Source organism: Calliphora vicina, chromosome 2 (assembly GCF_958450345.1).
Source record: "Calliphora vicina chromosome 2, idCalVici1.1, whole genome shotgun sequence".
In the NCBI taxonomy this organism is placed as follows: Eukaryota; Metazoa; Arthropoda; class Insecta; order Diptera; family Calliphoridae; genus Calliphora; species Calliphora vicina.
In genome coordinates, this window is record NC_088781.1 from 115,636,213 (window position 1) to 115,780,391 (window position 144,179).

At 32.3% G+C, this 144,179-nt stretch overlaps 13 protein-coding genes across 14 annotated transcripts; 6 read left to right on the forward strand and 7 right to left on the reverse strand.

Annotated features, from left to right (window-relative positions):
- Nucleotides 1-245: 245 nt before the first annotated feature.
- On the reverse strand, nucleotides 246-6,148 carry Hand (heart- and neural crest derivatives-expressed protein). The gene is made up of 5 exons (XM_065500898.1): nucleotides 5,906-6,148; nucleotides 5,661-5,840; nucleotides 5,292-5,488; nucleotides 2,963-3,118; nucleotides 246-466 (listed from the first exon to the last, which is right to left on the reverse strand). The coding sequence occupies exons 1-5, from the start codon at nucleotides 6,021-6,023 to the stop codon at nucleotides 386-388; spliced, it is 732 nt and encodes a 243-aa protein (XP_065356970.1). The 5' UTR covers nucleotides 6,024-6,148; the 3' UTR covers nucleotides 246-385.
- Nucleotides 6,149-9,935: 3,787 nt separating this feature from the next.
- On the reverse strand, nucleotides 9,936-11,712 carry l(2)SH0834 (lethal (2) SH0834). Its single transcript, XM_065500064.1, has 2 exons — nucleotides 11,383-11,712; nucleotides 9,936-10,579 (listed from the first exon to the last, which is right to left on the reverse strand). Exons 1-2 carry the CDS (start codon nucleotides 11,621-11,623, stop codon nucleotides 10,062-10,064), a joined length of 759 nt encoding a protein of 252 aa, XP_065356136.1. The 5' UTR covers nucleotides 11,624-11,712; the 3' UTR covers nucleotides 9,936-10,061.
- Nucleotides 11,713-12,315: 603 nt separating this feature from the next.
- On the forward strand, nucleotides 12,316-14,109 carry Rpn3 (regulatory particle non-ATPase 3). The gene is made up of 2 exons (XM_065499508.1): nucleotides 12,316-12,592; nucleotides 12,657-14,109. The coding sequence occupies exons 1-2, from the start codon at nucleotides 12,429-12,431 to the stop codon at nucleotides 13,972-13,974; spliced, it is 1,482 nt and encodes a 493-aa protein (XP_065355580.1). The 5' UTR covers nucleotides 12,316-12,428; the 3' UTR covers nucleotides 13,975-14,109.
- An 887-nt stretch (nucleotides 14,110-14,996) lies between these two features.
- Nucleotides 14,997-18,021, reverse strand: Usp14 (ubiquitin specific protease 14). The gene is made up of 6 exons (XM_065499833.1): nucleotides 17,859-18,021; nucleotides 17,609-17,784; nucleotides 17,432-17,536; nucleotides 16,896-17,287; nucleotides 15,722-15,944; nucleotides 14,997-15,659 (listed from the first exon to the last, which is right to left on the reverse strand). The coding sequence occupies exons 1-6, from the start codon at nucleotides 17,872-17,874 to the stop codon at nucleotides 15,096-15,098; spliced, it is 1,476 nt and encodes a 491-aa protein (XP_065355905.1). The 5' UTR covers nucleotides 17,875-18,021; the 3' UTR covers nucleotides 14,997-15,095.
- Nucleotides 18,022-19,617: 1,596 nt separating this feature from the next.
- Nucleotides 19,618-23,266, forward strand: LOC135950164 (FAD-dependent oxidoreductase domain-containing protein 1-like). The gene is made up of 4 exons (XM_065499691.1): nucleotides 19,618-20,196; nucleotides 20,285-20,435; nucleotides 20,554-20,703; nucleotides 22,252-23,266. The coding sequence occupies exons 1-4, from the start codon at nucleotides 19,774-19,776 to the stop codon at nucleotides 23,088-23,090; spliced, it is 1,563 nt and encodes a 520-aa protein (XP_065355763.1). The 5' UTR covers nucleotides 19,618-19,773; the 3' UTR covers nucleotides 23,091-23,266.
- Nucleotides 23,214-31,611, reverse strand: LOC135950165 (calcium load-activated calcium channel). Its single transcript, XM_065499692.1, has 4 exons — nucleotides 31,453-31,611; nucleotides 31,312-31,389; nucleotides 23,591-23,765; nucleotides 23,214-23,524 (listed from the first exon to the last, which is right to left on the reverse strand). Exons 1-4 carry the CDS (start codon nucleotides 31,511-31,513, stop codon nucleotides 23,290-23,292), a joined length of 549 nt encoding a protein of 182 aa, XP_065355764.1. The 5' UTR covers nucleotides 31,514-31,611; the 3' UTR covers nucleotides 23,214-23,289.
- On the forward strand, nucleotides 26,805-30,484 carry LOC135951523 (putative uncharacterized protein DDB_G0282499). The gene is made up of 4 exons (XM_065501186.1): nucleotides 26,805-26,875; nucleotides 26,955-27,017; nucleotides 28,053-28,215; nucleotides 28,289-30,484. Exons 1-4 carry the CDS (start codon nucleotides 26,805-26,807, stop codon nucleotides 30,425-30,427), a joined length of 2,436 nt encoding a protein of 811 aa, XP_065357258.1. The 3' UTR covers nucleotides 30,428-30,484.
- A 1,657-nt stretch (nucleotides 31,612-33,268) lies between the features above and the next one.
- On the reverse strand, nucleotides 33,269-41,422 carry IntS3 (integrator complex subunit 3). 2 transcript variants are annotated; one of them, XM_065499510.1, is made up of 9 exons: nucleotides 40,914-41,422; nucleotides 40,238-40,848; nucleotides 36,848-37,481; nucleotides 35,406-36,779; nucleotides 35,188-35,345; nucleotides 34,970-35,114; nucleotides 34,128-34,253; nucleotides 33,939-34,050; nucleotides 33,269-33,491 (listed from the first exon to the last, which is right to left on the reverse strand). In XM_065499510.1, the coding sequence occupies exons 1-9, from the start codon at nucleotides 41,007-41,009 to the stop codon at nucleotides 33,457-33,459; spliced, it is 3,291 nt and encodes a 1,096-aa protein (XP_065355582.1). In that variant the 5' UTR covers nucleotides 41,010-41,422; the 3' UTR covers nucleotides 33,269-33,456. The 2 variants fall into 2 exon arrangements, with proteins under 2 accessions (XP_065355582.1, XP_065355581.1); XM_065499509.1 differs by having other exon boundaries at nucleotides 33,862-34,050; nucleotides 40,914-41,419.
- Nucleotides 41,423-43,627: 2,205 nt separating this feature from the next.
- Nucleotides 43,628-44,638, forward strand: RpII33 (RNA polymerase III subunit RpII33). Its single transcript, XM_065499511.1, has one exon. The coding sequence runs from the start codon at nucleotides 43,733-43,735 to the stop codon at nucleotides 44,558-44,560; it is 828 nt and encodes a 275-aa protein (XP_065355583.1). The 5' UTR covers nucleotides 43,628-43,732; the 3' UTR covers nucleotides 44,561-44,638.
- Nucleotides 44,548-45,440, reverse strand: mRpS23 (mitochondrial ribosomal protein S23). Its single transcript, XM_065499512.1, has 3 exons — nucleotides 45,288-45,440; nucleotides 45,061-45,225; nucleotides 44,548-44,998 (listed from the first exon to the last, which is right to left on the reverse strand). Exons 1-3 carry the CDS (start codon nucleotides 45,329-45,331, stop codon nucleotides 44,623-44,625), a joined length of 585 nt encoding a protein of 194 aa, XP_065355584.1. The 5' UTR covers nucleotides 45,332-45,440; the 3' UTR covers nucleotides 44,548-44,622.
- A 116-nt stretch (nucleotides 45,441-45,556) lies between these two features.
- On the forward strand, nucleotides 45,557-46,043 carry l(2)37Cg (RNA polymerases I and III subunit AC2 l(2)37Cg). The gene is made up of 2 exons (XM_065499513.1): nucleotides 45,557-45,657; nucleotides 45,718-46,043. The coding sequence occupies exons 1-2, from the start codon at nucleotides 45,640-45,642 to the stop codon at nucleotides 46,021-46,023; spliced, it is 324 nt and encodes a 107-aa protein (XP_065355585.1). The 5' UTR covers nucleotides 45,557-45,639; the 3' UTR covers nucleotides 46,024-46,043.
- A 1,816-nt stretch (nucleotides 46,044-47,859) lies between these two features.
- On the reverse strand, nucleotides 47,860-48,737 carry DCTN6-p27 (dynactin subunit 6). Its single transcript, XM_065500470.1, has 3 exons — nucleotides 48,608-48,737; nucleotides 48,088-48,550; nucleotides 47,860-48,017 (listed from the first exon to the last, which is right to left on the reverse strand). Exons 1-3 carry the CDS (start codon nucleotides 48,625-48,627, stop codon nucleotides 47,916-47,918), a joined length of 585 nt encoding a protein of 194 aa, XP_065356542.1. The 5' UTR covers nucleotides 48,628-48,737; the 3' UTR covers nucleotides 47,860-47,915.
- Nucleotides 48,738-139,646: 90,909 nt separating this feature from the next.
- On the forward strand, nucleotides 139,647-140,117 carry LOC135950796 (uncharacterized). Its single transcript, XM_065500324.1, has one exon. The coding sequence runs from the start codon at nucleotides 139,647-139,649 to the stop codon at nucleotides 140,115-140,117; it is 471 nt and encodes a 156-aa protein (XP_065356396.1).
- The last annotated feature ends 4,062 nt before the right edge of the window (nucleotides 140,118-144,179 follow it).

The following is a 144,179-nucleotide window of genomic DNA, read 5'->3' on the forward strand; positions in this document are numbered from 1 at the left end:
TTTTACACATTGTTACATTTACTTATTTTTATTCCTTCTGGGAACATTTTGTTGCTAATGACTTCAATTGTAAATAGTATTTAACAATTTGTTTACATTTAAAATTTCCCGTGAAAAGTGATTTGTTAACTTGTTAAGATTGTTTATTATAGTTAAAACGATAACAGATTAAATGTTTATACTTACTGGTAGCTGGGATTTTATGGATCAATTAACAAAGGATTTATAAATAATAGACATTAGCATTTATCGGATTGTTTGTTTGTTTCATTTGGTATGTTAAAACTATAGTTTTGTTTTTATTTGAAGGAATAATAAGTTAAGGAATTTAAAGTTTTTTTTATTTGTATTTTCTAAAAATAATCTAAAATAGATTGCAAATGTTTTACTCCTGTTCTGGAACCAATTCTGATGCCCAGACATCTTGTGGCCAACCTGTGCGACCTTTACTTTGACGATTGAGTGACTGAAAAGAAAATAAGTGGGTATTATTATTGTAGGAAATTCATGTTTGTACATATTTACAAATTATATTAAAAAATCAAGAATGCTAAGTTCATTAATCCCTGAATCTAAAGAGGGGCAAATTTTAGGTTATAAACTTAATTGGCTGCCAAATGCCAAGAATTGCGCTGTCATCCCTTGGCATTTATGTAGTACAAATTTGGTAAATTTTAACCATGGAAAGCAACACAAGTTAACAACGAATTTTAATTGTAAATATTTTTTTCCACAATTGGTTAATGTTGATATCCGTGATTTTAGGTTTCGGCAGTCACACAGTCGGTCAAACAATTCAGTTTTTACATGACAAATTCCCCAGTAGCGTAATTTCTCAATTTGGCTATAAATACCGCTGTACTATTTTGGAAGCCACCAAACCACAAACAATTCGTGCTCTGAAAGATGAAATTCGGCGCAAAACAAGCGAAGCGTTTTTGAAAAATGTGGTTTAAACGTTTGTGAAAAGAGCGGTTCTTTATTGAATTTAACATAAGGAATACGCATGAAAAAATGGTGGGTACGTTTATAACTTTGTTTTCACAATCAAAGAAAATTATTTTTTTTTTGTTTTTTCAATTTTTTTTTAATATTTAACGGAAAAAAACTTGGTGAAAAAAAAATCGGGTTAAAAATATTTTTCCCGATTTTGACCCATTGTAGGTCCAACTTACTATAGTCTTATATACGTCGTTGCAAAGGTCTTTGAAATATCTTATATATCCATATTGTCTATATTAATGACGTAGTAATCCAGATATAGGTCAAAAATAGGAAAAAAATCGAGGTTGTCCTGGATTTTCTCGATTTTAAATAGCAACCGAGCCGGAAGAATTTCAGAGATATTGATGTATGAATCGTGTATGTAAGTTATTTTGGGGCTTCGGAAAGTTGATTTCAACAGACAGATGGACATAATAGACTCCGCTATCTATAAGGATCCAGAATATATATACTTTATAGGGTAGGAAAATTATATTGTGGAAATTACAAACGGAATGACAAACTTATATAAATTCCACGACAATGACTACCACGACTGAAAACACAGAAACCCTTGAAACTTTTTTTCAAGATGATTTGAATAGGAGAAAACACTAAAATATTACTATGTGCATATTTCTACATGTACCTCAAAATGACTTCCGTTTATGTCACGTACAATGTTTCGAAAGAACTTTTTATTATTTTTAAATATAGTACCCTCTGAATGGAAATTATTTTTCAGATACTCTTATTTTTGCAAAATCTATTGCACTATATGAAATTGCCCGTATATCATTCTCATGAAGGTGAAGGGTATAAAAAGAAATTATGAAACAAAAATATGCAGTTATGAGTTAAATATGCTATAAAAAGTGAAATATGCAAAAATATGATGAATATAACAAAATATTCATTCTTAAAATTGTCTAAAACTGATAAATAACTAACTCATATTTATGTTTATTCGACGCACGTCAAAAAATATTAAATTGTATATTTTTGGTTGCCCTGCTAATTAGTTTAAAAAAAAACTATTTATGTTCAAGTGATGCGCACTGTATTATGTAGTATTTTTTCAAAAATCTTAAAAAGGGGTGTATTTTTAAAATAAGATAAGCTTTTAATTCTCCAATACATTTCAGAAAAATCAAATAAAAATTCAATTGGCCATGTGGTTTATCGACATAATGTACAAAAGAAGAATATTTATGATATTGTTTTATCAGTAAATGCTTTTTACGCTGAACATTAAATTAACTCAATTACAAGATGTTCTTTCTTTTTTTCACTTACAATTTTTATTGTTTTTGAAACACTTGCTGAATTAAATAACGAATTAAATGCACTTGATATTTGCCAACAACAAAACGAACGAACAAAACAAAATTATTAAAAGTCAACCACCCTCCTCTTGTCATAACAATAATGCAATTGAGTTATTAAAACTTTTCACACCAGCAATATGTATAACCAACCACTCAACTCCTAGGAGTTACATATTCTACAACATTACACACTTTCTTCTATTGTTTCTAAACCGTAACACCACCAACCCATAAATAAATAAATGTTTTTGGGATTTTACATACTTATCTACTTAATATTGTTGGTTTATAAATGTTAAGTGCCTGCGGTATTACGCATGCTATAGTCGATTTCTATGGTCTGTCTGTCCGTCTGGTCGTAACCGAATAAAAATATAATTTACTTAAGTGTCGTTTAATGAGGCATCTCACTTGTTTCTGTTCATGAAATTACGTCTGTTTTCTGTCAAAATTGTGTAGATTCTCTGTTGTTTGTAAACATAAAGCCATTTAAAACATTAATCCTTCTTTTGCAGTTTGTATATTCTTATTATATCGTATATCTATAATTCACAGCGAATTTTTGTGTGTTTATTATTATTTATATTAAAATTGTGCAAAAGTACGGGTGCACTATATTTTTAATAATTACATATTTGCTTCTTACTCACCTTTGTGTCATTTCTTATATATGCTCTCTTTTCGTGGGAATTTTTACGATGCAAAGGTTTTAAATCTGCCCGAAATCCATTTTTAGGATCTTGATCACCATCTAAGACTTCAACTAGGTATTTAATATATAATATGGCCAATTTGAGAGTTTTTATCTGAAAACAATAATATGTATTATTAACATGAATAATTATCAAATTTTAAGCCTAAAAAATAAATGTTTATCAATAATTATACCCTTCACCTTCGTGAGAAGGGTATATATAAGTTTGTCATTCGGTTTGTAATTTCCACAATATAATTTTCCGACCCTATAAAGTACATATATTCTGGATTCTTATATATAGCGGAGTCGATTAAGCCATGTCCGCCTGTCTGTTGAAATCAACTTTTCGAAGGCCCTAAATAACTTACATACACGATTCATACATCAATATCTCGGGAATTCTTCCGGAAAAAAACAGGACAACCTCGATTTTTGATCTATTTTTGAACTATATTTGGATTGCTAATAATTAATATAGAAAATGTGGATATCTAATGATAGATATTTCAAAGACCGGACTTAAATATTCACACAGCATTTAATCTTCCACATTTTTTAAACTAAGGCCACAACTTTCGTACGGGTTTCAAAAAAATATTTATTTACATATAACTTATTGAAATATATGGACAAACTAAACATAAGTTGGCCGTCCGATTAAAAAATATTATATAAGAATAGTATTCCGTTCCAGAATTCTTCAGATATATTTTCGTAAGATTGTTTGTAAGTATTTTTCAATCGGACAACAGAGTAAGAGTTTGGAGAAGGCCAAACGGTTGCGGAAACGTAGCTTTACTGATTTTTTTAGGAAGGCAAAAAAAAAATGTTTTCGCGAAAAAATACCAATTTAGTATTTCTCTTCACGATTGGACCGAAAATTTGTTATTGATTAAAATCACAAAAAAATATTTAAAATCAATATTAAAAATGTGAGAATCAATAAAATTTCATTAACTGTTTCTCAGAACTAGTTCCAAGTGTGACAATTTTGAACAATAAACATTACTAGTTATATTAGAACCATTTATTAAAAGGAGGTTTTTGTTTTTTAGCACTTTCGTATAACTTGTTCCGCGAGTGACAATTTCAAGCAAAACCGTTCCAAGGAATGGGTATAAACAATATGATCTGATATCAACAACAAAACTAGGCTTTATTAGTTTTTATTAGTTCAGATTCAAATTCAAAGCTCAATTGAACATGTCAATCACTAAGTTAATATGTTATCCAATCTTAGTGCAATTTAAGCACACTAATTGCTTTATTTAAATGAGAATGAACTCTGGAATCTTCGTGAAACATTTGGAAGTGGTTCTACCCGATTTTATAAGTCGCTTCTGACAAAAAAAATTTAATATATTTACAAGATACATGATAGTGAATTTGAAATTTGCTACATGATTGTGAATTTGAAATTTTTAGTATTATAGGCGTAGGTTTTATATGTGAGTTTTGGTCTAGTATGGTCAGATTTTCAGAAAACACTGGGATTGATTTATCATTGCTTAAAACCTGAATTAAAATATATGGATAATATAATAAGAACTGCTTGGTACTTAAAAAAATTCGTAATATGCTAATTATCTAAATCGAAATCCATTCTAATAAAATATGGGAAAACTCTCAATAAACTATATGAACAATGATATGTTTAATATAAGAAGACACTTTTAATGTGTATTACGGATATCTGGTCCAACATGAGAATCCCTGAGTCTTGTAGTAAAATTTAGATTTGCAATGTTTGATTAATCAAAATTTACAAAGTATGGACTTCTACACGCCCCCTAGACTTAGTTATGTATCTCCAACAATGAGACCCAAATAATATTTGAAGCTGATTTTTATAAATATTTCAGAAGATTTTGTCAAAAAGAAAACAAGTAATAAACAATAATGTTTATAATATACGATATCCTAAACCAATTATACAATTATGTGGGTAGGTCTGGGAGTAGGTCTTATATGAAATTTGGTGGTTTGATCTCAAGTTATAGCGAAACTAGACTCAATACCGAATTTTGAAAAATATCTACATATAGTAGCAGCCAACATTTGAATGAAATTATTTTTTAAAAGTAATGCCAGAGATTGATCTCTCGGGCCATAATAATGATTCCAACCAACATCCAAATATATTTTAAATCCTTTTTGAATGAAAAAAAGTATAAATGAATGACACTTGATTAATGATTTAAGGTGTTCAATGGGTTCCAGGGAAATTTTTATCTATCTTTGAATTACATTACTTAAATTAACATAAATTATACAACACTTACCTTGGATAATTTAGTATCCGATGGTACATTGGGAATTTTTTCCCGCAAACAAGAGAAAGCATTATTAATGCTCTGTGTCCGCCGTCGTTCTTTTTTATTCGCTGTATTGCGTTTCTTTATCACGCGAACTGGAGCAACAGGAATTGTTTTTGGTGAAACGTTTGTAAACAAGCTATCATGAAATTGGGTTTCCACATCTTAAAACACAAGAAATTTTCATAATTTAATAAATACCTAAATAATATGCACTTAAAGTGATCGTCAAAGTAACCCCAATGTATTTGAAAGAGTTTTCAGGCATTTTTCTCAATTCTAATAAACATTTTAAGTTTCTCGTTACACCATTTATGCAAATCGTGGCCAAATTACCTTCCAAATCTGATGAAGAAGCTGGACAATAACTTGGTGAGCGATAATAATTATTAGTATTTATATTGGCTGTTAAAGTACAGGTGGTAGTGGTAGCTTGGCAGCAATCTTGTGGTTGTGGCTGCTGTTGTTGCGGATGATGTTTTGTGTCAGCGCAATAGGTTGGAGTATTCCAAGAATCTGAATTTTTAAAAAAATATTTTTAAAAGCACGTTAATTATTAATTTTTGTGTTAAAACACATACGTTCAATTGTATTCATTTCCATTAAACGATAATTATTATTATTATAAAATAGATTATTATCATTTTGATAAAACGGTGAGGTTTCCCGGCATATTTGTTGTGTTTCGTATTTAGACATTTTTGTATTTATATATTAATTTGTATCTTTTATTTCTACTATTTAACACTTGTATTTTTTCAATTTATTCGGCACTCTTTTATTTATTTATAAATTTTATATCATTTTGGCTTTTCTTTTCCCAAAATCCGTTTAACGCGTATATTTAAAATGTCTTAGTAATACTGAAGTTAATTTTTGAAAATCTCTTCATTATATTCTATAGATTTTCAATTATTGTTACAGCTAAATCTACTGTAAGCAAAACAACAAACACAACACATTTTATTTTGTTTATGTTTACACACCCCCGTTAGTCAACCAATCAGATGAATCAATATGGTTGTCTTCAATCTGATTGGCTGAAATAGAATTCATATATTAATGTTATACACAAAGAAAAATTGTGGTAAAGTTTTCAATTAAAATATATATTTGGAATAGGTACCTAGTATGAGACATTTTTGTTAGTTATATTGTTTTAAATTGTATACGTAGAATGTCAGAATTAATAAACACTAGAAAGGTTTTTTTTATTACTGGAAGAAGTGCATGTATCATGTGTTCGGACTTACCACTATACATATTTTGTTGACGATAATATTTAAATGCTTGATTCTAGCAATTTTACCAAGAGTATTAAATTAACCAATTGGGTGAACTAATTCTGCGGATATCAGGAAGAAGTTAACTAACTTCAGCAGATCACTTTCCATTGCAGTTAGTATAGATCGAACAGTGAAACACAACCCATACTGCTGTGGCCATCCATCGAATTAATATAGTTGGATACCATAAAGACAATGTAAAACCCAAAATAGACTTTGAAGGATGAAAGTGGTAATAAATCTGTGCCTTCTAAACTACTGGTCCGATTACTTTTAGAAAATTAAATTGTGTCAATCCTATTAGAAATCAAGGTGAGATACAGGGTGTCAAATTATACATTAAAAAGTATTTATGTTTTGATTTTAAACATTTCTGTTTTTACCTTGACTTGGTTAATTTTGTTCAAATATCTTCGGTAATACATAGTAGTTGTTGATTTTTTTTTAATAAACCCTTATTTCTAGGAAATTCTGGAGTATTCCAATCGACCAGTAATGAAAAATAACCAACAATTTGAAATTATGATTTAAAAAAATTACTAATAATAAATGTTTAAATCGATAAAGAAGTGCACCCTACTTTGGCAATGGCCAAAAATAGTAATTTTTAACATTAAAAAACACACATCAAGTTTTTATTTTTTTTTATGGCCAAAAATAGTAATTTTTAACATTAAAAAACACACATCAAGTTTTTATTTTTTTTTATAAAAATTTTAATAAACATTGGAATTGATGTACCATTTAAATGTTATTCGCCCGCTCAAAAACATGGACAGAGGACAGATTTTGTAAAAATAGTCAAATTTTTTAGTAACATACTAAAAGTATTTTTTATTATTCATTAAACAATCATTTTATAACACCACCTAAAAGATTGATTTTTTCATTCCGTTTGTAACACATCGAAATATATATCGCAGACCCTCAAAAATTAAAATATTTTGGGTGCTTATAAAATTCTAAGACGATCTAGCTAATATCCGCCCGTCTGTTGAAGCACGATAGGCCCTAAAGGAAGGACTTAGGGGGATGGAATTTTCCTCAGATATTTTTTGTTGATCTGAAATGGTTGGTATTGAAAATGTTCAAAAGCCATCCCGAAAATTTGTAGGGAAACCTGAATCCGATATAGACTCCGTAACCATCCAACCGATAAGCTCCAAGTCGGTTTGATTAGAAAGGCAATTTTGTGAAGATGATTTTAGATACCTAAAGCTCTGCATTAGGCTCATTCGTAAAGCCAATTTTCGAATTTTCCCATACAAAAATTGTTTTCAATTTTGAAAAGGGGGTACAAATTAGTAAAAACGGATAAAATTGGTATCTAGATCTCCTGAACTAATAAAGCTAGCACCAAAATCTGAATTTATGCAAAAATATAAGTTTGGCACAGATGTGTGGCACTTTTGTGGCACTCGGGCGAAACACAAGTTTTGATACTTTTTTGTATCCCATACTTCAGAAATTAAATTTAAATAGAATTGTAGTCATTCTAAAAAAAATTTCAGACGGATTTTGGCACTTTTTTTTTAAAATTTGAACACATAACGGGTAAAATTGATCTCTCACTTTGGTATTGTTTTTTACAAAAATATTTTTTATGGTAAAAAAAAGCTTACTATCAAAATACTCATCAACAGGGAAACCAATAATATGCTCTAAAAAGAGTGATTATGCGCATAAAATATGCACTTAAAACCGAACAATATGCTCTTAAAATATGCACTTAAAAATAGTTGGTTATTGTTTGATTTCAAAGTTTTTTTAATAAAATATATAAGATAAAACAAATATTGAGCTCATAAATTAAAATTGCTTATTACTGCATTAAATTTCGATGTTGGTGACTTTTGCACATGAAAATAGTTTGATTCAATTAATTTTATTATATTTAGCAATAAATTAGTGTGTTTTTACTTAATTTTTCAAAACTAAATCTTTGTTTTAGATTTCCGTAGAGTTTCTTAATCAATTGATTTGTCTCATCTTTTAAATTCCTCAAACTTGTTTTTAGTAATTAGTAGGGAGAGCATGTTCCGTATAAATTTCTCGAAACATTTCTATTCTACATAAAGCTTTAAAACCCACTTTTTTAACATTTAAATGTATTAAAAAATTGCATAATATAAATAAATTCGACTTCCAAAATTTAAATAGAATTATCAACAAGTAAGAAATCATACTTAAAAATACTTTTTTTTAATATTATTTAAACAAAATTATTTTTTTTAAATTGTTTTTGAATTTTTTAAAAAAAATTGTTTTTTTCCAAATCGTTCTTTAATTTTTTATTAAAAAGTTTTTTGCCAATTTTTTTTAATTTTATAAAAAAAAAATTTTGGAAAAATAATTTATGAAAAAAAATTCGTGTTAAAAAATATTTTTTCCCGATTTTGACCCATTTTAGGTCCAACTTACTATAGCCAAATATACATCGTTGCAATGGACTTTGAAATATCTATAATTAGATATCCATATTGTGTATATTAATGACTTAGTAATACAGATTTAGATAAAAAATAGGGCAAAAATCGAGTTGTCCCGTTTTTTACGTATGTATATCTCAGCCATTTGTGGACCAATTTTTTCGATTTTAAATAGCAACCGAGCCGATATATTGATACATGAATCATGTAAGTTATTTGGGGGCTACGGAAAGTTGATTTCAACATACAAGCGGACAGAGGGACATGGCTATATCGACTTCGCTATCTATAACGATCCAGAATATATAAACATTGTGGGGTCGCAAATGAAAAATGTAGAAATTACAAACGGAATGACACTCATGGCGAAGGGTATAAAAAAGCCTTACAATAGTGAAATGATTTGTTCTATATTGTGGCAATTACAAAAACCTTTTTGCTGCAGATTTATCATTTGGACTCAAATTTCCTATGTTTCTTTGTATGCGGGTTTTCGATGGATCTTAATATTCTGAATTTATTAAGAAAACAAAATAATGACAAAAAAAAGAAAATATGCAAATATGAGTTAAATATGCTGTAAAACGTAAAATATGCAGTAAAGAGCAAAATATGCAAAAGCACTAACAAATCGATGCCAAAATTCTTTTTGGGCTATTCTGGGCTATTTAAGAAAAATCAAGACTACCTCGAGTTTTTAACATATTTTTTTACCTATATCTCAATTACTAACTTATAAACATAGACGATTAATGACACTTCCAAGTGAAGGGAAAACTATTGTTTAACTTGAATTTTTTACTAAGTCATATACATAGTCAATATACATATCAAATGATATTTCTATTTGCATTTAAATAGAAAAAAAGGACTAACCATTATTAAAAAAGTACTCATTATTACCCGTGCATCATATTTATAAATATAAGTTTATTTATATAGTTATTTTTTTTTTTTTTGTTATAAATTGTTGGACAAAAATAATATGAATTTCTTATAAATACATATTTTTTTGTTACTATCTATTTAATTACAATTAAATCAATGAAACGATTATTTATACAAACAAAACAGCAAGAAAATAAACAAAAACTAAATATAAATACACCAAGATCAACAATAAGACTTTGTATTATCGAAAATAAATGTAAAACATTTTTTGTCTGCGACGGCAATCTTATGTTACACAGGGTTATGACCAAATTTATAATCGGATTTAAAGGTTGCTGCTCTCTAAAGAACAACAAATCAATAATAACACATAGGCCGGCGGGTATAAAAACGCTGTAACTGGTTGTTGTTGATTCGCGCAAAATGAATGTTAAAATGCAAGCGAAAAGTGCCGAAACTATTAGGTGTAGACGAGCCCTGAGTAAAATGTGACGTTTTTGCTGGGGTGCTGCAGTTGTTTCGGTATTTAATGAGCTAAATAGATTGCCAATAACCAGAGACGGCTCATGTTGTAGTATTTGCTGAGGAATGATGATATCTGGCTCAACTTCTGGATCGGAAAATTCAACACTATCTAGGTGATTTGGTCCTGAAAAAACAAATATAAAATATTGGGATTAAATGATAAAGAAAATTTAATAAATAATTAATAATGGTTAATAACAATTGAAAAGAATTTTAAAAGCAACATTGAAAATAATCTAATGACTCTTTTTAGGAACATAAAAGCTTTAGTAACTACTTTTTTCATAAAACTTAAGGAAATCAGCCTTATCGTGGTTGGCGTAAACGTCATACGCCTACGACAGTTTCGTACTAGATTAAAGAAACAGTTTGCATTTTATCTTTAATTTAGTACGAAACTGTCGTAGGCGTAAGACGTTTACGCCAACCATAATAAGGGTGAATATTTTTAAAAATTTCATTGTAACCACGAAAGAATTTGACTTCGAAAAAATTTTAATACCAAACTTCGGGTGCAAAACTTATGTTTCCATTGGTATTTTGGCTTATTTCGTAACGGTGATTTTATTTATGTAACGGTATTTACCGTTATTTTAATTAAAATTTGTACGGTATTTTCACGATAACGTTAATTACAGTTATCTCGTTAACGGTAAGTTGGCGGTAACGGCAGCCAACCTCAGTATTTAATATCAGAATTTAATATCAATGTGATGTTTTTAACATTATTAATCTTCCAATTTAGAGAAAAAGCTTAAGAAATGACCACAATATTTTTGTGTGCATGAAAATCAGACACAAAGCAGTGATAGAATTTCAATTGGAATACACAATTAAGTTATAAATTCTTTTTAGATTTGTTTTAAGTTTTCATAAAATTTTTCTCCTTCAAACCATTTATTATGATCTCATATCGCCATAACTTACCATTAATGTGTTCATGCCTGTGATGTTCATCATGTGAGTCAATTGAAGTAGTGTTAATAGTTGTGGTGTCAATGTTGGTGGTGGTGGTAACGGTACGTCCATTTAACCTCTCTAGACGATTTTTTGCATTTTCTAAAATTTTTCTTCTACGTGCTTCACGTCTTTGATTCAGCCTCAGTGCCAATAACTCCTCTTCATTGGAGTCAAGTACTTCATTGTTTACAGTTTGAAGACTCTCCATTTATTATTTATTTCTACTTTTTTTTTCAAATTAGTCAGTGTTTTTATCGTGTTAATCAACGTAATATTTAGAAGACGTATAAAAATGTAAAACTATGCAAAAAATAATTAATAAACAAGTTGCATGTCAATTCCGAAATTCATTTTAAGAATTTGAAACACAGGGTGGCTAAGATACTTTCTTATAAATACCTCAACTACAGTGGGCGGAAATAGTAATTATTTTAAACAGTTAATATTTGTATGAGTTTATGATTAATTATAAGCATAAAATATAATATGATATTTATTATTAACATTGTGAACCAAAAATTAAATTTTTAATAAACATAATACTTCAGAATAACTGTTTTTAACGTGTTCGTCCAGAGTTGAAAGACCCCTGCTTCCGACAAAATGCTAGCAATATAGAAAATATAATTATTAAAAGAAAAAAACTAGGGAAATATAAACAGATTGAGTACTAGGATACAAAAAGGTTTGTACCGTATCCAACAGACAGAATTTATATTTTCATATTTGTTATTGCAGTTTATCAATTATCCCATTGCCAGTAGCTTATACACCAGAAAACTCCACAATTTATCACAAATGCATAACTACATTCAGTCAATATCTAATTCGGAGTAATTTGTACACACCCTGTGGCCAATGTTCCATTCCATTTTGTTACAAACACACACATCATCTACGTTATTGAATAGCATTACTCGACAACTTTTAAACAGAAAAAATTGTGCAGATTTTCGCTAAACAAAAGCCGAAACTCATATTTTTATTATAAAAAAATAAGAACTACAAAAATAATGACGGTAACTGAAAGTAATGTCAAAGATACCGAAATGGAAGTAGATCCTTCCGATGAAAGCTCAAATGCTGATGGAAAAAAAGATCTAGATGTCGTTCATATTTTAGAAATCCGGGAACACATACGAAAAATAGATAAAGCTGTGATTAGTAATGAATATCGGTAAGTTGTAATAACAAAAAATGGAAAAAACCATATTTATCCTTTAAACATTTCTTAATTTTAGTTTCATTGCCCGAGTTTTGAGGACATTGCCTAGTACTAGACGTAAACTCAATGGCATTGTATTGCGCTACTTGGCTACAATTGTTTATCCAGCGGGGGCTGAACGTGAGGCCGCTTTAGCATTTGCTCCTGCTGTGCCAGCTGGCACTCCCGAGCCGAAAGTACAAAAAGTACGTCCTGCTACTACAGCTCCCATTGTTGAGATCGATGCCTACTTCCATCTGTTGCTGTTAGTTAAATTGATCGATGATAATGAACTTAAAAAGGCTTCATCTTGTTCCGATGCTTTATTGGCTAAAATCCAAGGACAAAATCGTCGTAGCTTGGATTTGATTTTGGCCAAATTTTATTTCTACCACTCGCGTGTTGCTGAACTCACCAACAATCTGGAAGGAATACGTCCTTTCCTGCATGCTCGTTTACGTACTGCCACACTACGTAATGATTTTGAGGGACAAGCTGTGCTATTGAATTGCCTATTGCGCAATTATCTTCATTACTCTCTGTACGATCAGGCCGATAAATTGGTTAAAAAATCGGTATTTCCCGAATCAGCCAGCAACAATGAATGGGCACGTTTCTTGTATTATTTGGGTCGCATAAAGGCCGCCAAGTTGGAGTACAGTGATGCTCATAAACATTTAGTGCAAGCTTTGCGTAAAGCACCACAAACGGCAGCTGTTGGTTTCCGTCAAACCGTACAGAAACTAATCATTGTTGTAGAGCTACTTTTGGGTAATATTCCGGAAAGACAGGTTTTCCGTCAGGCTGCTTTGAGGAAATCTCTAGCTCCCTATTTCCAACTAACTCAGGCTGTACGTTTGGGTAATTTGAAGAGATTTGGCGAAGTAGTGGAAAACTTTGGCCCCAAATTCCAGTTGGATCACACTTATACTCTTATTATACGTCTGCGCCACAATGTGATTAAGACCGCCATACGTTCGATTGGTTTATCCTATTCCCGCATATCTCCCTCGGACATAGCCAAGCGTTTAATGTTGGACTCTCCCGAGGATGCTGAATTTATTGTAGCTAAAGCCATACGCGACGGTGTCATTGAGGCTACTTTAGATCCTGCCAATAATTACATGCGCAGCAAGGAAAGTACTGATGTTTATAGTACACGCGAACCTCAATTGGCTTTCCACGAGCGTATTTCATTCTGTCTTAATTTGCACAATCAAAGTGTTAAGGCTATGCGTTATCCACCTAAGTCGTACGGTAAGGATTTGGAAAGTGCCGAAGAACGTAGAGAACGTGAACAGCAAGATTTAGAATTGGCCAAGGAAATGGCTGAGGATGAAGATGATGGTTTCTAAACCAATTACTCTTAATTCATACATACATTAATATTCTTTTTTTGCTTAGAAGCTGCGCTTTTTAACTACAACTTCTTCATATATAAAACGATATTTAACATTAAACACAATAAATGAAGTTTAATTTTTTTGTAATAGGTTTAAATTTTTATTTGTTTAAATGGTCGTTATTGTAGCTAAAATGTTTGTATATAAAGACTCATGATTGCAGCAATGATTATAATAACTCAGTTCAATCAATCGTAGCTATTTGTGTGTTCAAATTTAGCTTCAATCGTAGGCCTTTATGTAGTCCAAATTTAGCTTCAATCATAGTTCAAATGTAGTTAAAATTTAGTTTACATCGTTGGTGTTTATTTAGTTCAAATCGTAGGTCTTTATGTAGCTCTAATCGTAGGTCTTTATGTAGTTAAAACTTAGTTCAAATCGTAGGTCTTTATGTAGTTAAAACTTAGTGCAAATCGTAGGTCTTTATGTAGTTCTAATCGCAGGTCTAGTGTAGTTAAAGTTTAGTTCAAATCGTAGGTCTTTATGTAGTTAAAACTTAGTTCAAATCGTAGGTCTTTATGTAGTTCTAATCGCAGGTCTAGTGTAGTTAAAGTTTAGTTCAAATCGTAGGTCTTTATGTAGTTAAAACTTAGTTCAAATCGTAGGTCTTTATGTAGTTCTAATCGCAGGTCTAGTGTAGTTAAAGTTTAGTTCAAATCGTAGGTCTTTATGTAGTTAAAACATAGTTCAAATCGTAGGTCTTTATGCAGTTCTAATCGCAGGTCTAGTGTAGTTAAAGTTTAGTTCAAATCGTAGGTCTTTATGTAGTTAAAACTTAGTTCAAATCGTAGGTCTTTATGTAGTTCTAATCGCAGGTCTAGTGTAGTTAAAGTTTAGTTCAAATCGTAGGTCTTTATGTAGTTAAAATTTGGCTAGACCCTAGATCCAAAATTGAACTTATACTCCTTTTTCATTAACAAAACTTCTTAAACTAAAACCTTGAGAATTTAATCATAAAAAATAAAAAGCGTAAATTTTTATTTTTTTTTTATTTAAATAAGATCTTAAAATGCAATTACATAATCATTACTGATGGTTTTATGTAGGCTTTTTTTGATGTATGTGTTTATTTATTAATTGCTTTCTTTAGCTTCGATAGCTTTTGGCAAAAGTTTAGGCCCGTACAACAGGACATACGCACAGTGCCAATCACCGCCGCCGGAAAGACGCAAAATTTCATCACTTGTCACCGATGTTACGACATCATCATCAAATTTAAACCAAATTTCTTCGGTTTGTTTCACCCAAGCCACATAATGCCCCGAAGTGCTTGAACGTCCTTTGTGTGTTAGAACAGCTTGGAGTGTATAGTAACCGGAATTATTACTACCTTCATCATCTTCAAAACCAAATGGTTCATATTCAACTTTCGTTTTTGTGTCACCAACCTCTTTTGCTTTAGGCTCTTCCAGCGGAGCTTTTACTTGACTCTCCAATTTCTTGTCTTCCAATTCTTTGAACTTTGAACGCATGGGGCATAATTTATTTTGCAACTCAGGAGTGCACAAATCGAAAGCATCGAAATCGATGGGAAATTTAATATCTTTTAAGACTTTAGCATTGATGCCTTCTTTACCTTTATATTGGAAACGTACAAATTGAACGGTTAAATAGGCGGGCAAACGATTAATTAAATACTATGGGAGAAATATAATTAGTAAGTATGATGAGTAAATATATGACAAATATTTGAACATACCGATCTGGTATAATTGGCATCTCTTCCTAGACTTTCAGAACGTTTAATTAATGTTTCACTTAATTTCGATTTTAAGCCACTATGCATGTATTTGACCTCGGGCGATATAAAACAACTTAATTGTAAAAAGTTCTCTTTGCTAATGCTGATATCCTCGTCAGGAGCTTCACTGCAACTCATTTTAACTTCAAAAGTACCGCTAAAGTATTGTTCAATAAATGAACTGTGAAATATAATAAAAAAAACGTAAATGAAATAAATATTCTAAAAATGTAACTTTAATTTAAACCAATTATTAGAGTATTATAAATAAGTGTCATTTTCAATTTTAAAGGAATTCAGAGATTCCCTCTCATTTTAAAATGATTTAATTAAACTGGTAAAATCATTATACGGGTCTAATACACATTCCTTTCAGATAGATTTCGAACGATTTTTGGTTTAAATTTTGTAGATTCATAGAAAAATTATCAGCCCAATCATGAATAAAAAATCCACGGGAGTTTTTTCTCTTTTCCCATTTTTAACATTGAGGGTATTCATTTCAAAAAAATGGAAAAGTACATTCAGATTTTTTTACATTTCACAAAACAAACACAAGAAAAAAAATTCAAAAAAGTTGTATTTTTTTTGTGGAATTTTGTTCGTTTTTGTTGCGTAATAGTGTAAAAAAATCAGTGTAATTTTCCCTTTTTTTGAAATGAATAACCTTATTGAATTTGAATAGGAAAAACGGGAAAAGGGAAAGGGATTTTTTATTCATGATTGTGCTGTATATTTATAAATGCAAATCCCTCTATATTTTTGAAAAATTTATTCTAATTACATTATTCTGTCTAATTTTCACTTATAAAATAAGTTTTCATACTAATTGGAACATGCTAATCTAAAATCTCATCAGCGGTTGTGTAAAATAATTTTGTAAATTTTGACCTTCCTGTTGAAATTGCAAACCATATATCCAATATCTACAAATAAATGGAAGAATTTACAAGATTTATATAGATCGTTATCGTTATTTATAAGATCGTTATAAATCCACTTATTTCAGACGGAATAAAATTCTGTGTCAAAATCCCTCAAATTTGTTGTTCATAACCTATTCAATATCCTGAAACCCAGAAACGAACCACAAAGATAGAAATTTGAACGTGTTTGTGCATATAAAACTTACCTGTATTTCCTACTCTTTTCATCTCCCCCAGTATTGCCATCATAAGTTGCTGGCAATTTTTGCTGCAACATTTTCAGCAATTCGGACCAACACTCGTTGGCGTCCTGTTGGCGATAGGTACCATTTTCGCCTGTTTGAGAGAATTGTGGAAAGGCACGATGTAACGTTCCCAATAGAACGAAAGGTGTTACCGTAGAACCAGTTTTTTCCATTTGCTTAAATAAGAACTTCATAGCTGAAGTTATGGCCAAAGGCATCGACTCAGCATCAGCACTACCGACGCGGAACTTTTCTAAGGCGTCACGCAATTCAGGGACAGCGCGTAAACATTGTAAAGTAGCATTCATATAACAAGTGTTGCCTAAATTAGTTAACCCAGCTGGAACTTCCATCTAAATGAATAAAGGGTAATACAATTAACTAATGAAATAAACAAACTACATACTAATCAAAATAATTGTATATATTCATATATATATATATGTAATTCCATTTTGTTTAAGATTTACGTGTTTATTTTTTCAAATCATACTTACAGCTGATGCCATTTCTACATCGTTCATATCTTCAATAAACTTGACTGGTTCAGCAGGTTTTTCTGGTACCTGTTCTTTTGTGCCCAACAACAAAATTGTAGCTCCCTATACATTATGAAACATATGATAGTACAATTCAAAAAATTCTTAACAATCCTCCCAATATTATGTCCTTACTTCTTTTAATTGCAAATTCCATTCCTCATCTTTTAATATACCACCCTTGCACATAACTTTTTGCCTTTCCGGTTGTACTCCCGTCAACGCAAACAACTGAGCCTTAAACAGTATGGGTTCTTCATCGGTATTTACTTCAATATCAGGAAACATTTCGCGTCCCCATTTTACTTTCACTGTAAATACATTTTCCATCAGTTTTCAGTACATTTCCTTTGCTATTTCCGTTTTGATTTTAACAATTTCTTACCTTTATATTGTGGCATATTTGTTGGTTACTTATACAAATTATTTATCTATGATTTATTTAATAATATATATATAAAAAACTCTAGTCTGGTCTTTTGTTGTTGAGAAAAATAATTTTATGTCTTGTCAATCGGCAAAATTGAAATTTTTAAAAGTCATTTAATTTTGGCAATTGCCATAGTAACAGTATGCGTGAATTACTCCGAAAATGGGTACGAGCAAAAAATGAAATTTTTAACAGGGTAAAACAAATACTTAATTATTTTGTACGTATATCTTGCAGTGTTCTTGGATATCAAAGAGACAATTGATCAATATTGTAATAATTTTCATGTTTATCACCTATAACAATAAAGATCTAAGCAGAAGTTAGCACATACCACAGGTCTTAATTTTAAAAATGTCCAGTAATAATGTAAACTTAACACTTTCCATACAAGTTTTACACATATATATGTACCATTATATTTTGAACACTTCTAAAAATTATAATCTTTGGTTTCCAAATTATGTTTTATCAGCTCTTTAATAGTCCTCCCACATTACCTTAACATACAATTTTTTTGAGAGCCGTTTACCTGTTACAATACATTGATAATAAAATAATATGATAATAGGAACAAATAATGATCTCCGCAAAATTCATCCTGGAGGAAGGACCTTCTCCTCTGTGGTATATCGAACAGCGGCTTCGTAAAAAATAGTTCTGTATATTACTTCTTTGTACACTACTGTCAAAAGATATTCTGGAGCACTATTCAATGATACCAGTATTGTTCAGATAATTTATTAATTATAGGAGATATTTGCTTTAATATATGTATATAAACCGTTAAAGTCGTATAACTCTTAACCTATGAGTGAACAGGCTAAATAGATCTATCAGCACCAAGCTAATTATTAAAATACAAGCAGTTTCGATGATGCCTATTAAATATAGGGTCACAATACGGATAATTTATGCCTTCGAGAGTTTTGCGGCTCACTCTCCCATTGATTAATGTTTGGCGTCGTCTAATTGGACCGCGTCACGGTTTCTCGATATTTGCATTGGACACATAATATCGTTTTTGGTTTTCATAATCTAATATTTTGACACATAATGGAGTGGAGTTCGAGAGTTCTTGAGTCCTATATGAAGGTATAGGTCGATGGCAGTTTTTGGATGAGGCTCTCTTTAGGCGTATGCCGTTAGTGATGGCGTTTATTAAGTCAATTAATTCCTCCTTTATAGGAGGTAACTTAAAACAAACGTGAACGATATATCAACATATCCCCTATAGTCTTGGTTTGCTCTGTGGTTCCAATCCCAAATCTAGCTGAACAAAATCATACAGAACAAATATGTCTTCAAAAAAATGTGAAATATTTTTTATAATATATATATGTTTATTAAAAAGCATCTAAATAATTTTGTCCAGTCTGTTGGCATAATACTTTTGGGTATATTAATAATACTGTGTAAAAGACCTTTAAGTTTCTTGATCTATTCATGTACAAAAAATCGTATGAACAAATAATATTATTGTCAGGTGATAATATGTGTGTATGTATTTAACTAAAAAAGATATATATAAAATATTTCAATTATGTCTTTGTATAATAACAATAAACTAATTTAAATAAATAATGCGTTTAAATTGGTACTACATAGTTTGTGCCGCATACAATACAACACTGTTAATTATTTGATAAAGAAAATTGCGAAACAACAACACTGGTTCTTATCAAAAATAAATCAAAACACAAGAGCAGATTTGCACTGGAACATTTCTTTATCGTAATAGTTATAGAATCGATGAGCAGACAACAAGTTGGCACAAAGTTTTTTATAAAATAGTTTATCTGCGAAAGTTTTTATTAATTATTAAAATTATAAAAGAAACTAGTATTAAAATAATCTAAATTGAACGATAATGTTAAGATTACGAGTTGCAGGGCCATTATCCAGACAAATAAGGTCTTATGCCGCCTTATCATCAACACGCTCATCGTCTGCTAGCGGTGATGGCCAAGGACAGGATGATAATCATCCCGTAAAGAGATCTTTGAATATTTTAAAGAATGATATGAAAAAAGTAACAAATTTCTTTAAATCGAATGCCAGCAGCAAGACAAACGAAGGACAAGACTCCACGGGAGCAGAAACAGAGGATTTAAGTGAGAAACTAAAACGTTTCCAAGGAACACAGGGTGCAGGAGCATCCGATGATCTCTTTCAAACACATTGTGATGTGGTAGTTATTGGTGGCGGAGGTGTGGGATCTTCTGTTGCTTATTGGCTGAAAGAAAAGGCTAGAGAGGGCTTAAATGTCGTTGTGGTGGAACGTGATCCTACGGTAGGGTTGATTTATAGTATTATGATTGTTTATCAATTTTGTTATTCTCAAGTGTTTATTTGTTTTTGCTTTAATAATATATATTTAGTACGAACGTGCCTCTACGGTGTTATCTGTAGGTGGATTACGCCAACAATTTTCATTGCCGGAAAATATTCAAATGTCATTGTATGGTGCTGATTTTATACGGGAATCGAAAGAGCGTTTAGGTGATTGTGAATTAAATTTTACACCCCATGGTAAGTGCGTTGTCATTATTGGCAGACTACTTCAATTCATTGTTTAGTTTTTGATTATACATAATTATATTATAGTACCTTTACTATATAATTTTATTTGCAAATTTGTTACCTTTAGGTTATCTCGTACTTGCATCTGAGGAAGGCGCAGAGACTTTAATGCGAAATTCAAAATTACAAAACGAATTGGGTGCTCGTAATGAATTATTAAATGCTACTCAACTTAAAAGTAAATTTCCTTGGATGAATACTGAGGGCGTTGTTTTAGGTAAGTTTGTAGATTTAAATATGTAACTGATCAGCGGCATTTAAATTTTTTTAAATAATTCGATCGATGCGTATTACTTGAAAATTAAATTTCAGCATATTTTTATTTTTAAAAAGCATATAGAAACGCCTCATGGCTTGGAAACTCCTCAAAACTTAACTTTTTTTATTTATATTTTTTAATTTTTCTTTAAAATCATAAATATTTTTTCCACATACTCCATTAAAGTAGATCCAATTTGTCTATAAATTTTTCGTTCCGTATGTAATTTTCACCACATAAATTATATCGTCGCTGCGCATACAAAAGCAGCGAAGTGTTTTTTAAGAACTTTTCAGGAGAGCAAACATCTTCTAGCAATTTACGTAAAAAAAAATAAATTTTAGTTCGTCATAGAGTTGTAAGACCATTTGCACGAAATATTTTATTCCAATTTTGTTTGGAAAATCATTTTAAAATTAATATCGAATTACGATCAATTGATACTATCCGTATTATATTGGGAGTGAATAATGTAATTAAAGCGATAATTGTACGTCCCATTATTCGTGAGCGTACACTAACCAATTATTACACCTTTAATGCCAAAATATTTTACGGGTCCGTATTAGGATGCCCGATATCTACTTGTTGTAGATATATAGTAGGCAATGATGCGATTTTTATCGAAATTCATTAGGGTTAGTTCCTTTACTAAGTGATTTGGTGTTCAAATTAGTATCAAATAATGCGAAAAATCATGGATTCTAATCTTATTTGAAACTTTACAAGGACAATTCCAAATTTTAAGCGGCTTTTATCTAAGACAGATTAGATAATTACCTGAAAAATATTGATTTTATCTAAGACAGATTTGATTATTACCTGAAAAAATATTGCTTTCAATTATTTTTTGATCTAAACCAATAGAGGTATTCGAAAACTTTGGTGAGTATTTTAATAATTACACGTACCTCTTAGCGACGATATACATATATTCTCGATCGTTATAGTGTAGTAGATATAGCCATGTCCATCTGTCTGAAATCCAATTTCCACATCCATCATAATATAGGGTAAAAACCAAAAATTTTTGTGAATGAAAATTTTAGATTAAAAAAAATTGTTGGTGAAAAAAATGTTTGGTAAAAAAATAGAAGTAGTCGTCGCTTGCTTATTATATCTCAACCTGGCTCGGTTGCTATTTAAAACCGAGAAAATCGAACCACAAATGGCTGAGATATTTATGTTTGGCAAAGCCGAATATAGCACTCTTATTTGTTCTTAAAAATGTTTGACCTCTATATCTCGATGTACAATGATTGGCAATGTACAATGATTGGCATTGCAAAGACCTCTCCGACTACCAGACCGACATTTTTAACCTTTTTTTTCCAAAAAATGTATCTTCACATTTTTATTCTCAAAATTAAATTAAAACAATGAAAAGTGGAGATGCAGAGATGAAATATGAAGAAAAATAAATTAAAATAAAAGTTTTCGATTATTCTGAATTATAGATTCGGTTCAGTTTCAGCCACATTACAAAATTTCTTAATTTTCTTTTAGGTTGTCATGGCTTAGAACGCGAAGGTTGGTTTGATCCCTGGGCTCTCTTGATGGGCTTTAAAAAGCGTGCTCAGGAATATGGCGCACATTTCGTTAATGGTGAAGTTGTAGGATTTGAATTTAAACAACATTCAGATATCATAGTTCGAGGAAACAACACGGGAGATTATCAAGGTTTAGACAAGCTAGTGGTGAAAATGCCAAATGGAGAGAAGCGGACTATTAAATTTGCCATTTGTGTACTGGCGGCTGGAGCATTTTCGGGTGAAATAGCACGTTTGGCACGCATTGGCATGGGTCCTGGAATGTTAAGTGTTCCTTTGCCGGTGGAGCCCAGAAAACGTTTTGTTTATGTGATAAATTCTCAAGGTAGCAACTGTCCTGGATTGGCTACACCACTAACGGTGGATCCTGATGGTACGTACTTCCGTCGTGATGGTTTGGGCGGCAATTATTTGTGTGGCCGTAGTCCTACCTTAGAACAAGAGCCTTCGGTGGATAATTTGGATGTAGATCATGCATTTTTCGAAAATGAAATTTGGCCAAGCTTAGCAAATCGTTGTCAGGCTTTTGAGTCGGCCAAGGTGGTAAACAGTTGGGCTGGTTTCTATGAATACAATGTATTTGACGAGAATGGTATTATTGGTGCCCATCCATACTATAATAATCTATTGATAGCCACTGGTTTTAGTGGCCATGGAATTCAACAAACACCTGCTGTTGGTAGAGCCATTTCAGAATTGATTATTGATGGTGAATTCCGCACCATTGATTTGTCACGTTTGGGCTTTGATCGTATTATTGTGGATCGTCCCATGTTTGAATCGAATATTGTTTAGCAACTACCAACACTATCAAACAATTTAAGCTTAAAGGCTACTTATAGTATAATTTAAAATATTTTAGAAAAATATTTGTTGTTATTTTGTAAATAATTTAAAAAATAAATTTTAACGCAGATCTTTTTATAAATAATGTTCAATTAATAAACATAAAATTTTTATTTAAAATTAAATTTACAATATGTATTTGTTTTAATTATTTAAATTGACCTGGTGGTCCAAATAAGCCACCGCCTTGTTTGCTGGCTGCCCGGGAAGGTGCAAAACCTAACATTTTTTGTATATTTTGTCTAATAGACATTGTGCATAAAATGTACAAAAAGATAAAGGAGCAATCCGTAAAGTCATCACCCGATAAATTGCGATGACTAAGACCTTGAATCCAGGAGATGGGCGTAAAGGGTAATTGAGCTACAACACGTCCATCAAAACTAAAACAAATAAAAAATCTATTAATACAAATACCAAATTAATTAGTAAACTACTTTTGAACTTACATGCTATTGAACATACTCAATAGGGCTGTGAAAGCAAAACCAGTTGCAAACATGGATTTCATTTTTACCAACGATAAATCTCTGTTATTGTTTTTCAATTTTTCCTCATCTCGTTCGATTTTCTTTTTTTGCGATTTATCCAAAGATTCGCCATGAATTTCTTTTCTACGTTCCACTAAAATTAGAAAATAACACAGATATATTTAATTATTTTATTAAGTTTATAATATGTTTATAATAATTTATTTATATAATCTTATCTTTGTGGGATATTCAAGTATCTTTACATGTCTAACACTTTATGTAAACAATTAGAACGTTGCAAACTTGTGTAGATAACATATTATTTATTAAAAACTCTTTACACTAAACGGTATGAAATATTAGTTGTAGATTTTGGTTTGCAACTAACCTAATAGAAGAAAAAAGTATATAATCTACATCCCTTTTTGAAAAAGTCAACCATGAGTGTGGTTTTATAGGGCGTCTAAAAATTTGATGAACATGCTATAAAATCAATGCAAATAAATTATTTTGGAAACTGTTAGTATGTATATTAGAAAAGTTTAGGATTAGGCCGAATGTTACATTTTTGATCTGTGATCACTCATATTTCTGACAAAAAATCGATTTTTATATAAAAACTCAAAATATCTAAATTCGATAACTTGGCCAATATGCGTTTAATCAAGAAAAGGATCTCGATCTGTGATCACTCATATTTCTGAACAAAAATAAATTTTATATATAAAATCAAGAAAAAAAGCCAAATCTGTGATCACTCATATTTCTGAACAAAAATCGATTTTTTATATAAAAACTTAAAATATATAAATTCGATAATAACTTGGCCAATAAGCGTTTAATCATGAAAAGGAGCTCGATCTGTGATCACTCACATTTCTGACAAAAAATCGATTTTGTATACAAAAACTCAAAATATCTAAATTCGATAATAACTTGTACAACAAGTATTGGAACTCAATAAAATACAACAACCAAAATACAACGTTATAACAATTATTTAAAATTCAAATGTTAAACAAATTTTTAATTATAAAACGTTATAACAATTATTTAAAATTCAAATGTTACTAAAATTAAATTAACAAAGTATTTTTGTTGATAAGTAAACAATTTTATCTAACATCCCCTCTCAACAAAATATATTTTTAATTAACATTTGAAATTTTGGCAGTGGTAAAGCTTTTGTAAGAAAATCTGTTAACTGTTGATCTGTAGTACAATATAGTACTTGAATAACTCCAGTTTCATGAAGGTTTTTGATGGGATGATATTTTACGTTAATGTGTTTCGTTCTAGCACTAAATTTTGCAGATTCAATTATTTTAATACAGATCTGGTTATCTTCATTCTTAGGAATTGGTGTAGAAACAGAAATTGACATATCTTCAAGCAATTGTTTAATCCATAGTAATTCTTGAGAAGCAAACGAAGCTGCTATAAATTCTGCTTCAGTGGACGACAATGCAATTGTTGACTGCTTTTTAGATGACCAAGAAATAGCATTTAAGCCCAATAAAAATATAAAGCCTCTAGTTGATTTTCTATCCAGCCCAAGTAGCATCAGTATAACATTTTAATTTAAGATCTGAATTTGCCTTAATAATTAACCGCTTATGAATTGACGCTTCCCAATCACACTTTCTGGGGGTTTCAACTCTTCTACACAATATCGAAACAGCTGAGTCTATATTTGGCCTTGAAGTTATAGAAAGATGAAGTAATATACCAATAATTGATCTATAATTTTCCATATTTGGTAGCATATTTTCATTATGAGTTATCTTAATAAACTCTGGATCCATGGGAATTGAACTCAGCTTTCCATCTTCTAGTTTAATTTCTTCTATTAATTTATTTTTTTTATTGGCCATAATCGGTTATAAATTATTTATCTTGCCTTCTTGATGAAGGAGAAAATCTCCATTAGAATTTTGATTTATTTGGATGCCTAAATACGAGATACATTTCCAAGATCTTTACATTCAAAATATTCATTTAATTGATTATTGATATCATTTATATATAATTCATTTGATGTACTAATAAATGAATCCTATACCTATATACAAAATTGTTTCTACTCAATTTATAACGTTTAATAAAACTTTAAAACAAATATGTATGTATAACACTTCTCCCGTTAAGAACTATTTATGTTGTTAAAAAACAAACTTACTTATGTCGCATATTTGGAAACGAAAACACTCCCATTATTCTCATTAATGAAGACAACCATATAAAAAGGCTTTCACTTTTTATACTTAACATACAAAGGACTATTTACAAACCACATTCCTGATCATGCAACCCTTAAAAATATGTTTTGAATAGCTTTCTTCTACAAAATATAAACGCATTTCACAGTGACCTAGTCCAATTGGAAAAAAAATTAAACCTGGTTTTATATGGAAAACATAATGCGATAATATATGTGCACATTTATGCAGTGGCAAAAATAACAAATGCCACAAAACTTAGACTATACAATAAATAATAAAAGGAAATGTTAAAAATTGCCACTAATAATATAAATGACGAAATAAATAAATTAAAGGGGTATACACTGACTTAGATATAAGCTATATTAAAAAAAAATTCAGGGTCAAATATTCCATTAACAAGGTTAATAAAGGGCAATGAAAAAAACTCTTCAACAAATACAAACATTTATGAAACTATTATAACCATAATTAAGTAAAGATATTTTAGATAATAATTTTTAACTAAATATTATAATGATGAAGTTACAGTCTTAGAATTGGCATTTGTTTTTCCCAATAGGGTGATTTTAAAAACTTATTTTAAATCCTGATTTCTAGAATACCCTTAACACAACCGTACGTCACAAATACATAATGTGGTTGCCAGGACAACCGAATTTGTATAATGTATAAAAAAATAACAAACTACTTGTATAAGTAATTCGAGAAAAGCCAATAGAAAAGTTTTGTCGCATTAGTAAAACATAATGAAATTTCTAAAGAGTACATTTCATTGAATTAAGTCCAAGGATAAAGTACAGCTAACGAAAAGTACAAAAGCGAAAGTTTCAAAGCGAATACACTTTATTTTTCAATTATCACTCAAAGTTTGTTAGATATTATTGCAACTTTGTGGATGCTACTACATTACATGGGATAGATTGTTGTTAAATTTTGTTGTTTAAATTGAAAATCTGTAAAGTGAAATGTTTCCTCAATCAGAATTGGATAATTATAAATTACAAGTGGAATTATTGCAAGATAAATTACAAAGAAGGTTTGTGTAACATAGTTTATTAATTAATTAAGTGAAATATATATTAAAGTTTGCATTCTTTCTCTATTCCGCATTATAGTGAAATATCACGTCAACAATTGGAGCATAAATTAGATAAAATATTACAAAAACGCGATGAGCAGTAAGTATTTACAAATAATTAAAAATAGATATATTATTAATTTATATCAAATCTATATATCACATAGCTTTAGATAACAATTTACGTAATAAAGAGGGTCATGGTTACAGATAATGAAAACAGTTTGAATTGAAGTTTATGTAGTATCAGTTTATTCAGGGACAGTTTTTAATGTTTTTAATTTCAATGCATTACTTTTTCGAGCCTAAATAAATGTCACTACAGTGTCCCAAAATAAATCAATTGTATGAAATTATCTTCTTTTCTATACCCTTCACCATGAGTGAGCGGTAATAGTATATATAAGTTTGACATTCCTTTTGTAATTTCCACATTTTTCATTTGCTATCCTTATATATAGCGAAGTCATAATAGGCGTCTGTATGTTGAAATCAACTTTCCAAAGCCGCAAAATAACTTACGTACATGATTGATACACCAATATACCAGCTCGGTTGCTAGTTAAAATCAAGAAAATCGGCCCACAAATGGTTGAGATATAAGGAAAAAAACCGGGACAACCTCGATTTTTGGCCTATTTTTCTAATGATAGATATTTCAAAGTCCATTGCAACGATGTATACAAGGCTGTAGTAATTTGGAACTACAATGGATCAAAATCGGGAAAAATATTTTTTAACCCGAATTTCTTTTAACAATTTCGAAAAAAAAAAAAATTTTTAAATTTTGAAAAAAGAAAAATTTTATTTATAATTTTGAAAAAAATAATTAAAAGTGTTTAAAATTTGTATTTTAAGGTATAATTTGGTGAAGGGTAGTAAGATTCGGAACAGCCGAATATAGCACATTCTAATAATGTATTTCGAGTAAAACTAATGAGTGCTAATAGTTAACAATTTAAATATTTGCTTTATGTGGAATAACCTTACTTCTTGTTCAGACTGTTACCACTGAATGAAATAATTTTAATGTTATTTTTTGGTTGATGAACCATATAGCCTTAGAAACATTTGTATAATCGGTCTAGTGTTTTTTATTTTACTTTGTATAAAAAATCTTGCTTCTTTCGTTTAGCGATAAGACAGTACGCTCAAAGGCTAGACAAAAATATCAAACATTTTTGGAAGAACAACAGCGTAGGAACGAACGCAATAAACAATTAGTACAGATGTTGGAACGTATTGAACAACAAACTGAAGCAATGAATGCTAGAAGCGAAAGACTAAAGATGATGAAAGTAAGAATTTTTTAAATTTGTATAATGAAATTTCCTAAAAAATAACAAAACATTTTTCAACATTAACTCACAGCTACAATATGAAATGTATTTTGCAAAACTGGTGCATTCACAAACAAGAAGGTGTATACAAAACTCGGTAACTCCCCTTACACCAATGATGCCCTCAACATCAGGACAATCGATGGTGCCAACAGCTCAACCAACAGTTAGGGAAGAATACAATTACGAAGTAAATAAAGACGCTCATCCACTATTAATGTCCACTACAAATCAAAGTTATGTTACAATACCAACTGTTGAAAAGCAACAATTTTTAAGATCGCAAACGGAAAATATGCCCTTAGCAACTATGGAAATGCCAACACTGGCTAATTTTGATAGAGCGGAAAGAAATGATTATATCGATTTTAGAAATCTAAATACTGCGCCTTCAATACAAAATCAACAACCATACCAATATCCTTCTAATCATGAGATCATCAGTAATAATGTGGTTGTACCAAACAACAATAATTACATAAAACAGGAAAGCCCAGAGAATAGTAATGCTAGTTCCATAATTAATTCCAATATGACTCTTTCTCCTGTAACTAATTTGTTAGCAAATGATAAACAGCTTGCAGAATTTAAAGAGCCTACAAACATATCAACTACCAACAGCTCTTCAACATTTGAGGAAATACCAAATGTCAGTATGAGGCCACAAATACCGCACAATTTAAAAGAAATTCCCCGAACCACAAATACAACTACCACAACTAATAATATAAGGAATAGCAATGATGCTCGTCAGCTTAATATGAATTTCCAGGTTCTACAAAAACCTTCACAACATACAAATGGAACTTCCTTAACATCTACCCAACAAATTAATAATAATTCAACAAACGCTCCACAAAACAATAAACAAAATATTAATACTGTTAATGAAATATCGCCAGAAATTAGAAATGAAATTAAAAGTCCAGCTTTCAATGCAGTTAATGAACATAAACCTCAAGATGTAGCTGTACCAAAACTAATGAACAAACCCTCAACTTCCATAGAGTTAAAGCCAACAAATTCCTTAAATGAAACTTTAACATCTAACAATACAAACTTTGGTAATAGTCAACCTGCACCAAACGAACAGACGAATATTGCAAATGCAACTTTGGCACCGGCTGATATACAATCAAACTCTTCCACAACACCAGTTTCAATTGAAAATATTGAGAATGCAATATATGGTGAATTGTTATCACCTTTAGAAACCAATGAGGTTCCAAATTCAGAAAATTCCAATGTAGTTCCCATGTTATTGGAAAATCTGGTAACACAAGCCGAAAATAATGAAAATGTCAATATTACTTTAGATGAAACCACCTTAAAACAAGATAAAGTGGCAGATAATAATACATCAAATGATACTACCACTTTAGCGGAAAATCGTGAGAGTGAAAATAATCCAGTTTCTCAAAACTATGAACAAACTATAGCATACAATGAATATAACAATAACCAAACGCCTGATGAGACCGCCAATGCAGTAGCAGATTACAATAACTATGAAAATGTAGAAAATACTGCAATCGATGACAGTCAACAACAGCAACAATATGATTACACCAATTACGATCCCACACAGTACTCTTATCCAGGCTATATTTATGATGAAACAACCGGTGAATATAAACCCGATCCAAATGCACCAGCCGAACAATATGCCACAGATCAACAATATACAACTGAGAATTATGATCAGCAATATCAGCAACAAGAGATTTATGATTATAATCAAACTTATGAACAAGATCCAACAACATCCTCAGCCACAGTAGAAAACACAGCTTACAATAATTACGAAACAACGCAACAAGAAGATACTTCAAATGATGCACCAGTAAACGCCAACGCTGTACAGCAACAACCCATAACAGAGACAGAACCTATTGCTGCTGAACCTGAAATTTCAACTGAAGAAGTTACGCCGTCACCTTCTACTAAAGTTACAAAACCAACATCAATTTTATCTACAGCAGACAAGAATGATGCACAAAAGAAAAAGAAACGTGTTAATTTTGTCGATAGCAGCGAAACTGATGAAAGTGCCGGAGCAGATAAAGGAGCTCCAACTACAGCTAAAGCCGTTACAGGAAATACAGCTGCTTCAAGTGAAAGTGACTTTGATTTTTCATCAAGCACAGAGGCTGAAGCGAAAGCCACTTAACGAAATGAGATATTAATTATGATTTTTATTATTAACTTTTATTGAATTGATTTTTAAATAAATAAATTTGCTTTGAAAAATTTATGATAATTTTTATACATATTATATATATTGAATAAGGTTGGCTACCGATTCGAGACAGTTAAAAGGTAACGGTAACGCTAATTAAATTATTTCGGTAACGATATATCAGTAACAGTAACTGCATTATTCCGGAAACTGCAGTTTACCGGTAAGTGTAGTAGAACAGAATACGTTTCTATAAAAGTCTGAATGTGTGAAAACTATTTTTGTCGGTAAAAAGTAAAATAAGCGATTACGGTATTCCAAAAACTAACTATATAAAGTCGAAAAAAAATCTAAATAAATCGATAGAAGTTATTTTTTATTTCATTTTTTGTAAAATGTTTATAAAATGCGGGTTTCTAATCAATAAATCCAGCAAACCATAAATTTATTACATTAAACTAGGTTGAAAAGTAGACTTTTCATAAATAGAAAGTAGAAAAACTATTCAATGATTTTAAAAAATTTAAAGTTCGGAATGTCGAGTTTTTGTTTCAACTATAGAACCCTAGAGCAGCTGAATGGGTATTTTAGGGATAGCGATTGCTTAGAGTCAAGGGAAGCAGAGCGTGATATCGAAAAGATAAAATCAAATCAGAAATATATTGAAAAAATTTCCAGTTAGAATACTTTGATTTTGTATTCCTAGTCATAAACATCAATCCTTTAAAAAACGCCGGCAATTATCTTGAAAACCTATTAAGTACACTTTGTATGCGGGTCAAACTAGATTTCTATCTCCATTATTACGTTAAAGCAATCTATTTTAAAATTTAGGTCAAGTGCATATAACACTGGCATATAAAATAGTTACTTACATTTTTTACTTTGCTTTTCCACTTCACCCTTTAGTTTTTGATATTTATCTGTGCGATACACCAGGAGCCATGTCAGACCTGAAAATTATGCATGAATAAAACAATAAACCAAATTACCTAAAATAGCCGAAATAGACATACCTTCACCCAATAAAGCGGTGCAAATAGAAATAAAAACAATTAGAATAGTATCACCCCACATAATTAGCTAAGAAAATTTCTAAAAAGAACTACCACGTCCAACGAACGAAAAAAAATTTATTTAAGGGCACGTATGAGAACTGTCAAATGATTTATGAACAGTTACTTTAAACCATGGGTACCTTGGGTACCTGTGAAAGTAGTCTGTACTAAAAAAAACAGGGTTGTATTACGGCAGAACAGTGATTGTCTAACCAGTGTTGGTAATATTTTTTTTTTATCCAAAACGCTATAAATGGTTGACACAAATTACTAAACATTTATTTTTTAGTACAACATTCAATATTTCGTTAAAATATTTTATGTTAGCGATTAATGCAAAGAATTAAAATGAAAAGTTCAAGTCCTTAGATAATACGAATGGTCGCAGAGTCTTTCAATTTCTAAATCAGCCACAATATATTTTTATTTTATTTTGCAATAATATTGACGCCACAAATTTGTAAGTACATTTGTAATAGCATTACAATTTTGTATATTGGAAATATCTCAGACTGAAGAAGACTTCAGCCGTTGACGGCTTAAGGCAATTAGTGTACAGTTCATAACGCTATTCAGTGCTTTCGATCAGACAAATAAATGCAAGTTCACTATCTTGGGAACTAGCCTTCGATGTTTTTGCCAATTTGTTATGTTTTCAGGACAAGTTGATGGCAATAATAATATCTGAAAATTGCAGTAGATTGATCCCTACATAGAATGCATTTTATCATTGATCAGGTATATATGACTAGAAGAGACAATAATAATATACAGCCCTATTATGAATAAAAAATTCCGCTAAATTTTTTCCCATTGAATTTGAATAGAAAAAATGAGTAAAGGGGAAAAACTCCCGGGGAATTTTTATTCATAATTGGGCTGATATAATCATGTAGAATCAAATACACCTTATTCTGTAAATCAGTAGGTATTATGCCATCCCGTATCGGAGACATAATGATCAAAAATGTTGATTATTGTAACATGAGACTTGCAGTGTCCATTAGTAGGCAAAATCTTTCTTAATCTGCTGGTTTTCGTGGTACTTTAACGCCGCTGGAAAAGGGTTTTGAACTTTGCTACTAGTTTTAATTGTATGCGTTGAGGTCCTTATAGCGACCAGTCACCTGGTATTATTGCCTCACTCAATACTTTGTGACATCTCTTGTAAGAGTTCGCTATATAAGGAGATCATTATGGTATCGTATTTAACCAAGGTGCATTTAACAATGTGATATCACCTTATTAAATGCACCTTGGTCAGCTATAAAGAATTCGTCTTGGTGTAGCCTAATCGAGCTTATTAGACTTTCTAGAACCCGTTCAATAAGAAATGTAAAATATAGAAAATATAATAGGTCGCTGTTCCAATATAACAAATAATTATACACAATTGAATTAACAAAAAAACATATTTAATGTCCCACTCACTAAATTAGTTTCTATATACATATTTATAATTTAACAGGTAAATCGCTAAATTACCATCATTGTTGTTTAGAAGTATTTTTCGGTTGCATTAGAAACAAAACGGACAAAACAATTAAAAGACACATGATTTTTTGTTTATTTTTAAAATTTTTTTTGTTGTTTTACATTTTTAGTCTTTTATACACATAGTTTTTTTTATACTTTTTTTGTTAGGGAGGGTAATTTTTTTTTAATAAATTTTGAAAATTTTTTATTTTTATTAAAAATAAAAAAATATAACGTGAATATTTCAACATTCAAAAACTCTACATTGGCATACTATTCTTATCAAATAAACTTTATATTTTATTTTTTTTTTGTGTGGTTTGGATTTTATCTTTTTTTTTGTTTTTATGTTTTTTTTGAAAATTTGATTAAGAAAAATCTTTATCATAATGTTCATTATCATTATCATCGGTATCATCAAGATAATATGGTGACGACGATTGGTACTGCTGTCAGTCAGAATCATTAATAGTTTTTTTACGTTTCTTAGCTTGTGAGATTTTCTTTTGGGACCAATCCTCCTAAAAAAAATAAATAAATAATATTTGAAAACATTTTAACAATTTATTTGGAAAAATAAATCTTATTTTATATTGATCTGTTGTTTTTTTATACTTTGTAAAATATGTATATTCTAATATTAAATAGTAGTTGTTTATTAATTTAAATAATACTAGGAGATGTTAATTAGAGAAAAAAAATCTTAAATAGAACATACATACATTTTTTCGTTTATAATTACATTTATATAAATAACATAAATTATAAATATTAAAATTGTTTGCTTAATTTTTATAAAATTGACCAATAATTATTGTTTTTGTTTCTTATGTATCTGTTTTGTGTTTTTTTGTTTTATTTGTTCACTTTTCTTTTTTTCGATTTTCTCACCTCACTTGAATCCTCATCTGATGAGAATATTGTTTTAACTGGATCTGAATTTTTCTTACTATTTGAATTTGAATTACTTGAATCTTTTTTCGATGTTGGTTGTTTCCGTCCTCTACCACTACCGCCACGGCGACCCACAGCCGTCGTTTCATCTTCCGCCGCCAAAGCAAATAAATCACTATATTGTTTCTGTACACAAATAAAAATTTAAAATAATATAATTAATTAAAAACATATGTATTTAAAAATGTTTCAATTCAATTTACCTTTGTGCTTTCGTTACTGTGTGTATAGGCGGATTGCAGTGCTCTTTGCATAGTGTCATGTACATATAGGCCAGTACCAGTTCCATGTCGACAACTCCTTCTGTAATGCTCTAAATGATTTAATACCTGAAATAAGAAATATTTATTTATTTAGCAATTGGACATGTTTAATGTGGAGAAAAGGTACATTTTCCACAAGACAAATAAACATAAAAAAGAAATTTAATTTTAAACAAATAAGAGAGTTATATATCTTATATACCCTTAAAAAAATTGTGTTGGTCCAACCAATTTTTGGTGAAATTTTTTTAAAAAAAAAACATTTATGACAAACAAATTTTAGGTGAAAAAAGAGTAAAAAAAAATATTTTTCTCGATTCCATATTGTCTATATTAATGACTTTCTAATCCAGATATAGATCAAAAATAGGCCAAAAATTGAGGTTATCCCGGTTATTTCTTTATATCTCAGCCATTAATGGACCGATTTTTTCCATTTAAAATAGCAACCGATCCAGAAGAATTCCCGATATATTGATGTATGAATCATGTATGTATGTAAGTTATTTGTTGGCTACGGAAAGCTGATTTCAACATACAGACGGACATGGCTATATCGACTTCGCTATTTACAACGATTTTTCCTCTATAATAAAACTAATTTAACTCATTTCTTATTGCAATCTCATACCAAAGAAAATTATGACGTGAAGAGCAACACAAATTGTAAATACTGGAAATTGTATTTATTCTTATAGAAAAATCCAATAAGAATGATATTTGCGGTTCTTATTATTTAAATCACATGTTATAAATTTCTTTTGTTTATAATTTGAATTTACCTGATCTGCAGATGGTGTACTATTCATGGCGGAACTTCCCTTAAGCGGCCTTTTTCTTTTATTTGGTGATGAACTTGGATATTTTGAGGTTAATAGCGATGCAATAATTTCTGATAATTTTTCTTCGCTACGTTGACACCAAAATCTAAATTATCAAGAATTTAACGCAATTAATGTTTTTAATTGTATTTTATAAATAAATTAAAAAAGAAAATTACCTTAAAGCAGAAGTAACAAAAGGATCACCACGTGATTTCGTTTCTCTACTTAAGAGCAGGCGTATGAGTTCATTAGTGGGTTCTTCATTTTTCAATAAAAGTAATAAATAGCCCAATGCTTCGGGATGATTGGCAGATTCTAATTCTGGAAGAATATCCTAAAAGAAATTTATTTAAATTAAATTACATATTTAATTTATATAGAAAGATAAACTCACTTGCAGACATTTTAAAGGCAAATCGTGTGCCTGTACCAATTGCCATAGACATAATTGTTCATAGGTTTCATAAACTAAGCTATCACGTATACATTCAATAAGACCATCTTGTTTGAACAACGTCAATTTCCCTTGGGCCACATAATATATAAGATCACGCAAATTCTTTGCATCAATACACCGCAGTGTTATGCGTAACAAATCACTATTGTTGATTGCCGTTGATTTGAATTCCCGATATATGTCGGGCAATAGCCATAAATATATGGCAGTATTTTCCTTTTCCAATAGATCCAAATCTCGTGTTAGAGAATCGTCGATATTTTCGTCGGTAGCGTCGCATATAAGACGATAGATGTTGGTCTTAAACTGGGCCGCCTGTTGGGCATTTTTGCGTGTCTGCAGTTTGACGTGGACTTTCATAAAGTACAGTAACAGGTAACCTGTTTCTGGTATACGTTTGCAGATCTCGGTGAGTAAGGCTTGAAATGGCTTCTTACTTTTGTCTTCATTCTCGTAGAGAAATCGAAATAGCCCAAATATGGGATAACTGATGCTTTTAGCCAGATTCTTTTCGTCTGTTTTGCTTTCGGGAAAGATGTTTTGCAGTGGCAAAGTTTCGCGTAGTATTAAATGCGTATTCGAGATCACATACTGAAGTTGTGCATCATCTAAAGCTGAAGCGGGTAATGAGCGGAAATCTTCAAGAAATGCCTCCCAGGTAAATGAGTTACGCTTTGTAACGAATGTTTCGAATGTATCGCTTATTGAGGCGGGAAGTTCTACTTTTTCCGGTGTGGTTTTTTGTAGTTTTAGCAATTCCTTTAGAGGAACATCATCGTCATCATCTGTATTCTCTTCCTTTTTAATATCCTTACTTACGTCCTCTTCGTCTTCACTAAAGGCAGCATCGGTTTCCATTTCATTAATTTCGGGAGGTATGATAGACAGTTTATTATCTTCTTCGATCAGGCTGATAACACTAGCGCCAATTCCTCCGCCGCCACCACCACCTCCTCCGCCACCAATCCCACCGCTGTCAATGATGCCACCACCGTGTTCTAGCAAATCTGCCGTTGTGGTGTTATGAGGTTGATAATGATTTTGCATGTGCAGCAGGTCGTGCTGTTGTGTCTGTTGTGTATTGGGAGGTCCACCAGTATACATTATAGCTCCTGGGTGCATTGTACGCTGATCAGCTTCTTTTTTGAAAACCGGCGATTGTATAACCGAAGAAGCTGGATACATAGGTGGTCCCACATTACCGCTGGGCGCTACTGGCGATACAAATTCTCGAAAATTTTCACGTATCAACAAACGTAATTCTCGATCTAATTTCGGCGATTCAAATAAAGGTTGTATATTTGGAATGACCTTAGAAAAGATAATGAAAATAATACAAGTTAAATTTGCTTTGGTATAATAAACCTTATCCTACTCACCTGTTTCTCTAAAATCTTATTCAGCGAATTGTACACCCCCATACGTATTTTATCCTCATGTTTCAAGCAAAAATTCTTCATGATGCGGCACAAAAAATCCAATAATGTACTACTAACACTGGGATGATTACGTATCGAATGATACATCACCAATATACCCGGCTCTATATTCATAATATTATCTTTCATCGGATCAAAGAATAGCCAATCGTAAAACAATGACAGTTTAGCATTAGCCGATGCTATTGTATTTGTACATGATGATATCAACCAACCGATAATCGCCCATCTGGGTATAATATCCGAACACAACATGTCATTGGACGGATGTATGACATTGATAATGAAACGTATCAAATCCGAACGCAACGAATGTGATTCGGGCGTTGCGAAGTATTTATCTTGAAACCAATCCTGATAACGTTTCTGATTACCAAACTTCACCGATGAGGCCAGGAAAGTTAGTTTGCGTTCAACTTCTGGCGTTAGACGACATTGAAGGAAACGTCGACTAGTGCGTATTTGCAACAGATGCCAAATACCATTGAATGTGGGATGAAGACTTTTGGGGTTATGTAAGATATCGCGCCATAGCTGTTCGAATTCTGGTATGCGGGCGACATTTTGCAACAAGCTGTAAGAGTAAAGAAATTGTGTGTTATAGTAGATATTATCTTAAGGCAAAATAATAAGGGTTAATATAAAATCAATTATGAGAGCTATATTCGGCAGTATACTTTAAGATAAAGATTGAAAACAATTTTTGTTGAAAATAAATTTTGAGTAAAAAAAAATTAGTTTTTGAAAAAAAAATATAAAAAAATGGTGTAGATAAAAATTTTAGTGAAAATAAAAATGTTGGTAGAAAAATGTTTGGTGAAAATAAAAAATTTAGGTGAAAAACATTTATTTTATAAAAAAAAGAATCGGTTTAAAAACATTTTAAATATGGTTATGTTAATGACATAGTAATCCATATATAGACCAAAAATCACCAATCGAGACAGCTTATATAATTTGTTGCCGATTTCAAATAGCAACCGAACCGAGAACATTGCGCATATATTGATGTATCACTCATATATTTAAGTTATTTGGGGGCTTCGGAAATTTAATTTCAGCAGACAGATATGGCTATATCGACTTCGATATCTATAACGATCCAGAATATATATAATTTATGGATATTTCTAACGGAATTACATACTTTTATATCATACATAGGAGTATTTAATTATATGGACTAATAAATTGACGATTTCATTAGCATTAAATTGAATTAGCCTTAGTACCATTAAAGGTATTTATAGACGGCAATACTGAGTATTAATATTTGTCAAAAACTCAAGTATCATAATACAATTTCATCGTCTAAACAAAATTTGTATTAGATTTTCAAAAAATACAAATGATTTTTTTGATTTACGGTCGGTATTGAAAATTTGTTTAAAACAATTCAAAAACTTTTTATTTTCATATGTATCGGGTATGTATTTATAAAAACAAATAAGGCAAACAAAAATGTAAAGAAAATATAAAATAAAAATAAAGTTAGCAGAAAAATATCAATGAACAAAGAAATAAAATATTTGTAATACTATCGTGTAAACAAGAAATATATTTTTCAAAACTATTTCTTGACATACCGAAAGATTTCAATAATATTTTAAATTTGAAAAGTGTTAATACTCAGTATTGCCGTCTATAAATACCTTAAATGGTACTCGTAGTTAAATTTTTTACATTGGCATTTATTGTTTCCTACTAATGCACATGATATTTCAATAACACAAAAATCGTTGGGGTGTTTCAGTTTAAGGGCAAAATTTATGAAAATTTTTAAACTGTGTGGAGGCATTTACAGGTTCATTTAGCTTTTTATTGTATTGGGAATGCCTAAAGGCTTATTTTTTTTTATTTAATTATTATTATTATTAGCTTTTTAACAATGTTAATTTTAGTTTTACAAATAATTGTGCGAAACTTAGTAATAGTGCAATATTATTAATTAGCAAATACGGCTTACAAATTACAAACGAAATAAACCTAATTGAATTGAAATTATCCAATTAATAAGTTTTTAATATAAAAGTCATTCACGACTCCATTTTTATTTCATAGATTAAAACCAATTAAACCGACATACAGCATATATTCTTATTAGAATCTATGGAATTCTGCCAAATAATGATTATCGTTACAGTAAACAATAGAAATTTTCTCAACATAATACTTTAACATCGAGAATGAATTTAAAAGTGTGCATTTGGTTCGGATCATGGAACTGCTATTATAATTCGTATACCTTATTTCGATTATAATCTAAAAAATAACAGGAACAATATTTACGATTTATAAATAATAAATGAATGTACTTCACCACAAAGAAGCGTAGATACTGAACGAAATTACTGAATATAAATTTGGCACAAGTGTGTAAAAATTGCCTAATATTCAAACCAGGAGAGTAAAAAAAATTTCCAGGAATTCCACATTATATTTATTAGAAATTCCCGGAAAATGTTTGTCGGGAAATATCTTTGTAATTTTTTTTCTTTTAAAATTACAGTGTTTTTTCTGAGCAGATAAAACATGTGGTCTCCACCAGGGTTTGTGGCGGTTGGTGACGACGTAGAACAGGAACAGTTATGCGAGACGCAAAATTGTCAAAGTCAAAAAAAGGAAAACGGGCCAGATTGCGCTTAAAGAAGTTGTTAATCAACCCAGACTTACTTTGCTACTCCTGAATTGTTTATTTAATTTTGTCAGCTGTTTGTGTTTTGACAGTTCTAACTTAGGTTTAACTGGTCACTGAAGCTCAGTTAAACCTAGATTATAAAGTTTAAGCTAGGATTATACAAATAATGTAGATTATTATCTTTATCCCAAATACTAGTTCTAAGAGAAAAACAAACATTTTAGTAAAGGCTAGGTTTAAACAATGAATGTAGATTATCTTTATTCCACAAACAAGTTCTTAGAAACTCTGATGAAAATGTAAACAATTGCATTGAAAAATAATGTAATTTCCATAAAATTCTTATTGCAAGAATAAGGTTTAGACTGCGTTAGAGCAATATATACATCAGACAATGGAATTTAATTATCGACTAGTATTTTTGTTAATTAATTAAATTTAGTTTAATGTTAACAAAACTCAGCTTTATACAAATTTTCCAATGATTCCATACCCAGAAACTCTTATATTAGTATAATAAACACAATACCATTATTTTTAAGTTAAGATGATTTTGCTTCTAAATTTATACGGAATTAAACATTTTAAATCATGTTTTTATAAATCTAATTTCACTTTGTACGAAACATTTTAAATAAAGAATTTTTTTTTAAAAAAATAACAAATAATATACTTCAAAATCAAACACTCACCGCACAAAATCTCGTCCCAATGTGATTATATCCAAGAATCGATCACGTATCAATGCTATAACAAATTTAACTTCCTTGTGCCGCAACGGTGTTAGTGCCGGACTAGCATGATCCTCTATGAGACGTACATAACTATACACTACCGTCTGCATGAGAAACGATTGTGACTCCAGCCATGGTCGATATTCTATGAATATGTCCAATAGACTTTCTACTAAGAACAAGTTTTTCGGTGAAACATCACCGCCGCCTGCTTGACGCAAACAATTCCATATTATATTTTCCACACTGAGAACCTGATGTTTGACCAGCTCCCTTAATACCCAAATAAGTTGGCGTCTCGCCACATCGGTGAGTTTATTGTATTTTTCAGCCACTAGCATGGTCATATTGGTCACTACCATATTCATACCATCACGTGCGATTAGAGTAAGATCGCGATAGCTTTTTAGTGCCATATTTGGATCGGATAGCATGATGTAGAGAAAACCAATGGATATTTCTTCATGTTGTTTTTCTTTACAAACTAGCTGGGAGAGTTTATCGTGCATATCCTTGTCATTGAGGCCATTGATCTGTTGTTGCAAACTAATAAAAGCTCGCTCAAAACGCTACAAAAAGTTTTGAACAAAATTAATTAAACGTGTCTTTTTTGTTGAGAAAACTAAAAACATACCTCTTCCAAATCATCTTTAACATCAACGGCAGTGCTTATAAATAATTTTGAAATATATTGAATTTTTTGTGTAGATTCCATTTGTTGTTGCTGCATTTAACCACGGTTCTACGTTCCGGGTTATCAAAAATCCCACAATTCGGTGTATGCAATCTGTCCAAAGACAATTGAGACTTCTCTGCTGCTACAATTGCCAGTAGTGCTACAAGAACACCCCAATCATACACACACTCGCTCGCTGGCTCACACGCACACACACTACACACAATCAACTGAATTGTTAAGTGTGCAATGTTTACATTCACCTTTTCTTAACAAATTAATATTTTTCGACCTAAACTGTTAACTTTGCCAATAATAAAGCATGTTTTAAGAGTTCATAAAATATTAAATAATATGTGTATTTGCTGTTTGAAGCTCCCTTAAATTATATGAAATTTTTTGTGAAAATTGGAGTAAAAAAACTCAAGACTCAAAAAGAATTCACTTCGTTGTGCTGCTTCTTTTTAAGCAACAAATGAGCAACTGCGGTGAATTGATAAACATAGTGACGAAGTTGCCGTATCCTTTTGCCATTTAGCCTCATTAGAAATTGTCTCTAACAGGGTTTCAGTTAATGCTATAATATAACAGTTAGGGTTTGCCCCTGAAATCGGGAAATGCGGATGACAATAGCAAGTATATTTTTATATGGCGTTCAGAATTCGTGTTTTTTGTATGTTTAGCTCATGTGTTTTAAACTCAAAAACCAAGTCCAAAAACATTATGAATATCGAAAATATTAATATTTGTATGTATAAATCTTTTATTAGGAATGACTGATACTATAAGGCAATCTTTGAGCCATGGTAATTATAATGTTCTTTTATCAATGGACCTTACCAAAGCATTTGACAAAGTTGATTATAGCATCTTAATTTCAAAACTACATAGAAATCTAGGTCTCTCATTGTCATCCTGTAAACTTTTATATTCATATCTTATGAATCGATATCAGTATGTCTCGATTGGTGATAAAGTATCGCGTATTTTACCCGTTACAAGTGGTGTACCTCAGGGTTCGGTCCTTGGACCCATATTATTTAATATTTACATTAATGACATTTTTGGAGATTTTGACAATATTCCGTCTTGTATTCCATTTGCATATGCAGATGATTTGTTTTTTCTTTTTTGTGGTGAAAGACAATTTTTTGATGTAACGCAACAGATGATTAATTACATTACTTCTAATATAAGTAATTGGCTTCGAAATAACATGTTACTCGTAAACACTTCGAAAACAAAAGTTATGGTTTTTGGTTTACCTTTGGCGAAATTTTCCCTGACCATTGATGGTAGTTCAATTCAAATTGTTGATCATATCAAATGTCTTGGATTGTGGTTGGACAATAAGCTTAATTTTGACAGACATATCAATTTTGTTATATCCAGGGTGAATTACGCATTACGAAGGATTTATAATACTAATTTGATTTTACCTATGTATATAAAAATAATAATAATTCATTCATTAGTTATGCCCATATTTTTGTACGGCATTGAAATATACAGTGGTACCTTAGGATATAACATTAAAAAACTCACCAAATTGTTTAATAGAGTAATTCGTTACCTCTTCTCTTTACGACGTCGTACTCATGTATCGGTGTATGTTTGTAGGTTTTTAAAATGTTCATTTTTAAACTATATAAAATCTAGACTTTTATTCTGTTTTTATAACATGTTCAGAAATGGAAATATTTCACGGATGATTTCATTTTTTTCTTTTAGTCGATCTATTCGCAATCGCCAAATTTTAATACCAAGACTGACATCAATTTTGGAACGCTCATTCCATGTGCGAGTAGCTAGGATATTTAATAGTTTGCCAAATTCTCTTAAAACATTTGAATATTCGTATAATACCTTTAAAAGCAAAATTCTTAATTATCTTGAAAATAATGATTTTTATTAACTATGTATAACTAATTGATACAGTATGCAATTGAGATTTGTTTTTGTTTGGTTTTTTATTTATCTCTATCTATACTATTTATTTTTCTGTCTAATATTTGTATACCCTAGTTTTTAAGATTAGATATAAGTTTTCTAAATTTTTATTATATCATTATTATTAAAAATTTTTTGCAATGTAGCTTTTTTTTAAAAAAAAGTGGAAAATTTGTTAACTATATATGGCCCATTGGGCTCAGTTATAATTGTATAATAATAATAAAAAAAAAAAAAAAAAAAAAAAAAAAATCAAGATCACCGAAACAGCACGTATTTTAATATTTTTTTGTGTGTTAATAGCTCTAATTATAAGCGCAAAAAAGTTAAAATTTGTGTCCGCTCTTTTTTAATTTGAGAGATATAGGAATTTAAAGTCAATATATATAATAGTAAATTTCTCATATACAATTTGGAAAATAATCTGATCATCATGGGTATCATTGAATAGTGCTTCAAAATACCTTTAATATGATATATAATATAGTACTGTTTATTAACATTGTAAACCAAAAATTTGATATACAGAAAAAGTGATTTTAGCGAAGCCGGTATTCGATAAACCCCATAGTTTAAAATCTCTTCGCCAATACAGAAAATATGAAAGTTAATAGAAACAAATTACGAAAATACAAACTGTTACTGGGATCTTGATTTGTTCCGCGTGGCAACGCTTTAATTAGTGATGATATTGTTGTTTTAAACGATACGGCAATATTACACCGATTGGTTATTTGGCAAGCAGTGTTTTCTTTTTTAACATTTTCTGTGTATTTTAGTAAATTTTGTAATAAAATAAGTAAAAAAAATTAAAACGATTCTCAAAAATGCCCTACGCTAATCAACCATCTGTCACCATCACCGAACTAACAGATGATAATGTCAAATTTGTTTTAGAAGATACCGAACTCAGCGTGGCTAATAGTTTGCGGCGTGTTTTTATAGCTGAGACACCAACATTGGCGATAGATTGGGTACAGTTGGAAGCCAATTCAACAGTGTTGTCTGATGAATTTCTCGCCCATCGTATTGGTTTGATACCCTTGATATCTGATGAAGTTGTAGAGCGCTTGCAGTATACAAGAGATTGTATTTGTTTGGATTTCTGTCCAGAGTGCAGTGTAGAGTTTACATTGGATGTGAAATGTTCAGAAGAATCGACTCGTCATGTCACAACAGCCGATTTGAAATCAAGTAACCCAAAAGTTTTACCCGTAACTTCAAGACATTCAAACGACGAAGACAATGAGTATGGTGAAAGCACGGATGAAATTTTAATAATTAAGTTGCGTAAAGGACAAGAATTGAAGTTGCGTGCTTATGCGAAAAAAGGTTTTGGCAAAGAACATGCCAAATGGAATCCCACAGCTGGTGTATGTTTCGAATATGATCCCGATAACTCTATGCGTCACACTTTGTTTCCTAAACCCGATGAATGGCCCAAAAGTGAACACACTGAATTGGAGGATGATCAATTCGAGGCTCCCTACAATTGGGAAGCAAAACCCAATAAATTTTTCTACAATGTTGAATCGGCTGGTGCTTTAAAGCCGGAAAATATAGTTATAATGGGAGTGCAGGTTTTGAAGAATAAATTGTCAAATCTACAAACTCAACTCAGTCACGAGAATCAAAACGATGCTTTAGCTGTTTAAGAAAACAATTTTAATTATGTACTTTTCAAATAAACTATTTTCCATTTTAATATATAAAAAAATTAATCTTTAAACAAATTTTGTATATCTATACCGCCTATGGAGTTTTTCGAACCTGATTTATGATTTCTAGATTCACTATTTGTGTTGCGTGTGGACGAGTTATCTTTAGCTTGCTTGGCTTCATTAAAGGCTTCTGATAATGAGAGCTTAGAGTCGCTTTCCGCACTTTCCAGTAATTGTTCCTGGCTGTCCGCCTTCATTTGTTGTCTTTCTTGTTGCAGCAATTCAACGGAAGTTTCGAAAATTTTCTCTTCATCTAGAGCACCCTGGGCTTTCAAACCTTGGTAAATTTTGATAAATTGCTGGGTTTGAGTTTCCCGCTTCTTATCGAATAAACTAATCATTTCTTGTTGCTTTAAAGATTTGTGGAATTTCCTAAAAGTAAATACATCTTAAATATTTTTAACTTAAGCAAATGTGTATGTTCAGTGTCCTACGCTCTTGCTACATCCTCCTCATAAAAAATGTTTTTTATAGGTATATTTTTTGGTGCCGGTCTATCAAAACGTGGCTCCAGCTTAGGTGGAAAGGCTTCATACAAATCATACCAGATAGGCTTATCTTCCGGCTTCATAGCTCCCGAACGCAACAAACCAGTTACTCTAATGTGAAATAATGTATAATATAATTAATATTTAATTTACATTACAGTTTCTTAAATTACCTGGTAAAAATCGTTCCAATTTTTTCCAATCTACTTTGAGCCATGATTTACTGTACAAATTTTATTAATAAAAAAAGAAAATCTTAAAATTTGGAACAGGTTACGAAATAACCTTAATTTTTGTTTTTACTAAAAAATCAGTGGTGGGTGTTTATGTCAAACAGCTGTTTTAACTGATGCTATCGATAATTAGTATTTTTTTAGTACAGAAAAGCAATTATTATGAAGTCATTCTAAGATGAATGACATTTTTATGAAGAAGCATCATTTATATCATCACTAATAGAAAAATAAACAAAAGCACGTTGGCATTTCATTTGCAGAGAATTAAAAAAAATTGTTTTATAAAATTATGGGTTGTTTAGCTGAAGTAAGTTTTGTCTGCTCTTTTAAAATAAAAATCGTGACCTAAATGTTTACAATTCTATAGGTTGCTGGTGATGAAAACAATGGTGAGGGTTCTCGTACATTTGTGTTCTTGGACGAAGGCCACACACTAGGAAATGCTTTGAAAACCATTATTAGTCGTTATCCCGATGTGGATTTTTGCGGTTACACTATACCTCATCCTACGGAGAATAAACTACATTTTCGTATACAATCTAGTCAAGGTAGAGCAATTGATATTTTAAAGCGCGGCCTGGAAGATTTGGAGAAAATATGTGATCACACCATTGAGACGTTTGAAAGTGAAGTTAAAGTGTTTACTGAGAAAAATAAAATTGCTGCTATGTGAAAATAATTTACTTATAAAAACTTTTTTTAATAAATATAAGGTATGTTTATAGTTGATCCAATTTGAATGAACCGGATTTTGATGATTATTCGGAAAAACGATTATTCGAATAATATTCTAAAAATTTTTGCAAAATATTTAAAATACTTATTTAACGTCAACAAAATTATAGATACTAAATTTTTTGTCGAATAATTACAAAAACGAGTAATGGATTAAATATATAAATTTGTATAAAGTAAAAAAATATGTAAAAATTTCTTAAGAATTTAAAATTCATTATTACAATTTCAAATTCATTATTAAAAGATTATCATATCGGATTTTAATTATTATGTATTCGGAAAACTCTTTAAACAATTATTCGAACAATGGTTAAAAATTTTGAAAACTACTAAGACAAAAACAAAATATTGAGTTTACTAGAAATATTTAGCGAATAATCGGATAACCGAATAATCGTTGATAGGAATAAATACTAAAAATAAAAGAAAATATAAAACAAATTTCACATAATTTGTATTTTTGAACTGTGAAATTTTCTTAAGCTTGTATAACTGAATTATGAATGATTATTCGGAAAACCGTTCGACCGGTTATTCGATTATTCGCTAAAAAAAAACCTGCTTAACGTTTAGAATTCAAAAACAAATAAATTTACACAAAATAAACAAATTTTAAAAATATTTAAAGAACTTAAAATTGTTTAGAATTTTTCATGCGAAATTTATATAAGGGATTGGGCCGATTATTCGGAAACCCGTTTGAACGGTTATTCGATTAATTGTTCCAAGAAGTAGCTTAACGTTTAGAATTCAAAACAACATTTACAAATGTATTAATCGAGGTTGTCTAGAATCCAATCGGTTTTAAAAACGACAAAAAGGGTACATTTTAATTCTAGATCGAATATAAAAAAATATAACTTTCGATTTCACGAGACCAATGTACTTTTTCTGCCGTTTTCAAAACCGATTCCGTCAATGATTGGATTCTATGACAACCCCGAATATTATGTGAACCGTTTAAGCGAATAAAAGAAATAATCACCCCTATCGCGAATCAACATTTCACATGAAATATTTTCCCTTTTCCTTTTTTCGTTCATCAAATTTGTTCACGTGAAAAAAAATCCCCTTGTTGTGAAATTTTTAGTTGGAATTTTGTAAACAATAAACAGCTGTTACGAACAAAATCAACTATTGTGAATGTTCATCATGATATTCCCGATAGCAATTTTCCCTTCGAGGGAAATGGATATTTCATGGGAACAAAATTTCACATGTTATTGCCGATAGGGGTGAATATAATGTAAGAAAATTAAATTTCGATACTTGGCGATTATTCGGATAACCGTTCGCTCAGATTTTTTATTAATCAGCCCATAAAGTTGCTTAACATATACAAAAATATTGATTTCATAAAATTTTTTGACGAATAATCGGAAAACCGTTTCGCGAATAAATTTATATAAATTAAAAAATGTTTTAAAGAATTAATATTTTTTTTTACAGTTCTTGACAAAATGTTAACAAAATTTGATGAAAAATATTAGAAACCCGATTAAGCGAATAAACCCTATAAATTTTGTTTGCAGAAATTCACATTTTTATAACTTTAGGTGAACTTTTTTAATCCAGTACATAATTATGGACGATTATTTGGAAATGGTTATTCGATTAATCGGTCCAAAAAGTAGATAAACACATGAAAATATAGGTTTTATATGAAATTTGAACGAATAATCGTATAAGGGAATAAATTTATATACAGCCCAATTATGAATAAAAACTCTCACGGATTTATTATTCATAATTGGATTGATAATGTAAAAAATACCTTGAATAGATGATAATATTTATTAAACTATAGTTTTTATATTTACAAGACTATCACACAGCATTGCGTGATTTTTTGGGATCATGATTTGGTTTGCGCAAATGATGGTAGTTAGGTAGAACTTTACGCAAAAAATCTATTTGCAAAGTTTGAGACTGCAATAAAAGTAAACTCGTAATTACAAAAGGAAAGTTCTTCAATGTTTTCAATGTTAACAAAACTTACTGCATGTTTATCTATGGCTTCCCTCTGCATACATTCTCTGCCATATATTACCGTATTCTCGGGTAATTGTTGTTTGCACTGCAAACGAACTCCGGCTCCCACAATGCAACCGCTACTAACACTAACTTCCGGACCGACATAACTTTTGCATTCAAATACATTTTTATCGCCAATACGATTAGCTTCAACGGTACAGCCCACTTCAAAGACATTGTTGGGACCAATAGTTAAAGCCGGTACAGCTTCTCCACTGACGGCCGAGTCTTTGTTGTCTGTCAGAGGCAGCCGATATGCAATGGTAGCATATTCCTCAACTATACAGTTTTCTCCCAATATAATGGGTCCGGCTTCCGCTATAATACTAGCACTGGGATGAATGACACATCCTGGAGATATGGTGATGTCACCACGCAACGTACTGTCTTCGCATACAATAGATTTGGTCATAATCTTTACACCACTCCTGAAATTGGATAAATTTAGCAGTTTTTTTAAATCAATTATAGTATATAATATTTACTCGCTGTCTATTGGTGGCATTTTTTAAAATTTTCTGATATTTTTGTTTTTTTTTTCAAAGAAATTGCAATTTTTATTTTTGTTTTGTTTAGAGATGGCAAATTTATCAATAACTAAACAGGTGTGGTGATATCGTTTTTGCGTCCCTATGATAATGTTGCCAGATTGGAAAGAAATATTTTTTATATGTTTTAAGCGTTATAAAGAATTTTTTTAATTTTAAAAAGCTATTAACTCTGACCAAAGAAAAAATAGTGGAGATATGAGTTTTTCGCTACTCATTCCGAATTACTTTATACTTTGTCATAATACTTTAAATTCGCTTTCTGGAAGTCCAATTTTAACTTTTCTAGCATTGCTGGCCGTATGTCTCGAATAACACGAACAATGGTGGCCTACAAGGCGTCAATATTTCCTGGTATAACCCAATAACTTCACTTGGACCCACAAGAAATAATCGAGATATGTTAAATCGCACGACCTTGGAGGCTAACTTCTTGAAATCAAGTTATCGTCAAATTTTTATTGTAATAAATCGATGGTTGCAGTCGGCGTATTTCACGAAGCGCCATCCTGTTAAAACCATATCTCGCCCGGATCAATGTCATTCATATTTTCAAACAAAAAATCATTGATCGTGGTGCGGTAACGATCCTTCTTGTTTTTTCTTTCTATATAAAATATGATTAATTTTTTTTTCTCTGAATGGATTATATAAATTAAAAAATTTTAATAAAATTGCATATTTAATAAAATAATAACTAATTAGATTTTTTTGTTTTTGGATTCTTCATAAAATATGATTATATAATTTATTTTTCTTTGAATTGAAAACTTTTGCGCTTTATTGTTGTTTTTGTGGGGATTTTTTTTTGAAAAGAGTTGGCAACAGTGAAATTCTGCTAGTTTTTAGTTTGCAAATTTTTGGTGTGAAGAAAAGCGGAAGCCGCGTAGAAAATGAAAAAGAAATAAAGAAAATAATCTAATTGGCAATGTAAAATAAACAAATATGTGTAAACAAATCAATAATTAATTAAACAAATTAGTTACAAACTTTGACAACGTTATAGAAACAAATTTTGAGTAACAGAAAAAAATCAAGAAAAAAAAAACAAAAAAACGTTAAAGAGAAACAACAAAAAAAAATAAACGTGCAAAAAATAGAATTTGCAAACAAAAACAAGTAATTTGTATTTGTTAAAGAGAAGTGGAAAGAGAAGTACATGCAAGATTTTTTAAGAGATGGTAAGTAAATTTTCTTATAAGAGATTGTTAAAGTGTTGCCATAAGTAAATTACATTTCTGTGATTCCTAAATTACACATAAGAATGAACAAAAATTACACAACTTTCCTAATAAGATTTATTTTTATAACATTTAGCATTTGTGGGTTATTTAAGTTTGTCATTCCGTTTGTAATTTCTTCGACCCCATATGGAATATTTATTTTGGATACTTATAGATAGATATAGGCAATAAATTACGATTACTAAGTACCCATCCATGGCGTAATGATTATAAGGTGTATGCGTTACGGCAACAAATACAACAATACAAAAACAAATAACTTTTATAGTGTCAAAAACAACTGACATAATGTATACAAACTACAGCAAAAAAAAATTTTGACAAGATTGAAGTTGTAAACAAACTCGAGCAAAAAAATAATCAGCTGTTTGATTAATGTCACCTTGTATATCATTACACCATGTACCCATCCATACTGTGAAACATTTGCTGCAAAACATTTTAGTTTGTTGATGAAAGGGGAAAGAGGAATGGAAAAGGGTACTCTGTTTCATGTACATGAAGTTTTTGTTGAGTATGTCATCCACATTTATTCTTTCTTGTTCGTTCTGTACAGAAATGTCAAAAACTGAAAAGCAAAAACTTCACTGTGTGGACACGAATGCAGTTTCAAAAGAGAATTTTAAAATGTTTTGCAGCAAATGTTTCACAGTGTGGACCGGGACTAAGCCGTTCATATAGACAATATGGATATCTAATGGTAGATATTTCAAAGACCTTTCCAACGACTTATACATATAACGCCATAGCAATTCGGCCCTATAGTGGGTCTAAATCGGGAAAAATATTTTTTAACACAAGTTTTTTTTTCAGCAATTTTTTTTTCACAAATAAATTTTTTTCAGCTAAAATATAAACAAAAAATTTGGAAAAAAAATATGAAACAAGATTCTGTTATGGGTATTTTATTGTTATAATCAATACCTTCTTTTAAGTACATAACTTAATCCCAATAACATCCTGTGTCTCCCAAAAACATTTAAAATTTCCCAATATTGTTCACAAATTCAGTCTGGCAAGCCGTATTCTTATATCAATAAAGCAATTGTTAAAAAAAAACAAAAAATCCATAAATTTATAAGACCCACTGTATTTACAGCCGTTTCCCAGCAGCTTTTCATTGCTGCCATAATGCGGTTGATTGGCAAAGGCGGAAGCCAATTGAAATTCCAGTCTTGTTTGTAGAAGTGGACTACTAATATTGCTTAAAAGAAAATAATAAAAACAAAAACAAGCAATTGTTGCATTTTGTTTCTGCACATTTACTGCGACGTTAACGCCGCTGCTACGTTTTTACTGTTTGTTTACATCATTTTCTTTATAGAATAATATTTCTTGTTTACCCTGATGAACTTTTGTTTTGTTTGCCTGCAAGCCTGTTTATAGCTTGATGTTTGTCGTCGTCGTTGGCCAAGCAGAGATGTTAAGTTAATTTCTGTTTGTTTTTGTTACAATGGATGACTAATGCTACGAGTACATATTGGCTTGATTTGCAGATATTGTATTAATATGACTATTAAAATAGGTATGCTGTAATTTTTTTTTAAAAAAATTAAAAATTTGTATCTGTTTTTTAAGTTAACAAGTAATAACTGAATTATTACCTACCAAAAACTTGTTAATGACCTATAATTACTGAATAACATACTTTTCAATGAATACAATGAATGAATCTGCATTAAATAGAAATAGATTTTTAACTTTTCGCAACCATACGAGATGTATGGTTGATGAACTTTCCTTATTTATCGCACATTATCGAAAAGTTGATTTCAATAGACAGGCGGAAGGCCGTACATGCCTATATCTACTCCACTGTCTATAAGGATCCAGAAAATGACAATTGAACTAGAAATTATATTGAATTTATGAGATCGGAGACAAAAACCTGTAAAACTTCAAATTGGAAAAGTACTGGAATAAAGCAAGCTTTTTTCCTACTTGGTCCAACACTCATAGGATGACCCCTGCTCCTGCAAAGCATTGTGTTTGAACTAGGAAATTAGTTTATGACAGGGCGGAAAGAGGGAGTAGTGTTTGTAGACATTCGATTTGAACTTTCCTAAATTGAAAGTGACAGGAAATACTGCAGTGGTATGATTGGAAAAGTCGTTTCGAGAAAAACGGCTATGACATTTTACTATTTCTTAAATACATTTTCAACAATCATGCGATTTTAGAAATAAAACCTGAATTAAATAGAAGATATTAATATCTTCCTAATCTGTATTTAACCCAAATTTTTACTTGTCAAATATATGAGAAAACTTGAATTTTCATTTTGACGTTTACAACGAAAAAACACTCTTCTAATACAAAAAATAATTGACTTTTTTAAAACTGATAAAACTATATGAAAGCTAAAGAACGGCGGATATTTTGTATTACTCAGTTCAAAACACCCGGATTTGGAATTATGACGTTGTTGCAGCAAATGAGCGATATGTTCAAGAAGCTAATGCTTAGAATTAGAATTACGAACAAATATAAAATTAACGAAAACAGTTGAAAAAAATTTACTACAATTCAAATTGTAATTAATATTTAAGCTTACATACTAAAGTATATTTACAAAAAAAAAATTAGCTCCTTCGCGATTTGCTTTTCCTATTTTTTTGGGAAGATTACTCATTGAAGCTTGAATTCCTTCTGTATTTATACTTTTCAGCTCCTTTTTTATTTTCAGAATTAGGGAATAAACATTTTTGGCTCTGTATCGTCTTTCATTAACTTTTCGTTTCAATTTAGCCCAAAAAGTTTCAATAGGTCGCAATTGTGGAACATTTGGAGGGTTCATTTCCTTTGGGACAAATTCTATTTTTTATTTTTCAAGTTTTCCATTGTGGATTTCGCATAGTGAGAGGACGCCAAAACTGGCCAAAAAATAATTTTTTGTTTTCGATGATATTTTTCGATAAAATTTTTAAGTACTGGCACACATTTTTCATTGTAAACATGGGCATTCACAGCTAATCCACCTTTAAAAAAAAACTGGTTCACTGATACCACTTTCACTTATGCCTAACCATAACAAAACTTTTCCTGGGAACTTTGTCTTACTAATAAATTTAACTTTTTCGGTGGTGGCGTGACTAGAAGACTCAAACTAATGTTTTGGTTGTCATTCAATTCCTTCAACGGTAAAATATGTCTCGTCGTCCATTACACATTTGTATTCTGATGTGCAAGAAAAGTATTTCTGGAAAGCTCCCGTAGACTATGTTTAATTACCATTTGTTGAGCTTCGGTGGTAAATGGTGCTGTTCTTTTCTTCCTTTTCTGTAATCCCATGGATTCTAAATATTTCTTAATTGTGTTTTTGCCACAATTATATTTCCTACTCAATTGACGATACGATTTTGCACTGGGACTAATACTTCATTTTTTAATTTAGAGCGTAGTTTGGAGTCTTGTAAACTGCATTTTCGACCAGATCCACTTTTTCTTTCAATTGGCATATTGTTCTCATATAAGTTTACTGTCTTTTAGATAAAGTTTTTTTGAATCCCATGTCCTTAAAATGCCAAAAAAAACTTAATTTTTGGTTTTATTTGGGTTTTCTTCACAAAATTTAACAACTAATTTTCGACGGTTCAATTCGTGTAGTGCCATTTTCGAAACAAATATTAAATTGATCCGAACAATTTTATGTTTGATAAATAAAAAGACAGTACTCTTGAATTTACCGTATGTAATTTTTTTGTTAATGTCATGTGTCATTTTTAAATAGAGTGTTTTACTTGTTCGTATTTTATTCACCGTACGTTACAAACAAACTTCTGTTCTGTTTTGGATTTATAATACTGATAACAAAATTATATTCAAATTAGTTAGCAATGTTTTTACCTATTTTTTCCACTTTCACTCGGAGACCCATAGGTCAATTGTGAATATCTTCAGGAAAGAATCAAAAATACAAGCAAGCTCCAACCCTTACTGGGTAGTGACCTGTGATAATAACCAAGAATACTCTAACGCTTTTTCAGGAGCCTGGAGGCCTTAATGTTGAATATTCTCCTTCCATTTAGCCTCCATTACAATCCTGTGTTAATAGCTGATTGATGGTTTCACCATTACATCCCTTACCTCTAAAGATAGTTGTGTCTTGCAAGTTCGTCAGCAATCCTAGTCCTAGTACGTCGAAGTGATTTATCAACTCTCCTAGGGCTCGTTTAAAGTCATGTACCAGCCTAGATTTGACCCCGTGATCTACCAGAGCATTTAGTGGTGCCTGACTATCTTCGTAAAAAATCACCTTATTTCACCAGGTGTCAATTCTTAAGTATATCCGCTTGAAATACTGAAAGTCTGAATGACATTCTAGTGTCCATCTCCACTATGTAGACACCAAAACCTGTACCTACTTCCATTTTCGATCCGTCAGAAAATACCTCATAACTGTCGTAAGATCTGGGGGAATCCTATCAAAGTCTATTTGCGTTATCATGTAGACCGATATATTCCTGGATGACCTATATTTGTTTAAGATTAAACTTGTTTCCAAAACTTAGAGTTAAGTGATATTTGAGCAGGGATTTTTTTTTACGATTTTTATACAAATCTATGATAATAAGTTTGCACATGATTCTACTGCTATCTCTTGGAGTTTTAAAGACTTAAATTTGCAGTTCTTAAAAATGTGTTTATCCTATTACTATTTCTAGAGCTCGATTTATACAAACATTTTCTCTATACCGACGCAGTACATTTGGTCAATTTCTCCTCGACTTAAAATTGTGCTAGCATATTGTGCTATATAAATTCATTGGACAAAGTAAATTAGGGACGGCACGATATTTGTGTTGTGTTACACGGTTTGTTCTTATCTGTGTTTTCTATTGGCGACCTCCAAGTAAGACATTCATGATATATCCTGCAACTTTGGAATTTATGGCGTCTCTACGATCCAGGGGATCCTGTACATATGTATCTCAGTATGTTTTCCATATATAAGTCCAATGGATTTGTGAATCATCCCGTTGAATTAGCACATTTTCTTGGCCTTGAACTCGATGCTGAACCCCCAGTTTAGAAAATTGTATAGATTAAGCAGTTACAACAACAACCACGTTCCCACGACAATTGTATCTACGTTCCGGAATGTCCCGAGCCTCACTCAGCCAGGAATTGTCAACCCAGCAACAGCTATATCAACCGAAAATTGTTTCCACAGGTACGAACTCTCGGCAACTGGGGTCTGTTACAACAACAACCACTGACCGACCAATCGTCAGTAGGTAGCCAACAATATTAGCGTTTAAGATATTTTAAGAGGCTTTTAAAGGTAACCCCCAAAATATTTGGGTTCAGGTGGTGAAGAGTATTTCAGTGAACTGCAGTAACTGCATATGACATCAATGTTATGGTCTGTCGAAACCATTTTTTGTGAAGGTATGGGGAGCTTAGAGCGGTAGTAGTTAAATAGGTGTTACTACAGGAACCCAAATGGAGGAACTCAATGTTTAACTCTACAAGCTTGTGAGCGTTTGTTTCTAAACTCAACGAACGACTGACTACCACTCAGATAGTTAACGGTCCATCTATTCATGATGTTGGACATTATTGACTGCAGGATATCCTGGTAGATTATCGAAGACCTTTGACAAGGATAATGTACAAGATAAGACTTTTAACATAATCTCTACCTATCGGATTTAGAAATTGCGAAATTGGAAACAAAAATAACATAAAAAGTTTTATTTATGTCTTCATGTTGTTGGGCATTGTGGACTATGGGATATTCTGGAAGAGTGTGGCGCTGCTGACACTGTCGAAGGCCTTTGAAAATTGTAGATCTAAATAAATTCATCGGTAATATATTTCCCCATTTAACCGACCATGTAGACTTAATTTGGGCATCGAAACTGGCTAAAAAACATGAAAGTTCTTACAACGCTTAAACGAAGAAGTTTGAATTTTATTTGATCATCAAAGCAGATGATGCATAATATAACACTTTTAATATAATCTTTGGCTAACGGATTTAGAAATTGCTAGATAAAAAAGTATAATTTATAAAATGTTTGTGCCTGCATTTTAATTATTAGAAATTATTTCGTTAACACTCGTCTCTAATAACGATGCTGCTGTTTTGGTTTGAAATTCTCACGTAGACAAACATTAAATTCTCACAGATAAATATGATTTAATGTATGATCACATTAAATCTCTTATTTCATTTCATTGTTTATTACAAAAATTCATTATCTGTTGGATTTTTATTATTATTTTTTATTATAACGAAGAGACTGACGGGCGATGTGTTTTGTTCCCTTTCCCCCCTGTCTGGTTATACTAGTTGCATTATTGGTTTATATTTATTTATTTCTTGTAAGTCATAATAGTGGATTTTAGTTATGTAGTAAATGTACTCTAGATATTTTTATATTTCAATTTTTAAAGCTCCCCATTTGTTTGGAGTACCAGTACACAGTGCACAGTAAATTTGCTTCGTTTATTTATTTATTTTTTTAATGTTTTACTTGCCAGTCACCCATTTAGAGAGCCAGCTGCATTTTGTTTAACATCTTACATTATTTTTCGTTTACTGCATCTGCATTTTTTATATTGTATAAATACATATAGTAGTTTTGGAGTATTTTTCTTACTAAGCTCAAACCCCTTCCATGCCTGTAATTTTGATTTCATACAAATATTACGCATATTTTCTTTAGATCATTTGATCTCCCCTTTTTGTTGTTGTTTGGCTTGTTCACCAGCCACTGCATTCGTCCTTCTTCGCCATGTGTCAGTGGTGTGGTTTCAAAGTGCAGTTGCAAACCAATTTACATTTAGTTTCCCCATTATTTAAATTTTCTCATATTTTCCCCATTTTACTTGTAGCATATTTTACTTACAAACATCATTTTCAAGTAGTAAGTATTTTCCTTATTATTTCTATGGGAGATTGTTAAAGGAAATGGGGAGTTTTCTTTATTTTTAGCTTGTATTTTGTTATATTCATTCATTTTGTTGTATTTGTATAGCACTTTTGTATTGTCAGAGGAGTTTCTATATTTATGTTCTATTTGGAGGGTGTATAGGGCACGAGTTGTCTGTAAAGGGAATAGTTAGATGAGTCTCAGTTCTGGTTTTGAAATATGTTGTTTCCGTTTATAGCTGCCAGATGATTTAGTTTTATTCCATAGAAAAACGGTTATGTTGGTTAAAATCAACCTTTCAAATACCCAAAAAAAATTCCTTCTGAATTGTATTATTAAAGAAAAATACATAAATTTTACCATTAGGTGTTCAAATGTAATGTAAATGTAATTTATTCTCACTTAGTTATTGAAATAGTGTTTTTTTTTGCTTCGAAAATGTCCAATATTGTGCCAACAAAGCGTCATATGCGGGAAGTTTTGCTTTACTTCTTTAATTTGAAAAAAAGTACCGCTGAAGCATTCATTCTTGGCCTCAAAAGATGACCAGTTCTTTTGAATGTGCTTGATCGGTTTCAACGTGCGAGAGATGGTTTCTTCAGAAGTGGTGATTTTGACACGGAAGACAAAGATCGATCAGACCCGCCAAAAAAGTTTCAAGACCAAGAATTGGAGGTATGATTCATGCAAAAGCTAAGAAATTGGGTACCATATAAATTGAAGCTGGGATACCTTGAAAGACGAGTTTGTATGTCTGAAATGCTGATTGATTGCTATAAAAGAAAAACCGAATGAAAAATTGATCCATTACGATAACCCAAAGCGTAAGAGATCGTATGTGAAGACCAGCTAACCAGCCGAATCGACATCAAAGCGACACAAATGTGTCTAAGATTTAACGTGGGTGCCTGCCGCATAGGCCTAAACCGTACGGTGGTTTTAACGCCGGATAGAAACAATGCGTCTATCACCACCATTGAGTGACTTGCAAAGAAAAATCAATTGTAAAATTTTTGTACATTTTTGTACATACTGCACAGATCAATGCTCAAACCCCTTGCTCGAGAGCTAGCTGCTAGCCCATAGCTAGCTAGTCAACTAACAAGCCCAGGATAATTATAAAAGCAACAACATCTGGCCTGGTAATCTGACTTCAAAAGTTTCCAGTCGATAATAGTCAAAGTGAGCGTACACACTTTTGACCTCGACCGAGACCCAAGCCCTACGACCAGTACATCACGAATGCTACTACCCCAACACATTTCCTGAGCACAACGCTAATTGCTATCTGCTACTTTCAGTGGTTCTTTTGAATTCAGCAACAGCACTTAGTAAGATACTAGCCCAAACATCAGTACTTTAATCAACGATCTTCTTCCCGCTTTGGGTTTTAACCACAACCACAGTGTACTCCCCCTCGAGGCACAACATCAAGTTGTGAAGTGTCAACAAGATGCATATCCGTGCCCCAAGGGGGAACCAAAGCCACACAATACGAGGAGAGCATACAGAGGTATGTGCAGGATCCATTTGATCGCAGCTCGTATATGACAGCTTTGAACGACATTCATAGAGACGCTATCAATTCCGATGTAGCAGGATACCGTACGAATTTAGCACTTGGAGGTCGCCCACCAACGATAGCAGGTGCCGGGAAGATTCTGTCGCGTAAAACAAGAGTCATTCTGGCACAACTTAGATCAGGTTGAAGCAACAGGCTCAATGCCTTCTGGTCCAGCATAGACCGTGCCGTCCACAACTTATGCCCAGCATGTTGTCAGGGATCTGATGACACCCTCCACATATTTAATTTATGGACCCACCCAGTCGAATTAGAACAATTCCTTGGACTTGGTCTAAATGCAAAACCCTGTGATTGAATATTGAAAAATTGTTTACGCTGCTACAACAACAACACCAAAGCAAAATATCCATGGCGCTAAGATAATTGTCTGTATTAGGGTCCTATTTATTATGAGCTGCTGAAATCTAACCAGAACATTACAGGGAACCTGTTGGCCCAAAAAACGCACAGAACACGGCCAGACATGAAACTGTAATATTCCATCACGATAATGATCGGCCACATGTTGCACTACCTGTTAAAAACTAATTAAAAGAAGTGGTTGCCTCACCCGCTTTAGTCCAGACCTTGTCCCGTCCGACTACTATTTGTTTGGATTGATGAAGAACGCTCTCTCTGGAATACGTTTCACTTCAGAACAGAGTATTCGAAATTAATTTGATTCGTTCTTGGCCTCAAAAGATGAGCAGTTCTTTTGGCTCGAAATCCATGTGTTGCCAGAAATATGGGAAAAGGTCATAGCTAACAATGGTCAATACTTTGAATGCATTCATATTGTACAAATGTTTGAAAATAAAAGTAAACATTTAAGAAAATTCCGCATTTTCATGTCCTGCACCCAATAAATTAAAGAATCAAAAGTTTATATTCGTCTCATGATAATCAAATGGATTGCAAAGTTACGTTCATGTTTTGTTCACCTTCGTGAGAAGGGTATATATAAGTTTGTCATTCCGTTTGTAATATCTACATTTTTCATTTCCGACCCTACAAAGTATATATATTCTGGATCCTTATAGATAGCGGAGTCGATTAAGCCATGTCTGTCTGTCTGTTGAAATCAATTTTCTAAAGACCCCAGATATCTTCGGGATCCAAATCTTCAATAATTCTGTCAGACATGCTTTCGAGTAGTTTGCTATGCAAAATCAGCAAAATCGGTCCACAAATGGCTGAGATATGAGGAAAAAATAGGACAACCTCGATTTTTGACCTATTTTTGACCTATATCTGGATTACTTAGTCATTTATATAGACAATATGGATATCTAATGATAGATATTTCAAAGACATTTGCAACGACGTATATAAGACCATAGTAAGTTGGACCTACAATGGGTCAAAATCGGAAAAAATATTTTTTAACCCGAATTTTTTTTTCACAAAAAAAAAATTTAAAAAACAAAAAAAAAAATTTTTTTAAATTTTAAATTAAAATAACTATCGAAAAAAATTTTTTTTCAAAAAATTAAAAAAAATAACTGGCAAAAAAATAAATTTTGTTTACCTAAAAATATTTAAAATTTTGAAGTATAATTTGGTGAAGGGTATATAAGATTCGGCACAGCCGAATATAGCGCTCTTAATTGTTTTTGAATAAAATTTTCGATGAAATATTTGCTTCCTTAAGGGCAATCATAGAAGGGCATTCATATCACAAGATATAATCATTGATTGTAAAAACATAGTAAATAAAGATCAGTTAACAACGGTGAAGTCTTGAATTGCTTTCATAGACGAACTATTGTCACGTTTGTGACGGCAAAACATCTGACTTCCTGGTAGCAATTTTTTTTTAAATTTTTAATTTAAATCATGTTTAGTGTTACAAATTTAATTTAAAAGAAAAACTGCAGGTCATATAGCAGAGTTAATATTTTATTAAACTTTAAACTTTGTCGCGTAACGTTGCCTGGCAAATATTTTCCGAAATGCAAACTATTACTTAGTGAATTATTGTTATTAGAAATTAGCAATTCATCCAATTCAATCCATGACCATTCCTTATTAAATCTGGCAACCAATTTAACACAATATTGATATACCGCTTTTAATGTTTTGTTTTTGTTCTTATTATTGTACAATATTCCTTTAGCTTTCCTTAAGGACAGAACATTAGAATTTCTATACAATTTGGCATCATCTTATGGAAATTAACATTTTAAGTACATATTTTTTTCATCGTCTACAGCTAAGTTAGCTGTAAGCGGGTATGATGAAATTGAAATAAACGTTGAATGATAATAATAATTTTCCTTTCAGGATAACTTAAGTACGCCAGTAAATAAAAAGATTTCTCTGCAATTGAAAATGAAAATTCATTTCATTGAAGGGAAACGATTATAGAATCTATTTGTCATACCAAATTGTGTTAAAGTGCTAATCTCTATAATGATTTCCTACAAAGATAGATAGGTAGGTAGGTGTTTTATTTGTACAAAATATTGCAATTTCCAAAGAAACTTCTTTAGATGTTTTCTTTGATATTTAATACTTGAGGTAAAACTGATAAATTGTGGAATATTTGTTGGGGTGTTTTTGGCTTAGGATTTTAAAGCTTATTTTCATATAATTAATTTGAAAGGTCAATGATCTAATTGCTAACAAGAATTCTAGTAATTGAGGTTATTTAAAGAAATAAGTGCGAACAAAATTAAGAGGGAACTCACACCAACTCATTCTAATTTAAATGTTTGTGTACATTATTGGGTTTGGACTCTAGGTTTATAATTGAAAAATAAAATCAGCATTTTGTTTTTTACTTAATTAAAGCAAGACATCTATAAGTTCCACATTTAACTTTACAAAATATACATAAATCCAGTACTGATTCGAGTTTGCCGTTAAGACCACTGATATTTGTTTGAAATAGTCAACTTCAGAACTACTTCTAGAAAAGCCGTATTTTAAACCGTTCTGGAGCAAGCTGCTTTACCAAGTATTTGGCATCGTCATTGTAAGCCTTGGAACTGGTTCTTTTTTTGGAAGACTTCCAGAACTAATTCCTTCACAAATTTCAAATAATTTAAATGGAAAATTTACTGATAATCTACATTTGTTCTATAAACTACAGGGTGGCTGATGAAAGTCGCTACCAAAAGAAAACTGGATTGAATTTTCATGTCTGATTAGGCTCATTTCAGTTTGAACGGCAACGTAAACAAACAAAATTGTCGCATATGGAGTGGTTCCACCCTAGAAATACTACATGAGTGGTATGTAGCCTCTTTAACCAGTCGGGCTATACTTCTTTGAATAAAACGGACAAAGCGTTACGCTTACTGGAGACCGTTACTTGAGCATGCTAAAATAATTTTCTATCCGGAACTACGCCGAATTCCTTTCAGCTCTGTGTGGTTTCAACAAGATGGTGCGTGCAACTGCACACATGGCTCTGCCGTTTATGACCGAATTACTCAGAAAATGAACAACTTTTTTGATAAGATGACGCACCAGCATCAACGAGTAGGGCGGGCATTTAAATTCAATTATCTTTAAGACTAATTAAACTATTTTTAATATAATTCAATGGGCCTTCAAATGAAAAATATTCAATAAATTCCATGCATTACAAAAAAAGTTATTCCAGTTTCTAAATGTAGTAGAATTCGTGAGCCACCCTATAGTTGTTAGACAGATTTTTAAGATCTATAATTTATTATATCCTTACATTTTTTTTAAAATAATTATTTTTTGTTGTTACGAAATTGCATTTTCAATTTGAAATTAACGGCCTGTAACAGCCACTTGTAACATTCATCATGTTTATAAACATTTCTAACAGTAGAAACTTTATTTAACATAACACGCTGTTATTAACATTGTTTATAAGTATGACGACATTAACTGTTATCATACTTTAATACATTAAGGGCCTGGCTCACTAAATGCGAACCAGACATTTTCTTATTTTATATTGAAAACAACAAATAAATTTAATTTTTTTTTATTGTTTTTAATATAAAATGTTCGTTCGCATTTAGTGAACCAGGCCCTAAATTTCTGTTAGATTATTCATGAGACTTCTAGAAGATGGCGCTGGGTATATAAATAGTAACAGCGAGTTGTCAGTGTGTCAGTATATCGTATGCTCTGTTAGAGTTAACATAAACTGTATTACCGGTGTATTCTTGTAAATTATAATGTGTATTTTTATAGTCACTCTCTTCTGTTCGCTTTTATTAACAATTAAAAGAATCGGGTTTATTTAAAGGAAATAAACCAACATGCTCTTGTTTTGAAACTACTAATTCGTTCTTAAATGTAATCGAGTTCAACATGGACACATGGATTCCCTCTCTTTTGAACACAGTTTTTGCTTGTATGACTTAAAAATGCGGGATTTACAAAAGATGGCGTATCTTTTGAACGCGGTTTTTATTATACCCTTCACGATGAGTGGCAAGGGTGTTTGTATAGTTTGTCATTCCGTTTATAATTTCTACATTTTTCATTTGCGACCCCACAAAGTGTATATATTCTGGATCGTTATAGATAGCGAAGTCGATATAGCCATGTCCGTCTGTATATACTTAACTTACATACATACATTATTCATACATCAATATATCGGGAATTCTTCCGGCACGGTTGATATTTAAAATCGACAAAATCGGTCCAAAAATGGCTGAGATATAAGGAAAAAACCGGGATAACCTCGATTTTTGGCCTATTTTTTTTATTTTACTAACCCCCAGTAACACGAAGACTGGTTATGTTTTAAATAATAGTTATACTGACAGTTTTCATACAAAAATAATTTTAACCGACAATATAACTATTAGTTAAGGCATAACCAGACTTCGTGTTAATGGGGGTAAGTCATTAATATAGACAATATGGATATCCAATGATTGATATTTAAAAGTCCATTGCAACGATGTATATTAGGCTATAATAAGTTCGACCTACAATAGGTCAAAATCGGGAAAAATATTTTTTCACCAAAAAAATTTTATGTCAAAATTTTGTAAAAACTTTTTTCAAATAAATTAAAAATAAAAAAAAAAAATTTTGAAAAAACTTTTTTCAAATAAATTAAAAAACAATTTCAAAAATAAAAAAAAAAATTGAAAAACAATTTTGAAAAAAAAAATTAAATTTTGTTTACCTAAAAATATTTAAAAATTTACTTGAATCAGTGTCATACGAATTGAAGTTGAGAGACCTTGAAAGATGATTTTGTATGTCTGAAATGTTACTTGTTAAGCCCGGCCAACCAGCCGAATTGAAACCAAAGCCAAGTATCGATGGCGCTAAGATAATGCTCTTTTCCTGGTGAGACCAAAATGGTATAATGAGCTGCTGAAATCTGGACAGACCATAATCTGTACCGAACGCAACTGATTCATTTGAAGCGACAATTGACCGAACAACTCTCAGAATATGCGGCCAGACCTTAATATTTCATCATTACAACGGTAGGTAGGCCACATGTCCAGACCTTGCCCCGCCCGACTACTATTTGTTTCGGTCGATGCAGAACCCTCTCTCTGGGATACGCTTCACTTCAGAACAGAGTATTCGTTCTTGGCCTCTAAAGTTCTATTGGCGCGGAATCTTTGTATTGCCAGAAAGATGGGAAAAGGTCGTAGCTTTTTTGGCTTTTTTTGAATAAATTTATATTGTACAAATGTTTCAGAAAAAATGCTAAAAAATTTAAAAAAAATTCTGCAATTTTAAGTCATACATTCAATAATTAAGTACCTTTAAGCTCAATATAAATTCTAAGGGCCGTTTTCTCATTATGTGATTATCTTTTTTCCCAACGAAAAAGTGCAAATTAAAGAAATTTGGTTTTCTCAATGTCTCATTTGCTTCTATTCTGTCGCAAAGCTAACCCGACCTCATCTGCCAATTATTTATTTATCGTTCAGATAAATTCAATCAGCTGACTGCTGTTCATAGTTTTTATGTGTTTGTGTTTTTGTAAACAATATTAAATAGATTTTATAAAAAAATAGTTTAATAGAGGAATTAACATTAATTTGATGGAGGATGAACTCGAAGAACATGAGTTCCAAGTGAATGCTGAAAGAGTTTATCATACTGCCTGGCAGACATGCAGAATAAGGAATTTTTCAAAAGATGCCGTCTGTAGATGGCCTCATTAAACAGCTGATTCATGTAAACATGTTGTCACTTGAAGGCAGGGTTCCCAACTTTCAAATCTATTTTGAGAGGTATTGCCAACTAAAAATAATGTTTTTTGTCAGTATATTGAGAAAACCAAAATTGTTAACGGGCAGTTTATCGGCCTAATAAATTTATGTCGGCATTTAGTCACAGGCAGTTTGTCGATACATTGAGAAAATGGGTCTAATATGTAATATTTATTGACAAGATCAAGGTACTCGATGTTTTTACATACAAAATACTCTATTATACAGATACGTGATTGGATCCAATTGGAATAGCAGTTTATAGGTTTTGCCTCACGGTGCATAAAATATATTTGATTATTTATAATATTTCAAGTTAAATTTTCAACAAATATCTTGTTAATTACAACGTATGATATTTAGTTAAAGGCAGTTGCAATAATCAACTATTAACATGTATACTACATATTAATTACCTTATAATATTAGTAATTAGCTACATACATTTACAAACTACTGAAATATGTCTCTATCAAGCATAAAATCTATTGAATAAAATTAAAATCTTTAATTAGTTTTTGCAAATGTCTAATTTTGTCGTCCTTAAATGTCCTTAAATTATGATCAAAGTATGTATTATATGTATCTGTGTGTAAATATTAAACATTCATAGGCTTTTCCTGTTTCTTTAATTTTGTTTAATCATCTGATTAGTAATAAAATGATTCATCAAATATGTAAGAGTGTACAAAATAATAGTTATTAGAAATTATCGTTTTGTAGTTTCCAACTACAATACAATACAATCTTATAATAAAGACAATTTAACCTAACTTTAATATTATAGAAAAGACCCAAGATACTAACAACAACAACAACAACGTATTTAACAATATTCATAGGGGAATTAACTACTAATAATACAATATATTATATGACTGTATGTTTGTACGAACTTGTATGGTTTAGACGGATGAATGTACGTACTTACGGTTCAGTGAGTACAATATACAATTTTATACCTTTATGTCAAAGGGCGGGAGTTGGTAAAACTAACAGCTGTACTTTGATTAAATAATTCATTTGGCACAAACTACAAGGAACAAACGAAAAATTGCAATAATATGTATTACACATCAACCAAAAAAAAAGGAAGAAGAAATATATAAAAAGACACGATATTCACATAAATATACTGTGTCCATTCAATTGCAAAGTAGACAATAATTTTAGAAATACATACGAGGATATACCAGAAAGTAGCTTGCACTATAGTTTGAACGATTTTGACCACTTTTGGTGTACAACAAAGGAAACGTTCTTCTTCCATCAAAAACCTAATAAAAATAGAGTAAGGCTTTCAAAATATTGTTTGCAGAGCTTGAACATTCAAACCCAGAAATTGCTACAGTTTTTGCTACAGCATCCTAAACTACTGAACCAAACTAAACCAAACTTGGAATATTTATAAATGAGAAGACTAGTTTTAAAAAATATACATAAAAAGTTGACACAACTGCGTTCAAAAATTTCCATCATCAGCAGAATGTTTCTTCCATCAGGAGAATGCACGCAAGTCGAACGATTTTGACCACTTTTGCTGTACAATAAAAGAAATGTTCTTCCATCAAAATCCTAATAAAAATAGAGTCATGCTTTCAAAATATTGTTTTGCAGATCACGAACATTCGAACCCAGAAATTGCTACAGTTTTCCAGAATTGAGCAACCTAAACTACTGAACCGAACTAAACAAAACTTGGAGTATTTATAAATGAGAAGTCTAGAATTAAAAAATACGCATGTTCACAGTTAGCTGAATAAAGCCTTTCGTCTTGTGTACAGCTCACGTGTGTCCATTGACTGTTCCCTTTGTGCTACCTGATGAAGAGAAAAAAGGAGAGAAGAGGAGTGAGAGTCGAGTTAGCAAGAGAAATTATAGATAGAAGTTAGAGGATTTTGAGGAGAGATGAATTCAAAGAGCACAGGCCATCATGTGACAGATACGGGTCCACTATGAGGTGCCATTTGTACTTCTATGTACCTTAAAAAAGCCTAAAAGCCTGGCACGCAGATCACCCAGTGCCGGACAATTGCAAAAGAAGTGTAAATTGGTCTCTTCCTCCTCCTCATTTTCACAACTCCTGCTGAAGTAGTGGTGAGGCAGACCAAGTCTTGCAGAATGGCTACAGCAAGTGCAATGCACGGCGCTTATCGCCACCATCATTGCTAAGTCGTATTAGTTGTAAACCAAGTAGATACGACGTGCGTTTACAGTCCACCTCGACCTGAAGAGAGTCTAAAGGATATTCTTATCCCAAATTCAGGAATATGGACAATTTCGCCCACTCTATCCTCTTTTTTGAAATCATCCATATAGATGGATAGCCCATTAAATCAAGGCAGGGACCATCCATACTGGACGGGATTGAAAAACCGAAGTTCCTCAGGAAAAATGGTCTAGCGGTGCAGTAATCAATATGATCAGGATGATTTGAATACTTCCTATTATGCAAGCATGTCCATAGAACCTGTAAATCCATACGTTACATGCGTTGAGCCTAAAGCCGTGTTTATTGCTAGCTTCTTGGCCATTAGATCTACTGGTAACCAGTTTAACGATTTTGTTGCGGTAGTACGCAATGCCCCTGGTATCAGGATTACCATACTTCTTAATACCCTTTCAAAGAGTATACGGTTCCACCAGACAGAGGCCCCATAGAATAATAACCGTGTCGAGTAGCCAGTTCCTGGGTCTAATATGCCACCTGGGTCTAAAAGGCCGTCATGACCTTAGATGCCCTTGCCGCAGTATTGAGTTTCCAGGATAATTTTATGTCGAATATATAATGTCCAAGTATTTTGCACCATCCGAGATCGACAATTCGTTTCCGCTTAGTCAGGGTATCTTAGTCTTCATTGAGAACAGTACAAGTTCAGTTTTGATAGGATTCACTATCGATACTCCATCGATTTAGTATTTCGAGGTCCCAGATGATTCCCTGAAACTGCCACCGCTACATTATCCGCATAGGCGACTTTTTTGTACATTAGGGAGCCTAATTTCCTAAGCAGACAGTATAAGGCCAAGTTCCATAAGAGTGGAGATAGGACACCCCTGGGGATACAAAAATTAGTATTCAATATTTGATAATATTGTATGACAATGTGTTAAATTCTTTCATTCTAAACAACTCGTTTAATCTATACATAACTTGCAATTACATAAAGAGTTAAACTGTCATAATATTATTTTCAGAGATGTTAAATTAACGTTATATCAGATTATTGTATGAATAGATGTTGTTCAAAGTTGGTCATCTCGATTGTGCAAAAGTCCATCTAAACTAATGGTCCAATCTGTACAACACTTGGAAATTCGTTACTAAAATATTTGTAAAAATTTGTAAAATATTGAGGTTTGGCTATGTTGACCATCAAAACAATTAAGGAGCCTTTTTAACATGCCAGTATCTTTACTCAATACAATATTCATTAAAAAAGAAAGAAAGCTGGAGAATGTCAAAGTTTACCGTCTGGTGGGAGGAAATTGTTTTCCATTTGGTCTTGTTTGATAAGCTTTTATAAAAGTGTTGATCCACATCCATTTCATGTATACATTGTCAGTTATGGCTCTAAAAAAGAAAGCTGAGCCTTACCCGTATCGCGATTCCTTGATGCTACATAGGTCAGGTATCATGTCGCTCAGAAAATATTTGTGCCTTATAATACGAGTAATTAAAGGAAATAAGATCACAAAATGTTAATTTTCCATGATACCATTGTTGTTTGGGACTAATCCCCAAATCTTCATGTGTGGTGAAACAAATAATCGTCTAACATTCCGAGCATTCCGGTATTTAACGCCAAATGTTCCTAGCGATTTGATAACAGCTTGACTTTCGTAAATTAGAGGCGCTTTTAGCTATAGTTTGTCAATGTTTACCGTCTTGGTTGCAGGACAAACGTACGATCTTTCCAAACTGTGGTCTTCAGCATGGTCACCATCCTCCCTGTGGATAGGCAGGCAAATCTTGGGGCAACGAACGGACTACAAAGAGTTATGATAGGACCTTTAGGATTGCAATACGGACTAGAGATTTTTGGTCCGCAAACTCTATCCTCGCGTGTCGCGATTTAAACAGGCAGAGGTCTACGCCATCAATACAGCCGCGAGAAGAATCCGGGTATTAAATTGAGTTGTCCTTGGATGAAACTGTTGCGCCAAGGAATATTCACACTTCCTTCGTGGCAATATCGAATTTGATGCATGGATAAACGGGCTATGGTCTAATATAACCATTTGTTGAACATCCAGAATTCTCTGGCCCTCTCTGGCAAAGGAAAGGACCAAGTTCTTGGATCTTGTCAGAAATTCTATCAGGCTTCTTGTGGGAATAATTACTGGGCACTGTATGATTGGACGTATGGAAGTGTGATCCTCGTTATAACTATTGTAGAAGTTGTTTAGATGAGGAAGAGCAGGAATCGATACAACACCATTATGTATGTAGTTACATTCCCGCTTTATAAGGAAGTGGATTGTCTGATCTGGACTGTCTCAGAGATGTGTCACTGACGAATGTGATGACATTTATCAGAAGTACAGGTTGGTTCTTACGGAGACCACAACAGTCACAACTTTGACGGGACTAAGGAGGGCGATTATTACTTTTGCATGTTCAGAGTATTAAAATGGTTCATGTCTCCGAATGAACTCGTTAATTTGCCAGCAACCTACGAACCTAACCTTCCAAACTTGATATATCATTTAAGGAGTGATAAAGCTTTTGGAATATTGTTTGCACAATGTGATTCCACTAAGAAACTGATTTGATCTGTTTAAAAGTTGGAATATTCTAGAAAGATCTAAAATTTAAATACTTAGGATCCCACATTTAATTTCTCTGCTCAAATAAGTTTTTATTTAGTTGTGAATCAACTTTTCAGCCCGTCCACGTATCAACCCATACCACTTATAAACTCCGCCACCCTTAAACTCCTAAACTTTGAACACACTACACACTAACAACAAAAAACACTACATACTTCTAAAAACAAAAACAACAAACGTTAATAACAAATACATTAAAGCTTTTAAAATGCGTTTATGAATGATACGGATATACAACCAAAAAAGGGAACTAAAATAAAAATAAAAACAATAACAAAACGAAAATAACAAATGCCAGACAAAATGGTACAGTACAGTACATACCAGTTGAGTATAAAATGTCTGCTCTGTTATTATACGACTAACTGTAATGGTACATGAGGAGAGGTGGGGTTGATGAGGCAACAGTAGAGCAGGGAGAGGTAGGGGGAGTGATAAAGAAATTCATGTGGGGAGAGCAGAGATAGAAAATCATTTTTCAAAAGTTTATTGACCTCCAAATGGTCGAGGGTTGAAAATTGTATGCTTTTGTAGTCTTTTACAATATATTTGTGTGTATTGTGGCGTCTGACTGCATCAACAACATCATCATCATCATCATCCTTACTAAAAGCAGCAGCAAAAGTTGCAGCAGCTTTGGTAGCAAACAAGAGCAAAAAAAAAAACAAATTCAGTAACAGGAAAATAACACCTCTTTTGATGATGATTTTCAAAAGATAAATACACAGAAAATCTTATTGCAGACAGACCAGACGACAGCAAGCAGCGTTAAAGCATTCATTCATTCAGTCAGCCAGGAAGGCAGACACAACTCCTACTCATTCACCCACAAACGTTAAACAACAAATAAAGTCGGCATTTTATCATACACACACACACACTCACTTAAATACATAGATACGTAATACATACACATTAGGATGGTCCCTCAAAAAAATGTTGCGGATGTTACCAACTAAAATAAAAGATTATTTCATTCTAAAAATGTTTGAACTGAGGCCAGTATTTGGTGAGCTGGAGCAAGGGTTAAAAATTACCTTTTTCCATTTTCCACGACCATAGAGGAGATATAGCTGGACTTCAAGCCCTCAAAGAGGTGTATCTCTGATATATGACAAATTAAAAATGATGTATAATTTTTGTTCTCGATCCGATTTGGAAGGTTTTTATATATATACACTAGAGTGCTCCAAAAAAATAAAATTGCGAATTTTGACCGTCCCCCCCTCTAGAATTGTTCTATGTATTGTAGAAACACATTGTGTAAAATATTAGGATGATAGGATAACGTTAACTGGTGGCGCAACGACGCTGAAGTTTTGAGGTGCATTTACAAGGGGAAAATATGCAATTTTTTCAGTTTTTGTAAAAATGTTGCCATTAAATAATAACTTTTACAATTTAATTTAAAAGAATCGAAATATGTACGTAATTGTCGTTATAATAAGATATAAAAGACAAAAATTGGTGAAAAAATGTTAAAGTTATTAAAAAATCGCCAGGCCATTAACGTGTCTCAGGCCACTAGAACAAGAAATTTATGAACAAAATTAACATATTTTGAGAAATATTGAAATAAAAGCTTATTTCTACTTAAAATATATCCATATTTACTTGTATATGAGTTTTTGTCCTCGTAGGATACCGTTAACCTATTCGCAGGTATGACCAAAAAAATTAAATTTTTTTAACGGCAGTTTCAAAACTCCAATTTCAAATTTTTAAAAATTTTGTTAAACAAATTTCAGAATTTTTTGATCATCACATGGGGATTTATTGACAACATAATAGGGAATAAAAATGTGAAAAAGGTATGTCAATACCTCCTATAGTTTTTCCGTACCTGCGATATAAATTTTGCGATTTTCGAGAAAAACTAATTTTTTGGCCATATTTTGGGGAATGACCAGAATTTCCTTACTGCAATGATTTTTAAGTAAAAGCTATTCAGAATAATATAGTCCAGGTAATTTTAAATATAGTCTGAAAGTTTTACTAAAATCGGAAAACTTTAACCCTTAAATCGTGAAGGTCAAAGGTCAAATTTTTCAATATTTCGAATTTCTCATGGAAAGATAGCGAAATATTATATATTTTTGGGCCGATTTTGATGAAACTTAAGAAAAATATAAAATGAAGTCTAGTATTCACAATAACAGTACAAAAATGGGAATTAACCCTTAATAGCACTTGGGGTCCAAATGACCCTCAACTTTTAAAATCACGAAAAACACATTCATTTTGACCGCAAGAACTATTAAGGGTTAATTTCCATTTTTGTACTGTTATTGTGAATACTAGACTTCATTTTATATTTTTCTTAAGTTTCATCAAAATCGGCCCAAAAATATATAATATTTCGCTATCTTTCCATGAGAAATTCCAAATATTGAAAAAATTGACCTTTGACCTTCACGATTTAAGGGTTAAAGTTTTCCGATTTTAGTAAAACTTTCAGACTATATTTAAAATTACCTGGACTATATTATTCTGAATAGCTTTTACTAAAAATCATTACAATAAGGAAATTTTGGTCATTCCCCAAAATATGGCCAAAAAATTTGTTTTTCTCGAAAATCGCAAAATTTATATCGCAGGTACGGAAAAACTATAGGAGGTATTGACATACTTTTTTCACATTTTTATTCCCTATTATGTTGTCAATAAATCCCCATGTGATGATCAAAAAATTCTGAAATTTGTTTAACAAAATTTTTAAAAATTTGAAATTGGAGTTTTGAAACTGCCGTTAAAAAAATTTAATTTTTTTGGTCATACCTGCGAATAGGTTAACGGTATCCTACGAGGACAAAAACTCATATACAAGTAAATATGGATATATTTTAAGTAAAAATAAGCTTTTATTTTAATATTTCTCAAAATATGTTAATTTTGTTCATAAATTTCTTGTTCTAGTGGCCTGAGACACGTTAATGGCCTGGCGATTTTTTAATAACTTTAACATTTTTTCACCAATTTTTGTCTTTTATATCTTATTATAACGACAATTACGTACACATTTCGATTCTTTTAAATTAAATTGTAAAAGTCATTATTTAATGGCAAAATTTTTACAAAAACTGAAAAAATTGCATATTTTCCCATTGTAAATGCACCTCAAAACTTCAGCGTCGTTGCGCCACCAGTTAACGTTATCCTATCATCCTAATATTTTACACAATGTGTTTCTACAATACATAGAACAATTCTAGAGGGGGGGACGGCCTGTACCTAGAAAGTTTTTTTCGTCCATACAATCTTGGAGCACTCTAATATACACTTGGCCGCATAAGTTTTCGTACAAACTACTTTATATATTTTAACAGGCTATTTTAGTCGTAAGTAACAACGGTAATCATTTGAAATTGGTTTTTATATATAGATAAACATTTAAAAATTACGATAGGTATTTTCCTTTTGCATTTGCAAAGTTTGGTAATAATTGACAGCTTAAAAACAATGGTATGCTAACTTTTCGTGTATGCAAAAGTATGCGTTAAAGTTAAAGGGAATTTGTAACTGTTTTTTGTTATTGTGTGATACTACAATACTGCAGTTTTTGTTTCAAACTCATCATAAAAGTGATTTTTGAAAATTTTTTGTTTCAAATAGGAATAATTTTAAGAAATGGCAAACAGAAAATTAATTTATATAGCTGAACATAAAATTGTTATATATTTACGGAAACAAAGGAAAACTTTGTGCGAAATCGATCAAGTAGTTGAACGTACTCATTCCTCCATTCAGAGAGTGATTTTTGTCTCAAAGCCTCGTTCTGGTCGTCCACCAAAATTAACTGAACGCGAAAAAGAGGGTTATAATGCAATCTGTGAAGGAAAACCCCTGATTTATAGTATAGAAAATGGCTGAAAACTTAAATTCACAATTTAATAAACATGTGTCCAAAGACACTGTGCTCAGAATTTTGAAGAGGCCAACTATAGAAGCCATGTAGCAAGGAAAAAGCCGCCAGTGTTTATAGTTAATAGACACAAACGAATTGCTTTCACTAAAGAACACATAAATATGCCTCCAGAGTTCTGGAAAAATGTTCTGTTCACGGATGAATGCAAGTACTGCATCTTTGGCATAAAAGACTGTCAGTTTGTTTGTAGAAAGCCTTGTACAGTGCTTAGTGCCAAAAATTTAAAACCAACAGTTAAGCATGGTAGTGGTGCAGTGATGGTACGGGGGTACATGACAAGTGAAGGCGTGGGAAATTTAGAATTTATTCCATCGACAATGGATCATAAGGTCTATTTAGACATTCTAATGAAAAATCTTACCAAAAGTGTGAGCAAATTGGGCATTGAAGATGATTATATATTCCTGCAAGACAGCGACCCAAAGCATACTGCACGCAACACAAGACTTTGGTTGTTGTTTAGTAAAACAAAAACAATTGAAAACTCCTCCGCAGTCACCAGACCTAAATCCCATAGAACATTTATGGGATTTGCTGGAGTGAAAAATATTAAACCATGTAATAACATTAAAGGAAATGCTTCAAACAGTATTAACTGAGGAATGGAGAAATATTAGTTCGAAATACACCGAAAAACTGGTTTCATCAATGACAAAACGCCTTCATAATGTTCTTGGTCGTCGGGGTTATCCAAATAATTATTAAAATACAGTTTAATTTATAAAAATCAGTAATATTTTATTTTTTTGTTTTATGTACGCAAACTTTTGCCTACATGCGGAATTGAATTTTTTTATGAATTGAATTCTTATAAGTTTTGTTGATTCTTAAATATGAATTTTACAATGCAGTTGTGTTCTTAAATATTTAAGAGTTTTATATAAAAAATTTCAAATGAGTAGCGTTTATTTTTATATTAAAAATTAGAGTATACTTTTAATTTTCGTTCTTGTACGCAAACTTATGCGGCCAAGTGTATATATTCGTTATAGATAGCGAAGTTGATATAGCCATGTCCGTTTGTCCGTCTGTATGTTGTAATCAACTTTCCGTAGCCCACAAATCACTTACATACATGATTCATACATCAATATATCGGGAACTCTTCCGGTTCGGCCCACAAATGGATTTTTTACCTATTTTAGATCTTTAACTGGATTATTAAGTCACTAATATAGACAATATGGACATCCAATAATAGATATTTCAATGATATTTGCAACTGCGTATATAAGTAAGTCGGACCTACAATGGGTCAAATTCGGGAAAAATATTATCTACCTCGAATTTTTTTTCAGCAAAAAAAATTTTTTTTGTAACAAAATTATTAAAAAATGAAAAAAAAAATGTTTGTCATAAAATTATTTTTCCGAATTTTTTTTTTTTTGAAATTTTTTTAAATTATAATTAGCTGAAGGATATATAAGATTCGGCACAACCGATTAGAGCTCTCTTACTTGTTTTTACCTATCTTAGCCTGGATTTTTGCTAATAGCGGATCCAAATATCTCCCGATTTTTTTCAAATATATATTCATTAATTTACAACAAATTTATAAGTTTTTTTATATGCTTTATTTATTGAATCTGTCCTTTATAAATAGGCCTAACAAGTGATCCTTCATGGACAAATGTCAATTAACGTCTAAAAATACAGCAGATAAATATCCACTCCCAACGCCCACTGCCCATACAATCCTTAAATTTTTTAAAAATAAAATAAAATGTTTCTAAAAACAAATATTTAAACATTTCTCTACAAAACTGTATCATTTGATTTTTGAAATTTAGTGTTTGAAAAATTTACTTTTTGTCACAAAAATCCCTCTGTCCGGCATAATGTATCCATCATTCAAGAAAGGTATGGTCTTTTCTTGGAATATTTTCTTGAATAGCTTCGACAAACAAGGAAGAAGGATAATAGGTATATAAGAAGATGGTAGGGTTAAATCTTTACCCAGTTTTGGTATCATTATTATTTGATAATTTTTCCAATTTTTAGGATAAATCCCTAGTTTCAATATCACATTAAACAATGTAGATAACACAATTATTGAATCATTTGGTGGGGTTTTTAATCATGGACATCCTCTGGACTCATAGCGAATAAGGCTGTATTAGCCATTGTTGAAACTGGCAATTCTTCCAGCTCGAACTCATTTGCCGTGGAATTAGGTTGAAATACTTTACTTAAATGTTCAGCAAATACTGTGAATTTTTCTATTGCACTTCGTCCTCAGGTACCATAAGATTTTCTTAAAGAGCTTTGTGCCTATACTGGTGGCTTAATGTTCCTCGTAGCCTTCCAAAGAGAGACATTTGTGTATTTTTTACTCTTCAAACTTTTAATATATTTTTCGATTATGAGATCCTCTTCTAAATGAAGGACTCTTTTCAGTTTTCGTACTGCTGTTGACAGCCTCTGCTTTGCAGAATGTTGCCATTCTCTTCTGAGAAGAAGTCTTTTAATATCCATATTTGAAATAAACGCATAAGGTTTTGAAGGGATTTGGCAACTCCAAATAGGAATTATTTCAAAATCAATACCAAGTCAAAAGTTATGTGCAGATCGTGGAGAAAATAGGTTTCGAAAAATTCAAATAAAATTCAAACTAGATTGAATTTTAATAAAAGGAAAAACCCGTTATATAAGGTTTGTAACGTATTGTTTTAAGCAAATTACTTTAAATTTTAAATATTTTCCAAAAATTACAAAGTTCTGATAATTTTGAACTCGACAAAATCTAATACAATGATGAAAGTCCATTTCAAAGACCTTTCACATTTCACATTTTATATTTTTCCTTTGCGAGAAATATGAAAAACATCATAAAAATCTTATAAAAGGACCTTATTATCCTTTGATCCAGCTCACCAACTACTGAGGCCAGAACAAGTATTTTGAGAAATGGTCTTCTCAAAAAAAACTAAACTATCATTTTAGTTGGGAGTAGAGTATCCAAAACAGAAACCGAAAACCGGTCAACCGGTTTTTTTTCAACTTTATAAACTCCACCGGTTTCGGTTTTTTGAAAAACCGGTTTTTGTAAAACGGTTAACCGGTTTTAATTAAATATATTTTTAAAGCTCATTCAAACATATTTCTGTAAAACTTTGATACCATTTTCAAAAATATTGATTTATTTTATAGAAAATTATAGCATTTAACAATATTTTGTAAAAGATATAAAATAATTGCATAAAGATACAGCCTTAAGAATTCAAAAATGCTAAATTTCCGAAGATTTAGTACACAATTCTTAACACAATTCCTATTAGCGCCCACAAATAAAAATAAATTTAAGGAGACCTTTTTCATATTAAATAAAAAAAAAATTGAATATAAACCGGTTAACCGGTTTTTTTTTTGAAGACAAAAACCGAAACCGTTTAACCGGTTTTTATAAAAGACAATAATCAAACCCGGATATTTCAAAAACACACTTTTTCGGTTAAACCGGAAACCGGTTTTTTGGACACTCTAGTTGGGAGCTTAGTTTTCCTCCATAAAAAAGGGGCCTCGCTAATATACATAAATGCATACAAAATACCAAAATCAAACAACAACTACTACAACAACAGAAGTATTTTGCTATATATTAAATACTCAGGGGTTGTTGCTACACATACCTCACATACACCTACACACTTGCACGTTCACACAGATACTGATATTTATATGTATATCATATAGGAAACCCAGCAAAAATATTTTACTAAGGGGGGGAGTTTGATCAGAGCTAGTTTAGTAGAAGGGCACACGTTCAATGGTGGTGGTATTTAATACTTGAAGGCATACGTCAACGTACATACACAGAAACACAGACACACCAACACAACTCCCTAGCCACCCCTTGCGACAGGCAATATTTCCCATTCATTTTAATGAATATAATAATAAAGGTAAGGAAGACGAAATCTTGAACTACAGCAATAACAAAACATATTAAATAAAACATTTCTTTTTTTTTGGTTGCTTATTCATTTTGTTTTGGTATAGAAATACTTACATACGTTTTATATAATTTTTTTTAATACAAATTTCAAATAGTCCTTGATATAATCCTATAAACAGACTGAATAAACAGCAATAATAATATAGAAAAATGTTTGCAAAAAAAATATATACATGGCTTAGAGTTGCCATTGTTTTGAATAGGATGTACTCTAAAGATCTACAATTGATGGAAGATCTACGATTGGAGTCTTTAAACTCTTTGGAAGATCAATGATTGGAATATTTAAACTCTGGAAGATCTACGATTGCAGTCTTTAAACTCTATAAAGATCTTCGATTGGAATATTTAAACTCTTTGGAATATTTACGATTGGAGTCTTTAAACTCTATAAAGATCAGCGATTGGAATATTTAAACTCTTTGGAAGATCAATGATTGGAATATTTAAATTCATTAAATAATTTTAAACTCTGGAAGATCTACGATTGGAGTCTTTGAACTCTATAAAGATCTACGATTGGAATATTTAAACTCTTTGGAAGATCAATGATTGGAATATTTAAACTCTGGAAGATCTACGATTGGAGTTTTTAAACTCTATAAAGATCTACGATTGGAATATAAACTCTTTAAAGATCTGCGATTGGAATATTTAAACTCTATAAAAATTTACGTTTGGAATATTTAAACCCTATTAATTTATTAAACCCTATTAGAAATGGAATATTTAAACTTTATAAAGATCTTCGATTGATTCCAAAGCTCTAAAATATTATGATCTACTATTGCAACCAAATCTGGAATATTTAAACTTCATAAAAATCAACGATTGATGACACAACTGGAATATTTAAACTCTATAATATAAAAATTTGAATTTTTATACCCTTCACCTTCGTGAGAAGGGTTTGTTATTCTGTTAGTATATATATATATATTCTCGATCCTTATAGATAGCGGTGTCGATTAAGCCATGTCTCTCTGAAGACCCTGATATCTTCAGGATCCAAATCTTCAATAATTATGTCAGAAATGCTTTCGAGAAGTTTCCTATTTAAAATCAGCAAAATCGGTCCACAAATGGCTGCGATATGAGGAAAAAACCAGGACAAACTCGATTTTTGACCTATATCTGGATTATAGGATGGATATCTAATGATAGATATTTCAAAGACCTTTGCAATGTAGTATATAAGACCATAGTAAGTTGGACCAACAATGGGTCAAAATCGGAAAAAAATATTTGTAACCCAAAAAACAAATTTAAAAAATTTTAAATACCAATTCGAAATTTGTTTTTCCAAAAAATGAAAAAAAACAACTTAGGAAAAAAAAAATAATTTAATGTTTGTATTTTTTTACTTGTTTTTTTTTAATTTTTTACATTTTGACATTTTTCTAATTAGATTTGTAGAGTTAATCAAAATAAATGATTTCATCTTTGGAGTCAAATCTCTTTCAGCCGAGCAATTTCTTCCAGTTTGGAAATAAGAAATAGTCACTCGGGGCATCCTAAATAGGGAGGATGAGGTAGCAATTCGTAGCCTAATTCATGGATTTTTGCAATGGAAATTCAACATATGTGTACCGTTGCATTGTCCTGGTGAAAAATAACTTTTTTTTTCAAATCCTCATTAAATCGATCCAATATTCGCCATTGATTGTTTTACCTTTTTGAAGATAGTAAATGTGGATCCCAAAAAAACGGTCGGTTTGACTTTATTGGCTGACAAACACACATTGGCCTTCTTTGGCGTCGATTCCAACACTCCTGCGAAGTTGTTACACGATTGCATTTATGCTCGATTGTGAGCAACGCTGAGCGGAAAGCTTTCTCATATCCAAGTGATCATTCAAAATTAAAACCACTGAGCCATGAGAGATACCTATAGCTTTCAAAGTGTGTCGCACTTTCAATCTCCGATCGACCAATTGCTTTTCAGCAAACTACTTTTTATCATTGAAATAGCTGGTGCAGAGTTCACATAAAATTAATCAACCGTATGCTAGGTTTGAGTGATGTCTTTTATCGCAAAAAAATAGTTAATAATCACACGAAATTCACTTTTTTACATTTTCACCTCAAGTTACGCGTTATAAAAATTCAACGAAACGGTTTTTTCCGATTTTTTTTTTTTTAATTTTTTGGAACTATATTCGGCTGTGCCGAATCTTATATACCCTTCACCAAATTATACTTCAAAATTTTAAATATTTTTAGGTTTTTTTTTCCAGTTGTTTTTTGGATTTTTTGGAAAATTTTTTTTTTCGATTATTTATTTTTTTTTTTAAAATTAAATTTTTTTTTTTTAAATTTAAATTTTTTTTTGTGAAAAAAAAATTCGGGTTAAAATTTTTTTTTCCGATTTTGACCCATTGTAGGTCCATCTTACTATGGTCTTATATACGTCGTTGCAAATGTCTTTGAAATATCTATCATTAGATATCCATATTGTCTATATTAATGTCTTAGTAATCCAGATATAGGTCAAAAATCGAGGTTGTCTTGGTTTTTTCCTCATATCTCAGCCATTTGTGGACCGATTTTGCTGATTTTAAATAGCAATATTCTCGAAAGCATGTCTGACAGAATTATTGAAGATTTGGATCCCGAAGATATCTGGGGTCTTCAGAAAATTGTTTTCAACAGACAGACAGACGGACATGGCTTAATCGAATCCGCTATCTATAAGGATCCAGAATATACTCTGCTGTACCGAATCTGATATAGGGTTTGTATGGGGGTTAGGGTCAATTATGGACCGATCCTCACAAAAGTTGGTAAAAAGATTTAGGTTCATATAAAACCAGTTTATGTCCAATTTCATCACGATATTAATTACTATAAGACAATTATGAATGTTCAAGTTGTTTTCTTAGGAGGGCCTTGCAGGGGAACTAGGGACATATGTAGCCTATTTTCCGCAATACTTTACAGTATAATTTCCGAGTACTTAGAACAAATTTGTGCAAAATTTTATTAGGATTGACGCATAATCAACATATTTATAACTGCTCAAACTGTATTTCGGGGGGACATTTGTATGGGGACTAGGAGAAATCATGGCCCATTTTCAGTATCATACAAACCTTATCAACAGACAGTATTTCTGGTAAATCGTGTTTTCAACAGACAGACGGACGGACAAAGCGTCTTAGGATCCACAGGACCCAGAATATACATACTAATGTGGGTTTGCGACTTTAAATTTTTGCAAAAATTTACAAAAGTTAAAGTACTTCCATGCTGAGATTTTTTCGAGGTCATTCCTTTTCCGCTCTAATACTTAGCTTACATACTTTCGAGTGATTTCATTATTAATTTTCGAATTTAGCGGACACATGTTATAATGCCGGCCGATCAGTCGAATTAGTTGTCAACCACTTAATGCAGAAAAGAATATTTGGCAAGCTTGAATTTAACTATTTTAACATTTGTCCCGGAACACATACAAGTCATCCACCCTTGCTGAATTATATATATACAAATGTATGTATGTATAAAACAAAAATTAAATAACAAATATTGTTGTTGGTGAAAAATAGTAGATGGAGTAAGTGGTATGTAGTATGAAGTAGTGGCAGTAGTAGTAGAAAAAGTACTACAGCAACAAAAGTGGCGCGGCTGCGGCAGCAGCTGTAATTTGATTCAACAAACAAAAATTTCAACAAAACAAAAGGTTCACTATGCGGCACATGAAAACAAGTACATGTATACATTTTTGATATGTCTGTGAATGTTGCAAAGTGTGCATGTGTGTAGTAACACTGTGTCAGTGTATTTGTGAAACTTAGTATGAAACAAACAAACCCTTGTCCGACGACCAAGCAACATAATCATCAACAACATTATAATAAACAAACAAACATCTATGCACAGTGACTTCTATTATTAAACGGCTTTTGGATTTTAATTTTGGACATTGAAAATATGTTATAATTGTGAAATTTTGATATTAGATGAACGTTTATGTAATGTATTGCAACAAAATTGTAGTAAAACAAGTAAGAGAGCTATTAGGGATGCCAATCCCGAAATCCCGGGATTTGTGTAAAAGAATCCCGGGATTTTTCGGGATTAACGAATCCCGGAATATTACAAGATTTTTGATATTTTCAGAAAGCTTCTAAAATACCTAGAAAGCTAAATTTCAGCATACTTATAATTTTAATCTCGCCGAATCTTGTATACCCACCATCAATGGAGACTTGATTAGCATTTATGAATGAATGACTTATATCGAAATTTATGTTAATATCATTATATACAAATTATTTATTGATAATAAAATATTTTGAACTGGACCTCACAAAAGTTGGTAGAAGGGTTTATTTTCATATACAACTTGTTCAATTTCATCACGATATTAATTATTATAAGTCAATTTCGACTAGGGACAAATGTAGCCCAATTTCCGCAATACTTTACAGTATAATTTCGGAGTACTTAGAACTTATTTTGTGCACAATTTTTTAAGGATTGGCGCATATTCAACACATTAATGACTGCTCAAACAGTATTCCGGGAGACAATTGTATGGGGCTAGGGGAAATCATGGACCATGTTCAATACCAAACAAACCTTATATTTGTGGATAATTTTAGCCAGCTGGCTTCTTTCGTTTGTGCCCTATCGTGTTTTTAACAGACAGGCCGCCATTTTTTGTAATATAATAAAACAATACTTTTTATTTTTAATATTAATATAGGGATGGAGCAAACATTTTCGACAAAATTTGTGCAGTTTCAATTGCAAATAACTTTTAAACTTCATTACCAATTTTTACACGATTGGTCTCATAGTAAGGGCAATGTACGCTTTCCTAAATATCCTCTTGCTTGAATATGGCATATGTACTCAATTCAAAAGTTATACAATTTTCAATTTTGTTATGGATTTATCACGGTTAATTTTATTTTAATTCAATGCATTAGTTCTTGCTTTGTTATATTTTTTCTTATTCATATTAACGAAATATATAGTTTTTATTGTTGAATTTGATGTTTTTGACGTTGTTGACGTTTAACTAAAATCCCGGGATCCCGGGATTTACATTTCTAAAAACCCAGTCCCGTTTGGCATCCCTAAGTGCTATATTCGGCTGTGCCGAATCTTATATACCCTTCACCAAATTATACTTCAAAATTTTAAATATTTTTTTTCATTTTTTGGAAAAAAAAATTTTTCGATTGTTATTTTAAATTTTTTTTTTTTTTAAATTTTAAAATTTAAAAAATTTTTTTTTTGTGAAAAAAATTCGGGTTAAAATTGTTTGTTTCCGATTTTGACCCATTGTAGGTCCAACTTACTATAGCCTTATCTACATCGTTGCAATGGACTTTGAAATATCTATCATTAGATATCCATATTGTCTATATTAATGTCTTAGTAATCCAGATATAGGTAAAAAAATAGGTCAAAAATCGAGGTTGTCTTGGTTTTTTCCTCATATCTCAGCCATTGGACCGATTTTGCTGATTTTAAATATCAAAATTCTCGAAAGCATGTCTGACAGAATTATTGAAGATTTGGATCACAAAGATATCTGGGGTCTTCAGAAAATTGATTTTAACAGACAGACGGACAGACGGACATGGCTTAATCGACTCCGCTATCTATAAGGACCCAGAATATATATACTTTATAGGGTCGGAAATGAAAAATGTAGAAATTATAAACGGAATGACAAACTTATGTATTATACCCTTCTCACGAAGGTGAAGGGTATAAAAACCACCTATTCCTATACTCTGAAATAATCATAGTTAGTCCAGAAGAAGTTCTGAAAATTATAAAGCATTGCCTTGGATCAACAGTTTACGATACTGATGATTATTCTAAATAATTATCTCGGACTTGGTTGAAAAACTGGCTTCATTCGACTGCCACCAGAAGCAAAGCTCACTTGGGTGCAGCATTTTTTTTTGTATAACCAACACTCAGGGGATACCCCTATAGGTATATGCAGTGCATTGTGTTGATGTTAGGTAATAAAGTTATGGGAAGGTGAAAAGAGGGAGTAGCGTTTGTTGACGTTTGACTTGAATTGATAAATATTATATTCCGCCGGAAATACGTTGACAGGTAGTAGATTCCACATACGTATGGTTCGACCAAAAAAAGATTTTTCCCTATAATGTGTTGTGCGGTCGGTACTCAAATTAATAGCAAATGGTTGCGATCTGTATGATAGTCGTGTGCTCCGCATGAATGTGCACGTATTAGGTATGAGATTACTTATGTCTACTGAACAACACCCGTGATAATATCTGTAAAATAAGGATAGTTTTAATAATTTTCATCATCCTTCTTTGAACCCGGTCCAGCAGCTCTAGACTTGACCTTGCAGCTCCGGCCCATATGTGGGAAATATATTCCATTTTTGGACGAATGAAGCTTGTGTCGGAAGGGGAGAAATATGTCTCAAGAAACCCAAGCACCTAAATGTTTCCATCGCAATATCGAATATATGACGATTCCAACGGACGTCACACTGTATTCTCGTACCTAGAATCAAAAGATTATCTGAAACTCCAACAGTTGTGTTACCCATACGAAGACTTGATTCTGGTGAAATCTCAAGACGTTTATGTGTCAATAGGCAGCACTGAGTTTTGAGTGCCTTTGAGATTAACTCGGTTCAATTCACCCCATCTGGAGATTGTTGTTAGGTCACGATTTATCGAGTCGTCCATATTCATTCTTGACAGTTTAATCTCAGAAAGAGAAGGTCTATGGTCGAATGAATATGAATAACAGATATTGCTATCATCCGCGAAAGAATAAGGGTCGTCATCCATCTTGTATAACCAATATGTCGAGTTAATGAAGGTATGGCTCATTTCCAAATCTCTAGTGGAGAGACATGTTCTATCATGTCCTATGCTTTAAGAGTTTTAATAATGGCCCAGTTGTTAAGCAAGTAGTCAATGTATCCCTTATAGACAGTAATTGTCACTAATGTCTGATCATTTGGCTGACTCCAGTTTATATATTTTGGGTTATTTGTTATGTATGTGCTGTATTGCAGAGTGAAGTCAATTGGTTACTTTATACATCCCATGTAATCTAGCATGAATACAAATGTCTCTTAAGTGTCTCTAAGTAACCTAGAGTGTAGTATTTATTTTATTACCAGAAGTAATCTATGGGAGAGTTGTCAGAGACATTTTTGTTTACAAGGAATAGGTTATTGGACTGTCTATGAGATGTATTTTTAACTGACTATTTAAGGTCAATTCGGTTATGTAGCTGATCAAGAAACCAGTTAAGTAACTGACTCTTTTATCGTTATGTGAATCCAATGCGTTGAATACCTTGGTCCAGCTATCGGACAGTGTTATTGTGATCCAAAAGGGTCATGCACGTGTTAAAATAACTAGTCTTGTAGCTAGTTTTCATCCTAAATGATAGTTAAAATCACTCATTCAGGAAAGTCTCCTAAAACTGCTGAGATGTTGCCAAAGACAGAGCTACCTTCTCCTTAAAGAATCTGTAACTACCAATACCAATGAATACCAAGAGGCCGGTTAAATTTTTGACAGGTTAACCGTAATTTGCGCTTTAGGCCCATTCAGTTTTCAATGCATTTTGTTGAAAATGTGATGTAGATTCCCTTCAGGTATAGATTAGCCTGTTCCAGCTGAGATCCAGTGTGGTTCTTGCTTTCGCAAGCCCTTCAACAAGACAATTTCCTTCAAGTGACCGATGAATATCCTGCATCAAAGGATTTAATGGCCGCTTTACTATTAGGCCTATCTTTGTATTTCGGTCTGAAGTAATACGGAATTCTTTGAGACATTCTCAGCTGATCTGAGTAATTGCGAATTACAGTGAATTAACTTTAAACACATTACGTTTGAACTTAGGAGAGCAAACTGTCTGATCAAATACTTTGGCCATCACATGGAAAGACGTCTTATTTGGAGTTACAATATAGAAGCCAAAATACTCCTTATGAGACTAAAAGCTTCTAATCTGCAGTGTTGCACAAACTGTGCAATTGTTGAAAAGAAGTAAAATAAAGCCCCCACCCCTAGTTCTATACGCAAGTTTGTGCAAAAAGTTCGTGAAACTGGCATGCTAATGGACAACACTCATGGTCCCCGTTGCCGTACGGATGGCTGCTGTGGCCGAAAATGTGCAACTTAATCCAAGCCATTTCAGTCAACGGGGAACGCTGCAAAGCCATGATTATTAGCTGAAATGAAAGATATGAACTTGGATAATCTTTGGATTCAGCTGTATGGCTCATCATGACACAGAGCTCATCCAAAAATCGATGTTTTGAGCACTAAGATCGATAATCGTGTTATCACCCATCTTGGCGATGTCAATTGGCTGCCTGGGATACTTCCCGTATCCAGCATGAAAGGAAATTAAGCAAAAAAATTTCAGTAGGTAATGTAGTGCGCTACACTTGTATTATGCTACACTGCTTCAACGATATGACAGCCAAGCTTCAAAAACTAGCCAATATTACGGAAGAAGCAGATCTGAACAAAACATTACGTGTTAGTGTAACAAGGTATGAAAAATGCTGCATTAAAAACCTTGAACAGAATGATATTGACTCCATCAGCTAATTGGGTAGCATTATAACAAAGACTAGTGGCTCTAAGGATGACATTGAATACCGTATCACAAAAGCCAAACAATCCTTTGGTATGTTGAAATCCGTCTGGAGCTCTCGAGCTCTTTCTCGTCGAGTAAAGTTTTAAATATTCAACAGAAACGTGAAGTCAATCCTACTCTATGGCTGTGAAAAATGGAATGCTGCACCTCGAGATATACAAAATCTGTAAGTGATTGTGAACCACTGTCTCCGCAGAATCATACGTATCTTCGAATGTCAGATTGTGGACCGAATCAATCACTTACAACAGAAATGATGAAACAAAAGTGGAACTGGATCGGCTACATTCTTTGTAGACCAGCTAACGACATCACCAAAAACGTCATGGACTGGAATCCTCAGGAGTAACCGTAGAATGTCATTAAATGTCTATTCCCAGCAGTTCTAGGCGACTATCCCGAACCAGTGATTTTACCTAGCATTTAGGGTGACAACTAGTTATATAATTAACTATGTGGCTAGTTATTGACATACTTAACTGGTCATTGGACTCTCAGCAGTTCTAGGAGACATTGTGATTTTACCTATCATTTAGGGTGACTAGTTATTGACCCTTTTGGATTACAATGAGACTGTCTGATAGCTGGCCCAAAGTAGTAAATGCATTAGATTCACATACCAGTTACATAGAGTCAGATACCTTACTAGCTTTGTAACTGGATTTGAGGGTGCTGTGGCTTAATTGGTTAGCGCGTTTGATCATTAAGCATGATATGGTATTCCCAGCCGCTGCCAATCAACAACATCAGTTTATAATAATTATTAATTTACTAATAACTAATATTTATCTTAGCGCCCTCCTTCGGTGGTATAACACTAAAACGCCACCGAAGTAAAATAATTAAATAAAGGTTTTTGGCTTGACTAATGCGCGCCATCTCACCACCAGAGGCCCTGCAACCTGCACTAATAACAAACATAACGCGCAATTGCAGAGTTGTCAATTAAAAGCTTTTCTCCTCCTTTCACCACCTTTTCTTCTACATTCTATACCCTTTCCAAAGAAACTAACACAATTATTATAAAGGCATATTAATTGCCTGAGTGTTACTTGTCTTTTTAAAAAGAAAAAAGAAGCTGGCTACACTTTAGATTACTTAGAGACACTAAAGTGACAATTGACTTCACGCTAAATTACCTGGGATGTATAAAGTAACCAATTGATTGATGTATGCACTACGAAGAAATTAAGATGATTAATACTTCGAGTCACTGTACATCCATTTGAACATACGTTCATACTACATGTGCAGTATGTAGATTTTATTTTTCTGTTTATTTTGTTGAAGCCAGTCAGCCAGCCATCCAGTCAACCATTTAGCCATATTCAGTTAAACAGTCCGTTCATACTATTCTCAGTCAGCCAGAAGGCGAAAAAACCAGACGGACGGACACACACATTCCTGCTACTTCCGCTTGATGATTAAAAAAAAGTATAAAATTCAGACAAAACTGAAACTGAAATGAACGGCGAACAGAGCAATGACAAACAATTTCAATGGATTTAAGTTGTCTGTTCCAAGTTTGTAGAATAAAAGCAGCAGCAGCAGACAAGTTTTAACAACCAAACAAAATATACTATATATTCTAAATTAGGAATACAGAGCGCGCATGCATCTGCACAAATATTCATATTCATGCATAGATTTTGCACAAATACAATTTTAATTTGGGAGTGTGTGTGCGTGTGCGTGTGCACCCTTTTTACTCCTGTGATTTTTGTTATTGTTAACGTATGTGACATTAATACCGTTTGCAGTAAACTGCTTATAAAACGTTACCATGCGTCCGTCCCTTACGAACTTTATTATTCGGTAGTTTTGTGGTAATGATCTGATCGGCTGACCCCTACAAAGCCATTGACACAGCGCACAAAACAAAACCAACAAAAATCCTTTTGTTTGTGTTTTGCTCACGTACTCTTCAGTCTGGTCTGGTTTTTTCTGCTTTAAAGTTTTTAGTTTTTATGGTTTACGTTTTGTTTTTACACACAGATACTCATTAATTTAGAAGTGTGTGCGGCTGCAAAAGCGAAACAACCCTGCCAACCAAAAAAAAAACAGAATTATTTAGCAATTTTAATGGCTTCAATGAAATAAAGGAACTAAACTGAACTTCTCTCTTGTACAACATTATTAAATTTTGTTGGTTATACATCCATCCATCCGTCCTACATGCACTACTACTGCTGCTGCTGCTATAGAGCAGTTTTAGGAACAAAAACGAAAACGACATATGTTGGATTGGTTTTATTTATATTCGGTCCTCTTTGTGCTATTTATCTGTCTGTTCCTATTATAGTCAGTCATATTTCGTGTTCGTGTTTTTTTTTGTTCGTCGTGTCATTTGTTTATACATTTTGGGCGTTTTTCGATCAGTGTTGTCTCGATAACTATAAGCGGCTTTAAGTGAACTATGCCAGAACTATGTACAGTAAGTTAGGAAACTCGTTTGAAATTCATAAACAATCAAATTTAATATAAGTTTTAGTGTGTAAGGGTGGAGAATTTCCTTGTAATGTTGCAGGGGATTTGGCATTTATTAATGTACTTCATACATTATCTGGAAAGTGGTTTATAACTCAGATCAGAACCATTATTTAAAATGAATATACTTCTGAGGATACATTAAACTGTCTTCTTATCTGCATATCCCATCTGCCTCATGAGACATCTATATATATAAAAGAGTAACGTTACTGACTGACTGATTCATCATCCCACAGCCCAAACGACTGAAGCTAGAGTCATGAAATTTTAACTGTGGGTTTCTCCCTCCCCAAAACGATCCACTAAGAAGGGATTTTTGGAAATTCGAACGTTTAGGGGGTAAAAAAGGGTAAATCCGGTAATCTTATATCTTCAAAACTAATAAAGATACAAAAAAACTTGAAATTGCATGTTACTCCATTTAAAAAATAAGCTGACAGGTGTTTCATACTTTTTCGAAATTCGAATCTTTTAGGGGAGAAAACGGGTAAAAACTGTATTTTGGTACTCTTTTGGCACCCTATGTATCTTTTAAACCAATAAACATAGAAACAAAATTTAAATCGTATTCTTTACTTATCAAAAAATAAAAAATATAAGTTTGGTACTTTTTGGAAATTCGAACCCTTAAGGGATAAAAATTGTGTTTATTTTTGGTACTTTTTCATAAAATATGTTTTTCTATAATTTGACATAGACATTCGAATATTTTACTATGAGCTCCCACCACGATACAAAAAATTATTTTAATAATATTTTACCACCGCAATGGGGATAAAAAAGGTACCAAAAAGGGGATAAAATCGGGAAAATACATTGTATTGCAAATTATTAAGCCGATTTTGATAATTTGTTTAACATTCCTGGATTCCTGGATTCATACAAAAACAAGTAAGAAAGTATGGTCGGTCAAGCCCGACCATATAATACCCTACACTAAGTAAAAGAGCAAAAAAAAATTTTCTTTTAAAATTTAAATAATTTATATTTTTGAGTGATTTTCGGAAGTGGGCCTTATATGGGGGCTATGACCAATTATGGACCGATCACCATGAAATTAGGTCGTGTGATTTATGTGTATATTAAAGTAAACTATGTTGAATTTTGTGTGTTTACCAACATTTTTAAGCGATTTATGCACGTTAAAGTGATTTTCGGAAGCGGGTCTATATAGGAGCTATGACTAAATATGGACCGATCGTAACAAAATTTGGTGACATGAATTTTGTGTATATAAAACTTATTTGGAGCGGAATTTGTGGAGATACATATATAAATTAAACATTTATGACCGATAAAGTCCAATTTCGGGAGGACATTTGTATGGGGGCTAGGTGAAATAATGGACCGATTTCAGCCAGTTTCAATAGGCTTGGTCCTTGAGCCGAAAAAATAATATGTATCAAATTTCATCGCAATATCTTCAAAATTGCGACCTGTACTCTGCGCACAAGGTTTACATGGACAGCCAGCCAGCCAGCCAGCCAGCCAGCCAACCAGACGGACGGACGGACGGACGGACGGACGGACGGACATCGCTTAATCGACTCAGAAAGTGATTCTAAGTCGATCGGTATACTTTAAGGTGGGTGTTAGACTAATATTTTTGGGCGTTACAAACATCTGCACAAACGCATAATACCCTCCCCACTATGGTGGTGTAGGGTATAATTAACTAACAGGTCGTTATTTGGAACTCGAGTGTCATGGTGTATTTCTGGCCAAATCCGGGTAAACTGTTTGGTACTTTTTTTAAAACATATTTATTATTGGGCACATTAACACAGATTTTAATCGATTGAGACATGTCTGTAGCATAAACAACTAACTTTTGCTAAATGGAATATTTTTAAATTTCAAACTTGAGGGCTGTTCAAGGAGGAAAAGGGAAATTGGTACTTTTCTCCTAATGGTACCTTTTTAATATTTTAAATTATTTCACTTATCGACATTAAAGTTAGCTGATATGTATCTGAGTAAAGTTAGTGTTAGAAATAAGGGATTATATTTAGGTACCAAAATGTACTATGGGTACTTTTTCATTCTTCTAATGGTACTTTTTGAATTTTCTATAACAATGGACTTAGAAACATGAAATTAAGCATATATGGTCCTAAGTGAGTGAGAATTCTTGGGGGAGACTTTTTGGTACTTTTTTCTTTATTTTTTTTATTCGAATGGCACTTTTTGTAATTTCTTCACCAATGAACCTTGAAACATGAAATAAAGCTTACATGGGCCCGAGTGGGTGGAAATCCACAAGTGGCTGCTTTTTGATACTTTTTCTATATTCTAATGGTACTTTTTGAATTTTCTATAATAATGGATATGAAATTAATAACGGATATGAAATTAAGCGTATATGGTCCTAAGTGAGTGAAAATTCAAGCGGATACTTCATGGTACTTTTTTTAATTTTCTATAATAATGGACTTAGAAACATGAAATTAAGCATACATGGTCCTAAGTGAGTTAGAATTCTAGGGGGAGAGTTTTTTGTACTTTTTATTTATTCTAATGGTACTTTTTGTAATTTCTTCACCAATGAACCTAGAAACCTGAAATACAGCTTATATAGAACCGATTGAGTGGGAAACCACAAGTGTGGACTTTCTGGTACTTTTTCTATATTCTAATGGTACTTTTTTTAATTTTCTATAACAATGGACTTAGAAACATGAAATTAAACATATATGGTCCTAAGTGAGTTAGGATTCTAGGGGTAGACTTTTTGGTACTATTTCTTTATTCGAATGGTACTTTTAGTAATTTCTTCACCATGAAATAAAGATTATATGGACCCGAGTGAGCGGGAGACTTAATAGTACTATTTCTTACTTCTAATTGGGGTGGCGAAGCGCACCGGGTCAGCTAGTCCATTGATAAAAATCCTTCCGTCCAACAGAAATATGTTTAATCTTGTCGTTTAGCCTAAATTAGAGATGCCAGACGGGGAATCCCTTTTCCGAATTAATTTTAAATCCCGGGGTTTTCGGGATTTCCAAATCCCGTTTTTCATAAATAAATAGGGGAAATTGTCATATTTGTGTGATTTTTTCATGCATTTTGACATTCTACATGCCCGAATATCACAAAGTGACGTTCAGCAAAGTTGTTAAGCTCATCTCCTGCTACAATATAGTTAACAAAGGATAACGATATTTTTGGTTTTCCTTGAGTGGGGCACTAGAAAATCAATTCTTCACCTTTTTTTGTTGTAAGTTATCTAACAAAACTCAATTTAAATCCTCTTTAAATGAAATTGATTTTATCACAGATGAGGAGCTCGAACAAAATGAAAATATTTCGATTGCTAAAAAACTAAAATTGCTAAAAACCTAAATGTAAAAAACACAAATAACAATAACGAAACCAAATTATAATGTAGATTTGCAACTTGCCAAAGAAATAGATCATTTTATTTCTGAAGGAACAAGAGGAAAATACTTGCAGGGTTTGCCAATGTGAATGATGAAATGTGAAAGATGGTTTTCGGTTCGCTTTCAGAACTCGCACTGTTAAAGGTTATGACCACGGACCATGATAAACCAACATCGTATCTTAATATTCCAGCAAGATTCATCTGCCCATCTTCTCCCATTTCCAAGAAATTTAGATTCATCCTCCCAAGAAATTTAAAGTTTTCGAAAAATTTAAATTTCTCTATCAGATCTCGCACTGTTAGAGGTTATGATCACGGATCATAATAGACCAACACTCTATCAAAATATTCCAGCAAGATTCATCTGCCCATCTTCTCCGATTTCCAAGAAATTTAGATTCATCCTCCCAAGAAATTTAAAGTTTTCGAAAAATTTAAATTTCTGTATCAGAACTCGCACTGTTACAGGTTATGACCAGGGACTATGATAGACCAACATCCTATCTAAATATTCCAGGAAGATTCATCTGCCCATCTTCTCCCATTTCCAAGAAATTTAGATCATCCTCCCAAGAAAAAAATAAAATTTTCGAAAAATTTAAATTTCTCTATCAGAACTCGCATTGTTAAAGGTTATGACCACGGACCATGATAGACCAACACCCTATCTAAATATTCCAGCAAGATTCATCCGCCCATCTTCTCCCATTTCCAAGAAATTTAGATTCATCCTCCCAAGAAATTTAAAGTTTTCGAAAAATTTAAATTTCTCTATCAGATCTCGCACTGTTAAAGGTTATGATCACCCTTCCTAAATATTCTAGTAAGATTCATCCGCCCATCTCCCAATTTCCAGGAATTTAGATTCATCCATCCATTATAAGTGAATTTTAAAAAATCCGAAAAAATGTAAAAATATGTTTGACATTTATGATTTTACTTAGTTTTTGGAAAAAGCTGGAGATTAGTTCCCGTTTCCAACGTGAGTGGTCCATTTGGTCCAACCGTGTGATTATTATTCCATTTTGAATACACCTACATTGATTTCCAATGTTTAACAGTGCTATGTTAGCCTTTAAACAGAACTCTGTTAACTCAACTGGTTTGTGTCTAGGGATATAAATTTCGAAATTTAACTTCACACACATTCGACGAAGAGCACTTCATGACTATTGTCGGGTCTAGAAGACTTCTCAATATTGAAATTCCCTAGAAACATTTTAACGCCACGAGCACGAAATATGAATTGTTGTGGAAGTAAGAATTATTTGCAAATAATTCAGCTGGAAGATTTGAAATAGAATTCTTTTGACGAATGACCAGAAGACTTTACTGGCTCGGGGAGAATCAGTAACAATGAAGGCGAACTTTCTCGCATCTTAATAGGTATTTTGAAGTATATAGATATCTTTATTAATTGCAAGCATTTTGATTATTTTCTTTCTAATTTTAACTGGCATTTTGCAGGACTGATTGCACCCGCTTTTATCAGCATTTTTATTATTGAATGCATATTGTTAGGTCGCCTTCTGGATTTGACTCCTTCTGATTGAACCAGGATTTATTCTTGAACATTTCAACAAGCTTTTCGTAAGTAAAAATTTACCGTTTTGGAATTATCGCGATTTGAATAATTCATTGATAATTTGGGTGAAATAGAAGACTCCACTGTCAATGAGGATTTCAATATTGTATTTTTTCAATCAACTCAATCTGCGAAGCGCTTTGCTTGTCTGCAGAAAGATCCAGAGTTTCTGGCGGGAATCGAACCCGCAACCCATGGATTGATAGCCCAACACACTATCGTCTAGTATATCAGGCCTCCAAATAGTGGCAAACCATTTTCGATTTTAGAGTTGACACTAAATTATTGCAGTGTTTGCAAAACCGTTGTGCGATGATTTGAACGAAGCTGTCCATGAAACTCTATCTACGCTATGTTGGCTCACTAGTTTTCATATTTATATTAGTGATCCACTGTAATTTAAACAAAATGAAGTTGCTACTTTTTAATAATGTGTACTGGCAATGCAATGTTTTTCAGTCGTTGTAAAATAATTTACGATAAAGGAGCCTTCACTTACATACGACGACGACACGCACTCTTTAATGTCTTTTGCACAGGTTGTCTTCCCATTTAAGTTATGAGTTTTTTGCACACCACTCCTCTGCTGCCAATTTAGCGGTTTTCAAAATAGATTTAGAGCTTTTTGACGACAAAAAATTTTAATTTCATTAATTTGCCAACCAAACCAAAGTTGCCACTCCGTACGCGCTATACTAATCATAATAACGCCCCTTGTTATCAAAATGGAAAAAGATTTACATACGTTTTTAACAACAAATCTATCATTATTCTACAATGAATTGCAAGTCATTGGCCCATAATCATAGTCAAAAATAAAGTACATTTTAAGAGAATTAAACTCGACTTTACTTAAGAGTGGACTTTAGGTCTATCATAGACAAGTTAATGTATAAGTCTGACGTTGAAGACGACTCTAAATATAAAACTAGCTAAAGTTGTTTTTAACTCGTTTAACAACAGCATCAGCTGTTCTTCGCCGAGTAAAAAAGTTCGTCACAAAGTAAAAAATGTTTATCTTACAAGATATTGGTAGAGATTTTGCAATTATTTAACAGTTATCAATGAAATTAGTACCAAAATATCGTAATTATGATATTAATCTTATCTTTTCCATTTTTCCACAACAAACAACTTTCTTTCTTTAGATGTCCCGGTTACTTTTATTGTTTACGTTTTTTTAATTTTGTATGTCAGCTGTTCAGCGTTGCCACTTGTCTCGTTTTTGTTGTATATTGTGTAAAAACATTTTCTACATTTGCGGTGACACCCAGTTAAAATCGGTTCAATTTAAAACATACTTTAATTTTGACTATGGTTGCAAATTAATAAAAAGCAGGTTTTTTTTTAAAGTTGTTTTTAAAAAGAACCGACTTTAGTGTTTGACTATGATTATGGGCCATTATGTTTAGTTTTAAAAAGTGTAGACACAATGGAAAATGTAGCTAGAGATAAAATTGTGCACAAATATCAAGAAAATCCGACTTTGTCGGGTTAAAAGATACCCAAAATCTGATTTTCGGCAGATATCAGGTCAACATTTTTTTTACGTTTGGTACCTAAATATTATCCCCTATTCCTAACACTAATTTCATTCAGATACATATCAGCTAACTTTAATGTCGATAACTGAAATAATTTAAAATGTTAAAAAAGTTCCATTAGGAGAAAAGTACCAATTTCCCTTTTCTTCCTTGAATACCCCTCAAGTTTGAAATTTAAAAATATTTCATTTTGCAAAAGTTGTTTATGCTACAGACATATCTCAATCGATTAAAATCTGTGTTAATGTGCCCAATAATAAATATGTTTTAAAAAAAGTACGAAACTGTTTACCCGGATTTGGCCTAAAATACACCATGGCACTCGAGTTCCAAATAACAACCTTTTAGTTAATTTTTGTACGAATCCAGGAACCAATGTTAAAAAAATTATCAAAATCGGCTTAATAATTTCCAATAAAATGTATTTTCCCGATTTTATCCCCTTTTTGGTACCTTTTTTATCCCCATTGCGGTGGTAAAATTTTATTAAAATATATTTCTGTATCGTGGTGGGAGCTCATAATAAAATATTCGTATGTCTATGTCAAATTATAGAAAAACATATTGTTACGAAATTGTACCAAAAATAAACACAATTTTTATCCCTTAAGGGTTCGAATTTCCAAAAAATACCAAACTTATATTTTTAATTTTTTGTTAATTAAAGAATACGATTTAAAATTTGTTTCTATCTTTATTGGTTTAAAAGATACATAGGGTGCAAAAAAGTACCAAAATACAGTTTTTACCCGTTTTCTCCCCTAAAACTTTCGAATTTCCAAAAAGTACGAAACACCTGTCAGCTTATTTTTTAAATAAAGTATCATGCTATTTTAAGTTTTTTGTATCTTTATTAGTTTTGAAGATATAAGGTTACCGAATTTACCCGTTTTTACCCTTTTTTACCACCTAAACGTTCGAATTTCCAAAAATCCCTTCTTATCGGATCGTTTTGGGGAGGGAGGAACCCAAAGTTAAAATTTCGTGATTCTAGCTTCAGCCGTTTGGGCTGTGCGATGATGAATGAGTCAGTCAGTCAGTCAGTCAGTAACGTTACTCTTTTATATATATAGATTAAAAGTTAGTTGAATTGCTTGCAGGGTCATTTCTTGTAGGGTTGTTATAAATATGACGCTTTCAAAAACATTCATACAATATACAACGGGTGTTCACAAACTAATAAACAAAAATTGTATTTAATACAAGATACACGATACAAATTGTTGTGAATTCAGCAATTGATGTTATACCAAAACACATCAATTAAATAAATTTCCCAAATCTTCGTCAGATCGAGATATATTAGTCAATTGTTAAACGTAAATTGAAAAAAAATGCAGGTACAGTAAATAACCAGATTTTTATGAGAACAAAGTGGAATAAATATGCTGGAATAACGGTAGAAGTGGGAAGAAAAGTTGTGCAGATATTAATGGGAGTCATAAGAAGAAAATCCAGAAAATTTATTCGCAATAAAGACACATTAACCTACAGTTATATTTTTTGTAAAGCTTAATAAACTACCTTTAAGTTCATGTATAAAAAGTTAACATACGTTGTTTCATTTAAAAGATATGCTCGCTTTAATCCGTACGGATTATAAGTGGCCACTTCTTTATTAGATGTGCATTATCGTAGATTTCTATTGTACTAAACTTAATGAGCCTATTCACTTGAAATTCACCATCTTAAATAAATTAAAAAAGTTGAAATTGAGAAAATCCAAATCCCAGTTTTAGTGCTTTCGCTCACTTCTGTAGCTGCTGGCTGGTGATTTAGTTTTGTTTCTAAATAGTTGTCATCATTGGTTTTGATGGTACAATTATTTTTCTTGTTATTTTCAATATTTTTTGAATTCTTTCTTTTTACTTGTGAATTCTTAAAATTACAAAAACACAACATTCATATAAATAAATAAATACTTCCATATTTTTCATTTATTTCATAAAATATCAGAGTAGTTTAATTTTGTCTTTTTGTTTTTGTGTGCAAAATGGCTGTTGTTATTTCGCAAAAGAAAGAAATGAAAGAATTTCTTTGTTATTGCTGAAATTGTTGTTGTTGTGTGCATGATGTGTCTTTGATGATATTTATTATATTACACCAAAATATTAAAAGAGGGTGGCATCAGCCTGAAAATTAGAGATTAAATTTGAGTCTCTGATATATAAATTTCTTTATTCGTATTAGGTAGCAATATATATTTTCTTTATGCGTTACACACGTCTATATTGTTATTTTTTTTTTGGGATACAGTGACTATTATAGTTTACATACACTACAAACTAAATTTCGACAATACATACGGGGAAATTCAAAGGAATCGTAGGAAAGGTAATTAAATGTGTAATACAGTGAAATTACAAAATATTGAATTTTATCATTCTCTGGAAGCAATTTGGTTGGACCGAAATGTTAGCCTAAAATTGGGATATAATAGGATAATTGTTATTTAAGATATCGCTAATAAATTTTACAAAATTAAAACATTTTGTGAAAAATCCCAGAATTCCCAACAAAAAAGTTTACTAAAAATCTATAAAATTCAATACATATTTCTATAAATTCAACAATATATTTCCAAAATATAAAAATCTTTGAAATCGGATAGGAAACAAAAAAATTACATGTCGAAGGTACCCTACTTTGAGACCCCATAGCGCCGCGCTTGGATCACTTGTATGCCCCATTTTAATATCTTAAGCTCGAATACTCCTTGGCTACGCCCACGTCAAATTGTTTCTGCCTCACTGTGCAATAGAGAAATATACATAGAGTGGAAACTCTTCTGTCAAAGACCTAACTCAGTTGTCAAAAACCTAAGTGGTGAGAATGTATTAGTAAAAAAAAAATGTGAAAGCTAAATCAACACTCGTATGTGTAACTTTTTTGAGTAATTTTTTTGTTTGAGATTTTTTTCTAGTTTCCACTTTATGTATATTTTCTCTATGTATTCAATCTTAAAGTAAGTCATTCATATTTGGAGCCTTACAAAATATTGGCCCATAATCATAGTCAAAGACTAAAGTCGGTTCTTTTTAAAAACAACTTTAAAATAAAAACCTACTTTTTATTAATTTGCAACTATAGTCAAAATTAAAGTATGTTTTAAATTGAACCGACTTTAACTGGGTGCCAGCGCAAATGTAGAAAATGTTTTCATACAATATACAACAAAAAACAGACAAATGGCAACGCTGAACAGCTGACATACAAAATTAAAAAAAAAAAACAAAAAAGGTAAACAATAAAAGTAACAGGGACAACTAAAGAAAAAAAGTTGTTTGTAGTGGAAAAATGGAAAAGATACGATTAATATCATAATTAGTATATCTTGTTACTAATTTTATTGATAACTGTTCAATAATTGCAAAATCTGTACCAATATCTTGTAACTTAAACATTTTTTACTTCTTGCCGAACATTTTTACTTGGTGAAGAACAGCTGATGCTGTTGTTAAACGAGTTAATAACAGTTTCAGCTAGTTTTATATTTAGAGTCGACTTCAGCGTCAGAAGTATACATTAACGTGTCTATGATAGACCTAAAGTCCACTCTTAAGTAAAGTCGAGTTTAATTCTCTTAAAATATTCTTTATTTTTGACTATGATTATGGGCCATTGATTTTAAATTGTTTTCGTGTGACTCATGGCATTTTTTAAACAAAACTTAATTTTAGAGGAAATCGGAGTAAAATTGGCTCCGATATTTCAAATATACTGTATATTTAGAAAAACATTTTAAAATTTATGGTCAGTGGGAGGCCCCTCGAATTTGGTCACCTTGGGTCTCACATTTTTTTTTTAAAAATCTCCAAAAATTCATTTATGATCCGAATGAGCTGACCTTCGTGAGATGGGTATATATAAGTTTGTCATTCCGTTTGTAATTTCCACAATATAATTTTCCGACCCTATAAAGTATATATATATTCTGTATCCTTATAGATAGCGAAGTCGATTAAGCCATGGCCGTCTGTCTGTCAGTCTGTAGAAATCAACTTTCCGGAGCCCCCAAATAACTTACATTCATATGTAAATAAATATCTCTTGAATTCTTTCGCTCGGTTGCTATTTAAAATCGAGAAAATCGGTCCACAAATGGCTGAGATATAAGGAAAAAACGAGGACAACCTCGATTTTTGACCTATTTTTTACCCATGTCTGGATTACTAAATAATTATTATAGACAATATGGATATCTAATGATAGATATTTCAAAGATATGTGCAACGACGTATATAAGACCATAGTAAGTTGGACCTACAATGGGTCAAAATCGGAAAAAATATTTGTTAACCCGATTTTTTTTTCACCAAAATTTTTTTTCACTAAATATAAAAAAAAAAATTTTAAAAACTAAAAAAAAAAATTTTTTAAATTAAAAAAAAATAATTAAATTTAAAAAACAATTTCGAAAAAACAACTGAAAAAATATTTAAATTTTGTTTACCTAAATATATTTAAAATTTGTATTTTAAAGTATAATTTGGTGAAGGGTATATAAGATTCGGCAAAGCCGAATATAGCTCTCTTACTTGTTTTTTTAATTTTGCTCACACTGCAAATAACGTCAAAGTGGGAAATTTTCTAAAAAAAAAACTCAGTTTTTAGAACAAATTTTACCCGTTTTAGGAATTTCGGTATTTGAAGACAAAGAATGGCAACAATTGCAATGCCATTGACTTAAGGACATTTAGATCTATATTAGTTCCAAATATTATTATGATACCTTTAACCGTTAACGGTTTACATTAATAAAAATTTATTTTTTGATGGAAAATCACCATATTATATTTTTTTTTAGTTTTTAAGGTAAATGACGTCCGAAAAAAATATAGAATTATTTAATTTCACTAAAATATTAATCTTAAGTATGAAAAAGTGCAATATTTTTGATGGACGGAGTTTTAAAGTGCCATATTTTTGAATCTAATTGAGATATTGACTTTAAATTGTTTTTTAATACCAAAAATTAACTTATCTAAACAAAAAAATATAGCTCGGAATAAATGTGGATCAAATTGTTCCTAATATTTGCAATCCTATTAAAATTTTTATATAAATTTTAGTTTTAGAAACTCAATGAATATGTAATATGTAATAAAATCTTTATTTATTAACGAAACTCAATGAAATTTTCAGTGTTTTTAAGTTTCTCATTCTAAATAACATGGTGTAAAAAAACTTGACAAAAGGTCAGAGGGAATTCCGCAATTCCTAAAAATTGGAGCGAAAATCCCAAAAATGGTATTTTTTACAATTTTACCTATAGGGCCCACATTTCCTTCGGGGCTGGGAAAATACTTTAGGGATAAATAGGGAACACATCAGGGTTTCCAAAACTGCTTTCCGTTTTCTGATCCCAGCTTTGGGATTTTAGAACATGTGGCCCAAAGATGAAATTTTGATAAAAAATAGGTCAATTTCCAAAGGGCGTAGGGCCGACATGTTCGAAAAATAGGACATGTTTTTTATACCAAAATGTTTTCCATAAAGAAACTTTATAGAAAAACATAAAATTCTTATATGTTCTTAAAAAAAGTGCAAAAATATACTATTTTTTTAATTTTTAAATTGAAAATCGGTTATTATTGGATTCGTAATCGATAACTAACAAAAAAAATTCGAGTACATTCGGTCCAAAAGTGCGCCCTATATTTTTAAAAAATTCGAGTCCATTCGGTCCAAAAGTGCGCCCTATATTTTTAAAAAAGCGGACCATGGTATGGCAAAATTTTAAAATTTCAATTTTGAAATGTCTATAACTAGGAAATTATAAGAGATAAATAGCACACGCAAGCATGTTTTTTCAAGATCTAGCCGAGCGCTTTCCAAAAATATATAAAATTCTTTGAAATCGGATGGGAAACAAAAAAATGGCACGTGTTTAAAAATTTTACATGTCGAAGGTACCCTACTTTGAGCCCCCATAGCGACGCCCCAGGAGCATTTGTAGGGCCCATTTTAATAACTGAAACTCGAATATTTTATCCCGATCGGACCAGCCGTTTAGAAATGCCACATTTATTTTCAAAAAAATTTCGATTCTGCCCCACTGTGCCCTGGCAGATTTTTGTATGGGTCTTGTTTGGAACTGCTTATTGATTTGATTAACTTTAGTTGAAATCAATCAAATCTTCACTTTGTACGTTTAATTGCTTCGCACACTGTCTGCCTTTATTTACTATTTATTTTATTTATTTATATTTTGTTTTTGTTATTGTGTACTTTGTTTCTGTTGGTGTGCGAAAAAAAAGAAACCAAAACAAAACAAAAGACAATAACAACAAAAAGTGTAATTGCGAATACCATGTTCCATTAACTAGTTGTTGTTGTTGTCATTATTGTTGTTACTATTTGTGTGTTTGAATGTATTTTTATCTTTAACACTTGGACAAGAATTATTAGAATTTGTTACTTTCCCATTCAGTATTTTACCCACAACCCCCGAAAGAAGGAAGGTAAACCTGTGACTGTCACAGAGGGGGTGTGCAAATATTAATAAAATTTATTTATTAATTTTTTCCTCTATTGTTTAATAAATAACCATTCATTGAATAGGTAGGAACATAGTCTTTGTTTGTTTCTAAAAATATATTTATTTCAAAGAATTTTATTATTTATATTTTTTGAGCTGCAATATCCGTGTAAAAAGTATTAAATGGCCATAATAAAATAAAAGACCTCACCTTAAGTGTTGTAGAGTTTTTTTTTAACAAGAATTATTTCAAGTAAATATAACATTTAACTATGTATTAATAAATTTAGTTGCTATATTCCGCTTTAAATTAGTACCCTTGATTCTATTTTCCAACTAAATCTCAGCAATAATAGAAAACGTTGTTGCAAAATTATCAGCAATTGATATTGATTTGTAAAGTACCCAGATTACAGAAAGTCAAGTCAAGTACAAGTTTGAAATGTTTAAAAATTGTTGTCTATTGAAAACCATATATTGCTTGGATAACACTGATTATCTTCTTGGACCATCTCGGACTCAGGGAAATCATTGTGTTAGAACTAGGAAAATAGGTTATGGGAGGAAGGAAATAGTGAGTAAAACATTCGATTTGAACTATCCTATATTGAAAATGACAGGAAAGACTTCAGCTGCAAGTTTGTTCAAAATACGGACAGTACGGCTAAAGAATTAATTTTCCCAGTATTGTGTTGTGCGGTCCACTGGCCAATCGACCACAAAGGGATGTGTTCTTGATGAGAAAAATCTGCGGGTATCAGGAACAAGTTCCCTAATTTCATCGGAACACATTTCATTGTTGTACCAATGGAACAGTGAAACGCAGACCACATTGCTTCGGTGCTTCAGCGAATCATACCCTATTGTCACCAATTCATGGGAGTTGTTTTCCATTTTCAGTAGGATATTGGTGGTGTAAATAGTGAGGAGAACAGATGGAGTGAAGTAATTCCTACACTGTTTCAGAAACCCGAGACACTTGAATGCTTCTTTCGACACTTGAAAAATGGGTTTAGAGCAGCGGACATCACATTGTATTCTCATGCCCAGAATATCGAGAGCGTCTGATTCCACAATATCCATAAATACAGATGAAGGGACATGATCTGTCGTGCGTTTTTGTATATACATGCAAAACTGAGTCTTGCGAAAGCGACCCTATTTACACGACCCCATTCAGTAATTGTCACAAGGTTCCGCAGAAGATAATCATTCATGTTTTTCCTCATTTTTCCGACAGGCTTGGTCTATATCTGAATGAATATGAATGGCAAATGTAGCTGTCTTCTGCAAAAGAACAGATAGGGTTTGACGTAGAAATCGTTTAGAAAAATATGGAATAGAGTAGGAAAAGAACGAAACCTTGCGGTACCCCTAAATTTGATGAGATCCCATCTATAACAAGTCGTATAGTGCAATCTCTGAGAAAGCTCGATATAAATTGAGTGAATTTATTACCGATAACAAAAGCAATAAGTTCTGATTTAATTGCACCATGCCACACTCTATAGAACTCCTTGGAAATATCTGGAAATACCGCTTTACTTTCGCCAAAACGGTGAATGGAACAACACATTTTTTCCGATAGGAAGGCTATCAAGTCTCCCGTAGAATGTCCTCAACGAAAGACATACTGGCGGTCGTTAAGTAAATTGTTGGACTCCAAATATTATTATCCAGATAGTAACTTTGGAAAGTTCTTGTTAATTTTCAGGTTTTTGCTCGTTTACTCAGTGTAGGTTATCATATGGTCGGGCTTGACCAACAATACTTTCTTACTTGTTTTTATTTATTTCTTACGACTGCTGCTGCCGTTGCTCTAACATAATTTTTTTTCCAATAAATTATTTATTTTTATTTGATTTCTCATGTTCAATTTTATAGATCTGTTAAAGTTGTCAATGTTGCTGCTGATCGGTGATTTGTTATTGTTTGTTAAAACGGCAAATTTATTATTTAATAGTTTCGAAGACATTAATGACTTTATCATTTAACATTATTACATTGCAAAATTAGCAGCGGCAGCCCAAACAGCAATAGCAACTACATAAAGAGTGAGCCGAAAAAAACTTATACTTCAATATAAAAAATTCTCAAAAATATATAAATTATTCGGTATTTATAAATTTCTCGACATCCGCTTAAAATAGGACTTGTATTTTTATACCCTTCACCTTCGTGGGAAGGGTATATATAAGTTTGTCATTCCGTTTGTAATTTCCACAATATAATTTTCCGACCCTATAAATTATATATATTCTGGATCCCTATAGATAGCGGAGTCAATAAAGTCATGTTCGTCTGTCTGCCTGTGTGTTGAAATCAACATTCCGAAGCCCCCAAATAACTTGCATACACGATTCATACATCAATATCTCCGGAATTCGATCGACAAATGGCAGATATACAGTGAGCCTCAAAAGTGAGTATACACCAAAAATAATATAATTTTTTTTAAGATAATGAAAATCCTAAAATTTATCTATCGATTTAAATTTAATTGTTGGAGAATAGGTTGAATAATAGATTCTGTTGTGAAAAAAAGATTCAAGTCGGACTATAATGATTTTCATGATCTTAAAAAAATCAAAAAATTCGCTGGTGTTTACTCACTTTTGAGGCTGTGTGTATAATAAAAAAACCAGGACAACCTCGATTTTTGACCTATATCTGGATTACTAAGTCATTAATATAGACAATATGGGTATCTAATAGGGTATTCAATCGATTAACCGTTAATCGGTTCACCGATTAATTTTGGACGGTTAACTGTTCGAATAATTTAAAATTGCCGATTTTCAAATAACAAATAAACCGATTAATTTGTGTCGATTAACCGATTAACCGAAATTCCTTTTTTTTGACTTTAACATACATATTTTATTGTATTTATTGAAATGGAATTTCAATTCAAATACAAATTTCAAATTAAAATATATATTTTTTCGTACACATAAGAAAAATTTTTAGTGAGCATAACAACTGACTTACATATTTAATTTACAGAACTTAACGAAACTATCAATATCTAAAATAATCCAAAAAGGATATAACGAAAGATTTGATATGCTTAGAAAAAATTAAAAAATACTGAGATATTGGATATTTTTATCATGCTTTCGATTTCTCCAACTTCTACAATCAGCGAGAGAGTGTTTTCCAAGTCAAGTTTTATTTAATCTAAAGAACAAAAAAAAACGTTTAAAAGAAAAAAATTAAATTATATTCTTTTTTTAAAAGATTATTTCAGAAGATCTTACTAAAATCCTAAAAAAAATCAAATGTGTATACAAAACGGATCTCAAATACCATATTTGCTATTATTTTTTTGGTTGAATTGATATGTTTTGCTTGGTTTTATGTTTTTGTACACAAAATTCGTGGTTGTATTTTCAATTTAAATTTAAAATAGACATTATTCGGTTAATCGAATAATTTTAAATTAACCGATTATTAACCGAATAAATCTAAACCCCTATTAATTATTTGCTCGGTTAACCGATTAAACCAGAAACCCGATTAATTGAATACCCTAGTATATAATGATATATATTTCAAAGACCTTGAATACTTGAATTCAAATATAACGATTTTAACGGCTGATTTAAAAGTAGCATAATGCTTTCAAATAGCAGTGCTGTAATAGCAAACTGTAACATATCTGTGGGCATTATTAATATTGAATAAAAGCTTTCAGTTGACCATTGATCGTAAGTATGGCAACGCTGTTTGCTGCGACCGTATATTCGAATTCGAATATTCAATTAAAGAACATTGTAAAATGTACACCACAGATGGGGTATGTATTAGAAAGCTCTAGACAGTTAAAGAGCAATCTAGAGTGCAGATGGCAGTGTTATAAATAGTGGCAGAGGTTGCAGTCGTGAGTTGAGTTTATCAGAGACGCTTTTCGAATAAACATCAACTGAGTGTGCTGTATTTTTCAAGTGAATTCGTGTACATTATAAAGTGTATCTGTATTTCGGCGAATTTATAAACGTGTATAAAAAAAACATTGAGTGACTATTTAATTCTGTTGTTGTACATTTTAAATAAATAAAGTGTTTTTACAATTTTTAAACTACTAAACGGCTTTTATTTGCAATCAAAAGTATCCGGTTTATTTAAAGGAAATAAACAAACGTTTTAAAAAGGTTAAAACGTAACAATATGTTGGACCTACGATGGGTCAAAATCGAAAAAAAATGTTTGTACCTGAATTTTTTTTCACCAAAATTTTTTTTTCGCTAAATATAAAAAAAAATTTAAAAAAAACAAACACAATTTTTAAAATTTAAAAAAAATTTTTTAAAAATTTAAAAAAAAAAATTTGAAATTTTTTTTCCAAAAAATTAAATAAATTTTGTTTACCTAAAAATATTTCAAATTTTTATTTTGAAGTATAATTTAGTGAAGGTTATATAAGATACGACACAGCCGAATATAGCTCTCTTACTTGTCTTTTATAAAATTTTACGTACATTTTTTCTGTCGTTCTTTTAATACTAAGTTCTTTAACTTGTAATGCCCAAGCATACTCAAGGCACTGATTGCAAAATGACAATAAATGGAAATATAACTGATTTTGCATTTCAAAACTCATGTAACAGTTGCTAAAAAGCGCACTTAAATTATTTTAAAAAGCTTTCAAAGTTTTTGCAAGGAAATATCAGTTATATTTGCATTTATTGGCATTTTGCAATGAGTGCCTTGAGACATGCTTAAGCATAAGAGGTTTAATGAATTGCGGTCTGAAACTTTCTGAACTATATATGACTTTAACCCAGCATTAGCTTTGGCTAATGCTGATAGAAGTGTTTCGAGCTCTTCGAATGAGTTGTTTGATTTCTTTTGCCTTAAAAATATCTGTTAGATTTTATATTAACTGAACAATAAATATACAAATACAAAATATCTGTTAGACCTTTTTTCTTTCTGATCCAGGTTTTCGTTCAATGTTCCAGTCTTCCTTATACAGTGTGACGACGAACCTCCATATCGGATTTTTTTGAAAAGTTTTAAATATTTTTTTACGTACTTTTTTGCGTTGACCATTTTGAGCCAAATAACTGTTGAAAATTAATGATTTCGAAGGATAAGTTTTTGTTGGAATATTATGTATAAGTTTTTTCTGACTCACTCTTTATGTACAACAATAATAACAAATGTATACCGACAATGACAACTATTACCAGAACAATATGCACAAAAGAGTACAAGGTTTACGAGCTTCTCTTGCAACGTAGGAGGTCAAGAGTCAGCAAAAAAAAAAGTGGCCAACAACAAGAAGACAAAACTAAAGATTAAAAACACTAAACACGAAATATTTATTTATTGTACCTGCGTGGGCAACATCAAATAATATTTACAGTTAATCCGGATTTTACATATGCGAGTTAAACTAACACAGAAACACAAATAATTGAAAAAAATTCATATTTAAACTGAGATTACGGAGCAGTTACTAAAAGCAATGGTTTCTTTTTTAAATAAGTCACGTTTATTAATAGAAAATATAGAAATTTAAGAAGTTCTTAAGGAAGGAAGGAAGGAAGGAATGAAAAGAAAAAAAAGTGTTAATAAGGTATTATCGTCTGATGTTCAGAAACTGAGTTTCCTGGACGTAATTCCTAAGAATTTTCCAATCAGTATTCGTGAGGGATGTTATATCCGGAATAATATCGCTTCCAAGATATTTGGATCTAATTTCGAAGAAAGCCTGGCAAAGACAAAGAAAGTTTTCAAGAGTTTCACTATCCTCTCCACATGATCTACATTCATTTGAATCTGCACGTCTAATTTTATATAGTTGTGTCCGTAATCCTGTGTGTCCACTTAGAATACATACCATCATATTAACCTCGGACTTGCTCATTCTGAGAAGGTTTCTCGTCCTGCTCTCGTTAGGGTCATCCCATAGAATTTTTGTGGTTCTACCCACTGTTTCATTATGACAAGCGGCCTTATGGGATTCACTCGCCTATATTTTTAATTCAGCCCTAGTTGCGTCGAACGGTTTTGCGTTCCTCAGGTTAACTACCTCGAGTTCCCTTCCCTTCAAAGCAAGTACATTCTCTCTTTCGTTGCCGATTATTCCCGAGGGACTTGGTACCCATATGAAGAGCCACCAGTTTAGCGCGAACTTAAAAAATAATTGGAAATTATATCGTTTTATTATAAAGATATAGCAAAATAATGACAATAGTTTCCGGTCTATTAGTACGAAGTTATTTATGTCCTCCATTATATTCTAATTTTGTATACAAAACTTTGATAAAATTATAGAAAAACATTGGTCCATGATGTCTGGGTGAATTGTATAGTAAACTGCCAATTGCTTTAAGTAATTCTTCTAATTTTTAAGTTGCAAATCTCTATTGGGTCCGATAGCTTAAAATAACCAAAATTCAATGGTCATTATCCATTTTATGTTTCCAACCAGTCAACTTAATGAAGGAGTGGATCATTCTCACATTTTTAGTGGAGAGACGGTGAATGAATACTTTCAATCTTAAGTCTTTCATACTTTCAATCTTAAGTCGGTAAATTTTAGGGTGTTTCCTCCTATTCCTCATTGTTACATCTTCTGCAATTGGATCATTCGCACATCACTATTTGAGAAAAATGTCGTTTGTCTGTTAGCGTTCGCTGACTGAAAATGCAACAAAGGCAGGGCTATCTCCTCAAGATACACCCTACATAGAGAATCTAGGAATCTAATGAGCGCCTTACCATCATCAAAAATTATTGTTACGTTTTAACCTTTTCAAAACGTTGGTTTATTTCCTTTAAATAAACCGGATACTTTTGATTGCAAATAAAAGCCGTTTAGTAGTTTAAAAATTGTAACAACTCTTTATTTATTTAAAAATGTACAACAACAACAGAATGTTTGTCACTCAATGTTTTTTATACACGTTTATAAATGCGCAGAAATACAGACACACTTTATATTGTACACGAATTCCCCTGAAGGAAACCTGGGGACAAGTGTCTCCAAGTCACCAGTTTTGTCGACAATTTTGGTGACTTTTTAGCGACATTGTCAACGAAGCGTCAACGAAGACGACTCTTCCATCTGTTATGAATTCATACCATTTCGTTTTTTAATTTGTTTAATACAACGTCAAATGTTAACAAAATATGCAGTTTCATTATTTACATCTACTTCAGAAAAGTACCAAAAGTGTAGATTAGAATTACTAAAATGTACTAGTGAATCAGTACCTAGTCAATAGTAATATCGTCAGTAGTAGACTTCCAATGACACGCACATGTTCAATGTCTATAGTAAATAGCATTGTCTGGGGTAAAATAAGTCACTAGTACTGGTGACTGTGTCAATAGTAAATCAGTATAGTTTCACTATTGACACTTCCTGCAGGGTCACTTGAAAAACACAGCACACAGGCACTCAGTTGTTTATTCGAAAAGCGTCTCTGATAAACTCACTAACGACTGCAACCTCTGGCATTATTTATAACATTGCCATCTGCACTCTAGATTGCTCTTTAACTGTCTAGAGCTTTCTAATACATACGTCATCTGTGGTGTACTCTCTACAATGTTCTTTAACTGAATATTCGAAGTCGAATATACAGTCGCAGCAAACAGCGTTGCCATACTTACGATCAATGGTCAACTGAAAGCTTTTATTCAATGTTAATAATGCCCACAGATATGTTACAGTTTGTTATTACAGCACTGCTATTTGAAAGCATAATGCTACTTTTAAATCAGCCGTTAAAATCGTTATATTTGAATTCAAGTACAATTTCGTAACATTATGATATCTCCGTCTGATATGTCTTGATACTAACCCCGATACATATGCATAAACAGTTTATAAATTTATCAAAGCTTTATAAAACAAATTTTGTATGGAAATTTTGTTTGATAAACCTTTGATAAATTTATAATCTGTTTATGCATATGGGGGTAAAGCTTTACTTCGGCCAGAATTACACTATAGTTATCCGCTAGTCTAAGAGACAATCTTAAATTCAACTCAACTCTACCTTGTGATCTCTAGATCATTTGAGGGTGCTGCACGCTAGAGGGCGCTGAATAGTGGTGTAGAAAAAAAAGATGGAAATAAATCTGTAACTGCTAAACGGTTGGTCCGATTTTAATGAAATTTGACATGCGAAAAGTCGAGTTAAAGTTTTGAATTAGGACCTCATGATCCTTCACTCCACCAAGGTAGTGGGTAGGGGTTCCCAAAGTAGGACATCTCGGGTATATTAAATATTTAATATAATACTATTTTTCGTTTGCTCTCTGATTCAAAAAAAAATAAATATATAGAATCTCCTCGTCGAGCTCTATAGAAAACCATGTTTCATCAATTAACTCTTATGGCTTAGGAGATATTCGCATTTGAAAATTAAATTTTCAAAATTTTTACCCACCCTTCTCCAGTTTTTTGATAACAACGGGTCCAAATATTTCTCGATTTTTGCGATTTTTCTTTTATTGAACTAAAAACAAATGTATATATCAAATAAGAAAACAATTGTTTAAAAATCACTACTGAGTCCCAAATTTTATGCATTTGAATTTAAAAAATTAAAAAAATGTAATTTTGCGCTAGTTGTTTGGGAAAAAAGTACTTTTTATCTTTTTTAATTATCTAAACTAAATTATTAGAAGATGTATAAAAAATGTATACTTTTTGAAAAGATAACTTTACATCAAATATCCTAAATGCAAAAAAATTGTAAAATTTTCCATACCGAGGGAACCAGGTCCATCCAAACAAACTACGCCTATTTTTTATATAAAATTAAAATTTAGGGCAAAAAATTCTCAAATCGCATAGCCGATATTAAAATAGAGTAAACCATTTTAGATGGCCCAATATGTTCTTAATTATTTTGTAAAAGGGTTTCGATCTCCCCACCCCTAGGGATATTATGAATGAAGATAGATGAAAAATAAACACCTATTTTTCTTAAAATTACGAGGTACTTATGGAAATCAAATAAAACTTAATAAACTACCGTACCTAGCCTATCTTAAAAACATATGTTTCATTAAATGAACAAAAAAATACATATTTTTGTTTGTAAACCTGTGTAATCATTTAATTCTCTTAAGCCCCTGCAACATGTGTTATTTAATGGTTTGTTTACTTAGTATCGGCTTTTGAAAAAAGGCTCATAAAATAAACATAAAACTAACTAAAAACATAATTGATTCTGGGAACTAATTAATTTTAACTATTAACTAACTATATGCCTATATTTGAACGAGTCTAAACAATGTCTACATAAAGTATGAGAGAGAAGTTATGAATTTACAAGTTTATTCTACTCTACAGCAGTTTAAATAAATAATGTTTAAAAATACATGTAATTTTCAATGTTAACTTATGCTACTTTTTAGAAATTATAAAATACACCTTTTATAATTTGCAAACACATTTTAACAAATTAAGCTAAAATACATCCAGAGAAAAAATATAGTTATACATGTCTAGCATCAACATTTCAAAATTTTTACAAAGTTTTTTAACAATATTATGGTCACTTTAATTATTTATTAATGGCGGTAAGCATAATATTTTTAAGTTACTATTTACATCATTGTAGCAATCATATATTCAATATAATTGTAGTAAATAAATATATCGAGCCCTTAGCGCCAAATTATCGTAAGCGACATTTTCTAGCGTTCTTAGAATATCAAAAATATAGGGATTAAGATTTTATCGTAAGTCAATGTTTACATTTTACAATAAACGAATTTTATCGTAAGCGACACATAGTGGTATAGAAAAAAAGAGGGAAATAATTCTGTAACTTGTAAATTTTTAGATTGGTTTGAATGAAATTTCACATGCGTAAAGAAGAAGTGTTGTCGAGTTTAAGTTATGAACATGGACCTCATGGGTCTACCAGGCGCTCGACCATGGGTCCTCAAAGTAGTACACCTTGGGTATGTTACATTTTTAAAACGATTATATTTCTTCGTTTGAGTTCCGATTTCAAAAAAGGAATTTAAGGAATTTATACTATCTGAAAGCTAAGTTTTCATAAAATTTTTTAAGCGAAAAAAACATTTCAAAATTGTTACTACCGAGGGGACCAGGTTCATTCAAAAAACACCTATTTTTTTGTGTAAAATTAAACTTTAGGGCAAAAATTCTCAAATCGCATATTCGATATCAAAATATAGTAACCGATTTTAGATGGCCCAATATGTTTTTAATTACAGTGACCGACAAAAGTCTACATACGACCATTATTTTCGTAACTCGCGGACTTCTAAACCATAATAAGTAAAAGTAATGATGCAGTTTTTTATCAAATGCATTTTTAGTAATATAACAAAATAATATCGCTAAATTTATAATTAATTTAACTTTTATTCACAAAAAATTAAAAAAATATGTTGACAAAAGTCTACATACGATCTGTACACTAAATAAACACTTTTCAGCGAATACAAATTTTCATTAAATTCAATATTTCGTTGGGCCACCACGGGCATCTACAAGCGTCTGGGCATCGAAGCAACTAAATTTTCCAGTTCTGAGGACGTTATATTTTGCCATTCTTCTGGAAGGTTCTCCTTTAACATTGGTGCACAAGTAATAAGATGTTTTCGGATCTTCCGTTGTAGAATTTCCCACACTTGCTCAATAACAGTTAAGTCCGGGCTTTGAGGTGGTGTGTACAATTGTGATAGGGCATGGTAAAGTAGCCAATCTTTGACAATTTGAGACCAATATTTCGGATCGTTATCTTGCTGAAAAATCCAACTTTAACCAAGAGTTAAAATATCAACGGATGCTCTAAAATTTTGTTCCAAAATGGATTTGTATTGATAACGATCCATGTTATCCTCAATAAACACTAACTTTGCCACTCCAGAAGCAGCGACAGTACCCCAAACCATCACACTGCCAACACCATGCTTAACTGTAGCGAGTCAGTTTTTCGGATCCATTGCTGTATTTGTTTTGCGCCATACTTTATCTCTCCCATCACTTCCAAATATGTTAAACTTCAACTCACCAGTGAAAAAAATCGCTTCCAGAATTCCATGTCCTTTTCAAAGTGCTTTTGGGCGAATTCCAAACGAAGTTTGCTCATGGTATGAAACTTATATTTTTGAGATGAGCTAGGGACGCTAGTTAATTGACAATTTTTTGTTTCCCACCTATACGTCAAAATTTTGAGATATATGGGTGTTTATTTTTCACCAGCCCTGAGTACTACTAATGCATACTGTAGTGTACCAAATTGTAGTAATTAAGTATTTACATCGTTTTTGGATACTCAACACTCTAGCGAAGCTACTGGATACTTTCAGAGTTGTATTCTTTTGACAAATTCCAAAAAAAAATTAACGGGGAAAAAAATACTGTTTAAAAGTACATCTTGTCTGTAGATAAACGTAAATAAATCGCTATTAAATACAAAACTCTAAAGTAAAAACTATTTTAAAATGTCTCCTAGAAAGTGTAAAATAAACCCAGACCATTTTTGTTTTATTGCGGAAAAATTATTCAGTCAAATCTAGATTTTCCTATAACACAAACACTGCAAAATGTTTATTTACATTAAAAAATTTCGTAAAAGCTTTAGACATAGGGTAACATAGAGACGAGACGTAATTGTCAGAAACCCAAGTTTGTTGTCAAAAACCTATCTCTGGCAACAACAAAATACATGCTAGTCAATGTATTTTGTTTTTGTATCAGACGTATGATTTGTTGTATTTTTGTTTGACAAATCGGAGTGTCTCGTCTCTATGTATAATTCTCTATGGCTTTAGATAAGACAAAACCAGCATTTCAATATTTATGCAGCGTGTTCCCGAGTCTTTCTGAGGCTAAACTAAAAGAAGAGATATTTGTGGGTCCTCAAATAAGAAAAATTTAGGTTGATACCAAATTTGAGTGTTTATAAACCGATGTTGAAAATGCAGCATGGAATTCTTTTAAATTTGTTGTTCAAGAATTTTTGGGGAATAAGAAAAGTCAAAATTACAGAGATATTAGTTTGCTTTGTGGAATTCATTACATAATTTTGAACTGATGGGTGTAAATATATCCCTCAAAATTCACTTTTTACATTCTCATGTGGATTTTTTCCCGAAAAACCTCGTACACATGAGTGACGAACATGGAGAGCGTTTCAATCAAGATTTGAAGTTTTTCGAGAGGAATTATCAAGGTTTTTGGGATCAGAATATGCTAGGAGACTACTGTTGAAGTGTCGTGAGGGAGACAAATGAAAATAAATATAAAAAAGAGGACTAAACACTTCACTTTTAATTTTTTTATACTAATTTAATGTACATTTTTATATGTTTCGTTTTTAATAAAGATATCAAAAGTTTGACGTCCCGGATTTTTTTTTATATTTTTTCCGAAGTTAGAAGACCTAAATACACAAATCCCCATATGTTTCAATTCATGAGCAAAAACCTTGTAAACTAGTGTAATCAAAAAAACCCTTTTCCTGTAAAATTTGTGTTTTGTCGCTTACGATAATTTGGCGCTAAGGGCTCGATATGGCAATCATGTTCATGATGAATCATTATATTATAATGTGTTGTTCTTAGAGTATGATGGCTATAATACCTAGAACAACACAATATGTTGAAGTATTACATCATAAAAATGGTTGCCACAAACATATAATTAATTATTACAATTTTAACTTAAACATATTATTGTTACCTCAATCATATACATAGTTACAGAGACCATAATATTGTTAAAAAAAACAATGTAAAAATGTTTTAATGGTTATGGTAACCAATAGGGATCTATAGCTGAAACAAAAAGTCGACTTTTCGACCTTTCGACTTTTTCCGTTTTTTAAAAAGTCGACTTTTCGAACTTTCGACTTTTTTCGTTTTTTAAAAAGTCGACTTTTCGACTTTTTAGTTAAATCGACTTTTCGACTTTTTTAGACTATGTTCGACTTTTTTAGACTATTTTCGACTTTCCGACTATTTTCGAATTTTTTCAACTTTTTACCATTTCTTGTAAAAAATACATAGTTTCTACATTTATTGATGTGCCTTTTTTAATGTTTAGCAATAAAAATGAAATTTATCAAGGCGATAATAGTTAGAAGAATGTTGTGTAGAAAAAAGCTTTAATTTATAAACATTTATTTATTATTTATATTAGCATATACTACAAAAAATGCAAGTGTACAAAATTGCAATAGTTTTAGTATAATGTTGCAATTAAATTTTTTTTTTAACAATCTAAAAAGTCGACTTTTATCGACTATTCGACTTTTATCGACTATTCGACTTTTTTCGACTTTTGAGATTGTTCGAACAATCGACTTATAGAACCCTAGTAACCAAGTACAACCTTATTTTTTCTCTGTGTGTATGTACAACCATATAAATTTATTTACATATTTAGCTCAGGGGGAGCATATGGCAAAATTTTGTGGTTTTAATTAAAAAAATAAAAAATTCTTAAGGCTACTTTTAAATTTATAAAAAAAAATCTATTTATAAAAAAAACCATTAGCCTTTGTGTCGTTGTTGTGTTAAAAAAAATACAATGAATTTTTAAATTCTTATGTAAAATCAACCACATACGAAGAGCTAATCTTTAACCCATTTTGCCGCACTGATGATTGGTTTTTGCATTTGCACATGTTTTATTGTATTTTAATAATATTATTTAATATATTTAATTTTTTATTTACTCGTATTTATCAATGTTTACATTATAAATAAGTATTTTATCACTATTTACGTTTGACGTAAATGCAATTTGCTGAATCTGTGGTCAGTTATTTTGCTTATGAAAGAAATTTCATGCTAAAATTGTTGAAACCAGACTGCAATACTAAAGAATTTGAAAAATTCCAAACAAGTATTTAAAAAAACCCTTAATTTTAGTTAATTCTTAAGAATTTTAAGATTGCTCAGTGGGTAAACTAAACAAATAATACGTTTTTTTTAACATGAGTATAATTTAATCGTTAGTGGGAAAGAAACCGATACAGTTATCGGTTCTAGTTTTAACTCTATGTGGAAGGTACCTGTAATTTTAACAATTAAACCTATTGACACAAATTTTTCGCAGGGATATGTTGTGGATATAGTGGATTTGAATGGAATTAGAACTTTTTTAAATATGTCTATACAAGTGGAGTTGCGTCTAGTTATTTCTAGATATTTACTAATCGATTTAACCTTGCGACATACCAATAGCTTTTTCAGTCTTTATAAGCAATCTATTAGATTTGATTCTTCTTTTTTCATTCAAAATTGTCTTTTAGCACCGATTTATTTAGTCTATTGTTTTTTACAATTCGTTTATTCCTTCCAAATAATAGGTTTTCTCAAGGTTCTCTAAATGGACTTTTTCCTTTGTGCCGATGCATTGTCATGTTGGAAGACCATATTTTTCAGATCCAAATGTTCTTTTTATGGTTTCTCGATGCAACTGGGTTCTTTCTGTCATCTTTGACCTACAAACCTATTCATAGACAATCCTATGTGACAAATGCTCTCAATGCCAGTCAATATCATCATTTACAGGTGATCGCTATCTCCTCAAGGATCAACCGACATTCATAGACAATTATTGATGTGATATACACATTCTCTAGAGATCCAATGATCATCTTAATATCAGTAAAGATGAGGATATTACTACACAGAGAAAACAGATTCGTGATAGCAACCGAATTTGTTGCTAATCGAATGATTCTATCTTAGTGACCGAATTTGTGGCTACAATACTTTGGAATGAGTAACCAAAGTTTGGTTGCCTCAACTGAAATTCTTCTTTATCAACTGACTTTCTGTTGTTATAACTGAAAAATTCTATATGTGCAACCGAATCATTCGATTGGCAACAAATTCGGTTGCTATCACGAATCTGTTTTCTCAGTGTACCTGATATTCTTTCATAATGAATAAGTGGCGCGATAGCCATTTATTCTGCCTGAATTATACTATGATACTGGACAGACATATATTTTGCTGTAGAGTCACTTATACTCTATTCCGTAATCTCCTTTCAAGTGGTCACACGATTGCGAGATATGAATGTTACCCCAAACATCCGAAAAAAAAAACTGTTGCCATGTTCATGTTGGCCGTATGATCCGTTCACTGTTATGACTGGTTTCTGGTATGTTGTGATGTATTCAGGTTAAATGTGATGTACCCCTTCAGTCTTTTATCAACGATTTCCAGCCACTAATGGCGCAAGAGCACTTTTTTCTTCAAATTGATCGTTGATCGTCGGTGATCGTTTTACCCGTTTTCAAGGCAATAGATATGAATGGTACCGCAAGCATCCCAAAAAACTGTAACATTGCCTTTCGTTCACGTTTACCCTGAGAATTCCACTGCTTTGACAGTTCATTGGTCTGTTGTTGTTGTAGCAGCGTGAACAATTTTACAATATTTAATCTAGGGTGTTCTGCAGTATCAAGTCCAAGAAATTGTGCTACTTCTGCTGGATGGGTTCATAAATCTACTGGACGTAGTGAAGTAGGGCTGGCTGGACAGTTGAAAATGTGGAGGGTATCATGAGGACCCTGACCACATGCTGGGCATACGTTGAGGACGGCACGGTCTATGCGGGACCAGAAGGCATTAAGCCTGTTGCTCCATCCTGATCTTAGTTGTGCCAGAACGATTCTTGTTTTCCGCGACAGAATCTTCTCGGCGTCTGCTATATCCAAGTACGACATTCAAGCGGTATTCTGCTATCGCGGAATTGATGGTGTCTCTATAAATTTCGTTCAAAGCTGTCATATGCGAGCTACGATCCAATGGATCCTGCACATACCTCTGTATGCTCTCCTCGTATTTTCTAAGGTCCTGTCTGACATGCCTCGGGGGAGACTCCAACTGTGTGATGTTGAAGTTTGGGTAACATCCCAGAAGGAACTGTTGTGTCAGCATGACGTTATGTTCCTTGACCGGTAGAACCCTAGTTTCCTCGTGAAGGTGGTGTTCGGAGGTAATTTGGATGCAGCATGTGACGGTCCTTAAGACTGCATTTTGACAGCTTTGAATATTTCTCCACTGAGTATCACTTAACGAAGGCGACCACACTGGAGCAGCATAGTTAACTACTGGCCGGCCAATCGTCTTGTAGGTTGCTAGCAATGTTTCTTTGTCCATACCCCAAGTGCTGCCGACTAGTGCCTTGAGGACCTTGTTCCTATTTTGCAGTTAATGCGTGATTGCAGTGGCGTGTGCTGAGGAGGTAAAAAGGCTATCAAAAGTGACACCCAAGATTTTCGGGTCTGAACATCGATTCAGCATGAACATCGCCAAATAGTCATTTAAATTGCGGTACCAATAGCTTTTTCATGCCAAATGTCATGTCATAAAATCACTATGAACGAGGAAAGAAATGTTTGACAAGGCATGGGACCCGTTCCAAATCTGATAAAACTTGACAAAAATAAATTTTCTGACCCACAATCAGCTTGAATAATTTGACAGTCCAGTACGTCTAAAAATACAACTTCGTCTTGTATTAAGATATTATTCTCTCAACCTGGTATTCGGCCATGAATGAAATCTGTCCCACACACCCCTAAATTTACCACCTGATCTCAAAACAAACCCTTTCTCTTTTCTATAATCTAAAATATGTTGACAAAATTTGTTATTTACCAATTAATATAAGTTTTTTTCTCCATTACACTTCAAGAGAGTATATGGCTTCCACAAAGCATCTCCTTCTGCTCGGTTCGTTGGTGTTGTTTTCGCGCCTTCCCACACAATTCCATTGCCTTAGTTCTTGGAGTATCATGCGTTTCCAGGAGTTCTTGGGTCATACATGGCTTCTTGAGCCTTGAGGATTCCACTCTAGAGCCATCTTCCTGATAGTATGGCCGATCCACCTCAATTTTCTGTGTTTGATTTGTTGCAGTATGGGTTCATCATTAGTTAAGTTCCAGAGATCCGTATTGCTGATGGTGTTGGTCCAGAATATCCTAGATATGATTCTGAGGGACTTACTGATGAATGCCAGTATTTTTTGCATAATTGTGCTCGATATTAGCCAGGTTTCACTTCCTTTACAAATGCATTGAATATTCTGAGCTTGATTCGTCTGGATACTTGCATATTATTACACTGGTTGGCCTTATAGCATTATGTTCTCTTTGATAACATTATTATTTTTAATGGCTTTGGTTTTCTTGATATTTATCCCAAGTCCAACTACACGATCCAACTACACGATAATCTTATCAGATTTTATAGTTTCGTTTGCATGTTGGAGATTATCCAAATCGTCGAGGTGACATGAGAGACTCCATGTTATCCATCTTCTCTCTAAACAGAATTCACTTATTATATCATCCAGCACGATGGTGAACAGTTGAGGTGAGAAAGGGCATTCTTGTTTTACTTCAGCGTTAGTATGACAGAATGGGACAGAATCGAAATTTTTTGGAAATAAATCTGGCATTTTTAAACGGCCAAGGAGTATTCGAGTTTAAGTTATTAAAATGGGCCCTACAAATGCTCCAGGGGCGGCGCTATGGGGGCTCAAAGTAGTTATACAAATTTTTTAGTATGAAAAAGTGCAATTTTTTTGAAGGACGGAGTTTTAAAGTGGCATATTTTTGAATCTAATTGAGATATTGACTTGAATTTTTTTTTGCAAGACCAAAAATTAACTTATCCAAACAAAAAAATATAGCTCGGATGCATGTGGATCAAATTGTTCCTAATATTTGCAATCATATTAAAATTTTGATATAAATTTTAGTTTTAGAAACTCAATGAATATGTAATATATAATAAAATCTTTATTTATTAACGAAACTCAATGAAATTTTCAACGTTTTTTAAGTTTGTCATTCTAAATAACAAGGTGTATAAAAACTTGTCAAAAGGTCAAAGGGAATCCCGCAATTCCTTAAAATTGGACCAAAAAACCCAAAAATGGTATTTTTTAGAATTTTGCCTATAGGGCCCACATTTCCTTCGGGGCTGGGAAAATACTTTAAGGATAAATAGGGAACACATCAGAGTTTCCAAAGCTGCTTTCCGTTTTCTGATCCCTGCTTTGGGATTTTAGAACATGTGGCCCAAAGTTAAAATTTTGATAAAAAATAGATCAATATCTAAAGGGCGTAGGGTCGACATGTTCGAAAAATAGGACATGTTTTTTTATATCAAAATGTTCTCCGTAAAGAAAATTTATAGAAAAACCTAAAATTGTTATACATTCTTAAAGAAAGTTTTTTTTTAATAAAAAAAGAGTTAAGTCACCTTTTTGTCCAAAAAACAGCAAAAATATACTATTTTTTGAAATTTTAAATTGAAAATCGGTTATTTTTGGATTCGTAATCGATATTGCTTTGAAATCTTTTGTAAGTTGTTAGTAATTTAGTTGTCTAACTAACAAAAAAATTTCGAGTCCATTCGGTCCAAAAGTGCGCCCTATATTTTTAAAAAAGCGGACCAAGGTATGGCAAAATTTTAAAATTTCAATTTTGAAATGCCTATAACTAGGAAATTATAAGAGATAAATAGCACACGCAAGCATGTTTTTTCAAGACCCAGCCGAGCGCTTTCCAAAAATATAAAATTCTTTGAAATCGGATGTAACCAAAAAAATGGCAGGTGTTTAAAAATTTTACATGTCGAAGGTACCCTACTTTGAGCTCCCATAGCGCCGCCTCTGGAGTATTTGTAGGGCCCGTTTTAATAACTTAAACTCGAATACTCCTTGGCTACGCCCAGTTCAAATTTTATTCCGCTCGGACCAGCCGTTTAGAAATGCCAGATTTATTTCCAAAAAATTTCGATTCTGCCCCACTGTGCATGGTTAACTGATGTTCTCGTTCTGAAGAACTGAGAGTTCTGTATCCTCATACAGAGCTCTGATGATTCGAATTATATCTGGGATATACTTTTCATATGCCAGTTTGTCTGATGTTAATGATAACATTTGAATGTTAATTCCAGAGTTAAAATAATCAACACTCTGGAGTATAAATTGTTCGTCTCTGGAGTGGAATAAAAAAAATACAAAAGAGAAATAAATATAATTTACTGCAAAGTGGAAAACCCCATCATGGTAAACATAGCTTTAAGGTTCAAAACATCTGTTTTTTATCGAAATGTTTCGTTTCGTCCAATGAATTATATCCTTAATCGGGAATTTATCCACGAAATCCTTAAGTTTCGATGAACTTCATCAAGACAGATCGTGGTTATTTGAAGATAAAGATCACACATTAATTAATTGTTAATTCGAGATTTTGCTGTAGATCAGGATGCCATTAAGTAGATTATTATCGGCTGGAAATCAGGTTTAAACAATATCTTAGGTATTCTGTTGTGATCCCTAGAATTTCAGCTTAGCATTAGTGATTTAAACAAATAAATAATTGAAAATCTTGTGTGTGAATACATCGGTGAAATCATTAAGTTTGATGGTAATCTTTATGACACGTCGTAGTAGCTTTACAAATATCTTAATTATGGGAAGATTTAATCTGTTTAATTAATATAGCCTAGGTTCCATATGCTTTGCGGAGGCTGGATTTCGAATGATATAACTTGTCCCATTTTCTCTTTTAATATATGCCAATTTTATTTTAAAAAAAATTCAATTTATTTTTATTGTTTTTGTGCAAAAAATGTTGCCTTCAGACGTTCTAGTTTTGAAGCCATTATTTAAATTTATTAAAACTATCACATAATAATGTAGGGGTTTTTTATGTTCAGGATTATTTATAGCCATAAGTTATTGACACACACTCATTAAAAACTATAATAACGGCATTATTAGAATTAATTGATTTAATTTTGAACAGACCCCAACATATGTTTATTCCAATGTGTCAAAATATATGTAAATAGGTTTGTTGTATGAAAACCAAATGAAAGAATCACAAGAAGAAAGACAGAAAGACAAAAGAAAGAAAATAAAACAATGGTTGTCTTGATTATGCTGATGATGAAATAATAATTATTTGGCTATTGACACTCATCATTAACAATAAAATTTTACAAATAGAAATGATTTCACAACATGTTCTTAACTTTATTATTATTATTGTTATTTTTTCTGTTTGTTTTATATTTCTGTTAACTATTCATTATTTATTATTCTTGAGAATAAAACAAGCCGCATGTGGTGGCAAAAAGGCAAAAATATAAAATAAAAATCACTAAGAGTTTTTTTTAATGATTTTTGTAATATACACGTGTTTATGTAAATGTGTGTTTAGAGTTCCCAGCAGTTCTAGGAGACTGCCCCGAGATAGAGATTTTACCTATCAACTAGTTACATAACTAGCTACATGACTAGTTTTCTTAACACGTGCATGTCCTAAGTAGGGGTTCAATTGACCCGTTTGGATTACAATGAGACTGATAGCTGTTCGGAAGTAATCAACGCATTGGATTCGCATACCGCTTACATAGAGTCAATTACCTTACTAGCTACCTAACTGGTTACTTGATCAGCTACGCAACTAGTTATTTTAACATGTACCTCAAATTGACCTCAAATATTCAGTTAAAAGAACACCTCATTGACAGTTCATTAAACGATTGCTTCTAAACAAACCTTCCTCCGCCAGCTCTTCAATAGATTACTTCTGGTGCAATACAAAATAAACTTTTAAAGTGACTACATTACTTAGAGGCAACTGACTCCACACTAGATTACCGGGGATGTATAAAGTAACCACTGCACTACAAACAGCACATTCGTGTCAAATGACTCTCCGCCAACTCTTCAATAGATAGACTTCTGGTGCAATACAAAATAAACTTTTAAAGTGACTACACTTTACATTACTTAGAGACACTTAAGAGGCAACTGACTCCACACTAGATTACCGGGGATGTATAAAGTAACCACTGCACTACAAACAGCATATACGTGGCAAATGACCCAAAATATATATAAATTGAAATCAGCCAAGTGATCAGACATTAGTAACAATTACTGTCTATAAGGGATACATTGACTACTTGCTTAACTGCTGGGTCAGTCAAGTCAGGCCTTTGTCATGAAGTGAAAAGTTGTTTTTGATTTGTTTCTATAATTTTATTTATCTAAATATGGCATGTCATTTTGCAGATTTTTGATGTTACATGTTGAAGATTTTAGAAGTTTTTTTTCTTTCAAAATGTATGGATTTATGTAAATATTTGTTCAACGAAGATATTTACATAATTCTCAGGGTCTTATGTATGTAAATCATAAGCCATTTGATAGCTTAGGCACTTTCATTTATTGGCGGTTTTTTTTTATTGAACTTTAGGAAAGTATTTCAAAAGGTTTTCAATTGTTATTATAAGTGAAAATAGGAAATTAATCTTTTAGATCACAAAACTAAATTTAGGATAGATTTGAGGGATTTTTATTCTCTTTCATTCTGGACTCCTGATTTAGGAAATATTCATCCCAAAAAACGGACACTGAGCAGATCTTCAACAACCGATCAGAGGAGATCTTCAAAAATTTAAATTTTTCGCGGATTATGATCACTGAAAATCAGCGAGATACTTCCTTGTGAAGGTCTGCTGATGTTAATAAAATCGTACGTGATCTTGAATAATATTGTTCCCATGAAATTGGAAGATAATCCACATTAAATTGAGGTTAACCGATCATAAGAGATCTTCAATACGGGATTAAATATATGTTATTATTGTAGTGTACACTGTATGAATCGGCATTTCGAATTAACAATTTGATCTCGGAAAATCACTGAGATACTTCTCCGTCTATGTCAGCTGCCGTTACTAATATCGTGATGAGCAGATCTTGAATATGACTTCATATGATCTTCATAATGACTTCAAAATGCGGGATTTACAATAGATATCTTTTGGACGCGGTTTTTGTTTTTAATAATTTATATGTCATTTTGAAGGCTACATATCCGTCATTTATTCTCACTTAGTTATCGAACATTATAGTGATATAGTCATATAGAATTTTGTAATAACGAATCCTCATATGCGGGAAGTTTTGCTTAACTTCTTTAAAGTGCCGCTGAAGCACACCGATTGCTCACCAAGGCATATGGTGAATGTGTTTCGACGTGCTAGAGTTGGTTTGTGGGGTTCGGTAGTGGTGATTTTGACACGGAAGACAAAGATCGCCCAGGCCAGCCAAAAAAGTTTGAAGACCAAGAATTGGTTACATTACACCATGAAGATTGTTGTCAGACTCAACAAGAGCTTACACAATCAATTGGAGCAATTTCAAAACTTTTGCGAGCAATGGGATTTATTCAAAAGCAGAGAAATTGGGTACCATACGAATTGAAGCTGATAGACCTTGAAAGACTATTTTGTATGTCTGAAATGCTTCTTGAACGCTATAAAAGAAAATCATTTTTGCACCGAATCATTACTTGCGATGAAAAGTGGATACATTACGAAGCGTAAGAGATAGTATGTGAAGCACGAATCGACACCAAAGCCAAATATCCACGGAGCTAAGGTAATTCTCTGTATTTGGTGGGACTAAAAGGGTCATATCTATTATTAGCTGCTGAAATCAGACCATCACAGGGAACCTGTACTGAACACAACTGATCTTTGGCCTAAAAAGGCCAAGAATATGCGGCCAGACATGAAACCGTAATATTTCAACATGACAACTTTCGGCCAGATATTGCAATACCTGTTAAAAAAAACAATTTAGAAAGAAGTGTTTGTGAAATTTTGCCTCTCCCGCTTTATGGTCCAGACCTTGCCCCATCCGACTACTATTTGTTTCGATCGATGCATAACGCTCTCTCTGGTATACGCTTCACTTTGGAACAGAGTATCCGAAATTTTCTTGATTCGTTCTAGGCCTCTAAAGATGAACAGTTCTTTTTCTTTTCGGAATCCATTTGTTGCCAGCAAGATGGGAAAAGTTCATATTTAACAATGGCCAATACTTTGAATAAATTTATTTTCTACAAATGCTTCAAAATAAAAGCTACAAATTTGAAAAAATATCGAATTTTTAAATCATAAACTAGGGTTCCTAATTTCCCGGACTATTTCCCTTTCCCGGGAGAAAATTTTTCAATTCCGGGGATTCCCGGGAATTTTTTAATACTAAATTAAACCAAAAATCAGTAAATTTTTTTCGAATAAATTGTATTTTTTAATACTAAATTGAAATTTCTTAAATGCAATTGGAAAATTCTGAAATATAATTAGACATTTATGAAATTCAATTAGAAATTTCTGAAATACAATTGAAAATGGTGTAGAACTTAACCCTCTAACCGGCCAATTTTAGTTTATTGTTTGAAAAAAAAGAAATACGTTGGAATAAAAACAAACAAAAGACAAGTGCACGTTCTTGTTTATCACAATAAGTAAATTGTTTGTCTCTTTACACATATTTACTGTTATAACGGGAAAACTAACCAAATAAAGCAGCATTACACACATTTAACATACCCGCCTAAAGGCAGCCTTGCCGGTTAGAGGCTTAAAAAATATATGGATATAATAGAATGATTCAATTAGCAACAAATTTGGCCATCACAAAGAATCTGAATATTGTAACTTTCAGAAGAAAACGTATAAAGAAATTCCCGTCAAACATTTCCCGAAAATTTACAAAAAAATATTGGCTACGTATAAACGTAGTAATAGACAATATGGATATCTAATGATAGATATTTTGAAGACCTTTGCAACGACGTGTATAACACCATAGTAAGTTGGACCTACAATGGGTCAATATCGGAAAAAATATTTTTTAACCCGAATTATTTTCACCAGAAAAAAAATTTTAAAAAACCAAAAAAAAACTTTCACAATTTAAAAAAAAAAAATTTAAGATTTTGAAAAAAAAAATTTCAAATTTTTAAAAAAAAAATTTTAAAATTTAAAAAATTTAAAAAAAAACAACTTTGGAAAAAAAATTTTTGAAGTATAATTTGGTGAAGGGTATATAAGATTCGGCACAGCCTCTTACTTGTTTTTATACCCTTCACCTTCGTGAGAAGGGTATATATTAGTTTGTTATTCCGTTTGTAATTTCTACATTTTTCATTTCCGACCCTATAAAGTATATATATTCTGGATCCTTATAGATAGCGGAGTCGATTATGTCTCCGCTATCATGTCCGTCTGTCTGTTCAAATCAATTTTCTGAAGACCCCAGATTTCTTCGGGATCCAAATCTGCAATAAGAAGTTTCCTATTTAAAATCATCAAAATCGGTCCACAAATGGCTGAGATATGAGGAAAAAACCAGGACAACCTATATCTTGATTACTAAGTCGATAATATAGACAATATGGATATCTAGTGATAGATATTTTGAAGACCTTTGCAACGACGTATATAAGACCATAGTCCAATATTGGTCAAAATCGGAAAAAAATATTTTTTAACCCGAATTTTTTTTCACCAGAAAAAAAAAATTTAAAAAACCAAAAAAAAATTTTAAAAAAAATTTAATTAAAAAATAAAAAAAAAATTAATTTTGTTTACCTAAAAATATTTAAAATTTGTATTTTGAAGTGTAATTTGGTGAAGGGTATATAAGATTCGGCACTGCCTTGTTTTTATACCCTTCACCATGAGTGGCAAGGGTATATATAAGTTTGTCATTCCGTTTGTAATTTCTACATTTTTCATTTGCGACCCCACAAGTATATATATTCTGAATCGTAATGGATAGCGGAGTCGATATAGCCATGTCCGTCTGTCCGTATGTGTGTTGAAATCAACTTTCTGAAGCCCCCAAATAACTTACATACACGAATGATACATCAATATCTCCGAAATGCTTCCGGCTCGGTTGATATTTAAAATCGAGAAAATCGGTCCACAAATGGCTGAGATATAAGGAAAAAACCAGGACAACCTCGATTTTTGACCCATATCTGTATTACTAAATCATTAATATAGACAATATGGATATCTAATGATAGATATTTCAAAGACCTGTGCAACGACGTATATAAGACCATAGTAAGTTGGACCTACAATGGGTCAAAATCGGAAAAAATATTTTTTAACCCGAATTTTTTATTCACCAGAAAAAAAATTAAATTTAAAAAAAAAATTAAAATTTATAAAAAAAATTTAAAAAAAAATTAAAATTTAAAAAAAAATTAAAATTTAAAAAATTTTTAAAAAAAATTAAAAAAAACTTTGTAAAAAAAAATTAATTTTGTTTACCTAAAAATATTTTAAATTTGTATTTTAAAATATAATTTGGTGAAGGGTATATAAGATTCGGCACAGCCGAATATAGCTCACTTACTTGTTTTTTTTTTAATTTAACTGTGACTTTAGTTACAGATTTGTTAACATTTCTTTAAGTTTTTGTTCTGTCAGCTGTCATAATTTTAGCACATGAAATTTTGTGTGTTTTTTAAATCAAAGTTTTACCAACATTTAATCGCCACGCCCGGTCTATTCGAAATATTTTTTATTAGTTGTTTTTCATTAGTTTTACAATAAAATTGTATCATAATTATTGTTTTTTACACCTAAACCGGCAACAATGCCCTGAGGCACTCTTCAATTTATTTGCAAATTAGTTTCTGATGGCTGTTGTGAGTTTATTGGGTCATAATTAACCTAAAAAAAATTATTCGAGAACTTTTTTTTAGCTTTTTAAAGTTTGCGGACTAGAGGGTTAATTTGTTGATAAATAAGTTTTATATAAATGCAAATTTTTCTACCAAATTTTGTGAGGATCGCTTTATATCAGAAAAAAATTTAATGACACTGTCGAATATAACACGTTTACTTGTTAGGATTGGTAATTAGTTCATTTTTGTTGGGAATTTTTTCATTTGTGAGTTATTTCACGGTACTCAGATTTTCCCTGAGGCAATTATTTGTGAATCATGATTTTGTAAATATTTTGGTTTCATTTTTACTAAGTAATGATATTAATTTTAAGTTTTTGGGCGAATTTTCCCCGATTTTAGAAAAATTCGAGATATTGATATTCCGTCATTAGTTCAAATCTATTTGCCAATAAATTCAAAAAGAATAAACAAACGACCCCAATTAAAAGAGAACTCTATTAAAATTAATAAATAAATTAATGTGAAAATTTATTAACAAATAATTTAATTGGAAAAAACTTCAAATTCAATTTAACGATTAAGCAATTAAACTTGGGAATAGTGTTGTATGCAATGCAGTTCATATGTCTGTATATAATAAAGTAATAAGTAATCGGGTTTAACTAGATCTTTGAAAAATTTCGCTGTTCGATTGCATTATTTATTTATTTGTTATTTTCTTTTATGCAAAACTTTAATAAAACAAACATAGATAAACTTTTTTCTTTGTTGGCTGATTTGTTTAATTTCATTCTTATTTTGCTTTTTTTTTCTTCAGATGGTTGGTCTCTAACTGATTGTCTGTCTGTCGTGATGTCTATACGTTCTTTCTATAAGTCCGTCTGACTGTCTGGTTTTTTTGTGTTGTTGTGCTTAGTTTTGAGTTTGGTTTTTATTTTGATGAAAACATGTTTTTTGTATACAAATTTTATTTTTGCTGATTTGTGTTTTTTTTTTTGGAGTTTTTGGTCTATAATTTTGTTGAGATTTTTTCAATTTCATTGTTTGTATAAAAATCGTATAGCTATCTGCTGGTCTGTCGTTGGGTTTGTCAGTTAGTTAGTTTGTCTTTTTATCGGTCTGCCTAACTGGGCGATTTGAATGTTCATTTATTTTGGCTTGCTGAATGTTGGCTGACTGATGACGGGCTTAGGTTTTGGTATTTTTTTTGTTAAACTTTCATTGTAGGTTATTTCTTTTTTTTTATTATTTAGTTTCAGCCAGAATTTGTGTCTTTTGTTTCTGTTTTTGGGTTTAGCTTATCAAATTGTTTCTGTGGAAAACGTGGTGAATCAACTTTAATATGGATCCAAGCGTACAGAATCACAAAGGAATTTTTCATGACTTAGTTTTTTTTTTTTTGGTTTTATTCTCGTTGCTGTTTACGTTACTGTCTGTTAGCAAAGTTTATTTGTCTTTAAGGTTCCCTGCCAGGCTTTTTGGCTCAATTGGTAACATTGTTTTTTTTTTGTTCTGTCTGTTTTTAATTTTGCCGATCTGTATTCTTCCTTAGTTTAATTCCATTTTGCAGTCTTTTGTTGTACCTTTTGCTTGTACATTTTAAACCTGGTTATAATGCTCTTAAATCACATTTAGTACTCACATACTCTTATAGTAAAACATTGAAAAAAAACCCAACAAACGTGGCTAAAAACATGCAGCTCTTCAGTTGCCTTGTTTATTAGTTCTTGCCTGCTTCGTTATCGTTTATCATTATGTCTTTGGCGAGAGATAATGCACCATGGGTTGTTTTTGGTAAAACAATTTGGGGAATGATATTGCAAATGTCCTTTTGTTAACCTTTAGGGGATGGACAATAATCGTCTCTCTGTCTGTCCAATCATAGAACTGTTTATCTTTTGAGGCCAATAATGAATCGGATACTCTGTTCTGAAATGAAGCGTATCCCTGAGAGAGCGTTTTGCTTCGATCGAAACAAATAGTAGTTGGATGGGGCAAGGTCTGGACTATAAGGCGGGTGAGGCAAAATCTCCCAACCACTTCATTCTACATAGTTTTTAACAGGTATTTCAACATGTGGCCGAGGGTTGTCATCATGGAATATTACGGTTTCATGTCTGGGCGTTTGGCTCGCTTCAAACGAACCAGTTGCATTCGGTACAAGTTCCTTATGGTGGGAACTTTCAGCACAATAGATATAACCCTTTTAGTCCCAATAAATACAGAGCATCACCTTAGCGTCATGGATATTTCGCTTTGCAGCCGATTCGGCTTCTTAACCAAGCTTCACATACGATCTCTTACTCTTCGGGTTATCGTAATGAATTAATTTTTCACCGCAAGCAATGATTCGGTCCAAAAATGATTTTCCTTTAAAATGTTCCAGCAACATTTCCGACATGCAAAATCGACTTTCAAGGTCTCAGGTCTTCAATTCGTATGGTACCCAATTTCCCTGCTTTAGGATGAATCTTGCTGCTTGCAGACGATTTGAAATTACTGATTGGGAAGCTCCCAATGATTTTGTAAGGTCTTGTTGAGTTTAACAACAATCTTCATGGAGTAATGCCTTCCATTCTTGGACTTCAAACTTTTTTGGCTGAAATGGGCGATCTTTGTCTTCCGTGTCACAATTTATTCCGAGCCAAAAGAACTGCTCATATTTTGAGGCCTAGAACGAATCATGTCCTGAAGTGAAGCGTATCCCTGAGAGAGCGTTCTGCTTCGATCGAAACAAATTGTAGTAGGACTGTGCAAGGACTACAAAACGGTTGAGGCAAAACTTCCCAACCACTTCATTCTACATAGTTTTTAACAGATATTGCAACATGTGGACGAGCGATGTCATGATGGAATATTACGATTTTATGTCTGACCGCATATTCTGGGCGTTTTTCTGCAAATGCTCACTTCAAACGAATCACTTGCATTCGCTACATGTTCCCTGAGATGTCCAGATTACAGCAACTAGTAATAGATAGAACCCTTTTAGTGCCACCAAATACAGAGCATCATCTTAGCGCCATAGATATTTGGCTTTGGTGCGGATTCGGCTGTATGGCCGAATTTCACGTACGATCTCTTATGCTTCGGGTTATCTGAATGGATCCATTTTTCATAGCAAGTAATGATTAGCTAGAAAAATGATTTTCTTTTATAACGTTTAAATCGTCGTTCAAGGTCTCTCGTCTTCAATTCATTTGGATGCAATCAATGGATCAATTTCCCTGTTTTGGATGCAAACGTTTTGAAATTGCTGATTTTCCAAGTCTTGTTGAGTTTCACAACAACATTCATATAGTAATGCCTCCAATTCTTGGTCTTGTTTGGTTCGCCTGGGCGATCTTTGTCTTCCGTATCAAAATCATCACTTCTGAACCACACAAAACATCTCTCGCACTTTGAAACCAATGAAACACATTCACCATAAGCTAAGTGAAAATAAATGACAGATTGTAGCCTTCAAAATGACATTATTTTATTTTTTTAACAAAAACCTCGTTCAAGAATTCATACATCCAATTAAAAATCAAAAAAAAAAAAACTCCCCGCTCTTCTTAGTGTTTGTGAACTTCAAAGAGCCTTCGATACCACCAATAGGTAGGCAATATGTCTACACTGGCAAACATTGTAATTCCTGACCATTTTATATCCCTTCAAAAGGAGCTATACCGAAATGCTCCATTTCAAGGGCCAAGAGAGCAAGGCTTTTGATATAAACACCGGTGTGAGACAAGGATGTACGCTGCCTCCAGTGCTTTTCCTCTTAGTTCTGAACACAGTTCTTCGTCAGAGAAACATGGAGGCGCCAAATGGAATCCAATGGCACCTGAACCAACGGCTACATGACCTTGACTATGCATACGTCATCGTTACCTTAATAGAGGAAGGCCCTAACTCGTTTGTTTCCAAAATTGCACCGAGATAGAAAACGTAAATAAATTTACCTATCTTGGCAGCGTCATAAGTAAAGATGGAGGCACAGATGAAGATGCAGCAAACAGAATAAATCGAACTCGGAATTCTTCCCAAATTTCTAAGCGGCACAAAATTAACATTTTCAATTCTAGCGTACAGTCAGTGCTTCTGAAACACGAAAAGTCACTGAGTCCTTAACAACAAAACTACAAGTGTTTGTAAATAAATGTCTGCACAAAATAAACAAAATATTTTGGCCAAACCGCATCAGAAATGCCGAACTGCTGTCAATTAGCAACCAAACTCCGGTCGCCCACGAAATCCCCCATTGTAAATGATCGTGGATTGGCCACACACTGCGTAAAGACATCTCCAACATAGCAAATGCCAGTTTACAATGGCTTCTTTTTTTTGTTGATTCCTAGAATTGACTTAAACGTATGCTTAGCATTATCCCATACATTCTCCACATCTTCTTGTCAATATTGTTTATTTCCTTATTTAAGCTTTCCTTTGCATTTTCCCTGAATCCTGGATCATCGAGCCTTTCCGTATTTAACTTTTTATGCAAATTTCTCTTAATAACAGCGGAGAGTTTTGTGTGCATGTTTGCCATTAGGAGATTATGGTCCGACGGTACGTCTGCTTCTGGATAAGATGATGTTTTCTTTATGGAGCAATAGCGCTGGTTTATCAAAATATAGTCGATTTGTTTCCCATTCTTTCCTGGGCATAAGAGAGTATTCGTAATTTTCATTTTAAATTCTTGGCAGAATTGGATCAGTCTATCACCTCTCGTTTCGTTTGCCCAATCTATATGGTCCTTTTATGCCTGGAACTATATCATTACCTACTTTAGTGTTAAAATCTCCTTGGACTATAATTATTTCGTGAGGTTTCGTAGTTTTTATCAGATCTTCAATATCGTTATAAAAAACTTCAACTTTTTCCTTATTTTTATTAGCAGTTGGAGCATAGATTTGAATAATATTTATGTTGAGTGGTTTATCCTCCAGCTTTATAGCATGGTCCTGTCAGATATTAGAATGAATCATTTTACACATTTCGCTATATTGCTTTTCACTATTATTCCAACGCCATTTCTGAGGTTTCTAGTTTAATTGCCTTTGCATTTCTTTGCACCCGGCCACCACTTTTCACATACTCCAAGGATATCAATGTTTACTACATTTCAGATGTAGTATTAGCAAATTTCCCAGCTTCATATAGATTTCGTACGTTCAACTTTCCGATATTGAGTCTTAGCACCCTCGTATTTCAGGTGAATGAGGGCCTTGTATGATTATTGTAATTCATAATTGTAAGGTCTTCAATTGATATTACCTCAGTGGTTTCCCGTTGCCTTCTAAAGGGTTTATAGTTTTCCATTTATGTAATCAGCCGCATCCTTTTGGAGTACAGAAGCTGTTTGCTGCCGCTTAATCTAAGACATACGCAGCGAGACGTTGGTCCGCGAGACGTTTTTCATTTCCGTCATACCATCCATATCTGGAAGACATTCCCCTATCCGCCACCTGGGGACGCGTCCAGGGGTTACAGGAGGTATCCAGTTCAATCATAATTGCCATGAAGCTGAAAACAAACGATCAATTCTTGTGGATGCAATGGAATCTCTTAGAGGACAAGTGGGTTTTGTAAGGAGTAAGTGTTCTTAAATTTTTAAATTATTATTTCCCTATTACAAACCCCCTGTCAACAATTTGCTCATTATTGAATTAAATTTTCCATTTCGCTTTATGCTCTAACTCTTATACAATATAAAATACATATTTCATTGATAATCACTTGAAGTCATTAATATATTTTATTTTATTGTATTCGCTCGTTTTGAATACATTTTGATTTATTTTTAGCTTCATTCAAGCCACTGTACCTTGGCCCAATTTGGAAAATTGTTTACAAAGAACAAAACTTTTTTTCTTCTTCTTCTTTATATCGCAGCATTTAAATAATGAACGAAAAAGAACGACAGACGGACATACAAAGACGACTTAAACAACAGCGACAATAACAGCCACAGACACTGATATAGAGCCGCAAAATGTTGGAAGTATAAATGTCCAGTATGAGTTTTCGTATTTGTATTATCAACATCGTTCGTCCGTCCGTTCGTCGCGTCGTCTTCATCATCATCATCTTCATCAGCAACACAACATCAAGCAAACCCGCAAGCTGGCAATCCAGTAAAGTAGTAACAACGTTTTTCGCATTGTCAGCATATTGCTAGTTTTGTTGTTGCTGCTGTTGTTGTTGAGAATATATTCGTATTGTATTTATTGTTTTTGTTTACGTTTTATTCTGCACAACAACATTTTGTTGCTGTATATACATATGTTGTTGTTGTTTGTTTTTTTTGCACATTTCAATTGCAGATCTTTAAAGAAATTTAGTCATTTTGGGGTTTTTTGGAAAGATGGGATTGAACTATTCAAAAATACTAATTCCATGTTGAAAATATTACAAGATATCAATAAATTCCCATTCAACAACTATTAGAAAAGCTTAAACAATCTCACAATAAAGAATTGAGATATACTAGGAAGTGATTTCACCTTTTAAAGAACCCTCTCCATAAAAAGCCATATTATTAACGCCGGACTTTATTATATCGAAGATGCCGTGGGTAGCTCTGTTACTCCGACTGGTTAACGATAGAGAACCATGATTAAGGAGTTTTAATTGGCGCAAATTGATGAATTGAGACTAGACGACTGCTCACATAACACTCCCAAGAATGGTCGTTTTAAGGTTGCCATTCCGGGTCGCCCTATGTATTAATGAAGCTATTATGTACAGAACAAACACAGGAAATAATCAGTCACCATATCCTCAATATCTATTATGAAGGAGAGATCATTAATTACTTCAATTCTGAATAATTGAATGATCCAAATCTCCCAAAAACCAAAGGAAATACAATTCAAAGAAGCCAATGAATCTTCTAGAACCAACAACAAGAAACTTCTTGCTGAAGTTCAAGAAACTTCTAAAATCAACAACGAGAAACTCCATACAGAAGTTAAAGCTGAAATTCAAGAAACTTCTAAAGTCAACTACGAGAATCTTCTTGCTGAAGTTAAAGAAGAAAATAAAATAATGGAAACGAAATTTCGAGAAACTTCTAGAGCGACAGACGAGCAACTTTAACAGAATTTGGAAGTTATAAACAGCAGAGTGGATGGCATTGAGCAAAAGGCTGCCTAGAAATACAAGGTAAATAATCTTCAATGCCAAGATGGACAGGTGTGAATTATTCCAGAAACCTCTAGTAGAATAAAAGCCCCTACTTCTGATTGCAGCACATCTTTTAATATGTTCAAGTTCCAACCATGAGAAATGTATGGAAAAATTAAAATAAAGCTACATAGTTGATGTTGGCCTTGAAGGGAAGTTCAGCAGAAGTTCTGGAATGCGTACCAATGAGCTGCTGGAATAATTATGAAAACATAATGTCTGCTCTGCAATGTAAGTATGGTTGCCAACACAAGAAAGAAATATACCGAATGGAATTACGTGGTAGAGTGCAGAAAGTCAATGAGACGCTGCAGGACTTCGCGATGGATATTGAACGTTTGGTACACATGTCTTATCCAGGCGAAAACCATCCATTGATGGATCAATTCAAGATTGAAGCATTTGTGATGGGCATTCATAATCTGGACGTAAAACAAGCGGTATGTGCCTCAATAAAGCCATCGTTTGCAGTGGCACAAGAAACCCGCAAGATAATCTCTAAACAGAAAAGATTTAAGGTGCCAGATCTTGTTGCTGAAAAGAAGAGAAATATGGTGGATGCTGTAAAAAAATAGTTCACATTTATCAACTGGAGACTGTTCCATCAATGGACTTTCATCTGAGATTTCATTAGCGTAACTGCAAACTCCAATTAAGCGAAGATGGCAAGGAAGAGACAGTAGTGATTAAAAACATGGTAATGTGGGCACGCTGTCAAGACAACCTTGAACCCAAGAGGACAAACAGATATCAAAGGTTCGGAGAAAAGGAATACATCATTCGACTGATGCATGCTGTTTCCAGTAACGATTGTTATGTGGCTCAAATAAATGGCCTTTCCGCAATGAAATATCAGATGAAATTTCATTGATGGAACAGTCTCCAGTTTATAAATGGCTGCCTACACCTTATATGTGAAGGGAAAGTGCTGACGGCAAATTGGCGAAAAATCTAATTGTGGTGCTTTCCTCTGAAATCAACGAAGTTGTGAAAGAGTTCCATGAGGGTGCCAGTGGTGGTTATCTCGGTGCTACAAAAACTCTAGAAATGATAAAACAACGTTTCTCTTGGGTCGGATGTCAACAAGCTGTTGCCGATTGGCTATCAAATTGTCCACAATGCATAGCAGCCAAAAGTCGTGGACAACATCAGCAGTACAACTCGGGTGCCCTATTTTAGCGGACAGCGATGAGTGATGAATCTGGGCGATGAGAGAAAATACCCAACAACAAAATGAAAGCCACATACGATGGAGCTGTGAACTCAGAAGAATTTAACGAAGGCCAGCTTGTACCATTGTGTAACTCATAACTTAAGAAAGGACAGTCTCCGAAACCCATTGGGATGGACCATACATGGTGATTAAGAAAATAAACGACTTCGTCAACAGAATACAGATATATAAGAGTTCGAGATGGAAAATGAAGGTTGAACATTTAGAACGATTAGCTGTCTATGGGAAAGGTGAATCTATGCCTATTCGGGACAAACAGGCTTAAGTGGGGGACAGTGTTACGAAACTGCACTCTGAATATTAAAGCTGCAAATTTTCTCTGGTTAATAAACTAAAAATCAAAATGAAACCTTGATCAATTTGGTCATACGGTATTCAATTGTGAGGAACTAATCCAAAATTCTTATGACCATGGCGGAACCACCGTAGACATAGGAAATGAGAACATCCATAGAGACTTGGAGATACCAATGGTAATGGACGAGTTCGAAAGGATTCTTCGGCAATTCTAACTCAAACTAGAAAAACATGCAACATACATAGCTTCGTAGATCCGATAGATTCGAATAGTCAACTATTGAGAGTATGATCACTAAACTTAGAAACTTTTCCCTGTGAAAAGCAACACGGAACATTTTGCCATCGGTAGAGGAATAATATCCGTTTAGAAAGGTTAAAGGAAAAAGCATTGATAATTGCCGAACACCTGAGCAACGTAGTTAAGCCAAATCCGACCTAGAATGATTTTGTACCGGAAACTTGGTTACTTGGCGTCGTCATATAGAAGCCAAGAGACTTCAAATGAATATTATAGTTGCAAATAAACTAGAAATTAAAATTAAGCCTTGATTTTAAAGTCATCCTGTGGAGTATTTTAAAACCAAATTTTACATACGGATTTCAATTGTTAGGAAGCAATATAAAATTCTTAGAATCATGATGAAAGCACCATAGTAAATAGGAAATGAGAATATCCATAGAGACATGAAGAGGGCGAGTTCGAAAGGATTCTTTCGGCAATTCTAACTCAAATTTCAAAGACATCCAAACCCACTTGTAAAACTACTAACACGAACCAACTCTCTCACAAAGCTTCGAAGATCCGATCGCTTCTGTAAGTCATTTATCCACAGTTTCACGAACACTAAACGTACAAACTTTTCTCTCTGAAAAGCAACACGTAACATTTAGCCATCGGTAGAGTAAAAATATCCGTTGAGAAAGGTAAATGGTCAAAGGACAAAGCATTGCCGATATTTGCCGAACACCTGAGTAATGTAGTTAAGCCAAATCCGATCAAGAATGATTTTGAATCGGAAAATCCGAAAACCTTCTTAGAGCTGCAAATATGCTGTGTACAGAGGTTTAGAAACTTTTTATATTGGAAATAATTCGGAAGCTAGTGAACGATGGAGGAGATATCTTAATGAAATTTCACATAGTCAGTGTTGAGGTATTTTTGAGATGATTTGTTACTACAAGGGCTCGTATTAAGAATAGGGGCTAGTGGGCGGCCCCATAAAAGTTGCTCACCTCGGGAATAGAGATGAGCAATCAGAGATTCTAGTATATCAATTCAACTTCGGAATCATTAGTTTTCAGGGATGTTAAAGTTGAAATGTTCACTTATCACGTTAAGAGATGAGAGGCAGTCAAGGTCTATTTACGTATACTAGAATCTCTGATTAAAAAATGTTGCAGTGCTCTGGAACCCTAAGCGGACCTTGCAACTTTTAGAGTTTCCCACATAAACATTATACACTTTTAAAGCTCTGCCGTATTTTTTTTTACCACAAACCTGGCTCTGACTTTGTGATGTGATGTTAATGTTGATATAGTCGTCTGTCGGTGGCTCGGTCCCGTACAGTGCAGTGTGTGGTGAGTGAGACCATGTACGACCATATTATTTGTATAATTTGTTTTTTGTTCTTTGCCGTTCTGAGTTCGTGTCGTATGATTTTAACGTTTTGGTTATATTTATTTTTTGTTCACTTATTTTGGTGTTGGTGCCATTGTTTTAAATCACCAAAAAGATGAAGCATACAAAAAAAACTGATTTTAGCATAAAGTAAAAAAAATATATACCCTATACATGTTTTCAGCGACTCTACGAAACCAACCATCCATTCTCAGAGTATATGTCCGTCTGTCCCTCCGTCCGTCCTTCCATCCATTCATCCGTCTGACAGACAGACTTACATACATATTCTATCTTTGTTGAACTACTGGGGGCCTCTTGTTTATCGTTTGTTTTTATTTTAATGTTTTTTTTTTCTTTTTGTCGTTGTATTCTGTGGTGGTGTGGTGCTGGTGTTGGAGGCTTCATCGGTAGTAATCGCATAGTAGTGGCAGTCATCTTTTGATGGCGTTTTATTCTCTGAATTCTCATGAAGATTTAAACAATTCTACGAATCTTTCTTTTTTTTTTGTTTCTTCCTTTTTTTTGTTTGTATTCTTTATAAAGCTTCTTTCTTTCAATTTACATTCATATCGTCTGACTGACTAACTGACTCTTGAGCACAACTTAATTTTTGTTCTTTCTTTTGCAATTTTTTAGTGTTGCTAATCTTTGCTTTGAATTTTGAAAATGAGTTTAGCAGTGTTGCAACTTGGAAGTTATGAAATGTACCAATTAAATTGAAAAAATTTAGGTACTTTTTGGAATTAAAATGTCCCTTTAAAAATATTAAGAATCTGACTTACAATACCATTCAGTCATAGGTCAGCTGGTGGAAGATTGAAGACAATATAAATATTACGGATCAGAATCATGATCCCTGATGAGTGTCGCGCAACTAGAAACGAATACATATATTAGGGTCATGACAGAGGCACAATGGATTATAGGAAATAAGAATATCCATAGATACTTTGAGATACCATTGGTAAGCGGCGAGATCGGAAGGATTCGTCTGCAATTCTTAATCAAACTACAAAGTAATCCGAACCCACTCTCACACAAAGCTTCGATTAATCAACTATCGAGAATTTGACGAATACTAAATGCCCGAACTTTTTCTTCTGGAAAACTACGCATATGTTCATTTGCAAACGATGTTCATTTTAGTACCGAAAGCAAACATTTTTCTATAAAAGAAAATGGCATCTAAGTATTTGCACAATATGGAAAATACCTGAAATTACATTATCGAAGTATTCTTTCTGATCATAACGAAGAAAGTAGAAATACTAATGATAAATAAACTGGAGGTATCATCCTAATTCCATCATAAAGAATCCTGTATTAGATCTCATCTCTCCTGTAGAATTCCCATTTAGCAATATCGTTAAAGTCCTTCTTACAAAAGTTTGTTTGCTTAGAACTATTATGAAAAGGAGTTCCAGCAAGACTTGTTTTGATGAATTTTTTATTAGAAAGCAAAGGAGATACGACACAACCCTGATGTACCCCTCTGTTTGAGGTACATCAGGGTTGTATCGTATCCTTTGCTTTCTAATAAAGATTTCTTCACAATAAGACGGCAAAACATAAGCAAGGGTATCAAATGGGCTATGCATAGTTGGCAAACTATCAGTAGAGGCTACTGGGATATGATCGGGATTGCGAAATAGACTAACTAATTTAACTATGAATTCTTCGTGTGATATCATTTATTTAGTGTTAGTCTAGTTTTGTTGTGCATGTCCCTTAATGTTCACCTGAGGCTGGGGCGAAGGTTTGAAATAACCTGAACATGGAATGTCGAATCCAACCAAACTGGAAGAAAAACACGAGTTACTAGGTCTCAGCACCACCAACTCCTTATAGCTTCCAATAATTAAAATGGTATTTGAGGATGTCCAATCTTTTCCTGCACTTGGGGAACATCATGTACTTATTTTACAAGAACTTCAATCCAGGATATTGCACCAAATAGGTAAATAATGCATTGGAAGAACTGCAAAAGCTGTAAAGATCGTCACAAATCGTATTCGCTGTTGTTACAAGGCTATGAAACCTAGAATACTTCAGCTAACGAACTACAATCATGTCAAGTATTCATTAAATCACTCTTTATGGAAGCTAATAGAGTCCAATCGAATCGTCATAAATGCAGTTCGATCCTAATCGAAGCTAATATAAATATGCTGGCCGAATATCTTCTCAAGACATATTTAGAGAAAGAACAACGTATCTAAGATGTCAATTGAAAGGAATCCTCAAGCAGCAACAGAAGAGGTCGAGCCGCTAACTTTTGGATAGTCCAAACTATCCAGGAATGCCATGGCATGGGTAAGATCATAATGAGAAGACTTTGTTGTCAACTCATGACTTGTGGAAAAGAGCGGAACAAACTCGTATCCAGGTTAAATTCGCCTTGAGAAAGTGCTGTTGGATTGGCTATATTCTGAGAAGAATGATCAACGATGCAGCAAGATTAAAACTGATGAAATGGATGGAATGGCTGGAATGGCTGGAATGGATGGAATGGATGGAATGGATGGAATGGATGGAATGGATGGAATGGATGGAATGGATGGAATGGATGGAATGGATGGAATGGATGGAATGGATGGAATGGATGGAATGGATGGAATGGATGGAATGGATGGAATGGATGGAATGGATGGAATGGATGGAATGGATGGAATGGATGGAATGGATGGAATGGATGGAATGGATGGAATGGATGGAATGGATGGAATGGATGGAATGGATGGAATGGATGGAATGGATGGAATGGATGGAATGGATCCCTCAATACAACAGAAGCAGTAGCTGTAACGCCAACACCTGGAGAAGGCAATATAATCTTAATAAACAATACAGGAATGACATGGAACCACTTCAGTTTCGGCACAGACCACATAAATATGAAGAAAGATAATTTCAAGACCTGGTGAAAAGAGCGACATGACTCCAATTTGGGTTGAAATCGCTGATTTCACTGAGCGCAAATGCTGTTGGATTGGCCATGTTCTGGGAAGAACGAAAAACGATATAGCTAAGCTTAAGATTACATTACGCAAGTTTCAATTCATTGGAAAGACGTGAATGTACTCGAAATTCGTTTTGTTTTCTAAAACGTACAAAAATCAAAATAATGACGACAGAAAACGATAAAGTCATGTTCAAAAGAGATTTAAATTGTCGAAAGAAAACATGTCTTTTTCTGAACTTATCCGACTAAGAGCCGCTGATACTTGGACAAGACAAATAGAAAACCCAAGCAAACTGAATAGGTATGACATGGAATGAGGACAGATTAAGATGAAAGAATTCAGGCGCGGATCCAGAGGGGGTGAAATAGGAAATTCCCCCCTCCAAACTGAAAAGTTTTCATATAAAAAAAGGAATAAAAACAAAAAAAAAATTGTTTTCCCCCCAAACGGTTGAACTGGATCCTGAAAGAATTATATCTGTTATCATATAAATTACTGTGAAAATGAGCAGTACAAACTCCAATCCGGGCTGATACAGTTCTTAGACTTTTCTGGTTTCAATTGTACCAAAAAAAGCGTACAATTGTAGCAACTTTTTCAAACCTGGTCTATAGCAAAAACAAAAATAAATTGCTGCTGATATTGGCCTTTTATTATTGCTGTTGTTGTTTCTATATAGTTGGTAGCTAAGTTGTTGTACTTTACGTTAGTGAGCAGCATTTTAATGACACTACTCACAAAAAAACTAAAAAAAAAACAGCAAACAAAAAAAACTAAAGTCAAATTAACTTTGTTAGTGTTTTTTTTGTAGTTGATGTTTTGATTATTGTTTTAAACAATTTCAATGAAGGTCAATGTTCGTTCTTTAGCAATTTTTTTTTTATTTTTTTTTGATATTTTATTCATTGTTAAATAATTCACTGTTAAAGTACTCTGTCTGAGTGGCTCAGCTCAAACGTTGACTCTGAAACTTTATTCGACTGTGGCTTTTGCATTTGTATTTTGCTGGGTTTTACAAATATAAATAATATTTATTTTTAAAGTATTTGTGGTTAAGTGGGCTTAAACCATACAGCTTTATTTCAGTTGGGGTTACACAATTTGTTCTTTTAGAAATGAAATAAAATATAATCAAATCTAAATTTTAAATATTTATATACATATGTTTATATACAGTGTGACATAATGTATTTAATACCTGATACAATAAACATATTAACATACAATGTGGGCTGCAGTTTTTTTTTATTAAAGAATTAATACAAGAACAAGAATAATAAATAAATTTTAATTTAATTTAACAATTGTTATCTCTCAAGACTTGATTAATAAATGTGATTTATTTTAACATTTGTGTAAATGAAAACAATAGCAAATTTGTCTTAGTTATTTGGATTGGTTTGGGTCATATGAAAATTATGTATTTTTCAAGGTTGAAATTGTTCAAAAAGTATTGGTACTTGAACAGAATGGCGGAGATTGGGCAAACTAGGCCAAAAAAATAACTAGTTAAATCTCTAACATATGAATTAACAAGTAAGAGGATATAACGAATCTTGTATACCCACCATCAATATGCAGTTTTGGCCTTCTATGGGCACTTGAATTAGTTACTTTGAAACATTTGCACAATATAAATTTATTCAAAGTATTGCCCATTGAACTTTTTCCATCTTTCTGGCAAAATATGGATTCCGAGCTAAAAGAACTGCTCATCTTTTGGTCCAAGAACTAATCAAGCCAATATCGAATACTCTGTTCCAAAGTGCAGCGTATCCCAGAGAGAGAGAGAGCGTTCTGAATCGATCAAAACAAATAGGAGTCGGACGGAGCAAGGTCTGGACTATAAGGAGAACGAGGCAAAACTTCCCAACCACTTCATTCTGAATAGTTTTTAACAGGTATTGCAATATGTGGCCCACCGTTGTCATGATGGAATATTACGGTTTAATGTCTGTGCGTTGTTCGGCCAAAGCTCACTTCAAACGAATCAGTTGCTTTCGGTACAGGTTCCCTATGATGGAAACTTTAAGCAGCTCATAATACATTGATCCCTTTTGGTCAAACCAAATACAGATCATTACCTTAGCGCCATGGATATTTGGCTATGGTGGCATTTCGGCTTCTTGGTCGAGCTTCACATACGATCTATTACGCTTTGGGTTATCGTAATGAATTCATTTTTCACCGCATGCAACATTTCCAACATGCAAAATCGTCTTTCAAGGTCTCTCGTCTTCGTATTCGTTTGGTAACCAATTTCCCTGCTTTTGGATGAATCTTGCTGCTTGCAGACGATTTGAAATTACTGATTGAGTTGCTCCCAATGATTTTTCAAGGTCTTGTTGTGTTTGACAACAATCTTCATGGAGTAATGCCTTCCAATCTTGGTCTTCAAATTTTTTTGGCTGGCCTGGGCGATCTTTGTCTTCGTGTCATAATTCATTCCAAGCCAAAAGAACTGTTCATATTTTGAGGTCTGGAACGAATCAAGCCAATATCGGATACTCTGTTCTGAAGTGAAGTGTATTCCAGAGAGAGCGTTCTGCATCGATCGAAACAAATAGTAGTTGAATGGGGCAAGGTCTGGACTATAAGGAGGGTGGCGCTAAACATCCCAACCACTTTTTTCTAAATAATTTTTAACAGGTATTGCAACATGTATCCTAGCGTTGCACAGTGGGGCACAATCGAAATTTTTTGGAAATAAAATTGGGCGTAGCCAAGGAGTATTCGAGTTTAAGTTATTAAAATGGGCCATACAAATGCTCCAGTGCCATTTTTTTAGAAATGCGCTCGGCTAGCTCTTCAAAAATATGCTTGCGTGTGCTATTTATCTCTTCTAATTTTGGAGTTATAGGCATTTAAAAATTTAAATTTTAAAATTTGGCCATACCTTGGCAAGCTATTTTAAAAATATGGAGTGTAATTTTGGACCAAATGGACTCGATTTTTTTTTGTTAGTTAGACAACTAAATTATCAATAATATACAAAAGATTTTAGGTCAATATCTATTATGGTTCCAAAAATAAACGATTTGAGATATTAAACAAATAGTAGATTTTTGCTGTTTTTTGGGCGAAAAGGTGACTTAACTCTTTTTTAATTAAAAAAAAAACTTTCTTCAAGAACATATAACAATTTTATGTTTATCTCAAAGATATCTTTACGGAGAACATTTTGATATAAAAATATGTAAAATTTTTCAAATATGTCGCCCCTACGCCTTTCGGAATTTGACCTATTTTTCATAAAAAATTCAACTTTGGGCCACATGTTCTAAAATCCCAAAGCTGGGATAGAAAACGGAAAGCAGTTTTGGAAACCCTGATGTGTTCCCTATTTATCCCTAAAGTATTTTCCCAGCCCCGAAGGAAATGTGGACCCTATAGGCAAAATTGTAAAAAACACCATTTTTGGGATTTTCGCTCCAATTTTTAGGAATTGCGGGATTCCCTTTGACCTTTTGACAAGTTTTTATACACCTTGTTATTTAGAATGAGAAACTTAAAAAATCTTCAAAATTTCATTGAGTTTCGTTAATAAATAAAGATTTTATTACATACTAGCTGACCCGGTGCGCTTCGCCACCCCAATTAGAAGAATGAAATAGTACTATTAAGTCTCCCTTTGTGAATCTAATTGTAAAAGTCTAATTTCATATTTCTGGGTCCATTGTTATAGAAAATGCAAAAGAAACTTACCACTAAAGTCACCTTTTGTGAATTCAAATTCATTCAGAATCATGTGTGCCTAATTTTACATTTTTAGGTTTATTATTATAAAATATTCAAAAAGTACCATTGATTATCTCTTTTGAATTAGCATTCACTAAACCATAACCCGTCAAGTTTGAATTTTAAATTTGTATAGCCTTTCCTATATTATCAACTAATTTTGTATCTATAACAATTAATATTTAAAAATCACAAAACCCAAAAAAAACGAAACCGCGGTTTTGAAATTCTTTGGTTTTTTGGAAACGCTAGAAATATATAGTAAATTC

Excerpts from the sequence above, each read along its gene's own strand:
- Hand (XM_065500898.1), bottom strand. The coding sequence starts at position 6,023 with ATGTCTAAATACGAAACACAACAAATATGCCGGGAAACCTCACCGTTT. Across the intron at positions 3,119-5,291 it reads CGGATACTAAATTATCCAAG|ATAAAAACTCTCAAATTGGC; the intron begins GTAAGTGTTGTA and ends TATTGTTTTCAG. Across the intron at positions 467-2,962 it reads ATATAAGAAATGACACAAAG|TCACTCAATCGTCAAAGTAA; the intron begins GTGAGTAAGAAG and ends TTTTCTTTTCAG.
- Rpn3 (XM_065499508.1), top strand. The coding sequence starts at position 12,429 with ATGACGGTAACTGAAAGTAATGTCAAAGATACCGAAATGGAAGTAGAT. Across the intron at positions 12,593-12,656 it reads GTGATTAGTAATGAATATCG|TTTCATTGCCCGAGTTTTGA; the intron begins GTAAGTTGTAAT and ends TCTTAATTTTAG.
- Usp14 (XM_065499833.1), bottom strand. Across the intron at positions 17,537-17,608 it reads GGAATTTGCAATTAAAAGAA|GGAGCTACAATTTTGTTGTT; the intron begins GTAAGGACATAA and ends CATAATGTATAG. Across the intron at positions 17,288-17,431 it reads ATGTAGAAATGGCATCAGCT|ATGGAAGTTCCAGCTGGGTT; the intron begins GTAAGTATGATT and ends TTATTCATTTAG.
- LOC135950164 (XM_065499691.1), top strand. The coding sequence starts at position 19,774 with ATGTTAAGATTACGAGTTGCAGGGCCATTATCCAGACAAATAAGGTCT. Across the intron at positions 20,197-20,284 it reads TGGTGGAACGTGATCCTACG|TACGAACGTGCCTCTACGGT; the intron begins GTAGGGTTGATT and ends ATATATATTTAG. Across the intron at positions 20,704-22,251 it reads TACTGAGGGCGTTGTTTTAG|GTTGTCATGGCTTAGAACGC; the intron begins GTAAGTTTGTAG and ends ATTTTCTTTTAG.
- LOC135951523 (XM_065501186.1), top strand. The coding sequence starts at position 26,805 with ATGTTTCCTCAATCAGAATTGGATAATTATAAATTACAAGTGGAATTA. Across the intron at positions 27,018-28,052 it reads TTACAAAAACGCGATGAGCA|CGATAAGACAGTACGCTCAA; the intron begins GTAAGTATTTAC and ends TCTTTCGTTTAG. Across the intron at positions 28,216-28,288 it reads AAAGACTAAAGATGATGAAA|CTACAATATGAAATGTATTT; the intron begins GTAAGAATTTTT and ends ATTAACTCACAG.
- LOC135950165 (XM_065499692.1), bottom strand. The coding sequence starts at position 31,513 with ATGTGGGGTGATACTATTCTAATTGTTTTTATTTCTATTTGCACCGCT. Across the intron at positions 31,390-31,452 it reads CACCGCTTTATTGGGTGAAG|GTCTGACATGGCTCCTGGTG; the intron begins GTATGTCTATTT and ends CATAATTTTCAG. Across the intron at positions 23,766-31,311 it reads GGAAAAGCAAAGTAAAAAAT|TGGAACGTAGAAAAGAAATT; the intron begins GTAAGTAACTAT and ends TTCTAATTTTAG.
- IntS3 (XM_065499509.1), bottom strand. The coding sequence starts at position 41,009 with ATGCAGCAACAACAAATGGAATCTACACAAAAAATTCAATATATTTCA. Across the intron at positions 35,346-35,405 it reads TGCCTTTAAAATGTCTGCAA|GATATTCTTCCAGAATTAGA; the intron begins GTGAGTTTATCT and ends AATTTCTTTTAG. Across the intron at positions 33,492-33,861 it reads CAGATGAGGATTCAAGTGAG|GAGGATTGGTCCCAAAAGAA; the intron begins GTGAGAAAATCG and ends TATTTTTTTTAG.
- RpII33 (XM_065499511.1), top strand. The coding sequence starts at position 43,733 with ATGCCCTACGCTAATCAACCATCTGTCACCATCACCGAACTAACAGAT.
- mRpS23 (XM_065499512.1), bottom strand. The coding sequence starts at position 45,331 with ATGGCTCAAAGTAGATTGGAAAAAATTGGAACGATTTTTACCAG. Across the intron at positions 45,226-45,287 it reads ATTGGAACGATTTTTACCAG|AGTAACTGGTTTGTTGCGTT; the intron begins GTAATTTAAGAA and ends ATTTCACATTAG. Across the intron at positions 44,999-45,060 it reads GAGGAGGATGTAGCAAGAGC|GAAATTCCACAAATCTTTAA; the intron begins GTAGGACACTGA and ends ATTTACTTTTAG.
- DCTN6-p27 (XM_065500470.1), bottom strand. The coding sequence starts at position 48,627 with ATGCCACCAATAGACAGCGA. Across the intron at positions 48,551-48,607 it reads ATGCCACCAATAGACAGCGA|GAGTGGTGTAAAGATTATGA; the intron begins GTAAATATTATA and ends ATCCAATTTCAG. Across the intron at positions 48,018-48,087 it reads AAGCCATAGATAAACATGCA|TCTCAAACTTTGCAAATAGA; the intron begins GTAAGTTTTGTT and ends CTTTTATTGCAG.
- LOC135950796 (XM_065500324.1), top strand. The coding sequence starts at position 139,647 with ATGATCAACGATGCAGCAAGATTAAAACTGATGAAATGGATGGAATGG.